The 141,202-nt window shown below is 58.2% G+C and overlaps 1 protein-coding gene and 1 pseudogene across 1 annotated transcript; one reads left to right on the forward strand and one right to left on the reverse strand.

Moving 5' to 3' along the window:
- Nucleotides 1-968: 968 nt before the first annotated feature.
- SHB (SH2 domain containing adaptor protein B) lies at nt 969-108,104 on the reverse strand. Its single transcript, XM_012934906.2, has 6 exons — nt 107,362-108,104; nt 59,661-59,781; nt 27,938-28,153; nt 18,367-18,535; nt 15,193-15,312; nt 969-1,772 (listed from the first exon to the last, which is right to left on the reverse strand). The coding sequence occupies exons 1-6, from the start codon at nt 108,094-108,096 to the stop codon at nt 1,589-1,591; spliced, it is 1,545 nt and encodes a 514-aa protein (XP_012790360.2). The 5' UTR covers nt 108,097-108,104; the 3' UTR covers nt 969-1,588.
- A 6,642-nt stretch (nt 108,105-114,746) lies between these two features.
- Nucleotides 114,747-114,987, forward strand: LOC129400814 (reactive oxygen species modulator 1-like; annotated as a pseudogene).
- Nucleotides 114,988-141,202: the final 26,215 nt, after the last annotated feature.

Genomic DNA, 141,202 nt, shown 5'->3' on the forward strand with positions numbered 1-141,202 from the left:
GCGAATCAGAAGGCAGAATGGGATGGCTGGGGTGAGATTTTGGCTACAGGTAACAGGAAGCCCCTCTCTCTTCTCTCTTTTCAGAAAACTCCTCCTCTGGCCCCACCTCTCTCTTACGGGACCCCCAGGTCAGGTAGGGCTGCGCGAGCCTGGAAGGTACAGGTGGGCATCTCGGGGCCAGACAGGGGCAGAACTCAGGCAGGGCTTGGACGCCCAGGAGGGGATCAGGTGCTGGGCATGGACCCTCACTCACGTACACGTGACTGTGGCCGGAGAGTAGGAAACTGAGACCAGGCGACAGGAACTGCTGGGGCACAGCAGGAGGCCCAGTGACGGCATGGGGATCACACACACACAGGAGAGCGGGAAGGCACCCAAGGGATAACTGGGCAATGAAGGGACAGGACCTGGTCATCGTTCACAGGTAAAGGAAAGGCCTTGGGCACCTGAAGAGGGACCAGGAACCATTAATCTTTTCTGTACAATCAACTTTCATCCCAATGAGTTTTGTAAGCAAATCTCTCATACAATTCTCAAGCACCCACACCAGCACAGGACAATCTGCTTTAGGGATCACCGGGGGAAGGGGAAATAAACCCAGCACCTCAAGGTCTGTCAGTGCCTGCTGCCATGTTTGGGCTCAGATGGAGAGTGAGTGTGGGTGACCGGAGCTCTCCCCTGGGTGCAGGGTGACAATAAGGCCTTGTGGACCCAGAGCACCCCCGACCACAGAGTCTGATCCTAGGCTCCGAGCGGGGAGTGGGGCCAGGGCCTCTTCTGGACGGCTGGGGGCCGCCTCCGGGAAGGCTTCGTGCAGTGCTTCAGCCACGGGTGTGGACGCTCCTGCACCCTTCTGGGTGCTGCTCTGGGAATGAAACCAGCAGGTGATGTTGCCCCCCGCCCCCGCCCCCACCCCGCCCCCATTCCCGCCGTGGTATAGAAAACAAAGGGAGAAGAATGTGTATATATATAGATATATATATTAAATGACTATTTTATTTACACACCCTATTCATAAATAATTGAATCCTTGTTTGGACGGCACAATGATTCCTTGATGGTCTAATGATTACGCTTGAGTGAGTCAAAGTGGATCCGTGGGCTGGCTCGTGGCAATGGGGTGGGGAGGGCATGTCTCTCGCACCTCACAGGGGCTCCTCAGGCACCCCTTCAAGCTCCCAGCTCCAGGGGGGCGGGGTGGGGGTGGGGCTGGTGGGAAAAACACACATAGGTGTGGATTCCCCAAGGCCGGAGAGCAAGGAGACTCCACCAGGGCATCTGCTGGGCCCAGCCCTGCCCCGCCGGCCGGCGCCCGGCCCCAGGAGCTGCAGCCTTTGTTCAGGTGGCAAGGCATCTCTTTGGATTTGCAAATATTTTAATTCACAGGAACTCAAGGAAGGGGTGGGAGCGGGTGGGTGGTGAGTAGCTGGTCCCTGGGGTCTCCGGTGTCCGATCCAGACCGACTCCAGCTCCTTTGCCCCACGTCCGCCCCTTGGCCCCCCTCCCGGAAGTGGCGACAGCATTCTAGAGACATGCGGTGGCGTGCTGCTACCGTGCGCACGACACGAAGTGGACGGGGCCGGTGGGCTCACAGGGTCCGCACGGCCACCGGGTAGAGGAGGGACAAGTGCTCGGCTCCTTTGATGGGGAGCTTCCTGGTGGTGTAGTAGTGGATGACTTCCGGCACGCTGTCGAACGGGGGGCTGTTCTGACCCAGAACGTATTTCTCTTTGGTTTTGGCCAGTTTCATGTGCATGAAGCCCTGGTTGCTCCTGTGGACAGAACAGAGGTGATGAACGTCCGGTCCCAAGCCACATGGGACATAGCACACCATCCCCCCTCCCACACACACACACACACACACACCCGTGACGCAGGAAGCTGGACAACAGCTGGTGCTCTGAACCCCTGGAGCACTCACAGGCAGCCCTCCGTCCAGGGTTCGCCAACTTCCTGCTAAGGTCTAAAGATTCTGCTGTCTGGGACCAAAGAGAGTCCAGCCCTGAAGTGGCCACGAGGTGCATTTCTTCCAGCCAGGACCAGCAAACAGGCAGCTTTGTGGGGGAAACCCTCCCCTATACCCCCCAAAAATCTAAACAAAAAAAAAACACCCTAAAAACCAACCTTGGGGCTGGAGCAACAGTAAGCACGGAGGGCATTTGCCTTGCATTCAGTCAACCTGGGTTTAATCCCCAGCATCCCATGTGGTCCCCCGAGCACTGCCAGGAGTAATTCCCTGAGTGTAGAACCAGGAGCATTCCCCGAGTAACGCCAGTTGTGGAGCTTTGCTGGACAGACACCAAGTATGTTTGTCCCCCGTGTGGGGAGGGCCGGGGTCACCGGGTCCAGACTGCCCATGAGGAAGCAGAGTGCAGGGTGCCCAAGAGACGTCCCCCCTCTTCCAAATTAATGCGACTGTCCACAGGAAAGGGGCTGTATGTGATCCCCTGCCTCCCTGGCAGCGTTGTAGCGGGGCCGGTCTCCCCCAGCTGTCCCAAGCAGCTCTCCTCTGCCTCCCCTATGGCCCGGCCTGAGGGTCTCCCTGCAGGACCCGCTCCCGGCTCGCTCACGGGCAGACGCGCCTTCCACCCTCAGCACACTTGCTGTCAGCACAGCCTCCCGCAGCCTTCCGATTCCCTGGGGGCCTCCGTGGTCACCATCCCTGGATGACGGGGCAGAGCCCTGTCCCCCAGCAACCCTCGCAGACGGCCTGCAGCACCTGCTTGAGGCATGGGGCTCAGCCCGCCCAGCTGGGCCCAGCAGACCCCCTGCCCCCGGCCCACCCCCTCTCCTGCCCAGTGCTGTGGAGACGCCGGACCTTATCCTCCCATGCTCGGGGGAGATGCCCTGGCCTGGCCCCCTCCATCCCCTCCACCTCGTGTTTCCGTCTGCAGGCCGCCTGCAGCCCCCTGGAACCCTGGGGCCTCCCTAAAGCTGGGCCTCATGGGCCGGTCCAGCCCCCCCCAGCCAGGCCAGGCCTCCCCACCCCCACTTTGCTGGTCTGGACTCCAGGACCACCTCGCACTGGGCAGAGCCCCCTCGGTCTAATGAAGTGCAGGCGTGGAGCAATACATCTGCGCCTAAGAATGTATTTAGAGATGTCACCCTCGGCTTAAAGGAAATCGTTTGGAGAGCAATTAGGCTCCGAGAGAGAATAATTCCGGTAAAGAAGTGAAATTTAAATCAAGCTTTTTTTTTTTTTAAGGGCTGACAATGTTCTAATTACAGAGCCCGTGGCAAGCTCTGCTCCTCCGTGAGGGGTCATTCGGCAGGAGAGGCGCCGGCCCTGGCAGTGGAACAGGGGGCACGCGGGCAGGGCTGTGTGTGTGTGTGGGGGGGGCGGTCACAGCTGTGCTGAGAGGGCCAAGGGGAAAAGGAGGACGGGCACATGACGATACAACCCCGCGTCCTCCCCAACACGCGTGGAGAACCTGGGGGCTGCCCTGCCCACGAGACAAACGGGGCTGTGAGCTGGGGTGTCAGCAGCCTCAGGATGCTCCCGGGGAGGGGGGGTCGTGCCACGAGCCCAGCTGGGGCCCAACACCCTGGCGGGAAGGGGCAGCGGTGGCGGGGGAGGGTGGGGGATGAGGTGGGGACACATGTGTTTCTGATCTCAGTTTCCAGCAGATTTCGAGGAGTTTCTCTTTGGGGTCTGGAAGCTCTCAGGAGGAAGCAGTGAGCCCCGTGGGCATCCTGTCCCCAAGGGCCACCGGGTGTGGCGCCAGCGGGGGGGGGGGGGGGAGGAGGGGGCAGCCCCTGGCGCCTCCCAGAAGTCCCGCCTGACACCGGCTTTCCGAGTGTTCCCCCCGGAGGCTCGGAGGGTTCCGACCCATCTGGGCCAGATGGATGGAGTATGGGCAGTGCGAGAGGCCCGTGCTCCGGCCCTCACACGGGAGGCCCTGCAGGCTCTACCTGTCGTGCTGTGCCTCCTTCTTGAGGGCTCCCTTAGGAAGCGGCCTGGGGGCTTGGGTGCCGCCCTTTCCCTGCTGCCCTCGGGAGTCACATTCTGCCGTGAGCCGCGCTGGGCAGTGGGTTCCGGCGGGGTGGCTAGCCCCAGACCCCAGTCCCTAGCCAGCCTGGGGCTTCTTTCTTCCCTCCCACGTGACCCCAGGCCAGGAGAGGCCTGACTTGGCCCTGCCCCCTCCTCCGGACAGCGCTGCAGGCGGGAAGCACTAGAACCCCAGCAAGGGACTGTGACCCGAGTGAGCCTCGTCTCCCTGGCCAGACCCATGGTGTCAGGAGGGCGGTCAGGAATGGCGGCTCCAGCCACGGGGGCCTGGAAGGGACAGGCTCGGCGTCACCTGCTGACCCTTCCTTCCCCCCTGCCCCTGCCACCCAGACTCACTGTACTCTCGGACCCTGGTCAGCCCCAGGATCCCAAGGAGCCAGATACCTGGGAAAGACTCTGCTCTCCGGCCAGGGGGATATGGGAGGAGAGTGAGCTCCGAGAAAGCCAAGCGAGACTCTGGGCGAAGACACGGCAAGATGCGCCACAAGCTGCCACGGAACCCGGGGGCCTGGCCCACACCCTCATCACTCACCGCGTCCATGCGGAGAGAGGGAGGGGAGGGGGCTGTGAGCCGAGAGTGCCTGCCTGCCTGCCTGCCTTGCTCGCTCCTGCATCTCCTTTGATCGGGGGTCTTGTGAGACAAATCACAGTGAGGCGTGTCTCTGGCGGGTGACCTGTGTTCACGCGTTCTGTACGACTGCTGGGGGCTGCGGTGCACACACGTCCCCTCATTATCATCACAAAAAGCACCCCCTCGTCACCAAACGTGCCCAGTGCGGGCGTGCGTGCACGCGCTCGGGGTCTAATGACAGGCCCTCCCCGGCTCGTAATCACGGGCTTTAATAAAACATCACTCAGCCCGCAGCTGTGGGGCCGGGCAGGGTGCGGGGAGGCCTCACCTCTCTCTTCCAGACCTAATTGCTTGATGCATATTTCATGAAGATTCCCGGGTAATAGTTATGTTAAATCGCTTCTTTTCATGATAAAATGACTTAAAAAAATACTTGCATATAATATTTATGCGGGAGGAGGCAAGGAAATTGCCCTTTGGGAGGAGAGCTGGGCTGGTGGGAGCCAGGGTGCCCCCCCCACCTCACATAGTGCACTCGGTGAGGGGGGCTGGGGGGCACCTCCGCTCCATCTCCGAGGAAAGGCAGGAGGGGGCGCCGTCCTCCTCCAGGCCCTCCCAGAAGGCCGGGCCCGTGGCTCCCGGAGCCACGGCATGTAAGTGTCCCTTGATACCTTGCAGCCCCTTCTACCCCCCGTAGCCCACTGAGGCCACATATGCCTGGGCTGATGGACAGGGAGAGGAGGACACGGAGGGGAGGAACCTGCGCTGGCATCTGTCTGACTCCCAAGCACGTGGGTTCTCGTGGCAACCTGACGCTGGTGGCCCGAAGTGCCCACAGAGGTGCCACCTTCCTGCACGCTGTCTGTAGCCCAGCGCACTGGGGTGGGGGTGAGGGGACCCGGTCTGTCCAGAAAGGTGCTCCCCTGAGCCCCGAGAACTTCTGACCAGGAACCGCCTCTCCTTTTTTTTTTTTCCTTTTGGGTCACACCAGCGATACTCAGGGATTACTCCTGGCTCTGCTGCACTTAGGAATTACTCCTGGCGGTGCTCAAGGGAGCAAATGGGATGCCAGGGATCGAACCCAGGTGGGCTGTGTGCAAGGCAAACGCCCTACCCACTGTGCTCTTGCTCCAGCCCCACGGACCCATCTCTTCAATAGTGACTTTTCTCAGACAAGTCGGTTGGGCTGTGAATCTTAAGGATGCTCCTTTATAGGCAATTTCTTTCTTTGATCTTGCTGCTTTCAGGATTTTGTCTCAATTTAAGGTTTTGGTCATTTTGATCAGGATATGTCTTGAGCAGAGGGGAGAAGGCAGGTGGAATAGAAAAGGGATCACTAAGAAAATGATGGCTGGAGGAATCAGTTGGGATGAGAGATTAGTGCCGAAAGTAGATAATGGACCAAACATGATGACCTCTCAGTGTCTGTGTTGCAAGCCATAATGCCCAACAGTAGAGAGAGAGTATGGGGAATACTGTCTGCCATGGAGGCAGGGGGAGGGTGGGAAAGGGGGGGTATACTGGGGATATTGGTGGTGGGGAATGTGCACTGGTGGAGGGATGGGTGTTTGATCATTGTGAGATTGTAACCCAGACATGAAAGCTTGTAACTATCTCACGGTGATTCAATAAAATAATAAAAAAAGTGACCTTTCTCAGCCTCATGGCTCACTCCTCTCTCGGCCCTCTGCAGGTGCCCGGCACACAGGGACTCTGTCTGTCCTTCAGCCTGTCTCTCCAGTCAGCCAGCAACTGGGCCTGCTCGGAGCCAGGGAACCGGCCACGCCTGGCTGTGCTCGGGGACCATATCATGGGGGCGTTGGGCACGGGATGGGGCTCAAGGGGACATGTGTAGTGCACTCTCTGCCCGGCCTCCAACTCTGAGTTTAAGTCCCGCACCTCCCTCATTCATTGCTTCGGATTATTCTCCTTGGAGAGGGCACCAGAGATCCCCCTGCCCATTGCCCCGAGGTCACGAGGGGCGAGCATAACGCCCACAGGGGTAGGGGCCTGAGTCAGCCTGTCCGGCTCCTCAGTGGAGGGGCCACAAAGCAGAACCAGCCAAAGAAAGTTCCAGAATGGAGCTTGGGTGACAGCGCCCGCCAGGGAGAGGGTCACGCTGACTTTCTCAGTAAAGGGCGTCTGGAAACCCGACAGTGAGACCAGGGGCCCCTCCTGGGTGAGGAGGGCGCAGACTCGAGATCTGAGAGAGAGAGAGAGAGAGAGAGAGAGAGAGAGAGAGAGAGAGAGAGAGAGAGAGAGAGAGAGAGAGAGAGAGAGAGAGAGAGAGGACCCACCTCAGGTGCCTCTCGACACTCAGGGACAGGCACGGCCGTAAGCCTAGGTCCCGGAGTGCCCCCAGATCTGGGTCCGAGCCCCCACCCTAACACTTCTCAGCTGGGCTTCTCTCTGCGCCTCAGTTTCCCTCTGGTTCACCCCGCCAGGAGGATGGCTCTGAGGTCTGAGCTGGCCAGCAGCTGCAGCGGCTTACAGGGCGGGGTGGCCCTTACTGCCTGCCCTGGACCCCAGGAACCCGAGCCTGATGCTGCCCATCCTGCGGGGCGTGCGGGCTGGTGCTCCCTGGCTGGCCAGACGCAGCCGGCTGCAGCGCCGTCCCCCAGCACCCCTGCAGGCTCGGGATCTGGCCCCACTCTGCAGCAGGGGGCCCCAAGCAGGATGTTGGCTTTCCTGAGATCCATTTCCCCAAATAGCAAAAGAGGGAGGGGCGTCCAGAAACAGACGGAGCACGGGGCAGGAGCCATGCAGGGTGGGCTCTCGGCTCAGCCACACTGGCCCAGGACCGAGGAGATGGCACAGAGCTTAGGGACATGCCCCGAGCCTGCAGCCAGCCCTGAGCCCAGCGCCACTCACCCTAGTCCTCCTGGCCTCTGGCACGGTACGGCCCTTGCCTTGGAACAGCCAGCCTGGTTGGCACAGCTTGGAGTGAACTCCTGACCCTTTGGTACTACCTGGGAGGTTCTTCTCCTCCCCACAGGCAGACTGGCCATGGGTCACCGATGGCCCTACTCAATGCCTGCGATGTTCTGGATTATAACATTCCCCGGGCAGAAAGATGAGGCTTTAGAGATCCATCTTCAGAGGTAAGGCTGGGCACAGGTGTCCTGCGGTAGCTCAAGTTCCACTGCCGGTCACGGCCACTCCCTCTGCCCCCAGCACCCCCAAAGCCATAGAGCAGAAGGCAGAAGACCTTCGTAGAAGCAGGCCGCCCGGCCCATCCACCCCCATCCTGGTCCTCCCCACTGCTCAACCCCCACCTGCGGCCTCTCTCTGTGCCCACGATGGCCAGAGTCCCTGTGTCCCAGCTACATCTGTCCAGCCCTGGGACTCTATCTGTGTATCTCTAGTCTTGGTGGCCTCCCCAGACCCCAAAGTTTGCATCTCATTAACATGTGAGTGTCCTGGGCCACAAACAGCACGACCTTGCAGCATGCCTGGTGATGCTCAGGACTTACTCTTGGCTCTGCACTAAGGAATTACTCCTAGCGATGCTCAGGGGACTGAACCCGGGTTGCTCGCATGCAAGGCAAACTTCCTATCCACTGTACTATTGCTCCAGCTACCCAACTTTTTTTTTTTTGGAGGGGGGAGACAGAGGGGTTTGGGTCACACCTGGCTGCACTCTGGGGCACTCTTGGAGTTGCTTGCATGACCGTGGGGTGCTAGGGATCCAACTTGGGGCCTGGCATGCAGAGTGTGCACAATGCCCTTTAAGCCATGCCCCTGGCCCCAATATCAACTTCCTGACCAGCACCAAAAGGGCTGTGTGTGTGTGTGTGTGTGTGTGTGTGTGTGTGTGTGTGTGGCGGGGGTGGGGGAGCAGTGCTCAATGGGATGGCGTGAAGCTTTACATGCAGGGAGCCTGGTTCTATCCCTGGCACCACAGGGTTCCTGGAGCACTGCTGGAGAGTAGCCCCTAAGCATCACCAGGTGTGGTTCTCCCCCAACGAGAACCAAAAGGGAATGGGTGGAGATCGTGAAGCAGAAGGTCGGGCTGGAGAGAGACCACAAGGCTCAGGGCATTTGCCTTGCATGCAGCTGGGCCGGGTTCCAATCCCAGCACCACAAAGGGTCTTGCGAGTCCCACCAGGAGTGATCCCCGAGTGCAGAGCCAGGGGTGAGCCCTGAGCTGGGTCCGGCCCAAGACCAAGCAAAAAGTCAAAGTCTGCTGGCTGTGGGAGGGAAGCGACACGGAGAAGCGGAGAAGCTGCTGCAGTGCAGGAATCTGAACTCTGCGGGGGGGAGGGGGGTTTGCGGGGGAGGGGGGGCTTATTCTCGGCTTCTTGACAATCTCTTTCCACAGGACTGAGCATTCCCTCAAAATTAAATCTCTGGTTCTCTGCTCCCTAATGAAATTGATTTCTGCTTTGATATACAACAAAGCCTCATTTTATGATTTGGCTAGAGCTTGACCACATTACTCTGTGTGTGTGTGTGTGTGTGTGTGTGTGTGTGTGTGTGTATGCGTGCGAGCATTTTCCAAGTAATTGGAGTTTTCTTGAGTTACTTTGTATCGGAACAGATTGCTTTCTATTTTTTTTTTTTTTTTGGCCACACCTGGTGGTGGCAGGGCTTACTCCTGGCTCTGTGCTCAGGGATCACTCCTGGCAAGGCTCAGAGGACCATATGTATTTGGTACTGGGGATTGAACCTGGGCTAGCTGTGTGCAAGGCAAGCCCCCTACCCACTGTGCTCTCTCTCCAGCCCACCAACTGCTTTTTTTTTTTAAGAGCACTGTTCCCACGCGAGTCAAAGGGGCAGCCCTCCTATCTTTCTAGGACAATTTTATTTTTGGGTGAAGACGGAGCACTGAGAGGCAGGGGAGAAGCGTTGTCCTAGCCTGAAATTTTGAACTCGAAATGGAGTGAAGCCGGTGGGGACCGGACGCGGCAGCGAGGGAAAGCTGCTGTCAGGCCTTGGCTGATTGTGCTGGTTTCACCTTCCTGTGTCAGAACTCACACATGGTCCCAACTTTTACTTGCGGCTCTTGGCGTACTCCAACTGACTAGTTTAAATCCACTTTCTGCCTCTGGGTGAGCTTGTCGCCGGCACCGTGTGAACGCACGTCTCCCTGCTGGGTGCAGTTTGGGTGGGAAACACATCTTTAAGGTCAAGGAAACGAAGGACACAAGACCTGGGCGCGCGGGGGGGGGGGAGGGGGGGGCACCGCAAAGGGCCCCGGCCTGGGCTGGGAGAGCTTGGGGGAGCCTTGGACCTCTCAGAGCCCTGTATCCTGAGGGCAAAGAGTGGAGGTTGGCCCAGGGCAATTGTTTCAACCTTTTTTGGGGGGAGTCTGTTTTGGGGCTACACACAGTGATGTTCAGGGGTTACTTCTGGTGGTGCTTAGGAGCCATCTGGGGTGCCAGGGACCGAACCCGGGATGTGAGGCAAGTGCCTGTATTACTGCTACCTGCCCTGCAACCTTTTTCAATACCTGCAACAGGGTGGCTGAACCCCATGATGGAGAGCCGGGAGACAGCTCAAAGGACTGAGCACATGCTTTGCACACAGGTGCGAACTCTGCCCCGGGGTCCCCGGGGCCTGCCTGTAAGGAGCAAGTGAGTCCCTAACGCGGACCTGTCCCCAACCTCATCTCCCCCTTCCGAGGACGTGGAAAGACAGAGGCCCTCACTGCGCCCGCTGCAGAAATCCAGAGCGCACCATGAGCGGGAGGCGAGAATGTGAATTGCAACAGGCAATCCGGTCACCCCGGGTGAGAGCACCCTGGCTATCGGGGACACCGAGAAGAACCACCGGGGACAGCCTGAGTGGGAGGAGAGCCGGGTGGTCTCACGCCACAGCCCAGTTTTTTTTTTTTTTTTGCTTTTTGGGTCACACCTGGCGATGCACAGGGGTCACTCCTGGCTCTGCACTCAGGAATCACCCCTGGTGGTGTTCAGGGGACCATATGGGATGCTGGGAATCGAACCCGGGTCGGCCGCGTGCAAGGCAAACGCCCTACCCGCTGTGCTATCGCTCCAGCCCCAAACAACCCAGAGTTGAGTGTCCTACTTTGCAAAGTAGGTAAAAGCCACCCACGAGAAGACCTAATTATCAGAGAGACAGCGGCACACCTAGAGCTCACCAGCTGACCGAGAGGACAGCAGTCAGACACCTCTGGCCGCCTCCCCGCCCGGGGAAAGCTGGTCGCCGGCCTGGGCTTGGTGCCTCCCCAGACACGTGCTGTGCTTACAACTTTCTGGAAGCAGGGGTTGCCGGGAGCTGCGGTCAGCCAGGTGCAGGCCTTGACCTCGCACAGGAACTGGGTGGGAACAGCACCTGACTCTGGGGATCTTACAACAGGTAGGAAGGAGGCTGTCCCCAACCACGGAAAACGCCTCCAGCCAAGGCTGATCCTGTTTCCCCTGGGCCCCTGGAGTTATTTACCTAGCTCTAAGGCAGGGTAAGACCACAAATGCTTTCCTAGGGGGAATCTAAGTCTCTGCAAACAACCTCCACTGCGTTTGTACAGCGCTTTCACTTGTCCTGGTGGCTGAGGTGACGCAGGCGAGCTCCAGGCCTGTCCCCCAGCCCCCGGAGCAATCTCCACCTGGCTGATCCTCCCCACAAGGCCGGACGTGGGGCCTGCCTGGCTCTGGCCTGTCCCTCTGCCACCCCAAGTCCCACATGGCCTCGGCAGCAGGGGTGTTCCATCTGCCTTACTCGAGAAGAGTGACAGGAAGAACGCTGTTTGGGATCTGGGGAGATCACCCGGCACTTTGGGGGTGAGGGGTGCTGTGCCGGGGACACAGGCTGGTGTGTGGTACCAGAAGCCAGCAGGAGGCGGAAGCAGGTGGCTCAGATGCTGGGGGACAGCTTGAGGGGGCTGAGAGTGGAGAGGGACCCCAAAGGATCCAACCCTCCACCCCCGCCTCGCGGGGGTGACCCGGATGACCCCGGTACACACACCACCCTGGATAATTTAGCTCAGGCCCGCACCCCTGCGTGTGTGGGAGGCGGTGGTTCTTATCCGTTTCTTGGGCTGCACCCCGGGGCTCGGGAGAGCAGAGGTTGAACCTAGGTCAGCTGCGTGCAAGGCAAGCCCCCTGCCCTGTGTACCATGTGCTCCGGAGGGCCCGTGCCAGGGGCGTCTGAGGCCACCGAGCCACCTTCAGGCCCTCCTTGTGGTCGTCACAGAGCGGGACAGACACAGGCATGGCCCCAGGCCTGGCATAGGGTTGTCTTCCCGGTTTCCTGCCTTTGGGTTTGGGGTACGGTGAACGAAGGCAGTGAGGTTGAGGGGTCCAGTTTTCCTGGGGCTTTTGTTTTGCTGTGGTCCTGGGACCACATCTGGCAGTGCTCAGGGGACAGTGCTCAGGGCTCAGGGCTCCAGCCCAGGCTGACCCACTGTTTCTATTTTTACTTTATCTTCTTTGTTTTGGCCGCACCCTGCAATGCTCGGGACAGGCTCCTGCTGGCTCATGGCTCAGGATCACTCTTGAGGGTGCTTGGGGGACTGGGAGGTGCTGGGGTCAGTTCTGGGACCCTCAGAGCGTGTGCTCAGCCCTCTGAAGTCTCTCTCCAGGCCACCTTTCAACCTGAGGGGACAGGGGGTCGCCCTCCCTGCGTCAGCCCCAGAGGACGTAGTCTGTCCAAGTAACGATGATGACAGAGTCACAACCCACTGCACTCCCCCACCGCGGGACCCTCATCTGGGAGGCGGGCAGCCTTCACCCCCTCGCTGGGCCTCAGGTTCTCCACCTGGAGCAGGGCACTGGGCCAGCTGACCTGAATGAGCCCTTCCTGCCCCAGCTGGGGGCAAAAATGCTCGCCTGTGAGGTACCGGAGGAGACCCAGTCACGGCCAAGTTCCTGGCTCGCATCTGGAGCCGTCGGTGGGTGCCGGAGGGGTGGAGAGGAGGACAGGACAAAGGAAAAGGCCCTGGCAGGATTGCCCTCTGCAGCTCTGGCAAAGGAGCGAGCAGATCAGAGAGGGTGAGTGGCTTCTCCAGGGCCACACAGCCAGCCAGAGCGTGGAGTTGGGGATCTGACTCTTGCTCAGACCGATTTCGAGTCTCACTTGTAGGCAGCCAGTTAGAGGCGGCTCTCAATCCGTGCCGGGAACACCTCACCAGGAGGCGGTGCAGTGGGCCAGGGCCGACGCCAGGTAAACCAGGAGGCAGTGAACCACGCCGGGCCCACAACCCGTGGCTCTGTGACGGGGGTCAGTGAGCTGCCCCTCGCCTGACGCGAGGTCACTTAGCTGCACGCTGGGCACGTGCCAATACTCACTCCACAAAGACCCGTGTCTCATCACTGACAAAACTCAGGTACAAACGGGGAAACCGAGTTTCAGAGAGCCCAGAGACCGTCCACCTGACCACCCTGCTCTGATACAGCAGAGTGGGCACCCGGGTCCTGGAAGTGACCTGTCCCGGGGTGCATGCACGTGCACCTGTGCGTGTGTATAGGCGTGGGGGTATATGAGAATCTTTTCTCTCGGACCAGAGCAATAGCACAGTGGGTAGGGCGCTTGCCTTGCACGTGGCCAAATTGGGTTCAATTTCAGCACATTATATAGTCCCCCGAGCACCGCCAGGAGTCATTCCTGAGTGCAGAGCCAGGAGTGACTCCTGAGCATCACTGGGTGTGACCCAAAAAGGAAAACAACAACAACAACAACAACAACAACAACCTTCCCTACCCCTGGGCAATTCCTGCCCAGGGCAATGGGACTGTAGATGCTGCCCTTCCCACATGCCAGTTTCCATGCCAGCGTGGCTACCCGCCCCCTCCCCTCCAGCCCTCTCAGCAGCGCTGGCACCACCGGGCAGCACACAGCGCTTCCCTGCAAGCCTGCAGTGAAGGGAGGAGGGCTGGGGGCCCCAGGACCGTTCAGGTGGGTGGGGGCTGGGGGGCTTGCCCACGGGAGCAGGCTGCCATGATGAAGCTCCGGAGCCGAACCGGCCAGGGGCGACTCACGAGATGGTGGGGGTCCCTGAGGCCAGGAGAAGGGCAGGCAGCTAGTCTGCGCCCCGCTCTCCCACCCCGCAAACCGTCATTATTTCTTGCTTCTGGCTGTCAGCGGCCGCAAACTAAGATTAATCACTTGCCCGCCTGCCCAGACCCAGGCCAGCCTCCTGTTTGAAAACTCTCTCCTTCTCCACTCTATAAATCAATGGGGGACGAGGAGCAAGAAAAACAACCTTAACTCAGTGCTCGTGCGCCCACCGCAGCCCGTCAGCTTGTTCCGCCCCGCCCTGCACCCAGCACCTCCCAGGAAGGCAAGAGGAAGGGGAGACTGCGGATGGGTGCATGGGTGGGGAGGTCCAGCACTGGGTGTCCAGTGCAGGAACCAGGAGGCGCCGTGCAGCTCTCAGAGCAGGAGGCAGCACCCCTCCCTGCCCTGGGAGAGATGGGAACCTTGGGGGGGGGGGAGAGAGAGAGAGAGAGAGAGAGAGAGAGAGAGAGGGGTTCCAACCATCAGCTCTCAGCCTGGAAGCAAACCAAATGGTCAAACTCCAAACTCCAGCCCCACCTCGTTCCCTCTGCACCCACCCCGTCTGGACCCCGCCCAGGACTGCCCCCCTTGGCAAGTCCTAAAACCTTCCAAACAGAGGAGCTCAGAAGGCCGTGGGACTCCGCTAGCAGCACCTGGCAGGTGAGACGGAGCCTCTGCCACCAGGGCGGTGTGACTACTGCCCCGCCCCCAAGAGTGGGGGAAGAGAGAGAGGCAGAGCCTGGGGGGCACCAAGAACCAGCCAGCCCTCGGGGAGGCCTGTCCCGGAGAGGTGCCACTCGGCTGGCCTTGGAGGGTGGCACTGCAGGTGCCCGGAGGCCACCCCCCCCAATGGACTTGGGACGGCCCAGTGTGTGGGGGTTTGGGGTCCCCCCGCTGGACTCCGCACAGCTGAGCCTGACTCCTGCCTGTTCGGTGGCAAACTTCCCGGCTTTGAGCCCTCCTTCCCATGCCTAGTCGGACACACACACACACACACACACACGCGTGAGCTCGCGCACACCCCCCCCCCCACACACACACTCAAGGCCGGAACCTGCAGCATCCCTTGGGACCCCAAAGAGCCTCTTCACGGGACTTTCCAATCTCGGCCCTTCCTGCCTCCCTCCTGGCTAGGAAACGTCTATGGAGCCTGAGATTCTCTCGCCAACCCTGTGCTTTCCTGGGGCCTGAGTGCATGTGGCCCCAGGCGGGAGGCAGGTGCCAGGGCCACGCCCAGAGGGGCTGGGGGTGGGGTATCTTGCATGCAAAGCAGGTGCTCCAGCGCTTGGCACCCCAGCCCCAGCCCCAGGATTCCTGTCCCCTCCCGTTTTCAGGGACCAAACCCAGGCCTCCTGCACGCCAGGCACATGGTCTCTCGGACAGCCCCCTCCCAGCCCCACCAGGAGGGCGCTTGGTGGCTTTTCCAAGAAAGACGGCAGCCTGAGAAAACCTGGAAAGCTCTGCATCCTGCACCCCACCGGGGCGGAGGACCCCTGGGGCGACCTGAAACCACAACCCATGGTGCTCCCCGCCTCCCCCGCCCTGGGAGCCTCTGTCCCCTCGCCCAGCACCAGGGACATGCTCAGGCCAGGCTCAGACGGCACTGGGGGCAGGCGGCCTCCAGCTGCGGGAGAGAGGCGGGCCCCGCACTCACTTCAGGGAGAGGGAGTAGTCGTGCCTGCTGGTCTGACTGTCCCGCACCAGGTAGCTGCACTCCTTGCACAGCCGCAGCAGGTTCTCGGCATCCCCTCGGCTGATGGAGCCGTGATACCATCTGGGGAGAGAGGGCAGAGCGTCAGGGCCCGAAGCCAGCCCGCACCCTGACGTCAGGAGGTCCCGGGAACGGGCGGAGACCCCACCGGACGCCTGCACGGACACAAGCTGTGCGACAGAGGGAACAAGCGGGCAGGTAGCACAGGGCTGGGCTGCGTGACACCCGGGGGAGGGGAGCGGGGGCGGAGAGCGCAGGGCCTGCTACAGAGAGGGGTCTGGGCTGGCCTGGGCTGGCTGGGGTAGGAGATGGGGGGTGGGGGTGGGGCAAGATGTGGGTCAGGATTCACTCTCCTTCTGAGGCCACTCCCTGGGACATCAGCACATGTGCCAAACTCCCTCGTGCAGGGGGACCCCAGCGCTGTGACCGGTGGGGTCACAGCATGCGGCCCAAAGGGATGCATCCTCTACCCTGTGGGCATTTCTCCCTGTATCACAGGTGGGGCAGGGATGGAGGGAGGGGGCGAGATGTGGGGTCTGGAAGAGAAGCAGAGGGGCCGGATGGCAGGGCTGAAGCACGGCCGGGCGGCAGGGGGTGGAAACAGTTCTCGCTCCACCCATCTCTCTCAGCTCCAGGAGAGTGAGAGGGGAGCACCCCAGAGGGAGGGGGGGCTGCCACAGTCCCACACACAATCCCACCGGGAGCAGGTGGGCTCAAGTGACCGCTGAGGAAGGCTGCCGGGGTGCACCTGAGTGCGAGAGGCCCGCCTGGAGCCTGCTGGAGAAAGCGGAGCCAGAGGGCTGCCCCACCCGTGTAGCCCACCCTTGGCCAGGAGCAAGCCCTGAGCACCGCTGGGAGTCAGGCAACACCCCAATAAAGCTCAAGGTGGTGGAGGGGGGACAGCAGGGCGTGGAGAGAGTGGGAGGGGAGCGGCACGGCTCTCCAGGGGCTGGGCGTCACTGGACACTCTTAAATGGGCACCTATTATGTGCCAGGGTGGTGCTGGGCACGGGGGATGAAGGGGTGGCCCAGACAAGCACCAGCCCCGACGGCTGAACCTCTCAAGGGGGCGAGAGCCGGAGGACAAGAGGGACCAAGGTGTTTGGTTTACACCGAAGACGTTTGCAGCTAGGACGTGCTCGAGTGCGGGTGGCGAGAGCACAGCAGGTGACGGGGCGTGCTAAGCATCTTTCCCCAGGGTCCCAGGAAGGCTGGGGCCGTGGGTCCCCGAGAGGACGTGTGGCCACGTGCTAACGTGGGGCAGCCCCTAGGGCCTCAGCACCCCCTGAGCTGGGGGCACGAAGGCCCAGGTGTCTCCTCCTCTCTGAAGCAGCACCAGCCCGGGAGGGGGAGTAGGGGAGCCTCCACCCAGCCACCTGGTTCTGCCCAAGAGGGGCTTTACCCCGACGTGCCTCTCGGGTGATGAGTCAGGCCTTGGCGGGCCAGAATAATCCCCGGGGAGTCGGCAGCCAGAGAGAGGGGCGGCAGAGCCAGTCCCAACTGCAAACTTGGCCCAGAGTCTTGCTGGGCGGAGACAGGAAAGGAATGGGGAGCGGGAGGCCCTGGTGCCCCCTCCCCAGCGCCCCCCACCCAGGGCGGGAGGAGGGCGAGAGCTAGGCCAGCTGACCCTCACAGACCATGGCCAGGGCAGGGGGCAGCTCCCAGGTCGCCGGGGGGCGTGTCCTCTGGGATCTTTGAAAAGGCGCCCTTTGATGTGAAGCCAGCCCAGCCTGCCGTGCCACCAGTAGGGGGGGAAGAACTGACCACCCCCACTCCAGCCAGCGGCAGCACGTGTGCCCTGAGTGCGTGCTGGGGACAGCGGGCGCGGGGGCTGCAGCATGAGGTCACTCGGGAAGCGCAGCATCCAGCCCAGCATCCTGCCCCGCCAGCGAGTGTTTCCTGCCGGCGGAGACCCGGATCCCCCGGGCCCTGCTGCAGAGACTGGCCCCAGCAGGGCAGGGGAACTGAGGCTTCTGGCCTTGCAGGGTGCCAGCTGGGCACAGGCAGAGGGGAGGGAGGGGACAGTGGGGGCAGCCTTTCTGCACTTGGTGCCACAAGGGCCTGGCCAAGACCCCATACCTCTCACAGTTCCTGTTTCCTCCTGGGACTGGGGTGTGTGTGTGTGTGTGTGTGTGTGTGTGTGTGTGTGTGTGTGTGTGTGTGTGTGTGTGTGTGTGTGTGTGTGTGTGTGTGTGTGTGTGTGTGTGTGTGTGTGTGTGTGTGTGTGTGTGTGTGTGTGTGTGTGACATCGGCTGGGACTGGGGTGTGTGTGTGTGTGTGTGTGTGTGTGTGTGTGTGTGTGTGTGTGTGTGTGTGTGTGTGTGTGTGTGTGACATCGGTGCTACCGACCCTGCAGGAGATGCTGGGACTGGGGCTGGAGCGATAGCACAGCGGGTACGGCGTTTGCCTTGCATGTGGCTGACCCGGGTTCGATTCCCAGCATCCCATATGGTCCCCTGAGCGCTGCCAGGGGTACTTCCCGAGTGCAGAGCCAGGAGTAACCCCTGTGCATCGCCAGGTGTGACCCAAAAAGCAAAAAAAAAAAAAAAAAAAAGAGAGAGAGATGCTGGGACTGGTGTGTGTGTGACATTGGTGCTACCAACCCAGAGCTGGGTGGGCTTTGGGCTGTCCCAAGGGCTCAGAGCAGCTCGGTGCAGCCTGGGCTTGTGGATGGTCAGGAGCGGGACAGGAGCGGAGCGGGAAGGACAGACTGAGAGGCACGCCAAGAGCGCCCCGCAGAGACCAGTTGCATGCAGAGGGAGGCTGGGGATCCAGGTCAAGGGCAGGGGTGGGCAAGGGCAGCCCCTGTGCTGAGGAGGAAGGAGGAAAGCCGGGGACGAGACTCCCCCTGGAGGTGTGGGACCTCCGGGAAGGGAGCTGGGAAGGACCCCGGCGAGGGCGCGAGCACCAGGCCGACAGGTGCAGGATCGCAGCCACTGCGCGGACGCAGCAGAGGAGAGCGTGGGGCAAAGGCACGCTCAGGGTCAGCCTGCTCAGGTGGTGGGCAGGGCCGCCGACGGCCATGGGAGCCGAAGACTCAGGCCGGGCCAGTGGGTGAGGCCGCCTCGTGCCATGCTGGCGTTGGGCCAGCAGTGCCCCCCCGCCCCCCTGACTTACATTTGCTTCTCCAGCGGGACAGCAGGGTCCACTCTCTCTCCCAGGATCCCGCAGAACTCGGGGCTCCCGTGCTTGATGGGCTTGAAGCCCCCTCCAGGAGCTCGAAGCTGGCGCCGCCGATCCCGGGAAGGCGAGGGGGACTGACGTTTCTCGTTGCCGTTAAACTGGGCTGCGGGGGGAGGAGAGAGAGGGATGGAGAGTGAGAGCGACCCAGGGCCCGGCCCGGCCCACGGGGTGCTGAGGGGTGATGCACAGCATGGGGGCAGCTGAGTGCTCAGCTGGGAACGAACAGCTCGCCGTGGCCATGGCCCGAGGGACCCGGGTGGGGGCCTTCCAGGGGCTGGTGTGTGTGTGTGTGTGTGTGTGTGAGACATCTCCAGGGGCGTCTCCAGGGGCCCTGCTCTCCGAGGAAGCCCCTGCAACCTCCCGCGAGGAGAGCAAGAAACGTGTGTGCACACGTGGGGGCTGAGAGGGCGGGGGCTGAGGAGTTCTGCGCCCTGCACGGTTCTCAGGGGACAAAGCTGCTCCTCACTTGCTGCCCCAGACCTGCTTCCCCTGGGCCAACCCTGCGAAGCTGGGGGCAGGAAGGGCCCCTCCAGCTCCCTCTTTGCTGAGTGCTCCTATAAGGCCCCCCATGGCACGCGCTCCAAAGTGAGGCCTGAGCTGCACACGGCACAGTGGGGTCCCCTCCCATACTCCTTCCTCCCCAGCCCGGGCCTGAGGGCACTGGGCTCCCTTCGGGCGAAGGGCAACACCCTGGCAGAAAATCCTGGGCTGCCAGAAGGGTACCTGGGCACCGGCCGAGGCAGCAGGGCAGCGCAGCCCAGACCTGAGCACCCCACCCCCACCCCTGGCACCCCTGCACAGCCCCAGGGGGAGGGCACAGAGATGGAACTCAGGGTCTAGCAAGGAGGGCGAGGGTGGAGTGCGGGTCACGGCCCCCCCATGCTGCTGACATGGGCAAGGGGGTGGCCGGGAGTCGTCCTGTGGAGGTCGCGGGGGGGGGGGGGGGGAACAGGGGACAGGCAGAGTCCAGTATGAGTTTATTTCCTAGGGGAATAAGGTAGGGGTGTGTGTGTGTGTGTGTGTGTGTGTGTGTGTGTGTGTGTGTGTGTGTGTGTGTGTGTGTGTGTGTGTGTGTGTGTGTGTGTGTGTGTGTGTGTGTGTGTGTGTGTGTGTAGGGGGTGGGCAGAGGGCACAGGCAGAGTCCAGTTTGAGTTTATTTCCTAGGGGAATAAGGGGGGGGTGTGTGTGTGTGTGTAGGGGGGTGGGCAGAGGGCGCTGGGGCCAGACCAGGGACACGAGGTGGGCTGGCAAAGGACTCTGGCTTCATTCTCAGACAAGAGGACAGTGACTCTCAGGCTTTCCCGGGACCGATTTCTGAACACGGTTACTGGGCTGGAGAGGAGGCTGGGGGGCAGGTATCATGGGGGCGCTCAGAGCCTTCTGCTCAGTTTTATCATGAACCTACAGCCGCTCTTTAAAAAAAAAAAAAAAAAGCTAACTGATTACAAAATAGGGGTGTGATGGTGTGCGAAGAGAAAGGACGGCTGTTAAGGCGCTTGCCTCAAAGGTCACCGGCCTGGGTTTGATGCCTGGCACCCCTGAGGGTCCCCTGAGCACAAAGCCAGGGGTGAGCCCTGAGCACTGCTGGGTGTGGCTCCAAAGCCAAGTCTGTCCCACTGTTCATCGATTTGCTCAAGGGGGCACCAGTAACGTCTCCATTGTGAGACTTGTTGTCACTGTTTTTGGCATATCCAATACACCATGGGGAGCTTGCCGGGCTCTGCCGTGCGGACACTGTTCAGAGAAACAGGCTCGGGGGTCGAGTAATTAGCCAAGTCAAAAAAAGAAAAAAACAATAGAGGTGGAAGGTGGGTGAGCATGTGGTAGGGGCCGGGCACAGCAGGCATGGCACCTGGTTGGCACCACACGTGGTGACCAGCTTCTCTTCCCGTTCACGATGGGGGGGTTCACCATGACTCCCACTCTGTGGACCCCACTTGTTCTTTCAGGAGCCTCTTCTAGCGAGAAGCCTCCCCTTACCTACCCTCCCCTCAGGCCCACCTGGGCTGTGCCCCGGGACCTTGGCTGCCCGTTAACCAGTCTGACTCCCCATGAATGAGCTCGCCCCACCCCGGGGCAGAAGCTGTGCCCTCTGACCCCCACCTACCCCCTCCCGCACACCCCCCCCTCCAACAACACGGGTGCCCAGGGGGCGAGCAGAGAGACTTAATGAGCTGCTGTTCTGCGTTCCTGGGAAAAATATCGGTTTTCGCACCAGATAAATTGGATAAAACCTAATAACGTCCTAGTCAACACCGTAATTCCCCACTGAATTAATTCATACATTCGCTTGCAAGCTTAATAATCCAGCCATATATTTTAGCAGGAACAGGTGGTGATGAATGACAGCCTTAATTAGGCAAATCACTTCACCTAAAAACACACAAACTCCAAGCGCAGTGAATCAGTAGCACACAGGGGAAGAGAAAAAAAAACCCAACAAACCAACACACACACACACACACACACACACACACACACACACACACACACACACAAACAGGTTAAGAACAAAAGCTCTAAAAACAACTGCTTTCGTACCTTCTAATTAAGTTTCTCTTTAATCTGCAATTGAAAATGGCAATTCTTTTAATTTAGTGATTTTCTGTAGAGGATTTAAAAAAAAAAAAAAGACAAAAAAAAAAAAAAAGAAAAGCACAAGCCCGCAAAAGAAAATCTGCATTCAGGGAGAGGAAAATGAATTATTCCACCCCTGGGTCTGGTCCGGAAGAAAGAATCTCATTAATAGCCCCTGGCGATGACAGGTGGGGGCAGTGAGGCTTGGGGACGGGGTCTGGGCTGAGCCCACTTCACCTGCCCTCGGGGATAGGAGAACCCAGGTGACCCTCCTGGCCGGATGCCAGGACCAGCCTCCATGATGTGCTCCAGAACCACCCCCCCCCCCCCCGTTTTTAGGAGACCTTCCTCCCTCCGGCTGAGATGCCAAGCCTGTGGGGGACCCTGTCCTCACTTTGACTGGAATGGTAGGTTTATTACGTCTGTTATTTGGGGCGGAGTACCCCGTGGTCCACACCCAGTGGTGCTCAGGAGCGACCCCGCACTTCTCACCCTGGACTCCTCATCCAGTCCGTGATGCCAACTAGTCCCAACTTCGATTCTTGTCCACATACGAGGCCCGAGATGCCGCCCCTCACTGGGATGGGACGGGGAGAGAGATGCGGTTCCCTTTGGGGGTCTCTGAGGGGCTGGGGCAGGCCTGGAGCCCAGGACCGGGGTGTCCTGGGCGAGGCTCACCCTGCCCTGGAATCCTCCCCCCACTGAGGACGGCAGGTGTCCCTGTCCTCGGTCTTCCCCGTTCCCTGCTCCCTCCTGCCCTGGGTGCCTCCCCGTCTCCTAGGCCAGCCCTGGTCCCAGTGCCCCTGCTCTCGCCCCTGGGGACGGCACAGTGGCACGTGGTCCTGCTCTCAGAGCCTGGGGCCCCGGGCCCCTCTCCCCGATCAGCCCGCGAGGTGGGGCGGGAACTTCCCTCCTCTTCCTCCCCCAGACAGGGAGCTTAGGAAGTGTCGTCTCGGCACAGACAAGATCAACATGTTCCAACTCCCGTCTGCCACAGGGTCTCGGCCACGCCAGCTCTCCCAGTGCCCATCTGACCTCCTGGACGTCTCTGCCCCACCCCCATGACCCCCGGGCTCCACATGCTCCCCGCAGTGCCTGCCATACTGGGTTCCAAGCCCCCTTGAGCCTGGAGCCCTTTGTTCTGGCCCTGCCCTCCACAGTTCCGGCCCCCTCGGCTCCCCCTGACCCGTGACCCATAACCTGAGCTCCCCTGGCATGATCTGCTGCTGGCCCTGCAGCCTGGGGATGGAGGGCGCAATGGCTCGACACCATGGCTCAGCCATGGGCTCTGGAAGAGCCAGGCGTGGGGGTCTGCCTCTGCTGGGTGATGCGGGGCACACACACACACACACACACACACACACACACACACACACACACACACACACACACAACCTCACAGGTGCAAGGCAAGCACCCTCACTGCGCTGCCTCTGCTGGGTGATGCGGGGCACACACACACACACACACACACACACACACACACACACACACACACACACACACACACACACACACACACACCCAACCTCACTGCGCTGCCTCTGCTGGGTGATGCGGGCACACACACACACACACACACACACACACACACACACACACACACCCTCACAGGTGCAAGGCAAGCACCCTCACTGCGCTGCCTCTGCTGGGTGATGCGGGGCGCGCGCGCGCGCGCGCACACACACACACACACACACACACACACACACACACACACACACACACACACACACACAACCTCACAGGTGCAAGGCAAGCACCCTCACTGCGCTGCCTCTGCTGGGTGATGCGGGGCACACACACACACACACACACACACACACACACACACACACACACACACACACACACCCAACCTCACTGCGCTGCCTCTGCTGGGTGATGCGGGCACACACACACACACACACACACACACACACACACACACACACACACACCCTCACAGGTGCAAGGCAAGCACCCTCACTGCGCTGCCTCTGCTGGGTGATGCGGGGCGCGCGCGCGCGCGCGCGCGCGCGCACACACACACACACACACACACACACACACACACACACACACACACACACACACACACACACACACACACACACACACACACACACACACACACACACACACACACACACACACACACACACACACACCCTCACAGGTGCAAGGCAAGCACCCTCACTGCGCTGCATCTCTCTGGCTTATAGAGCTGCTGAGCGACAGACGGGCGTGCAGGGGCCCAGCCCCGGGAAGGGCGACTCTCCCCTCCCCCAGGAGAGCCCTCCTCTGTGGTCAGATGAGAATGGCCTCTCCGGGTGCTGGTGCCCGAGGCCCTACTGCTTTGGGGGCTGGAGCCCAGGGCCTCACACATGCGGGCGTGCACTCGACCGCCCCAACCCATCTTCTTCCCCCAGTGCCCACCAGAGTGCCAGACACTCGGAAGCCCGGGAGGACTTTGTTCTGCTCGGGGAACAACACGGCGTTCCCCACGCCCCGGCCCTGGCAGACCAGACCAGGGCCTGGCGCGTGGCAGGTATCGGGAGCAGCTCAGCAAACGGATCAAAGAACCTGCATCCGTCTGTGGAGGAAGGACCTGGGTGACAGTGCTCACCCGGGGCGATGAGGCGGACCCCAGTCCCACCGCTGGGAGTGTCCCTCAGACACCACTGGCGGTGGCAGGTGCCTCCAGACCCATGGCCCCAACTCCCTGCTGCTCTGGGCGTGACTTCACAGCCATCAGGGGACAAGCGACTGGCCGGGGCGGGCGGGGATTGGCAGAGGCGGGGGCAGCAGTAGCTGCCGTACTGGCCGGGGCCCCCTGCCTTGGGCCCCTCTGTCCAGGAGGCCCCGGGTGGCCTCTCTTCACCTAGGGGTGCCGTGGGGTACGTTGACCTGGGAAGGGGAGAGGTTCCACGGTCTGACCAACACCCTCCGAGTCACCCCAGGGGGTGAAGGGGGGCCCCTGAGCAGAGTGACCACGGGTGGGAAAGGGAGGAAGCAATGAACTCGGGGCTCAGAGACCTGGGTCTCAGTTCCCCGCTGTGCTGGGCTGCGCAGAGAGCGTGGGGAGCAGCCTGTCCCTGAGCCTGTCCCCACTGTGGCTGCCTGATGACCCCATTTCCTTCCTGTCCTACCACCTGACCCCCAGTCTCCTGCCGTGGCCCCAGTTACGGGGTAGGTGGGAGATGGACCCTGATAGGAGATGCCTGGGGACAGGCTGGCCCCACAGTTCTGGGACATCCCCCCACCCCCGTTTCTCTGAACTCACATGGGCACCTGGCAGGGAGGTGCTGAGAAGCGAAGCCCCCCTCGCTGCTGCCCCCCAGGAAGGCAGAGGTTGTGCCCACTTCCCTGGCTCACCCGGGGGCCCCTGGACCTGGCTCCTGGACGCCCGTGCTCCCGGGCCCCCAACAGAGGCCTCTGTGCTTGCTCACCTTGTAGCCACGTGCAGGCCCTGGGGCGCTGTGGCCGGCTGCACGCTGGGGGCGGGCCCCGAGGACAGAGGTCCCCATTGTGAGGGCAGGCGGTGACGGCCACACTCAGAGGCCGCGAGGCTGGCGTCCAGCCGCTCCTGGGGCCCGGGAACACGGCTTGCACCTGGGGCCTGGGCCTGGGCCGGGGGGTCGGGGGTGGTGGCGCCTGCAGCAGGTGCCCGCTTATGCCCTCTTTTTCTACAGCCCCCCACCCCAACAGAGTGGGGGCATCCCCGCCAGGGGCAAAGACCCTGCCCCGTGGCTGCTACATGGCCTCAGTCAGGCCACGCCAGGAGAAAACTCCTAAAAAGAAGGACTCGGTACCCAAATGCTGAGGCCGAGGCAGCTTTGGAGGCAAACTGACCGCCTTCCCGCCCACCGGGGCTGGCACACCAGCCGCCCAGCCTGGCCCCACCCCGCTGCCCCGGGAAGAGGCATGAGTCTGTTCTGAACGAACGGTTCCACGCAATCCCTGACTGTCTGTCTGACTCCGAGGCCTGAGTGAGGTCACTGCAGATCCTGTCCACACAGTCTCCAGAAACCACAGAATGGGGCGGGGCGGGGTGGGCTTACGCCGTCTAGCCCTGGCCTCCATGAGGCCCCGGGGTTCCATCACAAACAAACAAAAATTTAAAACGCCTGTTAGCGGGCCAGGGCAATGGTACAGGGCGCAACCTGTCCACCCTGGTTTGATCCCCGGCAATATATATGATCCTCCCCCGAGCCCTGCCAGGAGTGACCCCCAGAGCACGGAGCTAGGATTGGACCCTTGAGCACTGCCAGGCACACGGCCCCAAGCCTCCAAACAAACAAAAGGGTGTTACTGTCGTCATGGGCGTCTATGAAAGGCAGTTTCTGGCTGGGGAGAAACTCAAAGGGCTGGAGCACGGGCCTTCCACGTTGCGTCCCAGGCTCCATGGGGACCCCTGAGCACTGCACTCGCAGCCTTGGGGGGGTCCCCCACAGTCGGGCCAGAGCATATGAAAGTACACTGGAGCCACACTGCCCTCCAAGGGGAGCTGGGAGTGCCTCCCCCGCACCGTGAGTCCCCCCCGCCCAAGCCCCCCAAAACAGCAGTAGCAACTAACAGAAGCCAGCGACCCTGGGCACACGCGCCTGAGCCTGCCCGAGGAGCTGGCAGCCTGCGCCTGGCAACCCGAGGCCCGGGGCCTGCACTCCTGCCTCTTTCTGTGTCACGTGAACCTGCGTGTCCTAGACACCGTCACCTGCAGACACCCAGGGAGTGGCCTGGAGAGGAACAGAGGGGACCCGCCTCCCCCGCCAGGAACCCACCACCCATGAAAGCCCAGCCCTGCTGCCCGCGGCCGCCCACAGGAGCCAAGAGTGACAGGAGGCAACAAACCACCTAGCTGGCCGTCAGGGGGCGCCCTGCCACCAGGGCCACACCTGTGTCCCCACTGCCAGCACGGCAGCGGGTCCCACAGGCAGTGAGCGCGCTCAGGGGCGTCCTGAGGACTGGCCACTCCAGCAGGCAGAGAAGGAGGCCGCCGCCCTGCAGGGTGCCGGCAGACAGCGTGGAGCGTGCCAGGGGGAGCTGGGGTGGCCGGTCTCCTGAGCGGAAAGGAGTCCTGGGGCTCGTTAAGGGGCCAGGCACGGATCTAGGTGGGGCCCGTGGGTGGACAAGGCCAAACCTCTGATCTCACCGGGCGTCACAATCTCTAGCCACAAGCAGCCCACAGACCCCCCACCCCAGTGCCAAGCCAAGCCCAGCAAGTGCCACACTCACATCAGGGTGTGTGTGTGTGGGGGGGGGTGTGTGTGGGGGTGTTCCACACAGGAGACAAAGGCATTGGAAGGAACACCTCTATCAATCTCATTAGCAAATGTATCAAAACGATTAAACACTTGCTTCTTTTTTTTCCCCCCCTTCCAGGTTACTAAATGAATTCATTTATATGTCAAACAGAAAACTCAACTGGAAAAACCTGTTCTTCCGTAATATATTAGCCCAGTTCTCTCCTTTAAACACCACCCGCACCCCCCCCCCCGCCCCGCCCCCGCCCTCCTCGCTGCAGACCTGCTGTTCACACGTGTTAAACATTAATTACAACTGTTACTCATTACAGAGCAGAAAGCTCCCGGAACAAACACAATGGTGAATTTCCTCGTGCCGGCCCAAAGCATTCTGGGAATGCCTTGCTGGGGGGGGGGGGGTAATGTGGCAGGGGAGCCGGGGAGGAGCGACAGGAAGGAGGAGCAGGAGGAGGAGGGGGGCCGGGACGGTGGCAGGGCTCAGGTTCCCCGAGAGGCCTGTCGGCACTCGGCCACGGCCCCATCAGAGACCCCGCAGGTGAGAGGAAGATTCAGACGGGCCCCTGCCATGCCCGTGCCCGAGATGCCAGCGCGACCTTGCGGTTGGTCGGTCGGGCCGGCCCTGGAGGAGGCGGGCCGCAGGAGCCACACCTGCCGGGCTCTCACCTGCGGGGGAGCCCATGCCGGTTGCATAACTGGGCCTCGCTGAACGCTCACTTCCTGTCCTCGCTCCCGCCCTGACAGGGCGATTTCCAATCAGCCGTCGGGCTGGCTCGGAGATGACTCACGGTTGTTTAGGAAATAGACATTATCTGGGACCTTCCCTTCCTCCCTTTCTCTGCCCTTTTACCCTCTCCTGAAGAATGCAGGGAGGTGTTAGGACTCAAGGGGGCGCCAGGCAAAAGGGGGTGTGCCGCGTGGCGGCAGCGCCAGCGCTCCCGGGGCGGTGATCCAAACGGAACACACACTTGTGTGGCATGTGGCAGGAGCAGAGGCCTGGCCCGGGCCGGGGTGAGGGCGGGGAGGGGATGGTGGTGTCAGGGAGGACTTCCTGAAGGTGGTGTCAGGTTGTCCCCATGCCCCCCTGGGGAACTCGCTGGTAATGCCTGGCCTCACGCCTCGTGCCCAGAGCGGACTGACCCGAGAGCCCCAGTGGCGCCAACTGGGCGGTTCACGTTTCCCTCGGGGGAGTCAGACGCGTGCACAGGACACCGGGGCTGATGCCACCCCCGGCACAGGAGGGACAGAGGAAAGGGGCTGGCCTTGATGCCACGGGCTCCTCCCGGTACAGAGGGGCCCCCCATGGCCTCTCACCGTGGCTTTACGTGGAGCCATTTTCACACCCAATTACCCGGCACCCCTTCCCCGAGCCCGGGACACTCAGCTTGTCATCCAGCTCGCCTCCCGGGATCTTCCCTGAGGTTCTGGGCCGCCGGGGCTGGGACCACCCCGTTTTCTGGCTGGGGAAGGGAAAGCTGCCAGAGCTTTGCCGGGCGGCTCTCTAGACAGGGGCGATGAGGAGCCAGGGGCAGGTTTGGCAACGGCCCTTTAGGAAACCTCACCTATGGAGGTCGCACACCCAAGGCCGGCGGGGGGTGGGGGGGGGGGAAGATCTGGGCCTGGGGATGGGAAAGGAGAGGGGACACCGCAGCTGGGGGCCCGAGGAGCCCCGGGGTCCTCCTTACCGGCCAGGGCAGGGATGGTGACACGGTTCCACTCCCAGGGCTGGTCGTACTCGTCGGCGGGCCTGTCGTCGTCCTGGGGCAGCTTGCTCTCCCGCAGCCGGGGGCTGACGGCGCTCTCGGAGTCCGAGTCGACGCTGGGGGGCCCTGGCTCATAGGGCGTGTCGTAGAGCTGGATGCCCCTGTGCTGGGACCGCACGCTCTCCTGCCGCTGGAACTCTGCGGGCAGAGGGGAGGAGGGCAGGGGTGGATCAGGCTGCAGCGCGGGCGCCCCTGCAGGGAGCTCGGAGCCACCACCGGCCGCTTCTTCCCTCCCCGCGCCCTGGACACATCGCCAGCCTGGACGGGCAGGGTGCGGGGGTGCGGGCAGCTGGCTGTACTGGGAGGCGCGTGTGAGGGAGCGAGTGAGCGTGTGTGTGGGTGGGGGGCAGTTCCCTGTCCTCAGAGGCCATCTGTCCAGTCTCCTCACAGTCAGGGAGAGTCCCGAGAAGCTCCAGACTCCCCCTCCCTGGCCTCGAGAGGCAAGGAGACTGGACAGATGCCCTCCACACCAGCGTTTCTCAGGGTAGCCGAGGTGGGGGTCACAAGGTGAAAAGCATGTCAGCAGGTGGGGGAGGGCACATGAGACCAGGGGGCGGGGCAAGGGGAGCACTGCAGGAAGGAGATGTGGTGGCAGGACAGGGGCTACAGGGGGACAAGGCTTTTACTTTTTTTCCCTTTTGGGTCACACCCGGCGATGCACAGGGGTCACTCCTGGCTCTGCACTCAGGAATTACCCCTGGTGGTGCTTGGGGGACCATATGGGATGCTGGGAATCGAACCCGGGTCGGCCGCGTGCAAGGCAAACGCCCCACCTGCTGTGCTATGGCTCCAGCGCCCCACTGGTGGGGGGGGGGGGGAGGAAGGCTTGAGAAGTACTCTCGTATCCATTTCGATTTAAGCCCCGTAAGGGGTGGGGCAGACAGAGTGCATGCCTGGCCCCTGTGAGACCCCGAGTTCCATCCCCCCCGCACCACGAAACCACGAGGCCCAGGGCCTGCCTGCCCTCAGACACAGCAGGTGGGGTGGCAGACGCCCACTTTCACATTTGCTTTGTTCTGTTTGGAGTTGTTTTTTTTTTTTTTTTTGGAGGGGTGGGACACATCCAGCAATATTTGGGGGACTGCAAGTGGTATGGGAGATCAAACCTCCCATAGCAAAACTCCCCCCTCCCCCCACGCTCCCTCACATGCACCTCTACCCTGTGGAGCCATCTCTCCCCTCCCCCATGTCCCCCCCGCCCCGCCACCCTGGGCGGCTCCACGGCCCCTGGAGAAGGCACGGGAGGGGCTGGTCTGAGCCGAGGGCGGGCGGGCACAGTCAGCATCAGGGGGTGGTCGGTTCGGAACCCCACCCAGGGGGATCTGTGGCCAGTTTTCTTGAGGTGGCCCTCGGGGAGCAGGCTGGTTTCCTTGGAAAGGAAACAGGGGTCTCCATCCCAAATACCATCACCCTTGACCAGATTTGGCTGATAAATACGGAGGGGGGAGGTGAGCAAACTCAGTCGGGGGCGGGGGGCTGCCTGTAGGAAGGGCAGCTGGCTTCCCTCTGGTGGAGAAGACCACGGAGGGGTCCATGAGGCGCCTCAAGACCTCAGCGAGTCTCGAGCTGGAGGACAGAAGGAGCCACTCATCACTCTGGCTTTCGGCTCCTCAGACGGTCTGAGCTTGGGCGAAACCCACTTCTACCCAAGCACCACGTACCAGCCCCGCCAGGAGTGATCCCTGAGCACAGAGCCAGGAGCAAGCCCTGCTGAGCATAGCTGGTGTGACGCAAAAATTAAACAAAGGGGGCTGGAGAGGTAATACAGAGGGTAAGGTGCTTGCCTTGCATGCGGCCGAACTGGGTTTGATCCCCAGCATCCCATATGGTTGCCAGGCACCACCAGGAGTGATCCCTGAGTGCAGAGCCAGGAGTAAGCTCAGAGCCTCACTGGGTGTGCAGCCCTCTGCCCAAAAAAGCAAACAAGGGGCCGGAGCAAACAAGTGGGTAGGGCATTTGCCTTGCACACGGGCAACCCGGGTTTGATCCCCGACAACCCACATGGTCCCCCAAGTACTACCAGGAGTAATTCCTGAGTGCAGAGCCAGGAGCAACCCCTGAATATCACTGGGTATGACCCAAAATGCAAAAAAAAAAAAAAAAAAAAAAAAAAAAAAAACCAAACCCAAAACAAAATAAAAAACAATACCCCAAAGCCCAAAGAGCCCTCCCACCAAAAAAATAAATGAAAAAAAAATTTTTAAATCTACTTCCTTGTTGTGCAGAAGGAAACTGGGATCCTTTATTAGCTGAGAAAATGAGGTTCCCTTTTTTATGGGGGAGGATAAGGAAGAAGTGAAGAGTCATGAAAGATAGGGCAGCTCACTATAAGGTGAAAAATAATAATCACTGCCATCCATTGTTCATCGATTTGCTCAAGCAGGGACCAGTAACGACTCCAATGGGAGACTTGTTGTTACTGTTTTTGGCATATCGAATACGCCACGGGTAGCTTGCCAGGCTCTGCCGTGCGGGCAGGATACTCTCGGTAGCTTGCCAGGCTGAGAGGGACGGAGGAATCGAACCCGGGTCAGCCGTGTGCAAGGCAAACTCCCTACCCACTGTGCTAAAAACCCTGCCATGTACTAGCACCAAGTCTGTGAATCACTCCCGAACCGAGGGAAGGTGGACGGGGCCGGTCTGGAAGGTCCCTGGCCGGAGCTGGGCCGGAGGCCTCCAGTCTTTGGAGAATCCCTCGGCCCGGGGAAACCGCTGGCCTCTCAGGCTTCCTCACACGAGCCGGACCAGCGAGCGGCCAGGGTGCCCCTGCAGCACGCAGAAGGCCTCCTGTGAGACCTCAGGGCCTCACCGCCATGCACGGGGGCACCTCCAGGACACCCTCCTGCCCCCTGACCCTCTCACAGACCTCCAGTGTCTCTGGGTAGGGTGGGAACTGCTCAGTGACACAAGCCCCGCTACCCGCTGCAGTTTTGTGTCACATGGGAAGAGAGGGCGCTACTCTGTGAAGCCAGCCTGGATAGAGAACTCCGAGGTGGGTGGGCGTAGGGGTGGGGTATGAGCTATGAGACCTGAGACCCGAGGGGCGGCTTGGGCGTAGGACTGACTACCCCCCTCCCTCCCAAAAGCATCGACCCCTCTCGCCAGAGAGGCCCCGCTGCTGGCAACGCAGGCGGTCCCCAGGATCATCAGGACACGCTTCCCTTGTATTACACGACGAATTCACATTTTCATTAAGGCCCACCCGACAATAGGGAGCAGTTAAGTAAATTACGGCACGCTAACTGGATGGAATATTAAGCGGCCATTAAAATGATAGATCTGCAGGCGCGTGCGGCTACAACGGAAAAGCGTGCATGAAATTAGGCGACGTGAAAAAGGAGAGCGGGAGGCTGGCTGTGGGTCCTGGGGCTTTCCAAACCCGCCACTGAACGGGCAATGAACAACACAAGGGAATCCGACGCTCGCTCAGGCACCGAGGAACCAGCAGAGCTGCTGTTTGTACAAACAAATAACGCGTGATGATGGGCGGAGAAACCTGGACCAGGCAAGGGAGCAGCGCTGGCGGGGAGGGGGAGGAAATGCCGCCTGGTTATCTTGATAGCTGTTTTAAATAGTGGAGAAGGATGCTAGCAAGGAAAAGAGAAATATGTAATTAAGACAGGAACACGGTGAGATGGCTATGTTGGCAGGCGGGGTGCAGAGGAACGGGGTGCAGAGGAGGGACCTGCTCTTCCTGAGAAAGTGCCTATTTAGGGGGCCTCCTCTCTCCCGGGGAAGGGCCACCAGGGTACACCAGGACACTGACGCCTTCCCGCTCACCTGGGCCACCCTGATCCCGCGGACCCCAAGCCAACCGGGACCACGCCAAGACGGGTCCCTGAGAGGGGCCGGGAGCTCTGGACACGAGCTCAGAGACCTTGGGCGGGGAGGTGGCCGGCTGGGGCGGGAGGCCTCTCAGGCGGGCACTGCGGCTGCTGCCTCCAGAGGAGGAAGTGCAGCGAGGTGAACTGTGGATGGAGGAGGCGCAGAAAGACGGGGCATTCCGCAGAGGCACAGAGCGCTGGAAGGGAACTGGGCACCTCCCGTGGGCGGCAGCGGCGGCAAACCAGGCCTCGCTTCCTGTCCCGCTCTCCCGCTCACTCTCCTGCACTCCCTCTCTCAACTCTCCCTTACTCTCACACCCGTTCTCTGCCTCGTCTCCCCCCGCAGCAAGCTCTGGTGCATTCTCTTGCTCTCAGTCACTCTGTCCCTGGCGCGCTCTCTGCTCCCCCAGCCCAGAGCTCAGGGCTCCCTGTGGCTCCCACGGCTACGTCAGATCAGATGCCGGGCTAAGGCGTGCACACAGGGACATGGAGTCAGATCCGATGCCGGGCTAAGGCGTGCACACTGGGACATGGAGTCAGATCCAATGCCGGGCTAAGGCGTGCACACTGGGACATGGAGTCAGATCCAATGCCGGGCTAAGGCGTGCACACTGGGACATGGAGTCAGATCCAATGCCGGGCTAAGGCGTGCACACTGGGACATGGAGTCAGATCCAATGCCGGGCTAAGGCGTGCACACAGGGACATGGAGTCAGATCAGATGCCGGGCTAAGGCGTGCACACAGGGACATGGAGTCAGATCCGATGCCGGACTAAGGTGTGCACACAGGGACATGGAGCTAAGCGTCGTGATACCCGCCTCACGATACTCATTCTTTAAAGAAGAAGAAAATCTAAGGGCTCGAGCAATAGCACAGCGGGTAGGGAGTTTGCCTTGCACGCGGCTGGCCTGGGTTTGATTCCCAGCATCCCATATGGTCCCCTGGGCACCGCCAGGAGTAATTCCTGAGTGCAGAGCCAGGAGTAACCCTGTGCATCGATGGGTGTGACCCAAAAAGCAAAAAAAAAAATAAAAAGTTTAAAAAAAAATAAAGAAAAAAATCTTATAGACAGCCTCAAACCTCAATTCCAAAACACAGATGGATATAAAACCAAACAAATGACGGACCATGCTTTATGGCAAGTATCTCTCATTAATGAAGGGTAAGAGGGTGGGGATTGGAGAGGCAACAGAGGCGTTAAGTTGCTCACTTTGCCACAGTTGACCCCAGTTCAATCCCAGGCATGACATATGGTCCCTGGAGCTCTGCCAGGAGCACCCCCACCTCAAAGTACAAGAGCAGGCAGGAGGAACCCCTTTGCACACCCCCTTCTCCCTTCAGGCACCAAGCGAGGAAACGGGCAGGGGTGCCTGATGCCCCTGCCTCTCCCTGCCACACCAGCACCCTCTGAACATGCAGAGGGGGACCAGGAGATGTGGGGGGAGAGACAGGGGAGGGCCCTGAAACCAAGACCAAGGGCAGGGGACGGTGGCATCAGAGGGAAGGTCCCAGCAGACAGACAGGCGCTGGGCGCAAGAGGATGCAGAAACGGCCCGGGGGAGAGACGCCCCCCACCCCGCCCCACCCCTGACAGGTTGGACAGCGCTCGCCAGAAACCATGGACACGGGCTGGCAGGCCTCAATGTTCAAACCTGCCACCGACCCCAGCTCACACACCGGGCGGTGGAGCTCAGAGAGCAGGATGGAGGGTCCACGGGGGCCCTGCCCAGGGGGCTTGGGAGCTACCAGGATCCAGGCGCAGACAAGGGCGCGGGTGGTCTGGGCCCAGAGGCTGAGGGTGGCGGGCTGTACCTGCCATAAACCATGGCTGTGTGGTCACAGAGACAGGCCAGAGTGGGGGGGGGGGGGGTGGGTACAGGGAGCCGCAAAGGGGTGGCAAACCCTGATGCCCCCCCAGCGCCCACCCCCTCTGACCAGCTGGAGCTGGAAAGCAGCAGAGCCGCACAGCCTCCTCACCCCTGAGGGTCAGACAGCACGGCCTGCCTCGGAGAGATGCTAATGAGGACGGAATGGGTTCCCCCCCACGCCACAATGGGTCCTAACGTGCCCAGTGCATGGGCCCTGGTGCCAGACGCTAGCCCCCGACTACTCCTGCCCATCAGTGCCCACCCCCCCTAAGCCCCACCTCTCAGCCTGGAGCCATGCCCAGGACTGGCCTGTGTGCAAGTAAAACCTCCAGCGAAGCTGCAGCGATGGGGGACATTTTATGTGACTGGAGGGGGTGGGCGGGTGGGGGGCCAGGGACGAGATCTTCCTCCTCCACCTGCCCTTCCCGGACACTCGGGCGTCTCGGTCAGCCCGTCTTGCTTCTGCTCTGCAGGTGGGCCAGCCAGGACCTTCACCCCTGCTTGATTGTGGAAGCAGCAGCGGGACCCCCCAGGTCCTGGGGTGTGTCCATGCACTGCCTTGATTCAGGGGTCCTGGGCTGGGAGTGGGGACCAGGGGCCTGGGCTCAGTCTGGGCTGACACAGAACACGTGCCTGTGTGCACGTGCGCGCGCACGCACACACACACACACACACACACAGACAGACACATACACATAAATATGCACACTCACATACATGCAGACACAGATACACAGATACAGATACAGACACACACACACACACACACACACACACACACACACACACACACACATCCTCTTTAGAAGGCTCTGATTCGATGCTGACGACAGCCTGAGGGTTCCATCTTCCAAACAGAGAGGACCCCATACTTTGAAGAAGTGGGCCGAGGGTATCAGGGGTGCCCATAAGAAAAACGTAGTCCCAGGGCTGGAGCGGGTGTGCCATGGGTGAGGCATTTTGCTTTGCACGTGGCCGACCCATGTTTGACCCCTGGCATCCCATATAAGTCCCCCAGAGCCCTGCCAGGAAGTGATCCCTGAGCAGGGCCAGAAATAAGCCATGGGCATCACTGGCCCAAAAAACAAACAAAGAAACGGTCCAGCAACAAAGCCCCTCTCTTGCCCTGCCTCCCCCCCCCCCCGCACGCAGACCTGTGAGTGCTGCTCTGGGGACTGGACGGGGGCACCTGTGCCCTCAGACTGGCTGAGAGGGACGGGCACCTCTGCCAGGGCCCAGCAGGGGGGGTTTCTGTACTCTCAGGAAGGGCCATACTCTTTGGAGGGGGCTGGACCAGCCGCCCCACGGGGCATCTTCCAGTCTGCTGGGCCCAGCGGGGCTCGGCACGCAGAGGCCTTGGGTTGCACGCTAATGGGTAAAAGCCACGGGGGATGGGGCCCGGCTCCCCACAACTCCGGCTACGCTCTCTCACGATCCTCAGGGAGACAGCCTTGGGGGAAGGGGCACAGCCCCCCCCCCTCCCCTCTAGGCCCTCTGCCATCCGGCCAGCAGCAGGGAACATGCTGCCTAGACCGAAGGCTCGACAGCCATCCATCCATCAGGCTGAGGGGCGGGGGGGCTCTCTAAGTGCTAAGTGCTAAGTGCTTTCAGTCTCGCCTCCACGGAGCTGCACGGGGCTGCTGGGGACGTGCAGTGTCACACGGCCACACGCCGAGGGGGTGGTGCAAGGGGCAGCCCAGCCCGTGCTCGCCCGCTCGCCCTGCTTTTTTCTGCTTCTGTGTTTGTTTGGGGGCCACGCCCAGTGGTGCTCAGGGTTTCCTCGTGGCTCTGCACGCAGGGATCCCACCTGGGGGTGCTCGGGGACCACACAGGGTGCCGGGGATCAAAGCCAGGTGAGCCACGTGCCAGGCAAGTTCCCCCCGCACTGTCCGATCGCTCCAGCCCCTTGCCCTGCTTTCCTCATAGGCGGCCCACCCAGGGACATGGGGGTTAGGAGGGTGGGGTGGTTCACTGCTCAGGCCTGGGCGGAGTCACCCTGGCAGGGAACTGAGCTGGCCTTGTGCATCCCAGGCATGCCTCCCACCACCCTGAGCCACACCCCGGGATGCTTCCCAGCTGCTGGGTGCTGGGGATTGGGCCTGGGGCCCCCCACATACAAAGAAAGGCCTGAGTTTCAGCCCTTAGAGGGCCCCAGCCAGGTCCCTGCTCTGGAGCCGCCTTTGTACCACTGTCTGAGGCCACTCCCCGCCTCTGGCTCATGAGCCAGGGTAACTAGGGTCACCGAGGGCTGCCTCTGCGGCCCCAAGGGTTAGGGGAAGCAGACTCGGACAGAATGGTGAAGGCCGGGCAGCCTGGGAGGAAAGCTTGGGGTGCCATCACCCCGAGACGGAGGCTACCGTGCCAGGGAATCCAGCACATTCCATATCTTCCCAGGGCAGCCCGCCCAGCGGCCCACGCAGCTGACCCCAGCCTGAACGGGGTGCGGGGCCGCCAGCCTCCCTGCCGAGCCAGGGCCCTCTCCAGGCCACAGCCCTTCCTGTCCCTGGGACCTCGAGGCACCTCTTGCCACATGCCACGTCTGTTGTCCATCGGTCACACCTCACCCGTCCCCACTGGGCTTGCTCAAGGGGACACCGTCCTGCACCAAGGCAAGTTGCTGGCTTGATGCCCAGCGCAGCTGCCCGGCCGGAAGAGCCTGGCCTTGGAAATGCTTCAAGAGAGCAGCTAATCTCCCCCAGCCCCACCCCCACCCCCACCCGCTGCCCAGGGCAGGTGTGTCCCCGGCCCTGGGCCTTCTGCCCACCCACTGGCCTGGCCAGCTGCCCCACCCACCAGGGCCACCACACCTTGCATGGGCGGAAAGCAGGGGAGAACCTGGTGATCTTGGAGGTCAGCTCTGGGCCCCCCCTGACTGGCTGTGGGAGGCCAGGCTGGCCAGCACCAATGTGTGAGGAAAGAGACTTAAGAAAGGGGGCTGGTGTGACCCCCGGGTGGGGTTAGTTGCAACCTTCCATTCAACACTGCCCAAGTCTGGGGCCGGAGCGATAGCACAGCGGGTAGGGCGTTTGCCTTGCACGCAGCCGACCCGGGTTTGATCCCCGGCATACCATATGGTCCCCCAAGCACCGCCAGGAGTAATTCCTGAGTGTAAAGCCAGGAGTAACCCCTGAGCATCGCTGGGTTGTGACCCAAAAAGCAAAAAAAAAAAAAAAAAAAAAAACACTGCCCAAGTCTGACCACACACGCAACAAGACCCCGACACACGGGTCAGGGGCAGGGCCTCGATCTGGGGGCCACGACAAGCAACACTCAGGGGATCATGGGATGCTGAAATGTACCCTTTTGGGGGTGGGAGGTGGAAGTTTGGTTCTTGGGGCTTCCTCTTGGTTCTGTGCTCGGGGATCACTCCCGGAAGGGCTCGGGAGACCATACGCAGTGCTCAAGGCAAGGGCCTTGAATCCTAAGACCTGAGTTCTCGAGCAGGAGGCGAATAAAGCGGACTGCCCGCACTCCCCCAGCCCACGGAATGGAAGGCCCACACAGAGCCAGCACGGACCGGGAGGCCGGAGAGACAGAGCACCCCGGGAAGGCTCCTGCCTTGCAGCCTGGCCCCCCTCGTTTGAATTTCTGTCACCACAAATGTCGAAGATGCTTCAATCTCACTGGACGACTGTGGAGGCCTTTGGGCCCTGAGCACCACCAGGGGTCACTCCTGAGCAAAGAGGCAGAAACCGGGCCTGGGCATTGCTGGGTGTGCCCCCTCCCCAATCCTTCACACCTCCTCACACCCACCCACCCACCCACACAGATCCATACTAACCCACACCTGCTATTCACACTCACTCACACCCACCCACCATCCACACCTACTCACACACCCCCACTAGCCTCCTCCGCCCCACTCCCCTCACTCAGGGACCTTTTCCCTCGTCTTCCTCCCCTCTGATTTGACCGGAAGTGCTGTGCTCCCTGGTTTCCGGCGGGGTAGAGTCAAGCCAGCAGTCCCTGGGGGCTTGCAGAGGCCCTTTGGCCTCGGACTGGGCTCTCTTGTGCTCTCCAGCTTGCAAACCTCTCGGGTCAGAACCGCAAGCAGGGCTGGAGAGAGAGCGTGCGTGCGCTGCGTCTAGGGCCCAGCTCTGCCCCTGCCAACACGGACTCCAGACAGCCACCCTGGGAGTAGCGGACCCCAAGCACCCACAGACAGCCCTCCCCCACCCCCAAAGAAAACAAAACAAATCAAAACAAAAATATTCTCGTTTGTCCTGGCTCAGTTGCTGTGGCGAAGCCTGGCTGAGCCCCCTCTCCACCCATGGGCCTCACGGGGGTGGGGGGCCCTGCGGGGCTGCTTCCTCCTCCTGCTGTCTCCAGAAGGGGGCTGGGACCTCGAAGAGGCCCCTTTATCACAGTCCAGAGTGGGGCCACCAGGGCTACGCCCCGCAGTTCTGGGGAGGACAGCCGGGGTCCTGTGAGTGCCAGGTAGGTGCTCCAGCCTCTGAGTGGGCTCCTCAGTCTGGGGATCTGCCTGAGCCTGCAGAAGCCTGGGCACAGCCCTGCATCCGCTCCCCAAGAGGCACCGGAGACCCCCATCCCACCCCCTACCATCACCTCAGGAGACCCAACCATAGCAGTCATCTGGAGACCCCCTAGGGCCCGTGAGCCAACACCCACCAAGGGCTAACTCACACTTCACCCCAAAGGTCGAGAACAGCTGGGCCCCGCATTCCAAAGGGGCCTGTGGGCCCACAAGTTCCTGCCTTTGGTGGGTCCTGATGGGATCCGGGCTCTGGTGGGCTGTCCCGGATCAGAAACCCGACAAAGCCCCGCGTGAGGCATCAGCACGGTTCTCCCCTGGGGACCCTGCAGGTCTGCCCGGGGCCCCACTGTTTTCCACTCCTGTCTTTCCCGTAACAGCCACCGCAGATGACACCCTCCACTGCAAATGCTCTGGCCTTGTCTGGAAGGAAACATTTGGAAAATGAAGGTGTTCAGGCTGGAAAACAGCTCCTCCTCCTCCTCCTCTTCCTCCTCCTCCTCCTCCTCCTCCCCAGGGCCTGAGAAAAGCATCGTAGGGACTCTGAGAGCTTCCACCACTTTCCAGGCATCTGCACGCTCAATACAGGTCCCGCCCCTCCTCCCCTGGTGCCTCTGGGACCATCTTGGCTTCTGAAGGCCAAGTTCAAGTCCATCAGAATTTACAGGCACCTCCCCCTGTGATTTTTGTCCCAGAACCCAGCTCCACCAACGTTCTGAATACACTCGGGCCAAGAGAACAACAAACACACTACCTTTTGCCAATTCAGGATTTAGCACAGAAAAAAAAAACACAGAAAAAGAGAGTATGTTCACCACTTCTGTCTAGTTGAGGAAGGGAGCATACTTTGGGGTATCCAATGGGCAGATCTCACCAAGCTTAAAGATGAAGGGAGGGCCTGGTCAGTTTCCACAGAAGAAAACCCAGTCCAGCAGAATGTCCTGACCCCACGCCAGGCTGTCATCACTAGGGCACCTCGGAGAGGGGTGGGTTGAGTTTTCCTCCCTGCTCCAAGAAGAACCCTGGCAGCCAAAAACCTCCAGAACCCAACCCCCGCCATGCTCAAGGCCACTCTCCACACACTCAGATGAGCCTCACCCAAGTGGGAACCAGCAGAAAAACCCAGGTATGCGGGCCCTGTGACTGAGACCTCCAAGCCTGCTCAGATCGGGACGGGCCCCCTCCTCCCAGGTCCCCAGTTCTCCAGTAGCTTGGCAGTCAGTCACACCCACAAACTGCCCCCGGCACCATGTAACCTCAATGGCCAAGACCCAGAGACTATAAACTAAAGCTCTTAGAAAAGAACGACACAGAATTTCCTGGAGTGTGCGGCCACAAATGTGGCCACACAACATCTTATGCTCTAGCCCACTTGCGTTCCAAAAGTAGCACACGTTTGTTTGGCTTTAACATACTTGCTTGTATTCTCTTATATGGGCTTAAATGCTCCAGAATGAAATACAACAACCTTCACACACTTCCCTCTTATTGTGGTGGGAAGATGCTTGGTGGTGGGATTGGTGTTTGAATACTATCTGCAATGAACTATTGTGTACTTAATGAAAATAAAATATATAAAAATTGCAAAAAAACCCCACAAACAAACCAAAAACCCAGTCCACAGACAGCCCCAGAGCAGAAATCAAAGTATGTGGCTGCTTGGGACAGACCGGAACAACAACAATGACAACAAACCCGGGCGGCCAGTTCACAGTGAATGTCTGGAGAATGACTGACTGCATGAATACAGCCCCCCAGAGACCCGCTCCTGAGCTGACCGCCAACGAGACCCGTGATGCAGAGCGCTGTTTAAAAGCCCAGCCTGGACGGAGGGGAAACGGGAGTGGACAGGCAGAGATGTGTATTTTTGGTAAGTGGGCTTTCAAGGGCTAAGAGAGCACCTAGTATATCGAGTGATGCTGGCATTGGAGGACTGACTGCAGGTGAAGCATTTGTCTTGCATGCGGCTGGCAGCGAAACGGGTTCGAATCCCCAATACCACCTGTGGTTCCCCCCTGCCCCCGCCCCACACTGCCAGGGGTCATTCCTGAGCACAGAGCCAGGAGTCACCCCTGAATATCCGGTGGGGGCCTCATCCCGCAGTGCTCATGGACTACATGGTGCCAGGAACCCCCTCTGGAGGCCGGTTGTTCAAAGTGGACTTCTCTTACTCGGAGCACAGGAAACGTGAGTCCGAGAAGCGGAGATGCTCAGAGTTTCCTCCTGGCTCTGTGCTCAGAGATCACGCCTGCCAGGGCTGAGGAGAGCCTATGGGACGCCCAGGATTGAACGTGGGTGGCTGCATCCAAGGCCAGTGTGCTCAGGGCTCCGGATCCTCGGAGCGCCAGGGGGTGTCGTGCATGGGTGTGGCGCCTGACTCCACCTTTCCCCCTCTCCACAGCAGCATCATGGCTGTACTGTGTGTGTGTGTGGGGGGGTGTCTACTCTGAGCCCTGTGCTTGGCGGGGAGCCTCCCCTCTACCCGGCACAGAAGAGGAAACTGAGGCTGGAATGGGATGGGCAGAGAACTTGGGGGAGGGTTGGGCTGTCCTGTCACCAGCCCCCCACGCTGCTGTGGCCGTCTCCACCCTTCTGCTCCACACTCTGCAGGAACAGATCCCTGAGCTCCTGCACCTTCCCCAGCCTCCTCCACTTCCTCTCATGGTTCCACAGGAGTGTCCTGGAGACGTGAGGAAAAGGACGTCTTTGACGTGAATTCTCAGATGTACATTTTAATGGGCACGTGGCCCCAAATACGCCCCTGGTCATCCCTGGAGAAAGTACTTGACTTTGGGGGTTGGAGCCAGAAAAAAGAACAGCAGGTAGGGTGCTTGCCATGCACACAGATGACCTGGGTTTGATGCCCCCTGCACCCCCCCATATGGACCCCTGAACCCGCCAGGAGTGATTCCTGAGCACAAAGCTAGGACGAAGCCCTAAGCACCACCCAGTGCGAACCCGTTCCAATCCCCATGAAAGCATCTGACTTTTATTTCTAACGTTGTTTCTCCTTTCAACCAATATATACTTAAAATTGTTAAAAAACAATCTGTACTGTAGTTTAGGTCACATAGTTGATGCACCACTAGAGTGGACAGGACATTCTGCCACTGTCCCTGTGCCTCTTTCACCCTGCCACACCCTCCTTTGGTAATGCCAGTTTTGCAATCCAAAGCCAAGGGTTTGTTAGCCTTCAACGCTGTCTGTTCCCTTGTTTTGTTTCTCTATATACCACAGATGAGTAAGACCATCCGACTTAACTTCACTAAACACAATGCCCTCCAGTTCCGCCCAAGTTTCAGCCGACTGTGGCGCAGTTTCAACTTTGCTTACGATCGCACTGTATTCCACGACGTATGTGCATCACAGCCTCTTTCGCTGTCCATCCTTCACTGGACACGGGGTAGTTCCCGCATCCCGGTGACTGTACTCAGGGCTGCAGTGAGCACAGAGGTGCGTGGATCTTTTTGAACTAATGTTCGGGATAGAGGCCAAGCAGAGAATGAAACTGCTGGGCCATAACTTCCATATCCTAAGAGTTCTGAGAAGTCTCCGTACTGTTTACCACAAAGGCTGTATCTGGGGTTGAACAGTTAAAGCTCTTCAACCCCAGATTCGCTGCATGCGGCCAGTCCCAATTTGATCCCTGAAACTGCATATAGCCCCATAAACACTGCCAGGAGTAAGCCCTGAGTGCAGAGCCAGGATTAAGCCCTGAGCACCTCTGGGTATGGACCTATGCCTTACACCCACTACCCCCAGCCCCCACTCCTGCCAAGACACTAGACTAGGCAGCATTCCTGCCAACAGGCAATAATGAGGGACCTTTCTTACCCCATCCCTGCCAATACTAGTTGCTTATAATCTTTCAGACGCATGCCATTCTCACTGGTGTGAGACAGTATCTCAGTTTTTGTCTGCATTTCTCTAAAAAAAAAGTGACACAGAACATCATTTGGGAGAGGTGCTTGATTTTTTTTTTTTAAAGATGCATAAAGTTACAAGTCTTGGCCCCTCAGTGAATGTATGTCCCCACAATACAGCCACGGGGCATGGCCTCATCACTCTTGGATAGACAGGTTTCACGGGAAAGGTCCCTCCTGGGAGAGTTCCCAGGACCTGATTATCCTTTCCTTTCAGTTGAGGTGATTCCCATCAACCAACACAGACCAGCAAGACGTGAAGCAAATACCAGCCCTCAGCCGATGAGAACCAACAGGCTGGCTCTGGAGCAGGGTCCCGAGGGCCCTGGAGGCAGATGAGGCTACCTCCCGAAGGGCGGGTTCCCCGCTGCCCCACCGGAGGGTTTTCAGAAGCAGGACCAGTTCGCACCCACAGGACTGGCTCGGGATTTCGACACAAGACTGAGTCGGGGGAGGAAGGCCACACCTGAGCAGGAGCCCAGCCAGGCTTCCCCAAAACAAACTAGGAGTGCCCCCAGTGCTGCAGGCACACACCTGACGCCTGAGCTGCCCGGCTGGACAGTCCTCGTTCACTCTCTCGCCCGCCCTACTGAGCACCCTGCTGCTGGCCTGCGGGGAGGCAGGGGCTCCTGTCAAACGGGCCTTGCTCGGGAGTTCAGTCTCCTCGGGAGTGCTCCTCAGTCAGCATCTGCTCGGGTACCCCTTGGCTGAGAGACGCACATTTCAGCAGAGACGATGGGGCTGCCTCCCTCAGTGCTCTACCTGGTGTTGGCGAGAGGCCCTGGCCCGTGTCCCCACACTTTAGGCTGCAGCTTTGTCACCACACAGAAGGGAGAGCGGCCAGGCACCACGTAAACCACAAGCCTGACAGTGGGTATGTAGAGGGGTCTGTGAAGGCCTGTGAGGCAGCATCAAATGCTCGGGTAGGGTACCAGAGACAAAAATAGGGCCTCTGTGTGTGTGTGCGCGTGTGTGTGTGAGCGTGCATGTATGTGTGTAAGAGAGAGAGAGAGAGAGAGAGAGAGAGAGAGAGAGAGAGAGAGAGGGAGGGAGGGAGAGAGAGCATGTGCAAGTGTGTATGTACATGTGAGTGTAAGTATATGTGTGAGTATAGAGTGTGAGTGTATGTGAATAAGCATATGTACAAGAGTATGTATCTGTGAGCATGTGCATGAGAGTATGTGTATGTGTGAGTGTGCATACATGAGTGTGTGACTGCGAGTGTGTGTGCCCATGAGTTTGTGTGCTCCCTCATGCACAGACACATGTATGCACGCATGACAGCCGCACTCTGGAAGGCTGACGACACAGGCTCCCTTAGAGGCACCCCCCACCCCATCTGGGATCCACGTCCACAGGTTGTCCTAGGCAGGGTGGGGGGACAGTGGGGGTGGGCTCCAGGGGTCAGAGGAGCACTTATCGCATGTAGGCGTTGAACCTCTGTGCCAGGGGAGCGCTGAGTGAGTGACGGGAGAGGAGACTTGAATGAAATAATGAAATGAGCGGCAGCCCATGGTACAAGCAGGGCCAGGCGCTGCTTTTTTTTTTTTTTTTTTTTTTGCTTGCCTTCCGGATTAAGTCTTCTGATGTAGTGAATGAGAACCGCGGGAGGGGGAGGAGGAAGCCCACTGGTGCGAGTTCTGTGTTAAGTCAGGAGAAAAAGGAATTCTCAGGAAGAAAAACAAGACCGGCTAAAAATAAGGCAGTTCCAACATACGTGCCAGACTGAAAACATAACCCAGCCACACAGGGAAGCCAAAGTGGGCCGAGAGAGAAAACAGCAAGTTCCCACCTAAAAATAACCGGGCGTGGAGGAGCGGGGATGTCTGCCGGGAGCCGAGCCCCGAGTGCGGTCTCACCCCGCAGGGACGGTGCATGCGGCTGGAATGCAGGTCCTCTTCCAACCGAGAGAGGCTGACATCAGCCCCCAGAGCATCCCTCCCCTCCCCGCTGGCTCAAGGCTCGGGGCGTGCGGGACGTGGGTCTGGAGGGGAGCCCGGGCTCCCGCTCGCTCAGGGCCAACAGGCCCAGGGGTCTCGCTCGCTCTTGACTTGCACGCATCGCCCTGACCCCGGGCTCCACTCTTCCCTTGTACACTGCTCGGGAGCCGTAGCAGACCAGGGGCACGGGCGACTGGCTCGAGGTGAGCGCGTGACCCTCAGCCAGGGGGCCCCGGAGCATCCATCTACTTCCCTGGACCTCCCCGCTGAGGCCACCAAGCCTCAAGGAGTGACCGACAGAGGCCACTCCCTGTGCAAGCCAGCGCCTGCTCTTCTGGCCCACCCTGTGCTCGGGTAGGCAGTGGGGCCCCATCTCCCGGACAATCGAGGCAGGGAGCACGTGAGCCTCCTGCTGCCCCAGACAGCGCTGAGCACGTGCGGGCGCCTCCCGGCCCTCAGGAGACATGGGTTCAAGCCCCAGCGTCACCTCGGCAGCCTGTGCAGTAGAGCAGAGAGAATACAAACATCAACCTTGCAAGGCTGCAAGAAAACAGAGCCAGACAAAGGACATCACCGAGCCCGTAAGCCGCCAGGCCCTATGCAGATGTCACGGCTCAGCTCGGGGTACCCCGGCGTGTGCACCGAGTGCGGTGGCCTCCTCCCAGGGGACAGCTGGTCCCCAGAGGAGCCTCATCTCACCACGTTCTGGTTAACTACAGGCCGGGGACACTTCCTCTCTCCGAGGCTGAACAGACACAGCCTAATTATATGCAACAACTCCAGGCCTTCCCTTAGCTCTCCCGCCCCCCACGCCCCCCCGCAGGAAGGAGCAGGCGACCCCTCTGTGCGCTGCACCTAACACCTCACAATTTGGACATGCTGGGGACGCAGGAGCCTGGCTTCAGGGGAGCGGGACCCCAAGGGGTTGAGGGTGCAGCTGTGTGAGAAAGCGCCTGCCTGAGACCCGGGCTCAATCCCTCACACCACAGAAACAAAACACACACGTGGCGCACGTGCGTGCACACACACACACACACAACTTATACATACACACCCTGCACATGTATACATACAAACACACATATACACATGTAATATGCATGCACATACACATACGCATGTGCACATATTCACTCACATGATTCACTCACACCCACACATTCACTCACACATATACACACATGCACTTACACATCATCACTCACACACACCCCATATATATGCATGTGTGCGCACACACAACCCCACACATCGAAGTACAAACATACATACACGATCACTCACACACATACACGTGGGAGCACGCACAGGATAATACGCGCGTGCGCACACACACACACACACACACACACACACACACACACACACACACAAGATCATTCACTCACACATATACACACGAGAGCACATCGTACGCCGGCGCTTGGCCGTCCTCCACGGGCTGGGAAGCTGCAGGGACTGATGTGGAATGACAGCTGAGTCGGGGCTGCCAGACAGGCCTCCTCACTCACGAGCAGCAAGGGGCGTCCCTGCCGCCCCCTCCCCCTCCAGCAGCTGTCACGTTACAGCTGCCACCGCGCAGACACTTCAGATTTCATTCACGTCCCGGCACAGGCCACATGACCGCAGGGGCTCCCGTCACATCCTCCTCCTGCTGAGACAAAGAGGCCGATGCAGCCCCCACCCCCACCCACCCCCATCCTGGGACACGCCCCCCCCAGGAATCTCTTAGCGCCCCTGGAGTGCAGGCTCTGCCCTGGCCCCGCAGGTAAACCTGTGTCCTCTGGGTGCCCCCCCAAGGCCCTGGCTGTCGGTCGGTGAAATCATTCCTGGGCCTGGGGGGGGGGGTGTCACAGCATGCTCTCAGCCCCTGGGAGTGGGGGAGCCCCCTAGAATCTCTCTCGCGCCCCTCCGCAGCCCATGGATCAGCCTTTCTGCCCAGCCCTCTCTCCTCCAGGCCGGGCCGTGTCCAGAGGCGGGAGTGACAACGACACTGTGTGGGTGAGAGGAGGAGGGGTGCAGAAAGAAAAGGGGGCGCTCCACAGAAGGGGGGGCAAATCATCACACAGCTGTAGGGACCCCAGCTGCACCCCAACAGTGGGCTGGCCGTTCCCCTCCTCGTCCCTGCAGAGGTGGTCTCGTCATTAGCGCCCCCTCCCACTCCATCCCACTCCCTGGCTGTACGCACCATCCCCCGCCCCCCGAACACGACACTTATCAGAAGAAACAGCGTCAGATCAATTACCCCGAGAGCTGAACCATCATGGCGGGCAGGTGTCTTTCAACAGCCAGTTGGCACGCGCCCAACCGTTCCAACACCTGAGGTCAGATCGTTCTGTTTCCTGGGGCTTTAATTTGCCACTAATTTCTCGTGTGGGGGTTTACCAGGAAGCCCCTGCTGTTTGGAATGAGCTTTTCGGAGACGGCAAGGTGCGGGGGGGGGAGGGGCGGGGGGGGGGGGAGATAATCGGAAACGGCTTTTTGGAAAATGGGCCCTGATGCGCCCGGGGCAGCCTCCCCGCCACGCGGCTTGGCCACCTGTCCAGCGGAGAGACTCAACAGCCACCCAGGTTAGGCAGGGCTGAGACCGGGGGGCAGAGGGCCGGGGAAGGGAGGGCTGTCCAGCCCGGCCTGCCTGTGGGCAGAGAGCCCCTGACCCAGGGCCCGTGGCCCAGACCGCTCTCAGTCCTGGGAACGGCAAATCTTTCCAAACATTTGCTGGTCAACCAATCCCTGGGTGACACTCTTCTTGGTAATGCACCAGGACACATCTGGAGTCACCAATGCCAACATGCCTCCTCTGGGCAGGGCACTGGGCCAGCAGGCACGGCCAGAGCCGGCTTCTTCGCCTCTGTCTGCGGCTATGACCTCCCCCTAAGGAGGCCTCAGTTTCCACCTCCCACTTGCGCCCCCCACACCAGTCTGGAAGCATCTGGTCCCGGGCTGTCTCAATGGGTGGGTGGCATCTGTCCTGTCCGGCACACTCACCTTCCCACGTCTCCCCATGCCAACGTGAGGCACCCTGACTGCTCTTTATTGTGTCTTGGTTTGGGGGCCACAACTGTGGTGTTCAGGAGCTTTACCGGCTCAGGGCTTGTTGGGGGGAGGATGGCATTCCTGGTGCTGCTTGGGGGAAGGGGGGTCCATGTGATGCTGGGGACCAAACCCAGGTGTCCTGCATGCAAGGCCTGTGCTCAGCCCTCTGAGTCATCTCCCTGGCCCTGGGCTCTGTTTTTTTTGGGTTTTGATTTTGGGTCGCACCCAGCGGTGCTCAGGGGTTCCTTCTGGCTCTGCACTGAGGAATCAATCCTGGCAGAGCTCGGGGGAGCATATGAGATGCCAGGGATTGAACCAAGGCCGGCCCGTACGAGGCAAATGCCCTTCATCCTGGCTACTATTGCTGGTAGTATTGCTCTGGGTTTTAGTTTTTGGGGAGGCGAGTGGGGGTGGGTTGGGCCACACCCGGAAGTGCTCCTGGCTCGGTGCTCAGGAATCACTCACTCCTGGAGGGCTTGGGGGATCCTATGGGGTGCCAGGTGCGTGCAGTGGGGGCGGGGAGGCAGTCTGACTCCCAGCAGCCCTCAGGGTGAAGCCAGGCTGCCTTCTGGGCAATCAGCAAGTCCCTCAGGAGCTGCTCATTGAATATCCAGGGGCCAGCACCTCCCTCTGAGCTGGCACCCGTGACGTCACAGGTGGGTCCCTGTGCCCCTGCGCTGGGCCCCTCCTGCTGGCGCTCCCGGCTGAGGTCTAGGGAAGGAGGAGGAGCTGGAACACCTGCTTTTGGCGAAGGGGGCCCGAGATGGATCCTCAGTGCCATGTGGTCTACAGAGCAAAGAAGGGACCACCTCCCGGGGAGAAGAGCAAGAAGTAACCCTGGTGACCCCCGCCAGGGCATGTCCCCCACCCCACAAAAAAAGATGGAGGTTGAGTTTCATTCAACCTTTCCCGCTGCTGCTTCCTGGGGAACTGAGTGGTCGCAACCATGGGTGGGCACTGCGGCCCTTTGCACTGTCATCTGGGATGTTCGGGGGCCCGGCAGGGCTCACAGTTGACCACCTCCCACCCCCCAACAGTCTCCTTACCGGCTGGGCACAGGAATGGGTGCAGGTGTGTGCATGTGGGCAAACTCAGGCCACACACCTAGGGCCAAGTGCGGCTCTGCCACTGTGCCACTTCCCCGGCCCTCTCAGAATTCCCTGATCTTTAATTTTCTTTTTTTTTTTTTTTGGTCTGTCTGTTTGCTTTTGCTCTTTGTCTTTTTTGAGTGTTGGGAGAAGCTCTGGTCTCCCCCTCCAACGACCTCAGAGAGTAAGTCAGTTCCCCAGATTCCCGTTCTGCACGGCTGGCCCGAGGCTCGTCTGGAACACCGGCTGGGGGGGCCCAGGGAGGCAGCTGGGAACAAGCTTCCATTGCTCTGAAACCTGCACTGTGCGTGTGGGTTGATGGCGGTGCGTCCCGCAGCCGCCCCGAGCTGGAGGACAGCGGGTTAGCAGAGCCAAGGACCTCCCCGAAGAGCGTCCGTGTGTTCAAGGAGCTGAGCCCAGGACCCGGGGCTGGGGCTCTGCCAAGGTGGCCCCGAGCTTTTCATCAGCCCCGGGAGCCTGGGGAACCCACCACACATCTCCGTCCAGATGAAAATTAGTTTCACGTCTAGAGGGTAAACAGGTCGAGTATATTAATAACAAGCCAGACCTTCGTCCTGAATTCCGGGTGTGAATTGTGAAAAATAACACTCTTTTCCACTGACGCTCAATTCCACAGAATGCTGCCTTTTGGGAGTGGGGTGGGGTGGGGTGGGGGTCGCACGCTGCAAGCAGCTGCCCCAGGTGGGGGCTTCAGGAGCAGGGGTCTTGGAGAGTTCTCCCGGCTCCCCTCTGCTCTGGCTCCATTGGGCTTAGCCTTAGAGTTCAGGGCTGGACCTGCTCCCCCAGCCCCCAGTGCCCCTGCGGTCCCTGCTGTGCCTGCCCCTCCCTCCCGAGGGGCAGCCAGGACTGGACAGGCCCCACGGACCCACCTGGAGACTTGGGGTGAGAAGAGGGCGTGAGGAAGAGACATGCACAGGAGGCGGTCCCTGGCTGTGTCAGGCCTGTGAGTGGGAAGGGGCGGGCGGTGGGCTGGGTTGGGGGGTGGGATGGGCCAGGCTAGGATGGGGAGGGGGCGGATTGTGAGAAGATAGGGCCTCGGGTCCTTGGGCACCCAGTTCGAGGGGATAGGAGGTGACCAGGACCCCTGGAAGGTGTGAAGGGCAGCTCGGAGCCCCCAGTCCACTGATGAGACGCACGAGAGGGGCCTGAGTGTTTGTGCCGGGGGGTGGCGCCAGGCCTGGGGGCTTGCAGTGACGTCATTCGGGCAAGTGGGTGGGAGCACAGGGTCAGTGAGGGTGACCCCTGTTCCTAGGACCCAAGCACTTTTTCCTCTCTGGGGTTAAGAGTTTATGGGGCTGGACTGAAGCACAGTGGGTAGGGCGTTTGCCTTGCATGCGGCCGACCCGGGTTTGATTCCCAGCATCCCATATGGTCCCCTGAGCACCGCCAGGAGTAATTCCTGAGTGCAGAGCCAGGAGTAACCCCTGTGCATCGCCAGGTGTGACCCATAAAGCCAAAAAAAAAAAAAAAAGAAGAAGACGAGTTTCTTGCTAACTCGCACCAACCCTGCTCATCCTGACCAGGAAGTGATTCTCGGAGGAGCACTGTGCTAGGCTGGCCGAGGAGCACTGGAGCTGCCGGCCAAGGGCCAACTCCCCGATCAGGAGGCAGCGGGAAGGGACAAACAGCGGGAAGTGCAGGTTCCATTCCGGGCACCTGGCAAGGGACCCGTTGGCAGAAGGGCGGCACCCCCAAACCCAACCCATGTCCCCCCACACAGCTGCCTTGCCAGAGTGCCAAGTGGGAGGCCATGCGGGGAGGCGGGGGCAGAGCGTGGCCTCCTCGTCGGCCAGGGGACAGCCGTCATGCTTGTCCCACTTCCTTGCGGCTGAGCGGGCAGCTACCCGCATCCCTGGAACACAGCCTTCCGCCTGCCCTCTCGCCCACTTCGCAGGGCTGGCTCTGACCTGCCTGCAGCACCCGCTCTAAGCCTGCCTCTCCCCAGAGTCCCCTCCATCCCCTTCTGCGCTGGGACTGACATCCCAGCTCCTCCCTGGCTTTTGCCCACAGCACCTGGTGGCCTGCCCCCTGTGCCCCATCCCTGCCACCACTGTATCACTGTCATCCCGTTGCTCATCGATTTGCTCGAGTGGGCACCAGTAACGTCTCTATTGTGAGGCTTGCTGTTACTGTTTTTGGCATATCAAATACACCACGGGAAGCTTGCCAGGCTCTGCCATGTGGGCGGGATACTCTCAGTAGCTTGCCGGGCTCTCCGAGAGGGGCGGAGGAATCGAACCGGGTCAGCCATGTGCAAGGCAAACGCCCTCCCCACTGTGCTATCACATTAAGCAAGTGAAATAAACCTAAAGACAAAGTTGAAATGTGATTGCCAGGGGCCTGGAGAGAGGTGGAAGCCAGAAGAGGGAATTATTGTTTAACAGGTATAGAGTTTCATTTTACAGGATGAAACGGGTCAGGAGGATGGGAGGTGGTACACTACACAGTAGTGTGAGTGCATTTAGTGCCTCTGGACTGTCTGCTTCAGAATGGATAAAATGAGAAACACAATAAGGGGCAATAAGGCAGTCAGTGGTAACAGCCCGAGGGTTGTGGGTAGAGGGCTGTGGATGCAAATGCCTTGAGCTGGTGGAGGGATGCTGACGCTCTGCTCGTGGGTGCAGAGACGGAACATCATATGCCTGAACATTAACACTACCAGCCACCACACTATCACCTGCTGCCCCTTGACTCTGCCTTGGCACTTTGAGCCAGAGGACTGTGGGAGCTAGAGCAAGTTTTCCAGTTCCAATTCCATCCTACACACACACTTGCTCGCGCACGCATGCACACACACACACACACACACACACACACACACACACACACACACACACACACTGAGGCTGAACAGCTTCCTCCAAGCCACAGCCTGCTCTTCCGGAGAGGGGCCACCCCCAAACATCCACCTGTGACACCCCCCCCCCCCCCCCCCGCTCTACCCATAGGCAGGATTATGCAGAGGGCAGAGGTGTGTAGGGGCCGACTGCCCTTTGTAAAAACGTTTATCTGAGTCTGAAAACACATCACTCATGCACATCAGCACGGTAAAATTCTTAGCCCACATAACAGAGTTGTTAGGAATCTGCAGGATGGAGAATGACGTTCTTTATCTCCTTTGCTGATTTGGAACTAGCAAGGTCGTAGCTTAAGATTTTACACACACACACACACACTCTCTCTCTCTCTCTCTCTCTCTCTCTCTCTCTCTCTCTCTCTCTCTCTCTCTCTCTCTCTCTCTCTCTGTCTCTCTCTCTTAAAAGTCAGGTTTTGAAAGCTATGGGAAGGGAAAAATCAACTGATGGTTCAAATCTAAGCTCAGGGTTGAGAGATAATACAGAGGTTAAGGCACTTCACTACATGGGAAGTATTAGTCCCTGGCACCACCTGGGGCCCCTGAGCACCGAGCTGAGAGTAGGTCCCTGGTACTGGGAAGTGTGGCCCACACCCTCCCCACTCTCCTCAATAAAACCCCACCGAAATAAAGGCTCAAGCAATGAACTAAGATGAACGAACTTTGACACGAAAGCACATCACTGTCGATTGTGTAAACCCATCACAGCCAAAGGGGACCACATCCAATGACAACATTTTGCATGGGAAAAGCATAGCGGGTTGAGTTGAGTGCGTGCAGCAGACACGGTGGGCCTAGGGGCTGCTCCCTGGGGGTCTGGCACATCTCTGGAGGCCAGGCCTCTGCAGGAAGACCTCCTTCGGGGGATGGCGCTGTGCTCTGCTCCCCGACCGCAAGCTCTCCTAGAGGCTCCGGTGCCCCGAGTCCTCGGCGCTGATAGGACTGGCCTGGCAGTTAGACAGTGCTCAGGGATGGTACCCAGAGGCCTCCCGAGACCGGCACCTGGCCGGGCTCCCAGCTCCAGCCGCGGGCCCCCTGGGCCTGGCACCTTCTTCCCCGTGGCCACTGGCACGGCTCGGGGCGCTGTTTATAGCAGGCTGTCCACGTCTGTTCGCGCCTTGTCCTTCATCCGCTCTCTCACTCGCTCGCGATTAGACTCGGATTCCTGCGAGCCGCCCTCCCTCGGATGAGACAGGCCCCGGGTAGATGGGAGGGGGTGGGAGGGCCCCTTCCTGGGAGGAAGGGGGAAGAAGACGCAGAGCTGGACTCCCCACCCCCCAGCACTGACAGCGCCCACCACCAAGGCACCCGCGCTTCCCGCCCCACCCCCTCCACTGGGGCCCAAGCTCGGCAGCAGGAGCTGGCCACTAGCACCCTGAGGACACCCACACCGCAGGCTGAGTGCCCCGCACGGTGGGTGGGAGCTGAGGGGTCAGCAGGGAGTGGGGGCGGGGGCCTCTCTGCAGAAAGATAAAGCGTCGGCGAGAGGCCCAGTTTGCTGCGGAGCGGAGGGTGCTGAGGCGCTCAGACAGGGGGAGCTGGGGTCAGTCTGCGGCTGGGCAGGCTTCTGAGGTGACACCCTTGGGTGCCGCTCTGTCACAGTCTCTGTGAGGTGCCAGGCGGGTGCCCAGAGCTCTGTGCCTTCTTCTGGCCCTCTCTCCTGTGCCCACCTGCCAGGGGCATCCGTGCTCGTTGGGGCCCTGTCCAGCTCCAGCCCCCTCACCCCCAGCCCTTAGCCCCAGGGATGCCGGTAGGCTCTGCCAGTTCTCTGTGGCCTCTTAGGCTCTGCCAGTTCTCTGTGGCCTCTTCGTGCCCTGAGCAACTTTCCTGAAAGGCGGGACAAGCTGGGCCTCAGGGGTCAAGGGGAGAGAGGACACACCTGGGCGGGGAGAGAGGAAGTGGCTGCCCCTGGTTGCTATGGAAACCTAGGCCCTAGGCTCCCCCGCCTCCCCGGGAGGGCCGGGGCTCAGCAGGTGAGCCCCACCTGGCCCTGGGCAGGTGAGAGGAAAGTTTCCCAAGAGCAGGAAAGTCATGGAGTGACTAATATGAAACCTATTTGCACTCGATTAGCTCCTTCCTGTCCCGTAGGTGAGTCCGGCTGGGCACGGGCGAGGCGGCCCAGGAGCGGCAGGGACAGGGCAGGCTTCTGGGCCTCCGGAGAAAGGCTGGGGACCTCGACCTGCAGCGGGGGCTGCCGTGGGACCCCTGGCCCTGCCGGTGACCTCTGGGCCCTCCAGAGAGGGCGCTGGGCCTGGGCCTGGCGCTGGGCGGAGGGCTGCCTCGCAGGAGTGAAGCCCTGGGTCCTTCCCTGGCACAGAGGGGAGAGGAGGGGGAGAAACATGAAGGAGAGAGGGTAAGGGGGGAGGAGTGGGGAGAAAGCGAAAGACGGAAGTTCCACCCTGTCCGCCCCAAGGAAAGCAGTGGCCACACCCCGGGGTGTGGGGGGGAGGTTGTGGACACGGGGCCTCAGAGCAAGGGGCGGCCCTGCGGGAGCAGGGCAAGGAGAGTTTGGGGGAGCAGAGCCCCGGAGCACCGTGGCACGGGAAGGGCCCAGCTCAGGGGCCATAGAAGAAGCAGGAGGCAAATCTCTGACCAGACGGACAGCACGAAGGCCAGCGCGGGAGGTGGGAGGCGGGAGGCAGGGAGCCCGGGAGAAGGGCCCGGGCTGGCCAGAGAGGCCTCTCCGGCTGCCGTGGGACCCCTGGCCATGCCGGTGACCTCTTGGCCCTCCAGAGAGGGCGCTGGGCCTGGGCCTGGCACTAGGCGGAGGGCTGCCTCACAGGAGTGAGGTCCCGGGCAAGATCCCCCAGCCCTTGCGGCCTTGACTGCAGCTCCCAGCTGCCGAGGGCTGGGGTGAGGGCTCAATGGCCAGGCGCGACTCTGCATGCAGGAGGCCCACGTTCCATCCCCAGCGCACTGCCAGGAGAGACCCCGGCCCCCAGCCAGGAGGCGCCCTCGAGTACCACGGCGTGGGGGGTGGGGGGTGACCCCCCAACCAAAGACCAGCGGCTCCAGGCTGAGGCGCTAGAGGCTGTGGCTGTGCAGGGGGTGCAGCCATGCTCCTCTCCCCGTCCGAGAGCGGAGGGCAGCACGCCTGATGCCCGGGGAGGCAGGGCCAGCTCTGCCCAGAAGAACCACGGGCGATGGGGGCCGGGGGAGAAGCAGGTGCACCCCTGACCCAGAGAGAGCCCAAGGTGACCCCAGGAGCGGAGATGCTCCAGGTTTGTAAAGAGCCTTGTGTGCCTGGGCAGGGAAGAGTCAGAACTGAGATGAGGAAGCACAGAGGCGCAGGGAAGGGAAGGTACCTGCTCGAGGTCACACAGCATGGCAGGGCAGAGCCAAAGCTGGAACCCCACTCCCACCCCTTTGCTCCTGAAACAGGCCACAAACTGAACCTGAGTGTGGAGGACCGGCCAGGGCACCCATTCTCTCAGGAAGGACATGGGGGTACCCCTATTCTCAGGAAGGGCACTGGGGCAGCCCCATTCTCTCAGGAAGGACACGGGGTACCCCTACTCTCAGGAAGGACATGGGGGTATCCCTATTCTCAGGAAGGACACGGGGCACCCCATTCACTCAGGAAGGACACAGGGGCACCCCCATTCTCTCAGGAAAGGCATGGGGCACCCCATCCTCTAAGGAAGGACACAGGGCATCCCCATTCTCTCAGGAAGGACACGGGGCACCCCCATTCTCTCAGGAAGGACACGGGGCACCCCCATTCTCTCAGGAAAGACATAGGGCACCCCCATCCTCTCAGGAAGGACATGGGGCCCCATTCTCAGGAAGGACAACGCTGCAGGGAGGTGGGGTGAGGGAGCGGGCAACGCTCTCCAGCCTTCAGGGCCCCGCCGGCTCCACCTGGAGTGTGCAGGGCCGGGAGCGGCAGGGCCGGAGGCCGCTGCTCTGTGGGGAGGAAGGGCCCTCCAGGCAGGCGGGGATGTGGGAAAGGCCCTTCTTCCCATTTCCTCTCATCACGCTCTGAAGTCGATTTGATAATAAAAACCCGCTAAGGACTCCGTAATTGCTCACATATTAAGACGTATCTGAAAAACACTCTCCATTAGTGATTCCGCTGGAGATGGCACTCGGGGACGGCTTTCGAGGGAACGCGGGTGGGGGTGCGGGGGAGGGTGGCAGTGTCACACGGTCGCGGTGCAGAGTTTGAATTCCTGGCCCCCCTGCGGCCCCCCTGGGGGAGAGGGGTGCTGGGAGAAGGTTGGGCGGCTCCCGTGGGTGTCCTCTGGGGGCTCAGCCGTGTGACCTTTCCTGAGGCTCAGTGTTCTTGTCTGTGAAATGGGGGGGATGAAGCACACAGCCCCCGCCCTCCCATGGGGGCAGGTGAGAATCGGGGGGGCGTATTGGGAGTGCCCAGGTGAGGAAGGGGAGTGGGGGAGCCCCTGGCAAGGCCGCCTGGAGGAAACCTGTGCCTTTAGGCTGATTAGGCCTCCTGGGGCCACTGAGTCTCTTATGCGGGGGGATGGATGGTGCCAAGCACAGGCCGAGGGCTGCTCCCAGAGACACTCTGCCAGCTGGGGGTGAGGTGCTGCTCAGGTCCAGGAGAGCAGGGCGCCCCCAGGCCCACCTGGGGCTTCATGCGGGAGCTCACGGTGCCTGCATGGGGCCTGACACGCCCTCGGGCCCTTTGGGCTGTCTCTGTCGGCAACCTGCACCCCCCCACACACCTCCCACCCTGCTCTGGGGTTGCCAGCATCCGTCTCCGAACTCCGGGAGAGGGAGACGTGCCCTCACTCCCACCCCCAGGCTCACCCGGCACGGACAGTGGGTGTCATGGACAGCCAGAGGCAGTGGGCGAGTCTGTTCGGGACCCAGCCCAGTGTCCGGCCCAGAGTCCAGCACAACCGGCCAGGGCACAGGACAAGGGTCCAGGTCAGCCTGACCAAGGGCACCATGAGGGACTGAGGATCCCCAGGCTCCAGGTGTCCAGGTGGGGGCCACCAGAGAACTGGGCAGCAGGAGTCCTGTGTGAAGGGCCCAACACCCAAGAGCCTCGTGCCCCGCACACAAGGGAAGCCGCAACGCCGTGGGCTTCACGGGTCAAGACCCGCACAGGTACCCCAGGCCTGACTCAGAGCCCAGCGCCCTCCCCACATCAGCCTCGGTCCGGGATGGGGTGCGGAGGGCAGAGGGGGTGCTGTGCCCCCAGATCGTGGAAAGCAGCCAGTTCTGCCAGCTCAGTGGAGACGCGTCGGGATGTGCCAAGGCCCAGCGGTGGGCAGCAACGGGGCCCAAGACACACTTTTACTTTCTACGTGTTCAGTTTTGGGGCCATTCCCGGTTGAGCTGGGGTGGGGGTGGGGGCGCTCAGTGGACCGACTCCGGGACTCCCACACACAGCCCTGAGTGCTGAGCCTTCCCCCCGGAAACGTTTGCTCTTTCTCTCTTCACTCGACATAGGAGGTAACGGAGGGCACAGAAAATGCCCGGATCACACTGTGACCGGAGAGAGGAGCCAAGCGAGGCCCACAGCTGGCTGGACTGGGCCTGGGGCGCCCCCGACCTCCGTGCCCAGGACCCAAGCCAGCTGCCCCCCTGAACTTTCACCACGGATGCCGTGTCCTCTCCCGGGGCCGGCAGCTGTCGGGCCTCTGCCAGGACGCCTCCAGGGACGGGGCACTCACTACCTCCCTCGCAAGACAGCGTCCCGTGACGTCAGCTGGTTTAAGACGGTGACCCTCAGAGGAATGAAGTCTGAGCGTCGGGTCCCCACAGCCAAGAGGGCACCTGGGACAGGTTCACCAGCTTTGTGACGGGACGGCCAGGGTTTAAGGGGAGGCCCGTGCACAGCTGCCACATCACTCAACCAATTCACCCTGAGAGGCTAAACCCCCTTTTCAGGGCCACTGCTATCATCGACACTCCTTCAGCTCACTGACCTGAGCTGCACGCAGAAGCCGGGCCCGTGGCTTAGGACAGCTCCAGGGACGGTGGGTGGAAGTAATGGTATCCAGGGGGAGGTGATGGCACAGGCCGGAGGTGATGTATACAGGTGGAGGTGATGGCACAGGGTAGAAGTGGTGGCATACAGGTGGAGGTGATAGCACAGGGTGGAAGTGGTGGAATATAGGTGGAGGTGATGACACAGGATGGAGGTGACAGTACACAGGACGGAGGTGATATACACAGGCGGAGGTGATGGCCCAGGATGGAGGTGACGGTACAGGGTGGAGGTGATATACACGGCATGGAGGTGATATACACAGCATGGAGGTGATGGCACAGAGGAGATGACAGTACACAGGGGAGGTAATGATACACAGCTAGAGGCGACAGCACACAGTTGATAACATACAGGAGGAGATGATGACACCCAGCTGAGGCGATGCATGTGGCAGTGGAGGAGGGCGAGGGTGTTGGAAATGTCCTGAGGTCAGGACTCCAGCAACTGACCCTATTCCTAACCCCGGAGGCCAGCAGGCTGCCCCCTCCGTGGAGGCCCTGGCCGCAAAACCATGCTCGATCTCTCTGCCTCCTGCTGCCCCGGCAGCCGCTCTGCCAGAGAACAGGAGGGTGGCGGCGGGTGTGGGGGCCGCACTGCCCAAAGCTGGCCTCCATCACTGACCCACGGCTTCCCGCCTCAGCCCCTTGAAAGCGGCCGGGTATGCGGGAAGCCACTCGATGCCAGAGAAACTGCAGGTCGTGAGCTCAGGAGGCGGCAGAGGGTCCTAGAAGCAGGGCCTGGACTTGCCCTGACCCTTCAGAAACTGTCGCCCGGGGTCTTGGCAGCCTTGGGAGCTAAGAGCTGGCACAGGGTCAGCATACGGAGGCTGCTTCCTTCTCCTTCCTTCTAATGCAAGGGGAGGAGAGCGGGTGGGGAGAGACAGGGCCGTGGACGAGGCACTTGGCCTTGCATGTGGCCAACCCGGGTTCGACCCCCAGGATGCCCTACGGTCCTCCTGAGCCTCACCAGAAATGGGCCCTGGGCACTGCCAGGTATGTTTCCAACCACCGGGTTCCCCATCCTGCCAAATATAATTAAGACCACGTGGAAGCAAGAGCATGCCTGAGAATGAAACGAATGAAGAAACAGATGTGTACACACACACACACACACACACACACGCACACAAATTTTTACTGAGCCATAAAAAAGAACTGTCTTGGGACAGGAGCGATAGCACAGCAGCAGGGTGTTTGCCTTGCACACGGCAGACCCGCAGACCCGGGTTTGATTCCCAGCATCCCATATGGTCCCCGAGCACAGCCAGAAGTAATTCCTGAGTGCATGTGCTAGGAGTAACCCCTGAGCATCGCCAGGTGTGACACCCCTCCCCCCCCCAAAAAAAACCCCAATTGTCTTAACAACACAGATGAACTGCAAGATCTTTGTGTAAGTGAAGTGAGAGAGGAAAGACAATTACCATGGGCTCTCCCTTACAGGGGGTCTTCAAAACAAAACCGGATCAAACTCCTAAGAACAGCCTAAGGGTCCTCAGCAGGGGACTGGGATGGGGCTGGGGGAGGGGTGTCGGGGACAGATAGGGGTGAAACAGGTAAAGGGCGTCAGAGGTACAAGCTCCCAGTAGCCAAACACATCCGTCCCTGGGGTGAACACGCGGCGTAAAGAGTGGGGCGAATAACACCCAACAGTCTATCTGCAGGCGGCTCGGAGAGGAGCCCTCCAAGGTCCACGCACAAGAGAAAAAGCCGACAGGTGCCGGGCTCGGCGGGCACACTGCGGGGGCCTCTGGGTCTCACGCACTCTCACAGCATCCTCATGCTGTGCCCCTGACACGGGAGTCAGCAGAGCGCAGGGCGAGGGAGGGCTGATTCCCTGGGCCCCCCGCCCGCCGCGTCCACTGCCTGGCGCTTTCCCCAGGACAGCGGGGGACAGAGGGGGCCCGAGAGCACACAGCTGCGCTTCACGGCCACGGGGACCCGGGGAGGCGGTTTCTCCTGGCGCTGGCGGTGCCTGCATCCGTGCACCAGCCTGCCCAGAGAGACAGCGGTTACCCCATCCCCTCCTTGGAGCGTCAGTTCTCCTGCAGGATGCGGGTCCAGAGCTACAGCGCCCTCAGCCCCACTCTTCAGGGCGCTTGTTTGTCACGGGGCTGGATGGTGAAGGACAAGAGGAAACAGGGCAGGGGTGGGAGGAGGGGGCGAGGGAGGGTCCCGATGTCCCCATAAATCTGCGGCCAGGGCCCGGGGGTTCTCTAGGCGGCAGGCATGTAGGCCTGGCTTTGTCCTCGATGGCCTCTGGCCGACCCCTTCTACCTGGCACTGACAGGCGCAGAGGCACCCCACCTGCTCTGGTTTTGCAGTGCCCCGGCGGCCAGGAAGCGCTCAGCTTTCTGTCTGACGTGCTGTATCTCTGGTGAGAATGCACCCCCACCCCCCACCTCTCACCTTCCATCGTCTGCCCCTTGCTCCCCATCTCAGCCCTTATCAGGGTTCACTGGACTTGGCGTCTCCACCCTGCCCCCTTCTTTCTGCTGTGGGTGAAGCCTATGACCCAGGATGGCTGGTCGAGGCGGGACCAGAGCCCTCACCGCCCCCCCTCTCACCTCCAGCGGAAATCACCAGCCCAACCCTGTGGCAGCCGCTGGCAGGACGCCCTCGTGGGGCTCTCCGCTTACCTGTCATGATCCTCTGCGCCTCGTACGGCTCCATGTAGCCCGCACTCTCCCCCTTGCCCGCTTTGCTTTTGAGGTCATTCTTGGCATCGAAGGGGTCCGAGTAGTCATCTGCGATGGTCACCTGCAGGGAGGGACATGGCAGGGGTGAGAGTCCACCTCGGGAGGCCACGAACTGTCCGTTGTGTTCTGGGACCCAAACCCGGTGGGTGCTTGGGGCTTATTCCCGGCTCTGCGCTCTAGGGACCGTACGGGAAGCCGGGGACTAAACCCCGGCTCGGCCAAGTGCAAGGCAAGTGCCCCGACCCGCTGCGCCATCTCTCCGGCCCTCACCAGTGAGTTCTGCCCCTTCCGCCTGAGGGGTGACAGGAGGCCCCGCGGTGGGCTGTGTCACTGCAGGCAGTCTGGTCGATGTACACTTGGTGGGGGGGAGGGCCAAGTGGGTGAGGGGCAGAGAGGCGCAGAGCCAGGAACTGGAGGGCATCGTTGGGGAGGTGATGGGCAGCTGGGGACTTGTGGAGCATGTGAACCCTGGAACTGCAGAGGCCAGACCATGACCCTGGGCAGTCGGGCAACATGGGGTTGTGGGGAGGAGATGGACACACTGCTACAAGGTCCTAAAACCCCAGCCCCCCCAATACCGCACAAATGCAAAGCAGCTCAGGAGTGGACGGCGAGGCACAGGGCAGGGCAGAATGAGCCCATAAAACCCCAAGTCTGGAAGAGAGGGGGAAACTGAGGCCCAGAGCAGGCAAGGGCTCCACCAAGACTCTCTGACCGGAGCTTCTGTCCCTCCGTGGCCCACTCACTTCTTATGCTCTAGGAAACAGCCCTGCCCTCTGCCCAGAGGAAAGTTCCAGAAACAGAGTAAAACACCTGGAGGAGGGTCAGGGCAGGGAGGGAGACTTCCCCCCAGGCCCTGAGAAGGGGCCCAGGGTCCCCACACTGGGGAGACCCTGTCCCGGGGGTAAGGCTGAGAGGGGCAGGAAGCACATACCAGCCCATGGAGGCACCGTGTCCCCCCCAGACACACAGCCACAGACATACACACACAGAGACACGCAGACACACTCTTACATACACACACACTCTCACTCCTGGGCTTTGTCCGGTTCTCTGTCGTTCTCTGTCCCTCCATCCCTCAGGTCCGCAGCCTCCCAGCCCGGCCACCTGGCTGCTCCGCTCCCCGCACCCCTGCCGGGTGACACGCATTGTTATTTAAATGGTGGGTTTGATTAGAAACCCCGGGGAGCCTCCGTCCCCCCAGCTTCTGGAATGCGCGGCATCCACCGGGGCGGAAAAGCCCCCTTTGTCTGCCAGGCCGGCACAGCTGGTGGCAGCAGCCCTGTGGCACGCAGCACGCGGGGGTGGGGGGTGATGGCGGCTCACCCCAGACAAGACCCAGTGGAGCAGCAGCAGGGGCAGCGGCGGCAGGAAGACACCCATGGCGGGGCACCCGCCCTCTGGCCATGCTCGCTCGCCACCAGGGGCCTCGGCTGGCTGAGGCGGGTGGTGGGGGGCGCTGGTGGGTTGGGGACAGCTCCGCCTGGCAAATGCAAGACACCCATGCAGCCCGGCCCAGAAGACCTGCCCAGACACCCTCTTCAACACTGGCACCCTCCCTCCGTTCTCTTCCGGGGGGAGGAGGAGGCAGCAGGGGGCGAACAGGGCTTGCCAGTTCCCCCTCTAGAAGCAGACCTTGTAGCTCTTCTCTCGAGTGCTCAGGGACGGGCAGACGGGACTCGAGGCTTGCAGGAGAGAAACCCAATCTCGGCTGGCCCTGGAATCCAGCGGGCCCTACCTGTGCTCTCTAATTAAAATGAGATCTGAGCTGGGGCTGTCACCGGGCCGGGCTGGCAGCCCTGCTGACTTCCGCTGCATGCAGAATGCACAAATCCTACAGCCAGAGGAAGCCTCTGGTCTCGGCTGACAAACGGCTCTAGTGAGACCCGCTGACAGCTGAAAATCCTTCCGTTTAGAAAGAAGAAGAAGGAAAAAAAATAAAACAAGAAAGGGAAAAACAAGAGAGCATTCTGAATCAGGGTATTTAAGCCGCAAAATCAGAACGATCCTAAAATGTACATTTAATCAATTTGCTCTCCGACTTCAAAGGGAGTTTGGTGGCAGGCAGGGAAGTCGAGCTCTGAGCAACCAGAGGCTCGGCAAACACTGGAGCCGCCTGACCTTTTGCAGAATCGTGTCCGAGGTGGAGGAAGTCAAACTTTAACCAGCCGGCCGGGAGAGTGGAAGGGGGCGGCCATGCAAAGTGCCACATGACAAGCACTGGGCCGCGCGGCCAGTCTCAGGGCAGCTCATGTGGCTGGACCCTGGAGCAGGGGTGCGAGTGGAAGGGGTGCTGCCGGTCTTTATTCAAAGAAGGGGAACGAGAGGCCGGGAGATAGGATAAGGGTTAGGGCAGATGCCAGGTTCCACCTCTGGCACCACATGGTCCCCTGGGTGTCACCAGGAGCACCAGCATGGTGGCCTGGGGTATCCTGGGCATCTCGGGGTCTGAGCAGCGTCAGAGCCTTGGGCCCTCGCACTGACCCACCAGCCAGGTTGGCAGAGAATTGCAATGGTGCCCCCCTCCACCTCCTGGGCACTGATTGGCAGATAAACACCCCGCCCCCCCACATACACACACACACACAAGGGGGGAATGGGTTTTTCCAGCTGTGGGCTGGCTTTTAAAAGCCTCACTTTGGGGCTGGAGAGAAAGCGCCACACACAGTCTTTGCATGCAGGAGGCTAGATTCCACCCCAAAGCACCGCCAGGAGCGACCCCTGCCTCTGCCTCTGACTACGGCCCCTCGCCCCTCTTGTCTAACAGAGCCATCCTACCTAGTCCCACCGATGGGGCCTGACTCACGAGAAAGGCTCCGGGATTCCCAAAGACCTCATGGGGCCTCGGACCCCCACAGGGAGCCTGTGGTGGGGGTTCCCGTCGGGGAACCGGCCATGGGACCCCGAGGGTCCAGAAAGGCCGGCTGTGGACGCATAGCGGCCTTTCCAGATTCCTTCTGCTGCATCATTGGGCCTCCTGGGCCGTGAGTGCCCGGCCCAGTTCTGCAAAGGCTGCAGGGCTGAGACTAAGACCTGGGCAGTCTAGAGACACCCCGCAGCAGCACCTTTCTCCTCACGGACTTTCACAGGCTCCCAAAGCAGGGGAAGTGGCGGGGGGTTCCCCTGTGGAGACCTACTCTAACCTCCCCGTGTGAGAACGCCAATACGCACGGGGCCAGGACAGGCACTGACTGGACAGAGCCCCAGTGACCCCGGGGGCAGCCAACTGCTAGCCCATCCATCCATCAGCCCGGCCAGGGAACTGCAACTCTGCGGCCTGTGGGTGCCTGCCTACGTGAGGGACACGAGGCACACGGGATCCCTGTGTGGGTGCTGACAGGGTTCCCCGTGGCACGGCCGGGGATGGGAAGCAGGAAGGCACGCAGAAACCTGCCTTTCTTCTCACCGTAAGGGAAGGCTCGGGGGGCTTTGCAGCTCAAGTGCCTGGCCCTCCTGGTACCGGGCGGGGGGGCTGGTGTGGGGGATGTCAGAGGAGACCACACGGTGCTGTGACCAGGTTTTCTTGGTCACAGAGAAGGGACTCGCGCCCTCTTGCACAGAACGGGGCTCTCAAGGCCTGCTCTCGGCGGGCCGCCTGGGTCGGGCCTCATTTCAGGCCACTTTCCCGAACCTGCCTGAAGATAGGAATGGCTGGGACCACCGGTTTAACCAGCGGGCTCCTGGCCCCGGTAATTGGTGTGTTTCCTACGCAACCCCAACCCGGGGATCCTTATCAGGACAGTCTGGGAGACAGTGGCTCCCGCGGTCTCATGCAAAGCCTCCAGGCCAGAGCTTCCCCAAGGGGGCGAAACCCGCCTCAAATCCACTCCCAGAACACTGGCAGTCCGGGGAGGGGGGGGGGTGGGTGGAGGGGGGAGGGGATTAGGGGGCTGGGGGGGAACCCTGTTTGATTCCTTCGAGGAAGCAGCTCTCCAAGAGGGGCACTGAGCACCCCTCCCACCTCCCACCCCCACCCTGTCCGGGAACTTCCACCCGATACGTCTGGGGAATGTCACTGTTCCCGGCCATCTCTCAGCCCTGTTTATAGAGGTGAAGCAAGCCGCCCGGACGAGCTAGCCTCTCCGCTTTCTCCCCTCAGGGTCAGCAAGCAGCGAGCAATGACCCAACACGCCTTGGTCCAGGTCCAGAATCTCAGACGCGGAGGGAAAGGCATGCTCTGCGCAATCCCGGGGCCCGGCAGCAGGTTGAGCAATGGGGCCCCGCCGACGACCGGGGGGATGCGGGTAGGCCGTGTCCGGCCCCCAGCGTGGCTGCCAGCCCGAGGGGGCACAGGGCTCAGGTCAGCCTGGCCTCCCTGGCCAGCTTTCCCCGCAGCTCGGGCCGAGAAGCCAGAGGTGGGGGGACGGCGAGAGCGCTCCCTTCCAGGGGTGGGTGGGGGTGGGGGGCCTCTCCGTGGGCTCTGCTCTCTGCGGGAGCCTGCCTGCTCTGTCCGGTGGCCCTCCTCTCTCTGCTAGGAGGAAGGGCGACACCACACCAGGCCCTGGGACCTTTCCGGAACCCGGCAGCATCCCGCGAGCGCGGTTTTCTTGCTGCTGTGACCACTGGCAGTTGCACACCTGGCCGTGGCACCTGCTCATACGCACTAGAGCTGGGGTGTAGCGTGGGGGCACCAGTGTGTGCAGCTGGGATCACACGCCCGGAGAGCATGGAAGGGGGTTCTGGAAGTCAAACCCACGACCTCACGCCCACAGCTTCTTTCTGCTCTCCTCCACAGCTTCCGGGAAGGTCCCGTGGAGGCCCCTCGAACCACGTCCTGATCGTCATCACCCCCCCCGCCCCCGCCTCCATGGCCCAGAAACACCACACAGCTGCCTGCTCGGTGCTCAGGAGTACCACGCCCCACTGGCAGTTCAGTGCGGGGGGGTGGGGGGGGCGGGCCGGGGACACGGGCCTGCAGTAACAGTGGTTGTCCAGGCCACCCCCACAGCCTAACTCCCCGTGGAGTCGTGCTTGTGGATGGAGGTGGGAGATTACCGGGGTCAGTCGCATGCAAGGTAGTGCCCCAAACCCTGCCCTATCTCTCTGGGCCTCTTCTACTTCCCCAACAGTCCTCTGCGGGGAGGACTGCCTGGGTCTCTCAGGGAACAGAGGAGCGGCGAGACTGGGGCCCCCTGCGGCACAATTCCGGGCCCCGTGCTAAGCAGCGAGCAGAGTTCACAGCGGTCAGCAGCCCGGGGCCGGCACAGCACCTGCAGTACGCGAGCCCTTACAGAACAGCTTGGCGGGGGGAGAAGAGATGATGCAAGGGCGGGAGCACATGTAGGGAGGGGCCCCGAACCCCATCCCTGGTACCTGATGTCCTCCAAGCACCAGTGGTGTAGGCAGGGAAGGGAAATGAAGAAAAGGGGGGAGGGGGGCTGGGGGGCACAAGGTGGAACTCTCTGCAACGTACTGGCCAGGAGGTGTGACTCTGGGAATTCCTGGGGGTCTCGGTCGCCTGAGGAAGGACGAGGCTACTGTGTATGAGCAGGGCCCACTGTGAGACGGACACGGCTGGGACACGGCTGGGGCACGCCGGGGATTGTCGCCTCCATACCCGGGAGCTGGGGGAGGGCAGATCACGTGACCAAGAGGTGGCTTTGAGGAAACTGGGCTGGGGGGCTAGAGAGGGCGTTTACATGACTGGGGACTGGAGATGGGAGGAATGGGGGGCCGGCTGCCCCCTGCAGAGACCGGGAAATGACACAGGTCCCAGACAGGTTGCCCCCAGGAAGGGCGGCCGTGACTGGGGGCCAGCCGGACTGCCCAGGGTTGTGCGAATACAGAGCGGGTAGAGGCAGAGGCATGGCGGAGGTCCACAAGGGAACTCCGGCCACCAGCCTTAGGTCCGAGCTTGAGCAGTGCGCTCGAGACACGGAGGGGCCGGGAGAGGCGAATCCCAGGGCTGGGCACAAGCCCCGTCTGCAGGAGGCCCCAAGCAGCCCCCAGGTACCACCGGGTGTGGCCTCAAAACCAGAAGAACGGGAAGAAAAAAAAATGATGGAGTCAGTACCCGGGGGCCAGGGTGAGCTCGGAGAAACAGAAAAACAGAACAACACGTGACAGGGAAGACAAGACAGAGGCCGGGAGATGCCCGGGCCAGAGACCGCTCGTGGAGAACAATGCGAGGCCTGACAATAGCTGCTGGGTTTCCCGGCCAGGGGAAGGAAGAGGTTAGGGATGGACCCTTTGGTGCCCTTTCCCACTTCCGGGGGGGATGCACCACCTAGTCGGGGCGCCCAGCCAAGAGCTGCTGAGCTCATGGGACCCCGGGGGACCCCCACCACATCCTGGGAGTCAACCACAAGCCTCAGTTCCACGGCCAGGGTCCCCAAAGCCCACAGCGCGCGCGCGCGCACACACACACACACACACACACACACACACACACACACACACACACACACACACACACACACACACCTCGATCACAGTCTCCACCTTCCCAGCCCCAAACTACTCCCGCCCGGACCCGCTGGGAACTCACTTCCTGCCCACCCGGGAGAGAGTCGAATCTGGGGAGGACGAATTAGCCAGGTACCACCTGCACCTCAGACCGGGCCCCTCCCTCACGCCTGCAGGTCCAGTGCTGCTGCGCCCCAACACCTGCGGTGGCCAGGACCCCCACCCGCACCCGCCCTCCATCGGCTCCGTGGGGAACATGGGTGCTCCGGGGTGCTCCCAGATCAGTGACCTGTCCCACGGGACAGGAGGCGGGGGGCTGTGGTTCGAGGGGTCCCCACTGGTCTTTCCGGTCCTGCCCCTCCCACGGCCACAGCTGCCTGCCTAGAACCTGCAGGCTCCAACCTGTCAGGAAAAATGCATCCAAATTACAGCCTGTCAGCTCCTCGGGGCCTCTGGCTCCCCTCCCTTGGCCCACCACCCCCCGCTCCGGATCAGCCCCCCGCGTGGAGAAGGCTGGGGGCCCTGAGTGGGAGGAGGCTGGAGGGAGGCCCGGCCGGGAGCTCGAACCTAGAGTTTCTTTGGTTTCTAGGAGCCTGGCATGTGCGCCCTGGCGGTCACTCACTCATTCACTCACTCCTGGCACCATGCGGTGGGGGATGCTGGACCCCAGGACTGCACCTGGGGTCCTGCACTCAGGCATGTACTCAGCTCTCCAGGACCACCCCCACGGCCCCACTCCCGAGGGGAGGGTCTCCAGGGCAGAGTCCAGGGTGGCCCCTACCCTGGGCACAGCTGAAAGGGCCTGGCAGCGGGATTTAAAATGGTCTTGTCTGCCCCTCTGCATCTCAAACCTTCTGTGGGTGCCCTGGGCCCAAGGAACATGCGCTGGCACCACCAGCTACCGTCTGCAACCCCTGGGAGAGGGTGAGGGTCGAGGCCAGAGACAGGCCAAGAGAACCCAGGTGCCCTCCCTCCCTCTAGGGGCCACGTGGTTTCGGGGGTCCCAGCGTGGCCGGGCTAGCTTCTGTTTCTGCAATCCCCAAGTGGCCATGGAGATCACCCAGGGGGGAGAGGCACTCGCCCTGCAGGTGGCATCCCCGGTGTGACCCCCGGTGCCGCATATGGACCCACCAGCATCACCAGGAGGGATCCCCAGGCACAGAGCCAGGAGGAAGCCCCGAGCACCACCGGGTGGGAAGCCCCCTCCAGAGATCATTCCCACGGGGGCCAGAGAGGTAGGAGGTGGGTTAAAGTGACTGCCTGGCATGTGGCCGACGCTGTTCCCATCTCTGGTCCCTGACAACCACCAGGAGTGATCCCCAAGCACTGCTAGGTGACGCCGAACAAACAAACATAAGAAACAAAACAAAACAAACCCACAAATCTTTCCTAAAACCCTGGAATATATCACCCCACCCCGCCCTTTCCAGAAATGGGCCCCTCTATGCCCTTTCAAGGACAAGTCCTCACAAAAATCCCCTGGGAGAAGCAGCAAGCCCCAGGCTGGGCTTGTCATACTCAGCCCCCAACCCCGCCACCCCCGTCCTGGGGCCAAGGCCAAGGAGCAGAGGCTCAGGGGCCAGCAAACCCTCCACGGGCTCAGCGCTCTGGGGCCCCATCTGTAAAATGCCAAGGGGGTGGCGACCTACACACAGGGGCTGTGCAGCCGAGCAGATGCCCGTCCTTTCTGCTCCCCACTGCCACAGTCTGGCGCCACCATGGCAACGAGGGCTATATCTGGGTTCCCGCAAGGCTGCTTCACTGTCAGGAACATCACGCGCAGGAAATGAACGTCGCCGCTCTCGAGAAACGCAGGGAAAGCCAAGCTGCGGTGGCGCTGTGAAGCCGAGTGAGCTGAGTGACCCCCCCCCCAACACACACACACACCCCAACCACAGAACTGGGAGTAAGTCTCAAGCACTGCCGCCAGGAGTAGCCCAAAAAAAAAAAAAATAGAAATTTTACTTGGTGACAACCAGTTCAGTTAATTCTGTGGTTAATGAGTTTCGGATTGATTTACTGAGAAGACATCCGAACCCTTTTGATTACACGTGATGATAACCTCTCGGGATCCGGGTTTTCACGGGTCACTTAGCCTTCTCGTCCCTTTCCCCTACAGAGAGTTACTGAGAAGATACTCAGCACTGGCCCGAGTGACCAGCACCTTCCCTTTAACACAGACCCAACCCCCCGGAGGGCTGAGGCACTTTCAGATAAACTGAGTCGACCTCGGGAAGCCCCCACCCATTTTCACGTGCAGCCCTCCTGGCCAGGTGGCCGTCCCTGAACCCCCAAAGCGTCCCTCGTGTGAACCCAGTACTTTCCTATGCTGGGGAAAGGTCACGGGGTGGGGGGTGGGGGCGCACACCCAGCAAGGTCGGCCCAGCCCAGAAGGGAGCCACTGGCTGGCCCCAGGGCGCACCTGCCTACCAGGGGTCCACACCTCAGGGCGGGGAACCCAGGCAGGCCAGTGACCTGCTGGCCTGGAATCTTCGGTCTCTCTGGGAGTCAGCGGGACTCAGGTCACCTCTCTGGTGAGGGCAGGTGGACAGGGGCAGAGTCAGTCACTCAGTGGCCTGAGTGTCCGGGAGGCTCCCTCCCACCCTGCCTGGGAGCACAGCTAAGGTGTCGCCCCGTGTGCTGTGCCATCCACACCGTCGCCAGCCGGAGCTCAGGGCCTGGTCGCAGCGGCTGGCCAGGAGCTGGAAGGAGGGAACGTGCTGAGTGGTCCCGGGTTCAGGGGCCAACAAACAGCAGTGTCCCCTGGTTGCTCACTGACTGGCCACAGGGCTCGGGGCCTGTCTCCCACCTTCTGTGCGTCCCAGATTCACGAAGACGAGACGGAGGAGGAGGAGGAGGAGGTGGTGGAGAAGGAGGGGGGTGGGGGTCAGCGGGCAGAGGATGAGGAGGGCACCAGTGCAGGGACGTGGTACTGGCCTTCTCCCCTGAAACGGCCCAGGCTGGGGCTGCTGGGGAGCCGCCACCCACAAGGTGCTGCCCCTGAAGTGGACACAGGTGCTGGTGGCTAACTTGGAATGGGTGGAGACAGCGGCCGGGGAAGGGAAGGCGACTCGGAATTTTCATTCTGGGGGACACGCGGTGTGGGGGTCTGCCCGGGGAAGTACGCAGCACCGGGGATGAAACCCGACCCTCCTCCGTGCAAGGCACATGCTGGGCCCTCTGGGTCATCTGCCGGCCCCAGTGGTTCATCTCTCCCTCAAGAGGCCCTTGGAATCACTTTCCCCCCAGTGACAGCACCCGGTGCGGGCGGGCGGGGCCCTGCGCCCGGTCCAGGCTCTCCTCGCAAAGTCCTCAGGCGCAGGGGAGAGGAGAGGCCAGGCTGAGGACAGAGAAGGAACGAACAGAGAAGGACGCTCCTTAGTTAGTGGGGCGCAGGGCGAGCAGCAAGGACAGGGCGGTGAGTCGGGGTCCCCTCTCGGGGTGTCCTGAGGGGATGGGAGCAGAGGAGGCTCCTGGGCCCCCAGAAGTGGTTCCTGGGTGCAGAGCAAGGAAAGCTCCAGAGCACCACTGGGCCCCAAACTATCTCCCAAATAATGAAAACCTTAAAGGAAAACAAAAGGCTCTCGAGAAGGGTGCAAAGGTAAGATGCTGGACGAACCCAGGCTTGGGAATCAGCAGTGGGTGCTTCTCTGTGCTGAGAGGGGCGCCTGGTGCTCAAGCACCTCCCCCCTGCACCCCCCTCCCCCGCCCTCAGGCCAGTTGCATGCTCTCGGTGCCTCAGTATCCTCGTTTGCAAAACAGGGACCTTCGTAAGCCCTCCCTGACGGGCGGTGCCTCAGTCTGTCCCACGCTTCCCTCCACCCCTTTCTGTGCCTGGCAAAGCGGGGCACTGCAGCACGTGCACCTGTCCCCGCGGGCGCCCCTGCAGGTGCCCGCCCAACTCGCCCCAGGACGTGACCGTGACTGGCTCACTCTGCGTGCGCCCGGAGGACAGCTGTGTGCCTCCCCCAGGGCCCATGGACAGAAGCAGCATGAAAGGGCGGTCGTCCGCCCTGAGCCAACAGCAACAAAACAAAAAACCCAATAATAAACAATCCCATGAGCAAAGTCCAGCAGGGGCCAGCACACCCTGCTCCTCCGCGCTGACCCGGGCATCTGCCCTGCTCCTGGCACGAGGTGCAGTGTCTACCCAGGCCCAGCTGGCGTACGCAGACCTGGCCCAAGGATCTGACACGGTGGGGGACGACAACATGTGAATGCCGAGGAGGACACCCTATGACGTCCCTGCAGGGAGACGGGAGCGAACAGGACAAATGCTGGCAGGAGAGGAAGTGACACCAGCTCCGATCGATGCTGCCCATCGATGCTTACCCCTCCAGAGTAAGGGGCAGCCTCTTCCACGCTGCGCCTGCTGTTTCTTCCCAGGCCCCACAAGTGTCCTTATATATGCAGTGCGCAGCCAGGGACAGGCAGGGAGCTGGGTGCTAAGGAAGCGGAGGGAAAACCAGGTTCGGACATCAGCAGTGCCCAGGGTCTGCGTCACGAGCAGGCGGGGCTCTGCACAGCTGCAGGGGGTGCCCCACACCCGGTTTAAGCTCTTGCTGTTGTTATTGATTGGGGCAGGGTGAGTGAGTGTGTGTGAGTGTGTGTGTGTGTGGGGGGGGGTGTCTTCTCCTTGACACTCTGGGGGAGCAAGGAGGACCACAGGGAGCGGTGCTCGGGACCATGCGGTACCGGGGTTCAAACTCAGGGCCTCCTGCATGCAGGCACGGACTCCCATCCTTGGAGCCATCCCCCAGCCCTGTTATTCGTAATTTTAAAACCAGGGGTCGGTCTCTGTGCTGGGTGGATCCCACAATAACGGAGCTGATCCTGGTGGTCTTCTGTATCCAGGTGTTTCCAGGGGGGAGTTTGAGGCCAACTTAAATGCCCTCCTCTCCCCCACCGAGTCACACTTCCTCATCGGGACCTTGTCATCCCTGGTGGTCCCCAAAGGGAGAGTGGGTCGTTGGGGACAGAAGTCGGATTCCACAGACCACTGTGCATAGAGAGGGGACACAGGGCACTGCCACAGAGGAAACCCGGCTACCACCTGCCCTGACTAGCATGTAACAAAGGAAGGACGAGGTCGGAGCGACAGTGCAGCAGGTAGGGCACTTGCCTTGTGCCAACACCCAACCCCAGTTCCTTCCCTGGCACCACATATGGTCCATCCTGAGCACCCCTAGGTATAAACCCTGGGCACCAGGGATGTGTCCCTCCCCCCCCAAAAAAGTTAAAATAAAAGGAAAGAACGGCGTGCAGTCAAGAGGAAATGGAGCCAAAAGCAGAGTCCTTAAAGTGAATCAATTTAGCTTCATTTTTTACAAAAACCTCCCCACCTGCTCATTCGTTGCCTCTGATTCTACCCATGTTCTGTCCATGTTTGGGGATGAGGGTGGACTCAGACATTCCAGTCCTCCCAGGACCATTCTGTTTCGGCGCCTGACAAGGACCCCAGAGCCTCCTGCAGTGAAGCCCACGCTCCGTCTACCACTGAGCCACCTTCCCGACCTGCTCTGACCCAACCTTGGAAAGGGAGCCCCATGGACCAGAGAGACAGTTGGTTTGATCCCCGGCATCCCATGCGGCACCCCCTCCCCGGCCCGAGTCAGGAGTAAGCCCTGAGCACAGCCAAGTGTCCCCCCCAAATCATTTAGTATCTGAATACCTGAATGTCTGGATGTTAGCTATCCGGGCCCCCCCCCCCCCCCCCCCCGTGCAGCCCCTCCCTCTGGAGCAGGTTCTGGACCAACGCGGAGGAAACGGGGACCAGTGTGTGGGGGCAGCAGCCTCATGTGTCAGGCAGGTGAGGGCCCTTCTGCATGAACACACACCGTGGAAGCCTGTCAGCAGGGAAGGTCATAAATCAACCTCCACCGGAAACAGGCCGGCCTTAAAAGGAGGCAAAGGTGGCTTGAACCAGGTCCCAGACGTCCCGGTTTCACGGGGCAAACTGTGACCCCTGCTGCCCTGGAAACCGCGTCCCCGTCCTGGCTGACACAGCCGCTGCCGCCAGCCATCCCCAACCCCCTGCCTGCCTCTGCCCTGCACCTGCCAGGCCCAACCAAGGGCTCCCCGGTGCCAGGTGACCCCCCTGTCCACCACCCCCGCCCCTTGCCCAGTGCCTGGGCCTTTGGCCCTAAGCTCTGACAGGCGTCATCTCCCAGCGTCCAAACTCCACGTGTTCAGGTGAGAAGCAAAGTTCAGGGAGGCTGAGTCACTTCCCCTGGGCCTCGTGCGCACGGGAGCTGGGCCCCTGGGGTGTCTCGTGTTCCGGAGGTGGGTCTGGGCTCCTTCCCTGGCCGCAGCAGGCAGAGAAGGCTCTGAAGGGAGGGAGTGCTGCCCACCAGACCCCGCTGGGCCGGCCCCACGCAGACTGGGGCCCCTCACTCCTCTGGGCGTGGGGGGAGTCCCCTGCCCAGACTGCACGCGCCACCACCTGCCACCTTGTGGGGCCACGCCTGAAGCTTCCGCTTGCACCCTGCGCTCCACACCCCAGCACTTCCCAGTCCTCTGCTGTTCCAGCCTCACCCCTCCAGTCTGGGGGCGTGCGGAGAGGGGGGCTGCTCCCACCTCCTGCCCCTGGGCCCTGAGTGCCATAGATAGCTTGGGGACGAGGCGCGTCAGCCTGCATGGTTTGGAGACGGTGGCGGGGGGCTGGGAGGGGCCTCGGAAGAACTCGGAGCTCTCCTCTAGGTCTCCTCCAAAATCTTCCCTGGCTCCCAAATCAGGCCCCCTCCTGGGCCGTCAGACAGGTGGGTGGGGCCTCCTGACTTGGGAGGGGCGTTCTTCCAACCCAGAGATTCCCCCCCCAACCCAGACATTCCTTCCAAAAGAATATGCTCACCAGAGACGCTTTAAACCCCAGCTAAGCAATTCCTTGGATGCTTTTGTTCTGGGGGCACACCCCAAAGAGCTGGGGGGGGGGCGGGGGTCCTGCTGGTGCCAAGCCAAGAAGCCAGGTCCCCCGCTGGCAAAGCACCTACTCAGCCCTCTGTGTTATCTCTCTGGCCCCTTTTTTTCAAAAAAAAAAAAAAGGTGGGGGGGGGTAGAGGGAGAATTGCTCCAGGGGTCTCTGAGGATGGGGGAGGGGGGCGTGGGGTGCAGGGCCTGTCCCGAGGGCCAGGCAGGGCACTACTGTTCCAGAGCACCTGTGGGGACCGACCCACCATCTCCAAGGGGCTCCGTCTCTCGCAGGGCGTGTTCTCACTCTCGTCACCCTTCACCACCCCCAGGCCCGGCTTCCTCGTGCCCACCCCCTGGTCTGGTCTAGCTGGAGCTCCCTACTGCTCACCTGGGCCCATGACAAGCTGCCTAGGCCCCGGATTCCGGGGCTGCGAGACCAGCTTGGGCAGGACCAGCTCCTCCACCTGCCCTGCAGCCCGGGTGAGTAAAGCAGGGAGGGCCCTCGGGGGCCGGGGAGCCTTTTCCACCCCAAGAAAAATCTGTCGTGGAAAAAAAAAAAGAACCGGAACCGACACCCTCCCCAGAGCCCCGAAGCCACCTCCCAGGTTTAAGAAGGGGAGAGGTAGCTTGGGTTGTAAAGGGAAAATCATGAACTCCCCATTCATGAACTCCCCACACCACAGGCGCCCAACAGGTAAAACGGGTTCCGCCATTGATTAATGAGCTGGGTAATAATGGGGCTCACCCTTTGCGCCATTAAAAACATTAACCTCGTTCTTGGCTCTGCTATGTCATAAGCCCACGGAGCCCTCTCCTGTCCACACCCCCCCATCCACGGAACCCGCTGGGATGGCCAAGGACACCCCAGAGAGCCCTCAGCAGGCATGCAGGAAGGGCTGGAGAAGGTTCATGCCCAGAGATTCATTTGGGTCCAGCTGTGGGCGGTGGCCCCGGTAGCTTCCCACACCGACTGTGAGGGTGGGGGAGGGGATGCCTATCCCCCAACCCTGAAGATTCAGCGGCTGCTGGACGGACACATGCAACTCCAGGCTGCCGGCTCCAGGGCAGACGGAGACGCCCGCTCGCCACCCAAGAGCAGGCGTGTTCTGGGGAAGGCCCCCGACATGTCTGCTGGACGGTGATTCTGCCCTGGCAGAGCGGGGGCGGGGCACACACAGGTTCCGGTCAGAGAACACAGCGGGTACCAACCGGAAGAGCAGGATTTCCCCAGAGCGGCCCCTCCACCACCAGGGAGACAGTGGATCCTTCCGGAGGGCAGCTGTCGCCACAGGGGTGGCTGGAGGACACGGGGTATAGGCTTAAAGAAGGCAGACTTCCACGGGGCCTCGGTAGGACTTTCTGCAAGGGGAGCGTCTAGCCAGTAGAACCTCTGCGGTAGAGGTGTGGAAATGATTCAGTCTTTGTATTTTATTTGAGGGGAGAGCCTAGGAGGGTACCAAGCAGTGCTTGGGGGACCAACCCCCCCCTGGGCATCCCCCGCTCGCTCCCCAAGGCCCGCCCCCAACCCTCCCGGTCCGTAGTCACACTAGCTAAGTGGTCCAATGCTCAGACTCTACTGTGCCAGGGACCACCAGGGACAGCCTCATGATTCTTGATACCGGGCCAACACTGGCCCTGCCAGTGGCAGAGGCGGCGATGGGGGGCGGGGCGGGGGGACCACGTGGTGCCAGGATTCAAACTCGGTTAGGGCGTGAACGCACCCCTCCTGACTTGCGGAGGTATCTTTCCGGCCTCCACTCAACCCAGACCGACCGGCCGCTGGCTCAGCTGAAGGCTGCTCCCAATGCAGAGGGTGTTCTGGGTCCCGAGGGTCTCCGGGCAGAGCCAGGGGGCAGCACCCGGGTGGCAGCGGCCCTGGGGCAGAGTCCGTGGGCACGGAGGGCCCCGCAGCTCCCATGGCTGGTGTGGCCGCCGGCTCTGTTTGCCTTTGGGTCCCGCCCCCGTGTGTGCTCTGCACTTGGGGGTCATTCCGGGTGGGTTCGGGGGGCAGCAGGGAGAAACAGGGGTGCTCTTGTGATTTTTTTTGGTGGAACCCCCAGGCTCAAGGCTGTGGTCAGCAGAGCCAGTGCTGAAGTGGGGTTGGTCCAGCCCTAGCAGCGCCTGCCTCTCGCACTGTCCGCACGGAGCCCACAGACTCTCCCGGCTTGGAGACCCTGGGGGAGCTGCTCTGGCCGACCACCTGCTCAGCCCCGCACCCAGTTAGGGGGACAGCCAGAGGCTGCGTCACCACCGCCACCCACCACAGCAGAAGGGGGGTGGGCTGCCACTCAGACCACAGGGACGGCCCCAAGGGATGGCTGAGACCACTAAACCACCTCCATCCAGGAATTCAATGCAGGCCCCCTGGTGGGCATGGCTGGACCCAAGGAGGGGATGGTCCAGCAATATGAGACAGTCAGCAATCTCTCCTGCAAGAAAGAGAGCCCAATATTTTGGTTGCAGGCGACACAATGGTCTCTGTGGCAACCACGTCACGCCACTATGCCATTGTCATTCGAAAGCCTCCATCCCTGAACTGAATGAACAGGCGTGTGGCTGCGTGCCAATAAAACTTTATTTACAAAAATAGCAGCAGCTGGCTGGGGCCCAAGGCCCGCCCGGCCCCTTCCCTCTGGTCTAGGCCCTGCCGTGGCTCGAGAGAGGGCACGCCCAAGCATCACCAGGGGGAGCCTGTGAAGCACCCCAATTCAGGGGGCCCGAGGGGGGCCTGGCATGGGCGTCTGCTTGCGTATGTGTTGGTCTGTTTCTGACCGAAGTCCTCCACGACCGTAGCGCACACAGCCATGACCGAGACTCTCATCCAGGGCAGGAGTGAAAGGCAGAACCCCACACTGTTCACTGTCCCCTTACTCTCATCCACAGGCTGTCACAAGCCCCAACCCTGGGGACGCAACCCGCTCAGGGCCACCCCACGACACGAGTCCGGGAGCCCCGGCCATGGGCTCTTCTCCCCCTGCACGCGCCAGAGCACTGCCCCCATTCTGGAGCTTGGGGTGCTGGCCCCTTCCTGCTCACTTCATCGCTGGGCAGAGGAGGAGGTCCCTGGAGAGATAAACGCTGGCAGGACAGGTGGCACCCCCCCCCCCATCCCTCTGACGGCAGCAGAAGCTGCAGGAGCCCCCCTCCTCCACCACCCCCCCAGGGGCTGCCAGGGGGGATCACAGGACTCTGGACGCCCCCTCCCCCAGGGAGGCCCCCTGCTTCAGAGAAGCAGCATTCTCGCCCCATTTTCACCTGATTACTAGCTTCTAGGGGGAACAAAAGAGGGCAGTAAAAGCTTCCTCAGTCCTAACCAGGCAGCCGCAGGAAACTCCTAACCAATGACACCAAGGAGGACCTGCCAGGACGTGCCGCCTGCCCAGCGCGCTCTGCCCACGCAGGCCTCTGGCACAAGGCGCCCCCAGAGTCGCAGGGTGGTTGCGAGAGCGCGTGGCCGGCAGCGATGAGCTCAGCGTCTACAGCGCCAGGTCTCCCCGGGCCCCCGAGGGGCCCAGACCCTCCTTGCTCTGCTGGAGTCCAGGGTCCCAGTGTGCCCAAATGCTACGGACACAGCACAGCCGCCTTGGGGGCCTCCACCCTGGTCTCCTGCGCCCAGCAGGGCCACCCTGAGAGCTGGGCGTTCCCATCTGCAGGTGAAGATGCGGGGCCGTGGGCACTGCGTGGGCACTGCAGGGTCGGGACCCAGGCCCCCAGCCCCTGAGGGCTAGACCTAAGGACTTGGGAAGTGATGATGATGATGCAATACAAAGCACAATGCTGGTGCAATGCCCCCCCATATCCCCCGAGTCTCACACACACACACACACACACACACACACACACATAGAGCCTGGGGCCAGAGTCACCCAATGCCCCTCCCCGAGGAGAGAGGACCCAGGGTCCACCTCCTCAGCCCTGTCCCGTGAGAACCCCGTGAGGTGCAGAAACCAACTCAGTGGCTGTGACATCTGCAGTTCCAGCACCCCCTACCCATGAACACCTGCAAGGAGACCCCCATCATCCCAGGACTTCCTGTCGTCTCAGGCCCAGGAGGGCTGTGTTGGCTCCTGGGTCCCTGCCCAGGACTCACCGACCAGCTCCCCACAACCCCCACACCTTTCTAATTCATACCCGGACTTGGAGGCCTGGTTTCGGGAAAACATGCGCTGGAGTCCAAAGCCTGGCTGGGTCACCTTGGGCAGCTCGTGGGCCACTCTGGGCCACCCTCTGTCCCTTCATCCTCACAGCGGGCACAGAGAGGAGCCCCTCTCAGTGTCTGCAACGAACCAACTAGGCACTGCCCTTGGAGACACACACACACACACACACACAGAGTCAGAAGTGAACCCCACTTCTGTCTGCCTGCACCTCCCCTTGCACCAGGGGCTGGGCAGGAACCGAGAGGCAGCTGCTCCAAAGCTGGCTTGGCGCTGGCCAAATGAAAACACTCTCCCCCTCTCGTGATGAGCTGGACACGAACTCAGTGTAACATCACATCTGAACCGTATCTGGAGAGCTGTGCACGGCTCCCGGAATCAGGCCCCCGTGCACCCCAGAGTCTGGTGGTGCCTGCACGGTTTCCGGTCTGTGCCCTTGGCCCACATACTCCACGCCTTGGAACAGAAGGCCCGCACGCGTGCGCGCGCGCGCGCGCGCACACACACACACACACACACACACACACACACACACACACACACACACACACACACACACACACACACACACACACACACACACACACACACACACACACACACACACCAGGACTCAGTCACAAAGGCAGAGGGCTTTGCCCCCACCCCACCCCTGAACTGGGGCTCTTTCCATCCACACTTGCCAAGCTTTTGCAACTCTGCCAAGTCAACACCGCACTCACTCCTCCCAAACACCCATGACGCCATCGTGACTACGAAGCCCTCCTAGACCAGGGGCCCCCAGGGAGAGGTCTGGGCCTACTCATCTTCCTGGGGACTGGTGTCTCCTGTGAGAAGATGGATTGCCACAAGGGTGGAAACCGGCTCAGAGAGGTACAGAAACTTGCCCGGCACACACAGCGAAGGAAGGAAGAAGGTCTGCCCAACTCCCATGGTGTCAAGCTGTCCACCCGGGTCACTGGCCAGCCCTGCTGTCTCTGCTGACCCACGTGCTGGCCGGGCATTTAGGAAGAATGTGGGGCAGGGGGGAGGAGGGGGACGGGGGCAGAGGCGCACGCACAAGGGCAGTGGTGAGTGGAAGGTGACAGGGAGAAGGGGCCCCAGCAGGTAGAGCCCTGGGAAGTACATGCCCCAGGGAAAAGGAAGGGGTGGTGTGGAGCTGGGCGAAGGGCAGGGGGGGGGCAGCAGGCCGGGCGTTTTGAGCCAGATTGTCAGCTGCGAAGGAGAACAGGTCTCTGAATTCCTGAAGCTTATCGGGCCGGGCCGGGAAGAGGGTGTGGCTCGGAGGCCAGAGCAGAAGGGCGCAGGGCAGGGCTTGCCGCACGCCGGCTTCTGCCATGGAAAAAATGCGGGCGCCTGGCTGCTATGAGGACGAAAGCCATCCTTCATTATTTAGAAACAGGCCGGCCAGGGCGGGGGCTTCACATGCCGGAGGCCTGGGTCCAGTCCCCGGCACCGGGCACCCTGAGCACAGAGCCAGAAGGCACGCCGGAAGCAAGCACCCGGGTGTGGCCCAGGAACGTAAAAGACAGAAATAGCTGCACGGAGCCAGGAATAAGCCCTGAGACTGCCAACTGTGACCCCAAACCCAAAGGAAGGGAAGAGAAAGACAAAGAAGAAGGCACCAACACTTTTCACGTGTGCAGGCATTTCTTGGCGGCATTTCTCAGGCGACAGGTGTGCTCCCCTGTTCCGCTGGGCCACCAGAGACATGCAGAAAGTGATGGGGTCTCCCCAACCCTAGCCCTGCCGCCCCCTTTTCTGTGACCCCGTGTGAAGTTCATTCATACTAAAGTGCTCCGTCACAGCTTGGCGCTGCTCTCACGGTCCACACCTCCAACACTGTCCCCGAACCAGTCAACGGAAGTTTGTTTCAAAGATTCAAGACTCTTGGGGGCTGGAGCGGTAGCACAGCAGGGAGGGCGTCTGCCTTGCATGCAGCCAACCTGGGTTCAATTCCCAGCATCCCACAGGGTCCCCCGAGCACCACCAGGAGTAATTCCTGAATGCATGAGCCAAGAGTAACCCCTGTGCATCGCCGAGTGTGGCCCAAAAAAGCAAAAATAAATAAATAAATAAACATTGAAGACTCTTCTCTGCTTTGTCATTACATCTAACTCAGAGGGAAATCAGACAAAAATGGGCTCTTAAAAAAGGTGCATTTTGAATGATAAACCAAGGAGAAATCCTGGCTTCAAAGGGCTCTGCCATTAGCCCGTTTGGGTAACTGCACATTTCAGGGTTCCAACAGACAAAGAAACGGGGACTGAGAACCCCAGGGTGCTTCCACCATACCCCACTGTGTGGACCGGCGCATGCCTGTGGGTGACGGGCCCTGGTGTCTGCGGGCTTAGACCCTCTGAGCACAGAGCCCCGGGGTCCCCTTGTAACACCGTCTGGCTCTTCGACCACAGGGCCCGCCACTGTCCGCAAACAACTGATGGATGAGCCAGACCGGGCAGTGCACTCTGTCCCAGGGCCAGGCCCAGCTCTCTTGGGGGGGGTGGGGGTGTTCATGTGGAGGGGTGCTTCTTCAGAGAGGACGTGAAATTCCCCCTAGTGGCTCTGCCAGGAGCCCACCCTGCTCACAACCACCAATCTCAGCCATAGCCACAGTTTGTTTTGGGGGCCAGGACCCTGCATGGATCCGGAGGTTCTGAAGCCACGTTGAGGACTGCAGTATGGACAGGGGAGTGAGCAGCCTGGTTCTTACCCTCAGGACTGCAGTGTGGACAGGGGGGCTGAGTTCGCCTGGTTCTCGCACCATGACTCGTGCTTTGGCACGGGGACACGACGTGGCCTATGGCACGAATGGCCCCTGCCCCCACTGAGGCCCATCCAGGCAGGGAGCCAGAGAGTACAGCAGGTAGGGCACTTGCTTTGCATGAGGCTGACTGGGGTCTGACAACGTCCCGCTGCCCCGAAGGGTCCCCTAAGTCCCACCAGGAGTGATCCCTGAGCACAGAACCAGGAGCAGGCACTGAGCCCCGCCGGGTGTGGTTCAAAACAGAGGCAAAAAACCTGTGTTTCTGCTGGTCTGGGGGCAGCGTGGGGCAGAGAGAGTGCCCAGGTGGACAGACCCAGCCCCTCCCCGCACCCCTGCACCACTCTGTGAACAGACAAGACCGAGCACCTGAGAAGAGGCTGGGGAGCACGAGCAGGCTGGGGGACAGGCAGGCAGGAGGCCACCCCTGGGCTCAGGAGGCAGGAACGGGGTTGGGGGGGGTCGGTTCCAGCATTTGGAGGGGTGTGTGGAAGCAAGAGCAGGGAAAGCTGCTGGAGGGTCTGTGTGCCCAGGAGGTAGCGATGGCGTCGGTGGCGGAATTTGGGGGCTGTGGGTGCTCAAATCGTTGAGGCTCCTTCCCCCCAGCCCCACGCTCCCTGAACAGAGAACACGGTAGAGCCGTGAGGCAGGGCAGAGGAGGACGGTACTTTGGGTGTGGTGGGGGAATGAGGCGGGCAGAGGGGGGGCTGTGGCTCCCTGTCCCATCTGCGTCTTCTCTGGCCAAAGAGCGGCCCTCGGGTTTCTTTCCACAGGAAGGTGAAGGGTCAAAGTGCAGGTTCCCGTGGCCCTTTGTTCTCTGTACAAACAGAGCCCAGAAAACGTCACATCTGCCAGGACCTTCCCGGGTGCATTCTGCCTCTGCCAACACCGGGCACCTTCCGGGCAATGTATGGCCCCACTCAGGAGCCCCACGCGCACACACGCAGAGGAGTGTGTGTGTGTGTGTGTGTGTGTGTGTGTGTGTGTGTGTGCGCGTGCGTACTCGTGCTTGTATGCAAGGGGTCAGGTGCACAGACATAACACCACATACTACTTGTGTGTCTGTCTGTGCGTGTGTTGGGGGCAGGGCGCACACAGACACCCACATGCAGGACCCCGAGCCTGGCGCCATGCGCGTGAGGCAGAAGTGAAAGTCAGCGTCAGCGGAACCTGCATATGCCGGGTGGGCTGGGGGCCTGGGGCCTGGGGCCTGGGGGCTGGGGGCTTGGGGGGCGCAGAGGACAGGCCAGGCCACCCTAGGAAGGGAACAGGTGCCCGGAGAAGGCCCATGAGTTCCCGGAAGGAAGAAAAGTTCCCCAGTTTCACAAGGAAAGGAGACAGGGGAACCTTTGGGCTGGGGGCTTGAATGCCAAATTAAAGCATCTCCCTGTTAGTCCAGGAGGGAGCTGGAGAAGCCACAGGGGGTTTGAGAAGCTAAATGCGCCCCCAGCACGGTGGGGCAGGGCGCATTACGGTGGGAGGCAGCCAGCATCACTTCCAAACGCATTTTTCAGGACAGCACTCTGGGTCACAGTGGAAGCCACCTACCTCCCTCTCCACCCAGCTCCTTTCTTTTCCTCTGATTTTCCCCCTGAGTTTCTGCCTCTGCCTCCCATGAGGAAGCCATTAGCAGGAGCTGCGGGCTGATCTAATTATAAAGCACGCGAGGAAGGAGGGCCCCGGCGGGCGAGGGGCTCCAACCCAGGTCTGCCCTTGCAATCAGAGCAGGGGTGGGCATGGGGAGGGAAGGGTGGCTCTGTGTGTGTGTGAGAGAGACAGACAGACACCCCCTGCCCCCAGGACCAAACTGTCCCTTCCGTCCCATAACAGACTGCCGTGTAACTTCAACCCCCGTGCGCGGGTGTCCTGGGTGAGGATAACAAAAGAGCCCCCGCCCCGGAGCTCACGCTGGGTCTTAGCGAGGAAGAGCATTAGCACAGCACCTGGCACACAGTAGGGGCTTCGTGTGCGTGCGCGTGCGGGCAGAAATCACCCACCATCTGCAGCTGTTGTTTAATTGCCACCCTCACCTTGGAGCTGGGCCTGAGCCCTCTAATTAGCGCGGGCAGCCCTGGGAGCTGACTCAGGCCCAGCCAGCCGGCCGGCCGAGCCGGAGGACGTAGGATGGCCCGCATCTGCGGGGACGGGAAGCCTCCGCCTCTCCGGCCCCCAAATGACAGCTGGGAGCCGCCCGCCCGCTTTGCCCCTCCGGGGCAGCGGAGACGACCCCAGCGTGTGGGCTCGGAGCGACTGTCAAGTGCCCGGGAAGGGCCAACACTCCTCCGCCTGCCCTCCCCCCACCCCACACCCCTGCAGCAAGCAGGGAGTGAGGCTGGACCTTGTCCCCCTGCCCCCATGTCTGGAGTCAGGAAGGCAGCCCCAGGAAGCACAGGCAGGGGGGATCAGAAAAAGCCTGGCCTGGGCTCTCTCTGGGTCCCCTCAGGAAGCCCCTCAGACGCATGACGGCAGGGAACCTCCTGGTTCTCACTCTGGGCATCTGGGCGCCAAGCCAATGCCCACCTTTTCCAGATCCCCCATGACCCCACACCCTTCCCATCTGATCCCGTCTGGGGCTGGCCAACCTCCAGGACTCCAGCCATGCCGGCCCCGCTCAGCCTGATGGGGGTTTCTCACTGCTCCCCCAGACCCTTTCAGTCTCGTGCCAGAACCCAATCCCATTTCCACTGGCTCTGAGGGGCCTGCCCTGGGCGCCATCTCCCAGTGAGTCCAACTGTGGTACTGTGCGGTGGGGCGCCTTGCCGACCGGCTCCCCGCCACCTGGTCCAGAGACTGTTGTGCATTCGCCAAGGTGCCTGGGCAAGGCTCACCCACTGCTGAGACTGAACACATACACACACACACACACACACACACACACACACACACACACACACACACACACACACACACACACACACACACACACACACACACACACACACACACACACACACACACACACCCCTACTTGACTTCTGTTTGTTTGTGGGGCGGGGCGGGGGGGGGTGGAGAGTTCACATCCGACAGTACTCTGTGCGACAGTACTCTGTGCTTAGGGATCACTCCTGGCCTGGTACTGGCGATGGAACTCGGGCCTCCAGCCCTCCCTAAAGCACATGCAAACACCATGGAGCTCTCAGTCTCTGACAGGGTTACTGCCCTGCACGCAGACACACACACCCATCTCCCAGTCTAAAACAAGGAGTCATGGGACCTCCCTGGCCCTGGGCCCTCGTCAGAGGAGGGGGAACCAGCTGCATACAGAGTGGACAAGCAAAGTGAAACAAGGGCCTGGGGGCCTGGAAGCAGAGCAGAGGCCGGGGGGAGGGAAGAGGAAGGTGAGCCACACACACACACACACACACACACGCGCGCGCGCACGCACACGCGCACGCGCGCGCACACACACACACACACACACACACACACACACACACACGCCCCCAAGCTGGCACGTCCTTTAATCCTCCCGACCAAGGCTGGCAGCAGAGACGGCTCGGAGGGGCTGGCCGAGGCGAGGCCCCAGCCCCTCTGCCGCAGCTGGCAAGCTGAGGCGGCGGCCCCGAGAGGCAGGCAAGCCCCGGCACTGCAGGCCAGCCCACTGCAACCTGCCACACCGCGCAGAAAGGACAGGTAGGAGGCCGGTGGCCAACTGGCTCCGAGGCCGGCCCTGCCTCCCCGGCACAAGGAAACGCTTTGTGCCGTGCCACCTCATTATCTGGCATCTGGGCCACACCGGAAAGGGCAAATAATGGGGTAGGCCCGACGCGAGGTGTGCAGACAGCCCTCCCCCACAGACCTGTCATCCCGGGGGGTGGAGGCCAGGCCGCTCCTGAGGCTGGCATCCGTGGCCCGGCAGTCTGGCCACGACGAAGACGTCCAGACTCAGCTCCTACTCAGGGCCCGGGGAAGAGAGCGCAAGGAGCTGGAGTGTGACCCCGGCACTGCCCCCTCCCCCTGCCCCCTCCAGGACCTGGTCCCCCAGCACCCCTGGGCCCCCAGCATTGACTGGGGTCCAGAAAGTCAGGACGGGTATCATCAAGGGTAGCCCCCCTGAGTCCCCCCAAACCCTGCCAGGGCAACCCAATGGGAGAAACAAAAATAAGAGACCGCAGAGTCTTAATTTACTGATTCGCTTCCAAACCCCCCCTATCGAGGGGCCGGAGCCCACAGCTCCGGGTTTACAGCTCGGGGGCTGTATTCATCAGCACCCCACCCGCCCCTCGGGAGGGAAGGAGCCGCCCACGCCGATACCCACCTCAAGTCTCAGTGACCACAGCAAAAGGCACCTTCAACCTGGAGGCCCAGCTGGCCCTGTGACTGCACTGCAGGCCGCTGTGCGGGGCAGCCGGCCCAGGGGCAGGTTTGGGGCGGGGTATTCCCTCCGCACTGCACTGGACACTTGGGGGATTCTGAGCCCACCAGTTACTTTCTCGAGGCCACTCCCCTGACAAGCCCCCTGGACAAACTCTTGCTGGGGGCTCCTAGGGGGCGAGGGAAAACAGAGGCCCAATCTGGTGTGACCACCTCTGCCACAGAGCCTGGGTCACGGATGTGGAGGACGTGGAGAGACAAGGGGTGGGAGGGCTGGGGGGGGGGGGGGCGAGGCCCAACAGGCTGGGCGCAGGCTTTGCATGCAGGACCTTTGGGTTCCATCCCCCGCACCACACAGGCAGCCCCCACTACTGCACCGCTGGGTGTGACGAGTCAGGAGTCGCTCCCGGGTATACCCACCAGACGCGGCCCCCAAACTAAGACCCAAACAAAGCGACAACACCCAGTTATGTCAAAGAGCAGGGAACAAGTCACCCTGGGCCGTGCCCGGGAAGAGATGAGCCTAACATTTCCGAGCTGACACCTGACAGGTTTTGCTTCTCTGAACGTTTTATGGGCACCGGCACACCTATCCCGGATGGGACCGCCTAGAGCCGCTCTCACGTGGGGAGGGTGGGCCCCAAAGCTTGAAATACAGTCGACGGGGCCGAACGGACAGACAGCACGGGGGTAAGACGCTTGCCCTGCACGCAGCCAAGCCTGGTCTGATGCCCGGGTTTACTCAAGGTTCCCCAAGCACCCCCAGGAGTGGTCCCTGCCTGAGCAACACCAGGTAGGGCCCAACACAACAAAAGCGAAAACACTGTCCGACAACCAGTTCAATAGGGGCTGGGGCCACAGTACGGCGGGCAGGGCGCTTGCCTTACACGTGGCCGACCTGGGTTCGATCCCCGGCACCCCATAAGGTCCCACTAAGCACCGCCAGACAAGCACAGAGCCAGGAGTGATGCCCTGAACACTGCCACGTCGGACCCCCCAAAAAAGGTTACAACAGCCGTGTCACACACGAGGCCCTAACACTGGGGGGACGCCTGCCTCCTTAGACGTCTGTCTGGAAGCCGCCAACCACATCTCTGTCCTCCACTGGACCAAAGTGGACAAACATGCCCCAGGCTTCTGCTGACCAGCTCAGGTTTGGGAAAAGGAGGTGAGGGCCCCAAGGCTTGAGAGGGGGAGTCCGCCAGGCCCCAGGCCTCCCCGCCGGCACAGCAGGGCCGGCACTGCAGCGCAAAGTGTGGTTTTGCCGTCGGCTTGTGCAACTTCTTCCCATGTGTCTCATTAACTGGGGACAACAGGGACCACAGTCATCTGCTGTTTGGGTCTCAGCCCGACGGTAAAAAGTGTCTGTCTCTGACAAGTCCAGCTGCATTCCACGGGAGCTCACAGTCCGCAGACAGCTGTTCCAGACAGTCCGGGGAAGTCGGGGGGTGTGGCAAGACGGGGCCCAGGGACAGGAAAGAACACCTGGATGTTTCATAAATGGAGGGCTTTCCGTCACCGTCGGGGAACCCCAGGTTCATCATTGTGGGTGGGGGGTCCAGGTTCTGAATCAGGCTCTGATGAGGGACGGAGGGATGAATGCAAATGAGCACACAGGCTCCAGAGCCGAATTCCTGAGGCCCTCTAAGAAGAGACTAGAGGGTGGGAGGGAGCGTGTGAACCTTTGCAAGAGAGCAGCCCTGATGTAGCGGGACCTAGGCACAGACGTCATGCAGTCCCTGAGCACTGCCAGGAAGGTTCAGAAACAAACAAACAAAAAAATTGGAAAGAAGATTCAAAGTGTTGGTAAGAGAGCTCAAAGGAGGCAGGAATGTCACTCTGAGCATCACTGCCATCTGTGGCTCAAAAACCAAGAGAAAGGGGGCTGGAGCAATAGCACAGCGGGTAGGGCGTTTGCCTTGCACGCGGCCAACCTGGGTTCGATTCCCAGCATCCCATATTGTCCCTTGAGCATCGCCAGGAGTAATTCTTGAGTGCATGAGTCAGGAGTAACCCCTGTGCATCACCGAGTCTGACCCAAAATGCCAAAGAGAGAGAGAGAGAGAGAGAGAGAGAGAGAGAGAGAGAGAGAGAGAGAGAGAGAGAAGCAAGAATCAGAGTGGAGAAGGGAGGGAGAGAGAGAAACAGAGACATGCAGAGAAAGAGGGGGAGAGAGAGAGAGAGAGAGGCAAGACACTCAATAAGTCAGAATTCTGGCAGGCCTGGGTGCCATCCCCTGGCATCTCTGAATCTGTTTCCTCCTAGGACGCAGGCGGCGGCGTCCTTCCCAGCAGACTCTGGGGAGGCTGTGGCCCGAGAGTAGAGCACAGGGCAGTGCTCCTGAGCAGCAGTTCACGGCTTCTCCAGTGAGCAGCTTCGTGCGAGGACAAGGTGCTTTCCCGGGCCACAGCCCACTTCCCTGCCCACTGGCACATGCGCCCCAAGGCCATGCCAGGCACCTGTCACAGGCAGGCGGGGGCGGGGGGTGCCCACCCCCAGACCAGGAAGTCAACAGAGGGGAAAACCCATGGGCAGCCTTCAGGGCAGCAGCACGTCTCCAGCCCCCTGCCGGCCCCCCAGCTCTAAACACGGCCCAGGCCCGAGGGGCTCGGATCCCAGGCAGACACCACGTGGGGCTGCGGCTTCTGCATCTGGAGGTGACTGAGGTGGATTCCTCCCAAGGGGGGGGGGCAGGGGAAATCCCTGCACCTTCCTGGGACAGGAAAAATGCCTGGAAATCCCTCCCCTGAGCCTCCCCCCACCCCAGGGAAGAGCCCCAGAGGCAGCAGGAGTTGAGCAAGAGAGAGAGAGAGAGAGAGAGAGAAGACTTCCCTGGGAGAGCAGGTCCCTGCCAGAGTGGAGACTGCGGCTGTAGCTGTGAGCACAGAACCAGCCAGGTGACAAAAGGCCAGCAAGCCTGGGGAGCTGATGTTAAAAAAAAAAAAAAAAAAGACTTGTCACCACTTCCTGTGATCCTCATCGCCCACATTCCAACACAATGAGACGCATTTCTCGGGCCAGGCTCTTTGAAGTTCAATAACTCGTTGAGATGGCCAGAGAGGAGGGAAGGGGCTGGGAGCAGCAGAGAGAACCCACACTGGCTCAGCCCTCATTTCCATGGGTGCTGGGCACACTCCCGTGCCAGCTTCCTCTGCCCTCCCCCCATCTCTCTCTCTCTCTCTCTCTCTCTCTCTCTCTCTCTCTCTCTCTCTCTCTCGCTTTTGGGGTCACACCTGGCGATGCACAGGGGTTACTCCTGGCTCTGCACTCAGGAATTACTCCTGGCGGTGCCAGGGGACCATATGGGATGCTGGGAATCGAACCCAGGTTGTCCTCGTGCAAAGCAAACGCCCTCCCCGCTGTGCTATCGCCCCAGCCCCTGCTTGCATTTCTCGTCCCTCTCTGCACATGCCCCACAGCAGCCATTTCTCAGGGGCGAGATACTGAAGCAATCTCCAGCTCTGGGTGTTGTTCCCCCCAACCCAAGGCTTGTTGGTGACTGGTGCCTCGGTCACCTCCATCGCTGGCCCTTGGGTCAGATCCCTAACGAGGGGCCTGGGGCCCACCGAGTCCTCCCCGTGAGCTGAAGCCTCTCCGCGTTGCCCCTCTGCTTTCCAACCAGGAACCACGCCTGCAACATTTCTCAGGGCGATTATCACAAAGGCCTTTCACCATGGCCTCACGCTCCAGGGAGAAGCATCCTCACTTCGGACCTGGAATGACAGGCTCAGGGTCACAGGCCTGCACCCAAGTCTGGGTTCATGCGGTGTGGGCCGCGCCCCCTCTCCAACAGCCCCACACTGAGGTACTCGGCGGCAACACAGCAGGGGCTGGGGCATCTCAGAATCTTGGGCATAGAGACGGACCACACACTGAGTCTGCCACGCAAGTCTGGCCTGGGATTCCGGGTCGGCCTCTCGAGGCTCCGTGCTCTGACCACGGAATCCCCGAGCAGGAAATGTCAAAGTCCTTCGGCCAAAGGGCTCCAGCTTTCTCCTAGTCTGGCAGCAAGAAGGTTTCCTTTTACTGCGAAAACAGCAGGAAGTGGCGGGGCCGAGGAGATGGGACAGCGGGAAAGGCACTTGCTGTGTACACGTGATTGGCCCTGGTTCAATCCCTTGCACTATTTATGGTCCCCTGGACCACCCGGAGGGATCCCTGAGCACAGAGTGCCGAGTATGTTCTGAGCATCACTAGCCCCCAAACAAAACAAAACAAAACGAAAAAGCAGCTGCAGGGGCCGGGGCAACAGTACAGCAGGTAGGGCGCTAGCCTTGCACGCCGGCGACCCAAGTTCGATCCCCGGCATCCCGTACAGTCTCCCGAGCTCTGCCAGGAGTGGCCCCAGAGTGCTGAGCACCACTTGGGATGGCCCCCACACAAAGTAGCAACAGACAGTGGGAAATGCCATAAGGTGTCTCTTGGTGGCAGGAACGGGCGCACAAATGACAATCTAACCCATGGCCTGAGTTTTAGATGGGAAGTGTGAGATGACCTTAGATTTCACATTCAAACAAGCCTTTGAAATTCAAATACACAGATCTGGAGAGGAAGCCAGGCCTCTTCCTGCTAGGGAAGGTCTCACTTCCCTTCATGATTCTTTTTCAAGAAAAGTTGGGGGAAGAGGGAATACATGTACTTCTTGTTTTATTCCAGCATCCATCACAGATCTGAAGTCCTTTTCCTGTCCATAACCATGGAACCAGCCGTCAGAAAAATACCCCAGTATGAAATGACTCTCTGAAAGAATGAAAGCGTGCAACTGAAATTTATTTTCAGAGCAAGAAAACGGCTGAGCCCCAATCGAACCTGACAAGCCGCTGAACTCGAAGGAATGCAATGTTCTGAAGAGTCTGCGAGGCGGCCGAGAGACGGACCCAGCAACGAGCAAACGGGTGATTACATTCTCGAGAACAACCACTCCCCAAAAGATCAGGCATGGATATATATATGTATATATATACACACACATATATATTTTTATACATCCATAAGAAGGCCCAGAGTACGCCGAGACAGTGCCGCGGGTAAGAGCTTGTCGTGCAGGCAGTGGACCTGGTCTGATCCCCGCTACCTCATGAGATTCCCCTGAGCCCAGCCTAGGAGTGATCCCTGAGCACAGAGCCAGGAAAAAGCCCTGAGCACTGCCAAGTGCAGCCTGAAAAAACAACCAAAATGGGGAGAGGGGGAGGCCCAAGGGGTTGGCACACGATCAGTTCCTGGCACCATCTTCCCTCCCCTCCCCCACCAAGCGACACAGAAGGCACCTCAATCCAGCACTGAGACTGTAGCTACAAGCAACAGCAAAAAGGGAAAAAAAAAAAGTTTTTTTTTTTAAAGGCATTCAGGGGCCAGGGTCCTCGCTGATTGTGTTCAAGGCCCTGAGTTCAATTCCCAACCTTGCATGGCCCCTGAGCATGATTAGGGGTGGTCCGGGTGAGCCCCAGCACTTAGGAGGTGTGGCCCCTCCTAAGCTTTTCTGGATCTGGGGCTAAAGGGACAACACAGGGCTTAAGGTCTTGCATGCAGTCGATCCCAGTTTTTCGTCCCGTCAAATGGCCTCCTCAATCCCCAGGTGCATGCAGTCTCCTGAGCACAGAACTGGGAACCACCAGCACGGTGGCCTCCTCCTGAACGGCTGTCCACGTCAGCAACAAATCACTGGGATGGGCCACCAGGGCCACATGAGCACCGCTTGGAAGACCCCCTCCCACCCATACCCCCCCAATTTAAAAAAAATTTGATTATTTTTTTCAAGCTTTTAAATTTAAAAAGAAAAAGACATTTCTAATTTAGGGTAAGAAGAATTGGATATTACCCACCCCCACCCCCCAAAAAAAAGCACCTACCCCACCAGGAGTGATCCCTGAGCACTTTTGGGCATACCTCCCCACCCCCCCTCCCAGCGCCATGCACTCTCAGTTCTGTCCACCTACCCCAGACTGCTTACTCAGAGTGCCCCTGGGGAGCGGTCACCAGCAGCTTCCACTTCGCTGAGACCTCACCCTCCTTGGGGTATCCTCAAAACCAAAACTATGCCAGGAAGGAGATGAGGTGCCTGCTTTCTCCTGCCTGCGCCTGCGTCTACCCTCCATCTGCAGGGGACTAAGAATTAGAATCGAGGGTGCAGGGTTGGGGAGAGAGAGTACAGGTGAGCCTGACCCAGGTGTGATCTGCAGAACCCCGAGGTCCCCTGAGCATCACCGGGATGGCCCATCCAGAAGATGCCCAGCACCTCAGGGACCACAGCTAAGCAGGAGGATGACATCTGTGGGTCAAGCGTTGAGCTGAGTTGGCTGAGTATCACCACAAGCAGCCCCTGAGTGGTCCCGACCACCACTTGGGAGCACCTGCCTCCACTGCCCCCGGAATAAAGGTGCAGATAAAAAAGAGGTGGGGGGAGGGCAGAGAAATAAATAGAAGAGCAGGTAGAGCATTTGCCTTGCACGCGGCCAACCCAGGCTTGATCCCTGGCATCCCATCTGGTCCCTCAAGCCCACCAGGAATGATCGCTGAGTGCAGAGCCAGAAAAAAAAAAAGCCCTGAGTGTTGCAGGGTGTGTCCCAGAAACCAAAAACCAAAACAAAATCAGGTTGGGGAGCAGGCAAGCAGTGGGAGGCAGAGACCCCAGCGCTCTGCCAAGGTCTGGGCTCGAAGCCTGCATGCACTCAGGGCTGTGGGCTGTCCTCTGGGGGACTGATGACATGATTCCTGGTCACACCACAGATGGCCTTCCCGGGCCCACGGCTCTGCCAGAGCAGCTGACAGCCCTGGCCCCTCCCCGCCGTGCCCGGTGTGAGGAGGACTTGGGACTCTATTGACCAGCCACCGTCCCTCCCCTCCTGGACTCCCTTCTGGACTGAGAGCACACAGCAGGGACTCTCCGAGTCAGCAGTGAGGGCTGAAGGAACCGCGGGGGTTCTCAAGGGGGCCTTTGATGGAACCGTGGCGAAAGGCTTCATCCAGGCTCATGTTTCTCTCCCTCGGGGGACCTGAGGGCTCTGAAGCACTTACTCAGAGTGGCTGCTTGGAGAATGTCCCCTGAAGGTCAGCACCCCGGCCCGCCGGAGCCCCACAGCTCCCCGCTCCTTCGGACACTCCTTGCCGAGGAAGCCCCCCACCTCACCTCTCCCCTCCTCCACTGTCTGGGACCCTGTGAGGTGCTGCTATCGGAGCCTCGCCTGGGATCTCCAGGTCAGGTGACAGGCTGCGTGAGTAAGTCCCCCCCTACTCCGTCTCACACACACACACACACACACACACACACACACACACACACACACACACACACACACACACACACACACACACACACACACACACACACACATGCTCTGCCCTTGCAGGCTGGTTCCTTCAGACACAAGCAGCAGGAGGAAAGCAGGGAGGGTCTCTCTGCTGCAGAACCTGGGCCCGGGAGGCCCCCTGTGCATCTCCGGTCCGGGCAGGACAGAGTGTGACAGATGCTCTGGGTAACTCCCACCCCCCCACCCCCCACAGAGGACAGCAGGGTTCCTGACCAGGAATGATCCAGAGAAATCTAGCCCTTTGTCTCATGCTTGGGGGGCCGGAGCAACAGTTCAGCGATAGAGTAGGGAGGGCATGTGCCTCCTACACGGTCGACCCAGGTTTAATCGTGGGCATCCCGTACAGTTCCCCAAGCAATGCCAGGAATAACTCCCAAGTACAGAGTAAGCCCTGACCTGGACGAGAGCACATAGCAGGGATGCTCAAGTCAGCAGTGAGGGCAGGAGGAACCTCGGGGGTCCTCAGGGGGGGCCTCTGATGTAAATACATCACTGGGTGTAAACAAAACAAAACAAACAAACCCTTGTTCTATGTCTAGTCAACTTCCGGCTAGTGACTGGTGTTGGATAAGGGTCGTCTGTGCAGTTCGGACCCAGATGGATGTCAGTTTCTGGGTGTAGGCTGGGGCCACGCCCCGGCTGGCCTGCCATGCCCTCCCTACCCCTGCACATCCCGTGCCCCATGTCCTTCTAACCAAGTGTGCCCACCTCCAAGCTCAGTGTAGCCTCCCCCATCTCTAATCCATCTCCCACACCCCTTTTTTATTTCTTGGTTTGGGGGGTCACACCTGGCAGTGCCTGGGGGACTATCTGTGGGACCTGCATGTGCAAGGCAAGTGACCTACCCTCCATCCTACCGCCCTGATCCTCCCTCTGAAACTCCGGGTTCTCCTGAAGCAGATGGCCCAGGGGTTGCCTTGGCTCCACTCCCCTTCCTACCGACAGTCCAAACTTCGGGGCACAGCTCTGAAGACCTGCTGACTTCCGGCCAGCTCTCCAGTGCCACCACAACGCGGCCCCAGTTTGTTTCCGGACACCCTCCACAGACCCACCAATCTCCGATGTCCAAACCTTCCCTATTCACCAAGACGCAGCTCCTACGCCACCTCCACCATGAAGGCTGCCTGCCTGCCTTCCTGGCGCTTACTTGGCAGCACTAGCCTGAGACCAGCGTCTACTGAGAGCGAGTGCCCGGCCCAAACCAGACTCTCCGGGATGTAAAGCCCATCCATCCTCTGCCACCGCCTAGCACAGAGAGAACCTTTTGGTTGGTTTCTTTGTGCTGTCCTGGTGAGGGGGGGTGTATCCACCGGTGCTCTGGAGCTACTTCCAGCTCGGCACTTGGGGGGCGGGGGGGGGGGGGCGCGCGTGCGTGCAGTGCCAGGGTTTGAACGAGGATTACCCACATACAAAGCGTGTGCTCTAGCCCTCGAGCTGTCGCCCCAGCTTCAGCACAGAGGCCATGGGCCGACAGGAGCGAGACCGCCTGCTTGGGTGTGCCCTCGGCCTCTTACCAGCCTGCTGGATTCTATTTCCCTACCTGGGACATGCATGGACCTTTCTTTGGAGTGCTAGGGCTGGAGCACCACCCTGTGAGGCTCTATCTCCAGTCTCCTCCCCACCTAGCCAAACTCCCCTTCTAGGGAGGGTTGTGGAAATCTGTCCCTCGCATACAAAGCAAGCGGGCAGAACAGACTGCCAATCCCTTCTGATCTCAGGCTGCGGGAATCACCCACGAACTGACCTTCAAGGAAAGAGAGGTGCTCTGAGGGAAGGGGGCAGGCCCAGGCACTGTTCAGGAGGCCCAGAGGGCCCTCCTGGCATTGCTCAGGCTTTATTTCTAGGCTCCATGCTTGCGGGCCCCTCCTGGAAGTTCTTGGGAGACGCTTCCTGGTGGCCGGGGCTGAACCAGGCCCGTCATGGGTGAGCACCCTACCCCCTGCCCTATCTCACCCCTTGCCCAGGCCTCAAAGGGCTGCTTTGAGGAAGCTTCAAATTCTGAGTTGGGTGGAGGCTCGGGGCCGACTGTGGCCAAAAGAACATCGCAACATTCATAAAGCTCTCTCTGACTTCACCCCGGGCACCGTGCCCGCTGCTGAAACACATGCCTTTCCTGTACCAGGTCCTGGGGGGCAGCTGCCCCTGCACCTCACCTGTGGAACACTTGACCAAACCTGTTACTGGGCGGGTGGAGTCATCCCAACCTGACCCCCTGAAGACCAGCTATGAGGACGGTTCTGTGGGCGCAGGCAGGGGTGGGCAGCTGAGGTGTCCTGGGCCTGGAGAAGTTAATCACTTGCCCCAAATGACTAAGCGTCCCAGGAGTTGGGCCAGGGACTGGGCCCAGGGCTTCTAATCCTGGCCACAACGGACAAAGGTGATGCAGCTGGGTCGGGAGCAACCCCCGGAGCCCGGCTTCCCTGGCTCCCCCACCTTGAGGGGAAGGAGACAGAGAAGGCCCAGCCCCCAGTACGCAGTCAGGCAACGGCTGCTCCCCCCCCCTTGCTAGTACCTAGGGGCTGAGGGGTCTGGATGTTGCACATCCCCCCACACCACGCACACATACACTCACACTCTCACACTCTCCCTCTATCTCCCTCTCTCTCTCTCTCTCTCTGCCCCCGCCACTGGAATCCAATCCAGACAGGTTCCCTACTCTCTACCCGCTGAAACCCACGTGGGCATCGAACTTTGTTCCTTGTGGAGTCTCTGTCTGCATAGCCAACTGAGTGCCAGCCTTTGGCCCACCTGTCACTTTCTGCCCAGGAAGCTCCCAGCTCCAGGACACGGAGTTCATCCATGCCCTGGCATCCCGCATGGGAGGCAGGGGAGCCCTGGCTTGGAGAAGTGGGGGACCCACCTGGGAACTGGCTCTGGGGCTGAGCGTTGCGGGATGTGGGGTTAGATGAGTTTGCTGTGCTCGACCCAAGAACCCGAGGGCAGAACATACAGAGAGTGAGAGGCCAGCCAGGCACGCTCCCGCATACCCCTGGTACTTAGGAAGCCCGGGTTAGACTGGCAAAGAAGGCAGAAAAATTCTGAGGTCCACCTGCAAAGGAGTAAATGGAGTCGTAGCCCAGAGGTGACAAACCCCCTTGCCTCTAGAAGTTTCCAGGTGTGGAGAGAGGAGGTGCTAGACTGGGTAATCCCAGAACTAGACAAAAAAAAAAAAAAAAAAAAAGTACAGGGGCACCACTTTCACCCCTGGCTGCCTGCTGGGGTGGCGGAGAGGCTGGGTGGCGGGGCAGACCAGTCAAGTGGTCTACACCCCAACTACACCCAGACAGCCAGCCTGCAGTGGGGAGCTGGCTGGCCTGGGCAGAGATGGGCAGAGTTCGCCAGGCCTCTTCCCACCCACGGCGGCGGCTCTGGTATCCAAAGATGAAGTGCTAATACCCAGTTACTTCCCTCAGGTGTCAGGAGCTGAATGTGTAATAAGCACATGGATATCTGCAGACGAAAGGTGTCATTTTATCAAGACGGGGCGAAACCATCATTATCATAATAGCTGATGGGGTCTAAAGGCACCCAGGGCGAGACAGAGTCAAAATATTGAAGTCTAAGAAAGCACCTGCAGGAATACAGATCAGAGAGCAAGCCACGAGAGGACAGTCAGACAGACTAGCCATTCAGAAAAATGACAGTGAAACCTGCCTCCTGCATGCCCTGAATCAAACCCCAGGCAGTGAATCTCAACGTGCCAGAAAGAGAGAGAGAGAGAGAGAGAGAGAGAGAGAGAGAGAGAGAGAGAGAGAGAGAGAGAGAGAGAAAGAGAGAGAGAGAGAGAGGGAACCCAACAACAACATATCAGAAATACAGGGAAATCTTGGAGAAAAGAAGATTTGTCTAAGAAGCACACTCATGATTTCATTAAGAAGTCATGAGAGGGGAGGGGCTGGAGTGATAACACAGAGGGTAGGGCATCTGCCTTGCACGAGGCAGAGCTGTGTTCGATTCCCAGCATCCCATATGGCCCCCTGAACACCGCCAGGAGTAATTCCTGAGTGCATGAGTCAGGAGTAAACCCTGTGCATTGCCGGGTGTGACCCAAAAAGAAAAAAAAATAAAAAACAAAAAACAAAAAAGAAGTCATGAGGAACATCAACACCGGTCTGAGGGCCGAGGGCAGGCTCTAGAGTGGCGGCGTTCCAACCCAGGCACGACACATTCCCCCTGCACTCCCCAGTCCAATTCCTAAGCAGAGCCAGGTGTGGACAAAAACAAAAATCAAAAAACAAAATCCAAACTTATTTAACAACAGTGCAATTCTGTGTAAACAGCAGTTGTCAGACGCAAAGTTCAGAGGTCCAATACAAACCTATGAAAAAAATAAATTCCGCAACCCAAAAAGCTGGCAGGCAGTGACTTGTGCCCCTGACTCCACACAGCTCTGACAAGTCATCAAGAAACAAATCCTGGGCTGGACATGTGGCTCAGCTCTAGAGAATTTGTCTGGCATGTGCAAGACCCTGGGTTTGATCCAGGCACTGGCCCCACAAAAAGAAAGAAAGAAAGAAAAAAAAACTAACTTAACATTTAAAAATCCTGCAGGAGGGGCCTGAGTGAGAATACATCAGGTAAGATGTTTGTCTTGCATGCTGTTGACCCGGATTCTATCACCAGCATCCCATATGGTCCCCTGAACACCGCCAGGAGTGATTTTTGAATGCAGAGTCAGAAGTAACCCCTGAGCATCCTGTGGCAAGAAAAAAAAAATCCTACAGGAGAAAGGAAAAGACAAAAGATACAAGTAAACAACTTTAGGAGACAAATACAATCGACTATACCTAGGCATCAGCAGCCCCAGAAATTGCAAATCGTTACAGCAGCCCCATTCCCAGCAGGGGGACAGGCAGAAACTTGTTAAGTGTTTCTAGAAAACAATTTGAAAGCATCTATCACAATTTTTACTTTCTGGGCCAGAGAAGAGCCCCATGCCGGAGCACAGGCTTTGTGTAGACACTGGGTGTGGCTCAAAAAAAAATTTTTTTTTTGTTTGTCTTTACTTTCTTACCCAACAATTCTCTCTCTAGGAATCAATCCTGGGGAAGTAATCCTGGTCCTTGGAAAGAATTAGGTAACAGAAGTGTTCATTGCTGCACGCTTAGATGAGAGGTAACCGGGGAGAAGACAGAACCGCCAAAGGAACACTACGCAGCCGGGGAAACTCCGGTAACGAGGAAGTCCTTCCACCGCTTTAAGTAAAAAGTAGAGAGGCACATTTCTACTGCATGGAGACAGACGGGTGCACGGAAAGAGAGGAGGTGGAGGGGTAGGGAGCTGGCAAGAGCTGGAGGTCAGTCTAGCCTGAGAGCCTGAGCCATGCCCGCTGGGCCAGGCAGCCCGGTCGGGCCTGAGCACTGAACCCCAGCTCAGCCAAGTGTTGCCAGGTGTGGTCGTGGGACACCCCTGGGGGAGTCCCTCACTCCTCACCACCTGCCGCCCCAGACACACAAAGTAACACCAAGAAAGCAGGTGGGAGAACAGCCAGGTGAATGTTGGTGGTGGTTTCTCTGACTTACTGAATCACGGCTAGGTTTTCTATCTCAGGTTTTTGTTCTTTAAACTTATGGACAGGTCCTCTCCTGAACGTGCCTGGGTTTAAATGGAGAGGGGGAGAAACGGCTCTCACCGAGAGGAACGGTGCGAGGTGCGGACCAGCCAGGCGAGCTCGAGCACGGCCCGCTGGGGCCCGCCCGCTCGGAAGGGCAGGTAGGGGCTGCGCCATTCCACAGATGCCACGCGGGCCCCGCGCGGGCGGGCGGGACTCTGGAATGCACCCGAGGGATTAGGGGGCTGTCTGGCTTCCTGGGAGCGCGCGGCCAGCACAACGGGGAGGCGGTCGCTGCGAAGAGCTTGCCGGTCAGTTTCAGTTTTAGATGTTGGCCAGGGCCTGGAGAAGCCCGGAAGCTTCCATTCCTCCTCCTCCTCCTCCTCCTCCTCCTCCTCCTCCTCCTGCTTGCCCCAGAGTCAAGTGAGTCCCCAGAAAAGATGGGTCTCTCCGGAACACCCAGGAGCTCAGTGTGCAGTGCTCCCTGCTCAGCAGCAGTGTCCCTGGTGGCCCTGGGATCTTTCTTGCTTCCCCCAAACTTGCACAGGGTCAGCTCCTATGCACCTTGCAACAGCGCGAGGCAGTCCCCTAAGTTCGGGAAACTGAAGCCACTCCAACCCTTCACACCCCAACCTCGGCCCCTTTCCGGCCTTCGGGCAATCCCCAGGCTCTGCACCGCCCACCCCCCTGGCCCCGGCTAGCACCCTGGCTTCACACGCTTCAGACCTGCTCCCGCCATGGTCCCCCGAGCCCTTCTCCATCCCCCCACTCTCCCGTGGAGCAGTCAGAGCGATCTTCAAACCCAAGTCCAACGCTATCTTGTCGCTGCTCTGCTCAGAACCCTCTCTGGGGCTCCCAGCTGACCCCGACAGGGTCCCCAAGCCGACCACCACCTCCGCGCTCCCCTCCCCGCTTTGGTCTCTGTGAACTCCTGAGAGCACCTGGGGCAGCCCCCTGCTCTGCTTTCCAAGAGCCACGTGAGTCACATGGTCCCCGGGGACCCCCCCCAACAGCACCCCTCTTTGCCCTTTTCTTCTTCGTCTCCACCAGCATAGGTTGTCTGCTCAATTCCTCTCAGGAGAAAGAACATGGATGCAGGGGTGGGAAGACACACCCTGCAGTGCTCAGGAGTCCCTCCTGGCACTGTGCTCAGGGATGGAGCCTGGTTGGCTGCTGCCTGCAAGGCAAGTGCCCTACCTACCTGCACCATCTCTCTGGCCACGTGGGTTTGTTTGTTTGTCCCCAGCCCCTGAGGAGAGCAGCACCAAGCATCAGCACCCACTCGGCAGAGGCTGTCGAACGGACACGGGAGAGGAAGGAGGGCCTGCTCTGGGCTCTCCCGGCCCAGCAGAGAACTTGGTGTCGGGCCTGCAAGCCAAGGGCTAACTGTGTGTCCCAGCCCTGCCTCCGCCACACCCACCTGTCAAGTCCCTTCTCCCTGTGGGGTCCCGAGAAGCCCCTTTCTGGCCAATCCTCTTAAGTGCCTGCTTGGAAAACACGGGGGCCTGAGTCATTCCCCTGGGCCCTGACTAATTCCCTCTCCCTCGGTCGACCCACCTCTGAGATCCTTCCTCTACAGCGTAATGGGAAATCCAGAGAAAGCGCCCCGCGGAGAAAGAGGAAAGGCACTGGACGCGTTAGAGGAAAATGAGGCTCTTCCTGGCTCGGCGGTTGAGAAAGTCAAAACTCTCAGGAAGCCAGTGTGCCTCTGAAAGTGAAACATTCATAGGAATATTACTGGAAAATACCAAACAGGAAGAGAAGGAAAATTCCATTGTGGAAGCAAGGGCCGGAGTCGGTGCTCCTCAACGGCCGGGGGGGGGGGGGGGGGGGGCGGCAAGTCAGAGTCAGGAGCGGAAAGGACTAGAAATCCTTCAGGCTGTCACCCTTCCTGCAGGCTGCAGCTCTGGCCAAGCTGCCTCCAAGGGCACTGAGCTCAGAACAGAGCACTGGCAGCCAGGTCGGGTGGGCAGGAGGGGTGCGCTCCCCGCTCCTCCGTCAGCCGGGGATCACAGCGCCTCCCCGCAGGAGTGGCTGGGAATCTCACTGCTTACGGGCACGAATGCACGCACAGTTTTAAGTTGCAGGGCACTCATAAACCCGTAGGAATCCACCTCCAGATTTGGTGGCAATTCTCATCTCAGCCATCTTCGACTGGCTGTGTGACTTTTGACAAGTTCACTTAACCGCTCTGTGCCTTTGTCTTTTCTCCTGGATAAATGGAAACTGACAGACAGCAGCACCTAGCTCTTAGGACACTAGGAGTACTTAGGAGTAAGAGTTCATGCCCACAAAGCACAAGGAGCAGAGCCTGGCTGGGAGTTAGTCGGGCGACACTTTCCTGACTAGCACCACTGCTGTGGAAAGACCACTCTTCCCAGACTCAAATAAAAGCCAGCGATTCTTCAGTCAATACAGGCCCAACTGAAATGAGGACCCAGGGTTGCGGAGCCCATGGCGGCCAGCAGCCCAGCACGCCGTCCAAAGCCATATATACCTCCTCTTATTTTCTTCTGTCTCTTGTTCTCCTGGCTCTGCTATTCAGGAATCACTCCTAGTAATGCTCCGGGGACCATATGTGATGCTGGGGGGAGGATCAAACCGGAAACCAAGTTGGCCGTGTGCAAGGGAAGGCCCAATCGCCGTACTGTGGCTGCGGCCCCAATTTCCCTATTTGAGGGCCGAGCCTCCCTCCTCCGTCCCCACAGGCCACCACCCTTGGAGCTGGCCCAGCTCAAGCCGGGAGCTGCCGGCTCCTGGATCAGCTGTCTGGGGAGGGCCGCATGACGGGAAGGCAAGTTCAGCTTTGCTCAAGGCCACACCTGTTTCAGATTTGCCTTCCAAGGCTCGAATGTTCATGGGTCAGAAATGTCCTGCGGGCCCAAAGAAGACCGGGTCAGGTCTCTGGGGCTACGTCAAGGGGAACTCGGTCATGCTCTGACATGGTCACCGGATCAACTTTTTTTTTTTTTTTTTTTTTTTGCTTTTTGGGTCACACCCGGCAATGCACAGGGGTCACTCCTGGCTCATGCACTCAGGAATCACTCCTGGCGGTGCTCAGGGGACCATATGGGATGCTGGGAATCGAGCCCTACCTGCTATGCTATTGCTCCAGCCCCTCACCAGATCAACTTTAAGGAAATCTTAAGTGTCCCTTGTGGACACAGGCTTCTCCTAGAGAACGAGCGAGCAGACAGGCCTTGCGGGAGCTCGGAGCAAGCCAGCACTTGGCGCGAGGATGAGAAGACATGATGGTGACAAGACGCACGCTTTGTACAGCTGTCCCTTGGGAAGTGCCAGCTCTGGTGCGCAGTTTTCTCTATAAAATACCCTGAGAGTGCTATATGAACTTCTCATGCACGGAAGTGTGAGGGAGGTGGGGAGGGAAGAAGGGGGAGGGGCTGAACTCCCGAAGACTGGAAGGCATGAGGTTCCGGGCAGAGGAAAGCTCCGTGAGGCGAGGAGGGGACGTGGCACGCGCGTGGAAACTGGGGCCACAAAGTACTCCCCCCCAACGCATGGAAGCTTGAGCCAGCCCCTGGGACTGTGATGCTGGGTCGGTGAGCTGGAAGCCATGACGTCATCAGGCGCATCATCAACCTCAGTCTCTGGGCCAAAGCGACAGTACAGAACATGGGGTGCTTGCCTTGCACGCAGCTGACCCGGGTTTGACTCCCAGTACCCCATACGGTCCCCCAAGCCCTACCACGAGTGATCCCTGAGTGCTAAAGATAGCGGTAAGCCCTGAGCACCACCAGGGGTGCCCGTCTCCCCCAATCCCCCCATCAAAAAAACCAATTTCTTTACCTGTCAAAGAGGGGTGATGGGCTGAGTGATAGCATAGCGGGTAGGGCGTTTGTCTTGCACGCGGCCGACCCGAGTTCAAATCCCAGCATCCCATATGGTCCCCCGAGCACCGCCAGGGGTGATTCCTGAGTGCAGAGCCAGGAGTAACCCCTGTGCATCGCCAGGTGTGACCCAAAAACCAAAAAAAAAAAAAAAAAAAGAGGGGTGATAACCACCAGTAGTTGATGGTTCGTAGTGAAGACCCACCACCACCCCCTGCCACACACACAGCCTACACACATCTCTGGCCTTCAGAACTACAGGTCCCTTCTTCCCTGGACGCTGCCTGGCTTTGGGACTTCTGGGTCAGTAGGATACTACAGAGGTGACCGTTTCCAGCCACTGGAATCCTGAAGGACAGGGCCGGAGAGATAGTATGGTGGGCAGGGCACTTGCCTTGCATGCAGCTGACCTAGGTTCAATCCCCAGCACCCAACAAGAGTGATATCTGAGCTCAGAGCCAGGAATATGTCCTTAGCACTGCCAGGTGTGGCCCCAAAACAAACAAAAGGAAGGAGGGAGGGAGGGAGGGAGGAAGGAAGGAGAAAAGGAAGGAAGGAAGGAAGGAGGGAGGGAGGGAGGGAGGGAGGGAGGGAGGGAGGGAGAGAAGGAGGGAGGGAGGGAGGGAGGGAGAGAAGGAGGGAGGGGAGGGAGGGAGGGAGGAAGGAAGGAAGGGAGGAAGGAAGGGAGGGAGGGAGGGAGGGAGGGAGGGAGGGAGGGAGGAAGGAAGGAAGGAAGGAAGGAAGGAAGGAAGGAAGGAAGGAAGGAAGGAAGGAAGGAAGGAAGGAAGGAAGGAGAAACCTGAAGGGCTTCTGCCCTTTCTTGGACCCCTGCCATATTGTGAACAAAATCAGCTTACTTAAGGACAAGCGACCTGCAGGGAACAGAGCTGAACTGTCACCGTCATGGCCATTGGAAACCAGCTGCCCCCATGTGTGCATTAGAGCCAGCTGGGGCCAGCACTGCGGGGGAGTCACCCCATGCTGACAGGTAACTGGGAACCCAGCTGAGGTGGGGAAACTGCTCAGCGGACACGCAGACTCATTGCCAAGGCGTCTCATTCAGTACAGGGCTTGGAAACGACAGCTCCCAGCCTAGCCCCCCCCCGCCCCCCGTTTCTAGAAATAAGATTTTACTGGAACACAAAAACCCTTTAATTCATATGTTGTTTAGGCCACATATGATTTTTCAAATTAATTTATTTGGGGGGTGTTTTTGGAGGGACCACACTCAGCAGTGCTCAGGGCTCATTCCTGATGGGATTTGGGGGCCCACATGGGGTGCTGGGGGATCAAACTCAGATCAGCTGCATGCAAGGCAAGTGCCCCACCCAGCACCCAGTACTACCCAGTACTATGGCTCCAAGTCCATATATGGCTTGTAAATGCAGGTTCATGAATTGGTGCCAGTCCGCAGGTGTGAAAAGGTTGCAAACCTTTGGTCCTGGGTTGCTTTCAAAGGACAAGGCAAGCACGGGACAGCAGTGCTGGGGACTGTTGGGCCTGCAAGCTTTAATACATTACAGGCCAGGGAGCTGTCTCCAGGGGCTGCAGTGCATGGGGGAGACCTGGGTTCAATCCTGGGTCACCGCATGGTCCCCCAAGCACCAGCCTGTATGACCCCTCCATAACATATATATAAAATACTTATTTACTGCCTGGTCCTTTAAAAAAAATATCTGCTATGGCCAGAGAGAGTCAAGTCAGGCTGAGCACATATATGGGCTAGACCCCAGCCTGGACCCACTAGCGTTACTGGGCGCAAGCCCAGAGCACCAGGCCAGGTGTGGCCCCGTTCCCCACCCCCCCCAAAGGAAGAAAGAACAGTCTTCCAACCCTGTCTTCACACCACTGAGTGCGAGGTATCAGTTATGCAACAGCAGCTCACTGATGCAGGTCTCCATCTCCTCTGCGGGGACACGGGGCTGGTGACTCGGGCTAAGCCAAAAAACCTGGGGACGCACTCTTGGGGAACCGGGGCTTTGATCCACAGCGTTCCTCTCACCCTACTTTCCCAGGACAGGACTTCAAAGGAGAAAGTGTCTACAGCCAAACCACAGCCACCAAGCCTGGCTCTCACTTTTCCTTTCTAAGAATTGGAGGAAGTGGCCGTTAATCACATGGAAATGACTGACAGCTCGCGTTTGATCCTGGCTTCCATCAGGCCCCACCTCAAGGGTTTTATGTGAAAAGGACACAGGGCAAGTCACAACACTGAGCAAGGCACCCGGGACCGGCCCGCCTTCCGAGGCTCCAGCTCCGCCCTTCCCACCACTCCGGCCAGCCAAGCCTCCCTCCCCCTTTCTCGCCCCTGTCCTATCCCTTCTGCCTGGAGCGTTCTCAACTCAACTTCCCAAATTCTCCTTCCACGGCCAGCTCCAAAGTCACCTCTCTGACTTCCCCGTGGAGGTCCTGGCTTTTTTTTTCCCCTGAAATTTCCCAGGTGGCCATTTGGAATCCTTAGCTGACCCTGTCTCCATTCCAGACCAGACAGAGAAGCTGCCATCAACAGCTCACTGAAAAGCTTTCTCCTTGAAGAGCTGGCCACCCCTGACTCTCTCCCTGGCCGCCACCACCAAGGCCTACAAGCCGCTGAGTATAAGAATTAAAAAATTAGACAATAAAGTATCTATTCCTTAGAAAACATGTTCCCGCGCTCCACTGTGTATTCCCACAAAATAGAATGTGTTGGTCTGAGCATGCATTTAAAATGGGGGAAACGGATATTATGACGCATCTTTGCCTTGTTCAGGTTCGGTGGAAACAACTTTAATGACTAGAAAAGAAGCAAGACTTCAGCAAAAACATGCCTGGGTGAGCCCTGTGTGGCCGCATAGGAGAACTGGTGAGATGCTGTCTGTCTGTGTAGGGAATCATCACGATTCTCTACACAGATGACCGGAGAGAATAATCCAGCTGCTGAATGAAGTTCCCTGTTCTATCCTGGGGCCCTGGCACTGGCTACCTCTCACCTGGATGGTACCGCAGTGGGCCCCTAATTCGGGCCCACCCCCTGGACAGTCGCTTCCTGCCCAGGCTCGGTGGCATCCCTTCCCAGCCCAAAGCCCCCACCACGACCAGGACTGTGAGACCATACCCTGTCCCACCTTGTTCCGTCACCTCCGTCCCAAGAGACGCAACACCAGAAGGCTCTGGCTTTCCACAGCACCCCCATGTCAAGGTGTGTCTTGCACACATGCGCACACATGCGTGTACACACACAGACACACACACAGAGCACTGCCACATTCAGGGCTCCAGCAGGCTGCACTCACCTCCTGTCCTGCACTGAAATCTCTCTTCCATCTCTATTTCCAGCTCCAAGCCACCTCACAACACCCCCCAAGACAAAACCAGGGGGAAAGCAAAGGATGAAGTGAGCAGGTGCCTCCAGGTCCTCCGGGAGGCCAGGGGCCTGCAATAAGGGGCATCTGAGGTGGTCCCGGCCCTCCAGGCCCACCCCCATGGGGCCAGATCTCCCAGCACCAAACTAGTGCTGGTGAAAGCAGCCCCACTCGGAGCGCATCCTTCCTTCCAGACCGGGGGCGGGGGCTGGCTGCAGCAGGGGAGAGCAAGAGGAGGCCTGGGTGTGCCATGCCTCCACGCAGGCCTGCTGCTGAACCACGCACAGGGCACGGCCCCGGGGATGTTCCTCCACCCTCGCCAGAACTGCTGAGAGGAGGCTGAGGGCGAGCAGGGTTTTCCTGAGGTCCGGGGGCTGGGGGGCGCCGAGGCAGGCCTTCGGGGTCCAGGGCCAGGTCAGCAGTGGACCTGGCCATGCAGAGGCTGGCTGATTGGACAATGTGAAAACCAGGCTGCCTTCTGGCTGCCCAGCCAGGAATTGGGGGTGGGGGTGGGCCCCTGGAATATCAGGCACTCCCACTTTGAGGGGGAGGGCAGAAATGAGTATACCTGGGGTCTGGGCTGCCCAAAGGGGTCTGTCCTGGCTGCGTGAATGGTGCTCCGGGGGCAGCCTGGAACCTGTGGAGGAGAGAGATGGCCAGGGGAGAAGAGCCAGTTCCCTGGGCCACCACGGGCGCTCTGGGGCAGGCAGCTCTGCTAGAGACTGGATCCCGGCACCCTGCCTCTCCCAGACTGGATCCCGGCACCCTGCCTCTCCCAGACTGGATCCTGGCACCCTGCCTCCCCCAGACTGGATCCTGTCACCCTGCCACCCCCAGAATGGATCCCAGCACCCTGCCTCTCCCAGACTGGATCCCACCACCCTGCCTCTCCAGACTGGATCCCGGCACCCTGCTTCCCCCACACTGGATCTCTGCACTCTGCGTCTGCCAGCACCCCTTGGCCACAGCACCATGCCCCTCCCATGGGGTTAGTATGGGGTCCCCTCCTCTTGCTAAGGAAGAGGGGACATTCCCCACAGCACCCCTAGCCCCGTCTCGGGTATCAGAATAATTGTTCAGAAGACCCAAGGGCCCACAGTCACAGCCTGGTAGGTAAAAGAACCCAGGAGAGCTTTCCCGGGGCCTCCCAAGCCCTATCAGCTCTCATTCATAAACTTACAGGTGCTCCTTGACCCCGCCCTGCTGCTTCCTGCCCAACCCTACCCAACCCTAACCCCACCTCCACAGCCTTGCCAGCAATTCCCTGAACAGCCTCCACGCTGCTGCCATCCCTCCCCCAGGGTTCTGCCCCGGGGTTGGGAGGTGGTCCCTCTTCAGCCCACCCCTAACACAAAGGGCCCTCATTGTGCTCTTCCTGACTGCACCGCGGGGAACCATGTCACTCCCCAAGGGGGCCCTCTAGCCCCCAGCAGGGAGGGCACAGAGAAGCCCCAAAGAAAAAACAGAAGGCCAACGACAGTCCGGTCTTGGGATTCCTGCCATAAAGAGACTATCCCACAGGGTCTGGGCTAGCCCTGAGTGTGACTAAGAAACGGTGCTTGGTTTCGGAAAGCCTAAGAGGGGCTCTCGGAAGCCGGCGGGAGGAAGAAAGGCTGCGGTCCCCATACCCCAGCAGGCATCACAAGAACCAGGCCTTGGCCCCCTCGTGGGTCCCCCGGCAGTGGAGGCTTCCCTGGCCAGCCAGCACCCAGCCACGCAGAGCCTCCCCTCTGCAGAACAAGCCCAAGCCCACCCATAGGAAAAAAGGACGCCCCCACCCCCGCCCCCAGCAGCTCCAGCAACCTGGCTCCCAGCAACTGGTCCTGTGGGTGTGGCTGTCCGAGAGCTTAGGAAGCCCCGGTGAATTCTCAAGTGGGGCCCCTGGAGGAGAGAGCACCTTCACTGCCTGTGCAGCCCACCCAGACCAGGGGCGGGCTCTGCCCACCGGGGAGAGGAGGGCAGGCAGGAACATCCCAGGGCAGCACCCCCTGACTCCTGCTGTCTGGGAAGCAAAACGCAATCCCTCTGCAAACACCAGCTGGTGGATGCTGGTCCCCCTCCACTCTAGACTGGCTATCGAGCCCCCAAGACTGCTCAAGTGTCCCCAAGCCCCCACTTCCCCACACGAGCTTGGCTTGGCCAAAAGTTTCCCTCTGGGACTTGTAAGGTTGGAAGGAAGAACAGGAGGGCAGACTCTGAGAGCCAGAGCAGACGCCTGGGCAAAACGGGCCAAAAAAAAAGACAGGCAGCGCTGGGAGGAGAGCGAGGCTTGTTGGAAAGGCAAGCGTTAAGGGCCAGGGCCCAGTGCGGCCGCAGCTAACACAGCCACGGTCACGCTTCAAAGCAGGGCAGCAGAGCAGGTGGGCTAGACTGGGTAGGAAAGCGGTGGCCCCATTCCCGGAGAGTGGGGGGTGAAGGTGGGGTCAGGAAGAAGGGGTGAGGTGTGCAGGGGGACAAGGGGCGCGGCCGGGCGCTCTTGAGACTAACCCGAAAGCCCCCCGTCTCCCCACCCGCGCGCGCGCGCGGAGGGTTCCCGGGGTACAGCCCCAGCATGAGATGCCCCGGGGAGGGGGGGGCACAGCAGGGGCGTCCGTGGACTCGTTTCGGAGGAGCGCGTCGGGACCTGCCACCCGGCGCGAGCGCCCTGCCAGCCCCGGACCTCGGGGGATCCCAGGCGCGGGGCGGGGGCGGGGGCGGCGGCGTGGGGCCAAGACCCGAGCAAAAAGCTCTTTGAAGTCGCTGACAGGTCTGAGTGGGACCTGACTCCTCGGCCGGAAGGGTGGGCTGCCCGGCTTCCCCTTGGGCCGGGCCGGGTGGGGCCCCGACCCGCCGGGCCCCGGGCAGCGGGTGCACAGGGGGCCGAGGGGGCTGTGGGGCGCGGTGGCCGGAGGCGACGCGGGAGGTCAAGGGTGCCCGTGAGCGTGAAGCGAGGAGGCCGGCCGGGGCCGCAGCCCGGTCCCCGCACCGTCCTGGCACCCCGGGAGGGAGCCAGGCGCGGGCCCTCCCGGGTCCCCACTCGCGGCGCGCGGCCGGCGGGCGCCTTACCTTGTCGCTCTTCTTGCCGGCGCCGCTGTCCTCGGCGGCGGCGGGCGCGCACTTGTTGAGCAGCTTCTTGGCCCCGCAGGTCGTGGGGCTCCAGGTGCGGCCGCCGCCCGCGCAGGCGGCCCCCGGCGGGTCCCCCGCGCCGCCCGCCGCGCTCTCCACCTTGATGAGCCGGTGCTTGGGCGAGATGTAGCGCACCTCGGCCGGCGTGGCGGGCCGGCGCTCGCTGCTGCTGCGGTAGAGGTGCGGGGAGCCCGAGGCCGAGGACGAGGCGGCGGCGCCCGCGCCCGACGCGGCGCAGCAGCAGCCCGCGGCGCCCGACGCCGACGAGGCCGAGAAGGCGCGCTGGCCCCCGCCGGGCTCGGCGCCGCCGCCGCCGCAGTAGTCCAGGCGGCACATGGCGCGCAGCTTGCGCAGCGACGAGCCGGGCCCGTTGTAGGGGTCCTCGAAGTCGCGCTCCTTCTGCGCGCGGTAGGCGCGGATGAGGTCGCTCGTGCTGCCGCTGTCGTCGGGCAGCGAGCCCGAGGACGCCGAGAAGCAGGAGGCCCCGGCGGGGCCGCAGGACGCCGAGGAGGAGGCGGCGGCGGCGGCGGCGGGCGCCGCGGGCACGGCCTGGGAGGGCTGCGAGGGCCGCTCGCCCCGGCGCCGCTGCTCGCGGTAGTCGGGGCGCGGGGGCTGCGGGGGGCTCTTGGTCTTGCTGTTGCCCAAGCTGAAGTACTTGTTCAGCCACTTGGCCATGGCGAGAGGCCGCCTAGGGCCGCGGCGCGGGAGCCCAGGCCGCCGCCGCCGCCGCGGCCATCCGGGGGGCAGCGCCGCCGCCCAGCGTCCCGCGGGGGGCGTCCCGGGCGCCCACTCCCGGCACCAAGTTCAAGTTCTCTCCGCCGCCTCCTGCCGGCCGCTCGCGGGCGCGGGCAGCTGCAGCGCCCCCCTCCGCCGCCGCCGCCGCCGCCGCGCGCCGCCCGGGCTTCGGATCTCGCGCCCCTCGCGGGCGCGTCTCATGGGATCCCGGGCCGGGGCACCCGCGCCGCGGACGCTCCTGCCCCGTCGGCGCCGCCGCCGCCGCCTGGGCCGGGATCCGCGGCCGCTGCGGGGAACTTATCGGTGTCCTCGGCGGCGCCCCGCTTCCTCCTTTTCCTCCTCCTCCCCGAGAGCGCCGGGGAGACGCTCCCGGGCCCCCCGCCTCCAACGGGCAAGCGGGCGGAGGGAGCGACCGCGCGAGAGATCGGAGGAGGCAGCCGGCGCCTGCCCGCCCGAGCCCGCGCGCTCGTGCACGTCCCGGCGGCGCCTGCCCCTGCCGCTGCCGCCGCCGCCGCCGCCGCCTCCCGAAGCGCCGCGTGTGTGACACTCCGGCCGCCAGCGCCCGCCCCGCGCCGCGGCCCCGCCTCTAGAGCCGGCGCGCGCCCCGCCCCCGGGCCGCTTAGGCCCCGCCCCGCCCCCGCACACACCGCCCCAGACGGCCCCGCCCCCGGCCGCCCGCAGGCCACGCCCCCGGCCGCTCCCGGGCCGCCCGCAGGCCACGCCCCAGACAGCCCCTCCCGCCCCTCCACTGAACGCCACGCCCCCCGTGCCCGTAGGCCACGCCCCAGATCTCCCCGCGGGCCACGCCCCTCCCCCGGGCGGACCGCAGGACCAAGGCCGAAGCTCCGCCCTCCCAGTGCCCCTGGCTTACACCCCGACCCCCACCTCCGCCTGGCCGGCGCACCTCTGGGGTTCAGCCCGCCGCCACCTCCCGGGGTTGCCTTGGCGCCAGCCCCCGGGGTCGTGCCGCCGGGCGCCGGGGTCCCTTGGCGCCCCCGGCCCGGCCCTATGTGCGCCGCGGGCTGAGGTCAGACGCGTGCTCCCGGCCCTGGGACCTGTGCGCGCGGGCAGCGCCCTTGCGGGGGCGGCGCGGGGTGCTTTAAAGCGAGTCCGTTGACGGTGGGTCCACGCCGAGGAAAGGCGGTGTCGAGACCCTCTTCTTAGGGACAGGGTGCCCAGACCCTTCTTAAAAGAGCCTCCACGCCGCGTGTCCGCAGGAAGTCTTGGTGCTAGTGCCGGGACGTTTCGTCAGGAGGACGGACGCGGCCGGGGTCGGTGGCTTCAGTCCCAGGGGCTGAGTGAGAGCTGGAGGCCGGAGTGTTTGTTCGCTTCCCTTTTCACCCCAGGGAAGTCGTACCCTTGTCCCAGGGCACTGCCAGCCCAGGGCGATAGAGCTGTGGGAATGATGAATGCCAAGGGTTGGAGGAGCGCAGGCATGGCTCTGTCGGGAGAGACGGACCAGGTCTAGGGTTTGGGGGTCCCCGCCCTTAACAGTATGCATGACTCCAAACCTCTTCTTGGTACCTCCTTTTGCTCTTGGGTTATGAACCAAATAAGGGCCGTGTACATCCCGTGTGTGTGTGTGTGTGTGTGTGTGTGTGTGTGAGAGAGAGAGAGAGAGAGAGAGAGAGAGAGAGAGAGAGAGAGAGAGAGAGAGAGAGAGAGAGAGAGAGAGAGAGAGAGATGCTTTTTCCTGGGGTGCGCACTCAACACACAGCCTGTCGCCCACTGAGCATGTCTGGAAATCAGGCAGCTGTCTTGGCCCTGCAATGTGACTGGACATCCTGAGATGATGGCTTAGCTTGAGGTGTGAGAGCCGAGAACTCAGCTCCAAGAGCTTCTCTAAGAACACTGACGTCCTAGGGAGATAGCCTGAAGTCGCCTGAATCATTCTTTTCCTGGGTACTTGTGCCTTACAGCGGGGCCCTCTGCACGTTGTCCTCCCCTCTATCCTGTAGGGAATGTGACGTCGTTCATGCAAGACTCAAGTTTGGCTGCGTTGGAGGGGGTCTAACTGCCCGCAGCACTGGGCTGGAAGGTCTGGGAACTGTGTGTGTGTGTGTGTGTGTGTGTGTGTGTGTGTGTGTGTGTGTGTGTGTGTGTGTGTGTGTGTGTGTGGTGGCTTCCCCAGCCTGAGGCCAGAGGGCGGCAGGGGGCAGAAGCTGGCTTCCAGCTTGTGTCTGATTTGGTCCACTCAACCACACCACACTGGTGATGCAATGGAATTGACAGCAAATGGGCCCTTCGGGATATAACTATTTGCTCTTTCCATCTTCACTTACACAGAACTGTTATTCGTCATGAGCCAGTTTTATTTCCCCAAACCACCATAGGAGCCCCCACAACTCACAGCCCCTTCACTTCCTGGGATCTACTTGTTCTGATATTTCCCAGGAAATAATCTGTGTCTGTGCGCGTGTGCGTGTTGCGCGTGCATGCGTGTGTGTGTGTGTGTGTGTGTGTGTGTGTGTGTGTGACATGGTGGAAAGACCCAGAAGTTGACTTGGGCTGTGATGTTTATTTTGGGTGTCCCTAGACTTAAATATCTCAAATTACCCTTTAAGTCGAGTTTCTGCTACACAACTACTTAATTACCCGGCAGTAGGGGAAGCCCAAATAGAAAACCTGAAAGGCAAGGACATCCTCGTTGTCAGCCCCACCTCGCTTCAGCCCCACCTTCCAAGCAACCACAGAAATCCTCCCTGGTTCCCTCCCTTCCCATCTTTGCTTTGAGGTCCAGGAAGGAGAAGCTGCCAGATCCTGGCTGCAGGCCAGGCCACCCTGGACAAGAGTTTCCTCTCCGGGCTCCGGAAATGTATCCCCTCCATGTGGGTCGCACATGCAAGAGTTCACGCTGCTTTTCCCAAAGGTATGGGGGGAGACGTCCGATCTCACGACTTATTTTTTCCATTTCACTTTCTGTAGGCCATGGGGTCAGACCCGCTTTTCCATGTGATGCCTCTGCTGGGGTATAATTTGCAAGCCAGAATTATTGTAATGCTATAGTATTATGCCAAGAACTTCCAGAACACTTGTGTATCTGCTCAATCCCTGCATGCTCTGTATATAATTAACCCTCCCCAGCACCCCTGCAATCTGCTGTTATCCGTAGTTTACAGATGGGGTAACTGGCCTAAGGTAGTAGTTATTTAAAGCAGGCAAAAAATAAAAATTAAAAAAAATAATCACAGGGATGTTTTTCTTTGGGAACTCACAGAAACACACCTTGTAAGACTCAGAGTCAAAAACAATCCAAAAGAAAACAAGTTTCCTCAAGACCAGCTTGGAGAGGCTGAGTGTCAGATGGTTTGAGGAGATGGGCCTGTAGGAAGAGGATGGGAGCATTGTGGAGCACTGTGAGTAGGGCAGGCACTTATTTCAGAGAGCTGGCACCGCATTTTATGGAGCAAAAAATGGAGAACTGTGAAGGGCCTGGACTGAGTCAAGATATCCAGAGAAGGACCAGGAGGTGACTTCAAAGCACATGATTTGTAATTGGGGGCCCTAGGTTCAATCCCTAGCACCATGTGGCCTAGAAGCACAGCCAGGAGCACCCCAACACAAACACACACACACACACACACACACACAAACACACACACACACAGCATAGCTGAGATAGACACTCAGTCTCTAAATGTCATCAACCCAACATTACAGCCATGGTTTTGGCCCTTGGGGATTTTATTTTGTTTTCAAAGCATTCTGCTGTCTAAGCCTCTGATTTTCTTATAGGAAGGGTTGGGCATGACCCTGTTTCTGTCCTTCCTGGTATCAACTTCTCCGTTTAGATGAAGAAACCACCCTCTCCCCTCCCAGGGGCCTGAGCAATAGTACAGCCGGTAGGGCAGGGTGTATGCCTGGAGCCCAAAGTGAGGAGTAAGCCCTGAGCACCACTGGGTGTGGCAAAAAAAAAAATAGATGAAGAACCCCTTAAGGGTGGAGGCGCTGCACTCTTTCTCTGCATCTTTTTCTGCTATGTAGAGTTTGGCTCTACATGGTTAGGGAACTGAAAAATTGGTGCCATCCACCTAACAGACATTTGCTTTTTTCAGTTCACTCCATCAAATGCCCCTGTCCATGTGCCATGCACCAGGAGACAAAGAGATGATTCAGACAGTAAAATTCTGATGCTCATCAATAATGTACAACTAAAGGCAAAAGAAAAAAAAAGAAATATAGGACAGAACAAGGGTCCAAGGGCTCTGGTGCCATGGGGAAGAAAGTTGTACTCGGAAGGTACATCCAAGGGGGTGTCTTAGAGAAGGCATGTCTAGGCAGGGCCTTGCAGGAGGTTATGGGAATATGAAAAGGACATTTGGAAAGGAGAGATGGACAAGATATTTTTTTTTCTTTTTGGGTCACATTTGGCGATGCTCAGGGGTTACTCCTGGCTCTGCACTCAGGAATTACTACTGGCGGTGCTCAGGGGACCATATGGGATGCTGGGAATCGAACCCGGGTCCGCGGCGTGCAAGACAAACACGCTACCCACTGTGCTATCGCTCCAGCCCCTGGACAAGATATTTTATTTGGAAATTTAGGCAAGGACATTCCAGGCAGAGGGAATAAACCAAACAAAAGCATAGGAACAGGGTATATGTGGTTGGAGTGGTTGAGGGTGAAGCGCTGACTTTGCAAAGGCAGACAGTTATGGATAAAGGTAGAGGGGTTTGTGCCCCCTCAAGAAAAGCTTCTGTTTATTTGTTTGGTGAGTTGGTTGGTTGAGGCCACAGTGGTGTTTAGTAAGGCCTATTGGCTCCGTGCTCAGCGATCACTCCTGGTAGTGCTGGGGGGACCCTATGCAGGCCAGGGTTTGAACTGGGTTGGCTTTGTGCAAGGCAAGACCTTACTACCCAATGTACTATCTCTCTGGCCCTAAGAGAAGCTTTATCTTTGAAGGTCTTTGAGCAAGGACATGACCTAATTATTTCTGCATTTCATGGAGATCATTTGGGAAGCAGTACGGAGGATGAATTTTATGGGAGAGACAGAAAGAGTAGACAGAAAACAGTGCCTAAAAGAGTAACTGGTACATAGAAGGCACATAAAAGGTACATAGAAGGCACATAAGACTGTTAAGCCTTGGGGCTGGAGCAATAGCACAGCGGGTAGGGGCATTTGCCTTGCACGCGGCCAACCCAGGTTCGATTCCCACCATCCCATATGGTCCCCTGAGCACCGCCAGGAGTAATTCCTGAGTGCAGAGCCAGAAATAACCCCTGTACATTGCCAGGTGTGACCCAAAAAGCAAAAAAAAAAAAAAAAAAAAATTGTTAAGCCTTGGGGCCAGAACCGTAATTTGGTAGGGCATTTGCCTTGCACATGGCCAACACCAGATTATATCCCTGGCTTCCCAGAATCCCATATGGTCCTCCTGGTTACTGCCAGAAGTAACCCCTGAGCATTGCCAGGTGTGACCCCCTCCTTCCAAGGAAAAAATCGAGACATTTTAAGCCTTGGGGCGGAGAGGTGGGGGGAGTCATACCCCACAGTGCTTGAGAGACCTGAGCTGGGAGCTGAACAGGGCCTCCTCCGGTGTCCACTAGGTCCAGCCCTTCCAGCTATCTCTGGGGCCCTTTGGGGCCCTTCTTGTGAGTCAACCCTGCAAAACTCCCAGGTCTCTTGACTTTGAACTTTGGGCTACTTGATGTGTGAGGCCAATTCTATGTCCGTAAGCAAAAATGCTGCAGGAAGGAGAAAGAACATGGTGGGGGTGGGGGGAAGAAGAACTCAGTTTACTTGCCATTGGCCACCTTGCATAAACCAATACGACACTCAGGGCAGGAGGCAGACTAGAGGGACAGATTTGAGCATAGTTAGTGCTCATGAAGCTCTGAAGCCCAGGACCCCGGTCCTCTTCCACACTTTTCACTCCTTGCCCATCCTATCCATGAGCCAGGGCTATGCAGACTCCTGCCGCTGCTCTCCACATCCCTAGCCTCCCAGTTGGTCCCGAAACTCTTTCTTCTCTTGACCTGATCATAGCAAGTGTCTCTTCCCCCATTTCTTTGTTTCTGTGTCTACATTGCAGCCAGCCCGATGATCCAGCTGGAAAGGGGTCTGGGCTGGAGGGAGGGTCTAGAGATTAGGGCACTTGCCTTAGATACGACTGCAGCCACAGCAATGGTTGAAAGCCCAGCAACGTGTACGTTCAGCTGAGTACTACTAGGGTGGCCTCCTGAGCACAAAGCCAGGGACTGCTCCCCCTCAACCAAATTAAAAAAAAAAAAAAAGGTTAGGGGGAGAACTAGTTTGGGTTGGAGAGATAGTTAGCACAGGGGCTAAGGCACTCACCTTGCATGCAGCTGACCCTAGCAGCACAGTTCCCCGAGCACCACTGGGAGAGACTCCCAAGCACAAAGCCAGGAGTAAGCCCTGAATTCCACTGGGGGTAGTGCACACGAGTGAATGCGCGAGCGCACGCGCGCACATGCACACACACACACACACACACAAATTTAAAAAAAAACCAATCTGGCAATCAATTATGTTGTTTCTTTGCTCCCCCCACAATCCCCTGGCTATAAATTTCAAAATCTGGCGTTCCGTGCGAGATGTAGAGCTGAGCCATCGAGACCGAGAGCGAGATGCCGGTGGCCATGGGTCCCTATGGACAGTCCCAGCCCAGCTGCTTTGACCGCGTTGAAGATGGGCTTTGTGATGGGTCATGCCGTGGGCATGGCGGGCAGGGTGCTCTTCGGCACCTTCTCCTGTCTAAGGATCGGAATGCGGGATCCGGAGCTGATGGGCAGCATCGGGAAAACCATGATGCAGAGTGGCGGCACCTTTGGCACGTTCCTGGCCATCGGGACGGGCAGTCGATGCTAATGGAAGCAGTGATTGCCTGTTCATCTACCCCCTCCCATCAGTCCCAACCTATGTACTATAATAAAGTCTTTGAGTAGTAAAAAAAAAAAAAAAAATTCAAAATCTGTCCTGAAGATCTTATGTGACAGACACCCCCCCCACACACACACACACACTTTTTTTTTCTTTTGTAACCAGCGATGCTCAGTGGTTACTCCTGACTCCTGGTGGTGCTTGGGGGGACCCTATGGGATCCCAGGGATGGTACCTGGGCTGGCTGCAAGCAAGCCAAGTACCCTACCTGCTGTACTAACACTTGGACCCAAAGACAGATCCCCTGAAACGCTTGACCTCATCTTATTTTGTCCTCTCTCTGTTCCCTCCTACCTATCTCTCTCCTCTTCTGGACTCTCCACTGCCTGGATTGCCCCAGCCATCCCCATGACTCACTCTCTCCTCTCCTCCAATTTCTAAGTGCCATGTGCCCAGGACGCCTCCCTGGGCATCAACTCTAGAATTGTAGTCCACCCCCTCAATTTCCTGTCTTCTTCCTGGCTGTGTTTCTTTGAGGATGGGTTTCCCTATTTCACACCCTGCAGACTTTACTTATCTTTCTTGTTTTATCTTGCCCCACCCTGGGACAGGCATCTCTGCTCTTTGTTCCCTGTGACCTCCGTGTCAGACACAGTAGATACACAATCAATGTTTATCAAATGAATGAATGAATAAAAGCAGTGGCTCAGAGGCCAAGCCCTCTAAGAGTCCTCTTTTTTTTTTTTTTTCAGGGGGTGGGGAAGGGCCGGGTGCACACCTGGCAGTAGTCCAGGCTTATTGCAGTCTCTGTGCTCAGGGATCACTCCTGGAGATGCTCAGGGGACCTTATGGGATGTCAGGAATCGAACCCAAATTGGCCGTGTGCAAGGCAAATGCCCTACCACTGTGCTATCACTTCGGCCCCTCTTCTGAGTCCTCTGCTTCTGACCAGCTGCCAGCAGCTGCCTGTGGCTGCCGGTGGCTGCTGGTGGCCACTGGCTGTGGTCAGTAGGTGCGAGAAGGTTAACCGTCTGTGGCACGGCCCCAGCTCCTCCTTGTGCCCTTCCATGCAGGAGGTTCGTCTCTGTTTTCTCAGCATCTGGAGGGGCTGTGGCTTCTAGCAGGCAGGCTCTGGGCCCCCTGGACGCGTGAGCCTCCCCCACCCCCATGTCACTGAGCCCGCTCTGTTCTCTCCACCCCAGGTACAACTAATCTCAGGAATCTCATTAGGGTGGAAAGATAATCCTCAATATCTCGATTAAAGGCTGTGTTTTGACCATTACCTTGCATTGAGCACTGAGCCGACAGTTTAATTGAGCTGTTTATGCCGCTGCCTTGATCTCTTCCCAGAGAATTTACAACTAATTCCAAGTGTCTCTGTGAATTAAATGGGCCTCTCCCAACATGCTTTGCCTGTCGTTTGCCGGTGCCAAATCCCACTTGTCCTTGTGTTACCTAATTATGGCTGCATGCTCACAGCTGTCTGGCCGGCACCACCGCCAGCCCCCTTCCTCCCTGAGGTGGCCACGAAAGAGCACGGCCAGGAGAGCCTCAGGAAGACCAGAGGTGGCAGAAAGGACATAAATCACCGTGACCCCTTGAAAGTCACCTCCAGGCAACTGCCCGTCACTGCCTGGCAAGAGGAGGTTCCAGGTGTCTTCAACACAGGGACCTGTAAGAGAAAGACATGTGTGTGGGACAGAGGTCGGGACTCCGGAGCTCTTAGCTCTTAGCTCTGCTCTCTTGCGACTTCCCTATGGCCCCTGGGACAGCGGTGTTACTATTTGTACAGTGGGACCTGGCAGGTATTATTTCTCATTCTGTGTTAGAGAAGTATGGGTGGGGGTTGAGGGGAGGGTGGCATCTGTCTTGTTTAGAAAACCAGAAGCAGGACCGGAGAGATGATTGGAAGTACTGAGCACAGGCTCTGCAGGAGGGAGACCAGGGTCACATCCCTGGCACCGAATAGTCCCCAAAGTACTGACAGGATGGGAGAAATCCCCCCAGCACTGCTGGTACCTGTCCAAAAAAAAAAAAAAAGAAGAAAGAAGGAAAAAGAAAGAAATTTTTTAAAAAAAGAGGGAAAGAAGGAAGGAAAGCAGAAAAAGTCATAGTTTTAGTAAAATAATTGTCATCTAACACTCTGCTCTATATTTAATCTGGTGAGCACACCCAGGGGTCCCTCTAGGGGGATACAGAGACCACCCCCCAGTCCAGTTTCTGCTTAATGCTTGACCCCAGTCAAGCACTAGAATCTCCTGTAGAGCACAGACAGTGTCCAGTGACCAGTCTGAAGTTCAGACGGATTAAGTTAGAATTACTAGGATGGCATGTGGCCGACTTGGGTTCGATTCCTCTGTCCCTCTTGGAGAGCCCGGCAAGCTACCAAAAGTATCCCACCCGCACGGCAGAGCCTGGCAAGCTACCCGTGGCGAATTCGATATGCAAAAAAACAGTAACAACAAGTCTCACAATGGAGACATCACTGGTGCCCGTTCGAGCAAATCGATGAACAACGGGATGACAGTGCTACAGTGCTACTAGATTGGATTGATCCTTTTTTTTTTTTTTTAATTCCCCAGGTGAATCCGGTGTGCAGTCGTGTTCGAGAATCACTGGACTAGTTTCCTTTTTTGTTTTTTGGGGCCACACTTGGCAGTGGCCTGAGGCTCAGGGGTTGCTCCTGTCGTCACAGTGCTGGGGGACTGTGCACTGCTGGGGAGGGATCCTAGTGCTCCCACATATGCTCCAGCCCTGGGAGCCATCTGCCTCGCCCCAGAAGCCACTGCACTGGAGCAGCGGCTCTCAAAGTGAGGTCCCCAAGGTACAGCATCAGCCTCACCCGAAAACCTGATTTTTCTTGTTGTTGCTATTGTTTTGGCTTTTTTGGTCACAGCTGGTGATGCTCAGGGGTTACTCCTGACTCTGCACTTGGAAATAATCCCTGGCAATGCTCAGGGGACCATATGGGATGCCGGGGATCAAACCCAGGTCGGCCGCAGGCAAGGCAAACGCCCTCCCCGCTGTCCTATCGTTCTGGCCCGACCTGAGAACTTGTTAGAACTACAGATCCTCCGTCTGACTTTCGGGCCTTCACAATCAGAAACTGGAGGCCCAGGGAGCCATCCAGGTGATGGTGCTGAAGCCAACTAAAGCATCGGAGGGACCTGGGGATGGTAAATGTGCAAACGTACTGCCTCGCGAGCACGAGGCCCGGAGTTTGATCCCAGCACTTACCCACATGTGCTGAGCCCTTGACTCTTAGCAACTCTGCTGTTTGGGAGGCCCCAGGACAACCGAGGGTGTGCTGATGTCCTGGACATAGTTTGTGTTCCACTCTGGTCACTGCCATAACAAAGAGAAGGGGGGAAAGGATCTGTAAGATCCTTTGACAAGAGGGGGGCATTGTCTTGTGGGACCTGATATACAAACAGGTGCTAGACAAGGAAATGAGTTGTGGGTGGGGGTGGGGGAGATAGCTCAACAGGCCAGAGTGTATGCTTTGCATGTGGGAGGCCTGGGTTTGAGACCCAGCACCATACTGCCACATGGTCCCCCGACATTCAGCTGGGTGTAGTTCCCGAGCACAACTGTGTGTGGCCCCAAAACAAAAACAAAAAGCAAAAAGGAGTCAAATGACTCTGTAGCGAAATACCTCAGCGGCCCAAGAGCAGGCCATTGTAGCCTGAATTCCAGAGGTTACCAACACATTGGGAGGGTGTAGGGGCATTTCCAGACCCAGACATCAGTCTGGTGGCAGGTTTGAAGGTCACGACTGTCACCCGAGAGCTGGCTGGTAATAAGTCAGGAAGAGCCAGGATGGGGCTACAGGGCTCTGGAATCACAAATTCTGGATCCAATAGCCAGAAGGGCCTGGAACTTGGGGTCCTGTTGGCAAGGAGCGGGGGAGTATGGAGCAGCAGGTTCTGGGGTAGCTGCAGGGCTGGGTGGACAGGGTCACGCCCTGTACTGCAAAAAGCCAGGACCAGGCAAGCCAGAGCATAGGCCAGTGGCAGAGACAGATGTCATCAGAAGCAGGAGCTGAGCTGGGACCAAGGCCGTGGAGCATAGAAATAGGTGTTCACTAGCTCCATCCGATTCTCTTCCAGGTGGCCTTCCTGTTGCAGGCTCAGGGGAGTTGGGGGCTGCCTGAGGCCTAGGACAAAGGAGTGACCTTCCTGTCCTTCAGAGACACCTGGCACGCAGCAGCAGGGATGTGTAGTCCCCATTTTTCGCACCCCTCAGGATGCAGTGACGCTGGCAAGCACTAGGCACCAAGGGATGCATACGGCTCTGCAGCCGGCAGAGATTTATTGCATCATGGCTTCTAACCGGGAGTTCCTACCTCCCGCCTTAGTGCACTCCACTGTGAAGAAACCCAAGAATCCCCGCAGCCCAATGCTGGGGTCTCCCCAGCAGCGCTTGGGGGTGCGGGGTGAGGATTCCCTGGGTCCATTTCTAGCAGTGCTGGACCCAACAGTGTAGGCCTGATGGTCAGGGGCTCAGGCCCAGCAAATGTTGAGCCCCACTGGGGCTGAGTGTGGGCCACTCAGCTGGCGCTGGCGGGGGATGAGGGGGGGTGCAGGGGGACAGGAGGGCCCCCATAGACCATGCCTGGTCTCCGGTCCTCTGTGTCTCTCCCCAGCCCCAAGGAATTATGTCTTTAATACTAAGTTGTACTCCACAAAATGTTCTCCTAATGAAATCTCATCCTCACTGTAATATTTAAAGACAATTTCTAAAAGACATTTTCCCAGGGAGACCTTATTTTTTTCCGTCCTTAAATTAAAACGGTTACCACGCTGCCATCTAAGGCTTTCCTAAGTGGGATGCATTGGTCTCTGCGAGTTCCAGCAAAGAGTTCAAGTTGTAAATGGTTTTCTCTCTGTCTGTTGTTCCCCCTTCCACCCGCCCCCCCACCATAGCCTGTCCTTCTTCCCTTAGGGCTGAGGGCGGGTGTTTGGACAACCCCAGATAATCCAGACCCTGTGCACGGATGCCTGTTGGGAGCCTGTTTGGAGTCTCAGAATCCGTAGGAAACGTTCTTGGCTGGGTCTCCGGGGTTAGCAGAGAGAGGAGTCCAGACGCCATCTCAACTGGGCATCTGCTCTCAAGCCCTCCCTAGACCCAGGGACCCAGGGTGACTGCTCTGAGTCTCCATCCCCTAGGGCAAAGACGGGGGACAGAGTGACCATCCCCAGGAAATCTCATCAGACCAGAGGCACAGCTCGGAGAGGCTCTGCAGATGTGGGGCAGAATCTGAGCGAGCTGGGGTCCCGGGGAACCCGCTGGGGGTCTTGGAGTTTACAAAGCACCCGAGGATCTTGGTGCATCATTACACCTGCCCAGAGGCGAGAACTTCAGAGGTGAGGTGAAGCGACAGTACAGAGGGTAGGGCACTTGCCTTGCTTGTAGCTGGCCTGGGTTTGATCCCGGTCACCACATATGGTCCCCCAGCCCTAGTGGGAGTGACCACTGAGCATCTGACCCTCTGGACAAACCAAAACAGATGGGGAGAATTCAAGTTTGCAGCTTTGCAGTTCTGCCAGGCCTCAACAACGCCCACTCCCAGCCCCCCTCCCCACCTTGTGTATTTGTTCACACACCTAAGGTATGGCAGTGAGGGATTTAGGGATTTGGGGATTCTAGACTGCGATTCTCCTCACCCCGAGGTGGAGGGGATGGGGGGGAGGGGGGCAGCATTTCACTAACGGGGCTGAGTCTGGAGCTGGCTGGGCGCAGAGGGAAACTCCGGTTCTTTCCAATGCCCCTCCTCCTCCTGGCCCCTCTATCCTCACATGCCACTCAGTTGAAGTTCCCTTTGCTCCCATTGTGGGCATTTCTGTGGTGGCTCTAACCTTTAATGTTATTATTAGACTCTAACCACAGGCATCCACTTCTCCAATGGTCCCGGTTTGCTATAAATTAGCACATCAACTACAACCAAGGTCAAGGGCACCCAGACTTGAGTCTGACTCAGAATCACTTAGAAAACGGTATTTAAGGGACCACAGAGATAATAATAGAGAGTCGGGGGCTCTGGTCTTGCGCCACTGTGGACCCAGGTTCGATCCCCGACATTCCATAGGGTTCCCTGAGCACTGCCAGGAGTGCTAAGTAAATCACTTGTGACTGTTCTCCCCCACCCCCCATAGGACAAAAAAAAAAGTGTTTAGAGGGCCAGGGATGGAGAGCGGAGTAGTGGAGGATACGCCTTGCAGAGTTAAGACCTCCTACCCTTTGCCTTCCACCCTCAAACTGCTTGTTCCTGGTGCACTGTTGGGGAGACCCCCTACAAAGAAAGCAGTGTATGTGCTGAGCACAGCCGGGCATGGCCCAAACGCCTGCCCCTGCAGAAAAAGTAAAAGAAATAAAATGAAATAAAAAGAAAGTATTCTATTTCTTCATTAATTAAATTTATCTTATAACATTGTTTTAACCGTTCAATTATTTTATGTAATTGTGGGGCTTGTTGTTACTGCTTTTGGCATAATGGAGATCTTACTGGTGCCCGCTCGAGCAAATCGATGGAAAAAAAAGGAGACGACAGTGACAGTGATTTTATTTAATAATTAAATAAAATTTATTTTGTTTCTTAATTTGTTTCTTAACTAAAAGAAAAAGAAAGCCGTGTTAGAATTTCCATTCTTGGCGCCAGGGCAGAGAAGCCCCCTCGGCTGCAGGCCTCCAAGCCTCGTGTGCGACCCCCAGCTGAGTGTGCTCGGAGGCCCTGCAGCCCGCTGGAAGCCCTGGCTGTGTGAGCTTCTCCCCCGTGGAGCGGAGGCATTTCTGTCTCGCCTCCCTTGATCTGACCTTCGGGGGCTCAGCTCACCCGCCTGGCCTCTCAGGTGAGCAGTCAGGCTAAACTTGGGGGGTCCTGCTGTCTCGGCTGTGCACTCCACGGGGTCCACACACTGCAAGCGTGTTCTTACTTCTCCTGAGCGAATCTCCTGCTGTGGCCCGTTGAAAGGATTCTGAGAGTTCCTGGAATCATCATGTTGAGTTACTCCTAAATATTTCAGCTCATTTCAAAAGCGCGAGGGCATTCTTCCATAAGCCACAGTACAGCCCTAGCACTGGCGAGGCTTAACACTAATACGTCTCTGTTTAGCCAATCTCCTATGAACTCCTGCATAGCTTGGATGCGGGCGGGGGTGGGCGGGGAGGGGAGTTCATACCCCCAATCCAGAATCCCTCACCACACGTCTCGTTGTGTCTAATCTACAGTCATATGCCAACTTTTAAAAATGACATTTGCAATTTTTTACACTTCCATATGGGCATTTATTACTGAATCTTGTGTTTTGAGCCATACCTGACAACACATATGCATGTCTAGTGAAGGGCCTAGCAGATTACTTATATGTACTTGAGTCTAAATCGTAAATTATTAATTCTTAGCCTGGAAGTGCAGGCCTGTTGCTCAGGAGAGGCGTTGCTGGGATTCAGGGCTTCCTACATGCTAGGCACGTGCTCAACCATGTGAGCGGTGTCCCTAGCCTGTACTAAAGTTATTATTTTATCCCAGTGGGGCTCAAGAGGAAACTCCATGGTCAGTCTTGAGAGTTGCTCTCACCAGTGCAGGAAGACCATGCAGGGATGGAACTCAGGGTCCCAACAAAACCTAAAGAGGAGACTGAGACAGCCAATCAGACACAGTGGGGAGGGGAGAGGGGAAGGATGGGGGGGGAGGGGGGAGAGAAAGGGAGAGAGGAAAGAGAGGAGGGAGGGAGGGAGGAAGGGAGAGAGAAAGGGAGAGAGGGAAGAGAGGGAGGGAGGGAAAGAGAGGGAGAGAGGGGTAGAGAGAGGGAAAGCAAGCAAGAGACAGAGTCAGAGAGATAGAGACAGAGAGACAGAGAGAGAGACAGAGAACTAGTAAAGTAGTTAACACTTGCCGTGTTTCTGGATTTGGCTATTCCTCTGTTGGTGCTACCCAAGTGCTTCTCAGTTGGATTCATAAATTTCTGTGTTGGCCTAAACTCCTTTATGCTGGATTTTTTTTTTCCCTTTTAATTTTTTGTGTCACATCTGGCAGTGCTCAGGGCTTACTCCTGGCTCTGCACTCAGGAACTACTCCTGGCGGTGCTCAGGGAACCATATGGGGAGTCAGGGATTAAACCTTGGGTTGGCCAAGTGTTAGGCAAGCACTCTACCCACCATACTCTCTCTCCAGCCCTCTGCTGGATTTCTGTTACTTGCAATCCGGGATGCTAAGGAGGAGCAGAGGGAGCCTTGGCAACCTTAGATTAGAGGTTGGGTGTGTGCACCAAGATGCACCAAGGGTATGGACCTGCAGTTCACCTCACCTTGTAGCTTGGAAAGGTGATTGTAGCAGTAATTCTGATCTTTCTTTCCTCCCTTCTTCCTTTCCCTCCGGTGACTTACTACTCAAAATATGCATTTGGCCTTCATCTGGTTCCTTGCCCAGAACTCCAAAAACCCTTGGAATTTCTGAGGTGTTAAAAGCATGGAGAGTGAAGCGGTTGTCTTTTGTTATGCATCGCAAGCCCCTTTCAGCCACCCTGGAGTTCATGTTAATGGAGTGACTTTGGGAAAGCCCCCAAGGATGGGGGCTGGTTGCCAGGGGAACAAACCCCGGGATCAGGAGGTTGAAACTTTTGGCCCCTGCTGTCCCTCCAGGAAAGGGGGAGAGGGGCTGGAGATGGAGTGACTCGCCAATGCCAGTGATTTAATCAATTGTGCTTAAGTAATGAAGCTTCCACATATCACTAAAAGGACAGGGTGGGGGTTCAGAGAGCTTCCAGGGTGAGCCAGTTCATGGACATGCTGGGAGATGGAAGCCAGCACGGAGTAGCACGGAAGCTCTGGCCCTTTGCACGGCATATCTTTTCAACTGTGCCTGGTGTGTCTCCTTTTGTGGGAAACTATTTCTGGGAGCTGATTTACAACTCAAAGAATTGAAGTGACCTGCATGTGGGAGGGAGAGGTTCAACACTCAACACGCTGTGGTCCATGAACAGCACCAGGAGTAGGTCCTGAGAACCACCTTGAGTCACTCAAAAACGAAAAGGAGAGGGAGAAGGAGAGGGAGAGGGAGAGAGAGAGAGGAAGAGGGAGAGGGAGAGGGAGAGGGAGAGGGAGAGGGAGAGGGAAAGGGAGAAAGGAAGGGAGGGAGGGAAGGAGGAAGGAAGGAAGGAAGGAAGGAAGGAAGGAAGGAAGGAAGGAAGGAAGGAAGGAAGGAAGGAAGGAAGGAAGGAAGGAAGGAAGGAAGGGGAAAGAGAGAAATCTTTATCCTAGATCCTAGTAAGTGTAACATTTCCTGAGTTCTGAGTTTCTGCAGCAGATTAATCAAACCTGAGCAGGGGGTGTGTGTGGAAATTTTCCATTTGAAGCCCGTAAGGCACAGACATTTGGGCCGGAAACTGACATGTGAGTCGAGGGCTGGGGAGGCAATGAGCAGCCTCGTATGACTGAGCCCATACCCCATGGGATCTGCCACTGTCTGCACGTAAATTATATTTGAATTAAGTTGTAGGATTCATCCAGCTGGTGTCACTGACTTGTTGGCAGTGGGCAAGCCCCTTCCACCTGCTGTCAGAAGCTGTTGGTAGTAGGCCTGTGGGTAGCAGAGATGCTCAGGAGAGCTTCTCCTCTCTTCTCTTCCGAATACCACCTGTCTATTCAGAGCTGCTCTCCCCCAGGCTTTCCCTAGCCCCTTGAACTCATTTCTTCAAGCCTTCAAGTTCTTGGCCACAGAAGAGCTGGATGACGGGTTGGTGTCTTCATTCCAGGGTGTTGGGTTGCATATTTGCACCCCATTATTGACAGTTGACTCAAGGCGTTCTAGATCCTTACATTGCATTCTATATCCTCTCTGTGTCCGCCCCCCCCCCCCCCCCCCATCCCCTGATCCCCAGTGTTGAGTGGTCAATTAGTACTTGGGCCGATTGCTCAGTGGAGAGGCTGCATGGACCCTGGGGAATTAATTCGAGGAGTATTGGTTGGAGAAAGAGATGCTGCCTATGAGGGCTCCATGCAGGAATAAAACAAACCTTTCCAGAAAGAAATGTCCAGCTGGCTCAGTGTGCTTGCTTGACACCCCGGTCTGGGCCTTTCCTGGTCACCACAAGGGGGAGGCAGAGAGCACGGTCCAGGGATCAAGTTGTGGCTCTGGTGGCTGGACCAGCCGGTTGGTTAACTTGCTGAGCCTGAGTGGAAAGGTCTTGGTGAAGGTCATTTGCATGCCCGGAACAAAAAGTGCCTGGGGCTGGGTTGGTAAAACAAGCGATGAGAAAATTGGACGTGGACATCCACAGATATTTAAGAGTAGGAGCTGGAGGGGCTGGCTAGAGAGGCTGAGGGGCCAGGCACGTGCTTTCCCCATCACCACGTGGTCCTCTGAGCGCAGAGCCAGGAATAGCCCCTGACACTACCCCCAAGCAAACAGAACAGCTGCAGGGTCCTCCAAAATTAAAGCTGTGCGCGCACTCGAAGAACTCTAGATATTTTGATAACAAGGCTGTTTCCGTGCCTGAGCGACAGAAGCAGGAAGTCCGGAGCCAGTGGCCGGCAAATGTATGATGAGGTGACTCTAGACGTCCAAGCGCTCAGCTCCGTCTGGGGGCACCTGAGGAACACTTGTATGCTCTGCTGTCTCCCTGTGACCTCGCGACTGACCTTGCCTGCTCTGGGCCCCTGGGGTCTCATTTACAATTCTCCATACAAAGATGGATTGGTGTCTGGAGAACAGCCCTCTCCCGTGCAGCAGCTCCACAATGGCCTGGGATGCTTCCAGCATAAATGGCCTCTGGGGGGTAGAGCAACAAAGACATCTCTTCATTACCTCCTCTGTGCACACCTGCTCCCTTTTAAGACTTGGCCCGGGATCGAGACAACTATAGCCGTGCAGGAAGCAAGTAGCTTTCAAGTGCTACTGGGTGTGTCCCTAAATCCTCACCTCCAAATAGTAATAAAAATAAGAAAATGTTTGATGGGCCCTGCCCAGGAGACCAGGTTCATGGAAAAACTGTAGCACTGCAGCATTGTTGTCTCGTTGTTCATCGATTTGCTCGAGTGGGCACCAGTAACGTCTCCATTGTGAGACTTGTTATTACTGTTTTTGGCATATCGAATACCCTATGGGGAGCTTGCCAGGCTCTGCCGTACAGGCGGGATACTCTCGGTAGCTTGCCGGGCTCTCTGAGAGGGACGGAGGAATCGAACCTGAATCGGTCGTGTACAAGGCAAACGCCTCCCCGCTGTGGTATGGCTCACAACCAACCAACCAAACAAACAAAACCTCTTTAGAGGGACCCAGAGAGATAGTCCGGCAGATAACTCTTGCTTTGCATGCTGTCAACTTGGGGTCAATCTCCTGCATCCTGTATGGTCCCCTAATCTTAACAGGAGTGATCCCTGAGAGCATAGCCAAGATAAGCCCAAGAACAGCTTCGTGTGAACCCCCACCCCCTAAACAAAACAAAACAGAACAAAAGCCAGGTCATCTGTCTAGCACCTCCCAATGGCTCCATGTCTACCTGGACAGTCATTTCCTTCTAGGGACCACACCTGCTGTTACCACCCCCAGCTTGAGAACCACAGAGCAGAGACTTTACTGTTGGAGGTTGAGCTCAGGTCCCAGCCTGTGTTTAACACGTGCTTCATCACCGGGGTTATCTCTCTGCCTTCTAAACACAATGGTTTATTTTTCATTTTTTGGTGTTTGGGAGAGACACTGCCTTCCAGTCCCTTGGGTGGGGAGCACACAGGGTTTCAAAGAGAATGTGAGTGAAGGCCTGGAACAGTGTCAGATGTGGCCCCCAAAACAAAACAAAAACATTGCTTTTGGAGCTACACCTGGCAGTGCTCAGGGGTTACCCCTGGCTCTGCACTTGGGAATCATTCCTGGTGTACCATATGTGGTACCAGGGATCAAACGTGGGTTGGTCATTTGCAGGGTAAATATGCTATCCTCTTTACTATCTGTTTGGCCCAACCAAAAAAAAAAAATTAAAAAAATGTATAGGGGCCACAGCTGACAGTAACTGAAAAAATCAGGTTTTTGCTAGGAATTGATCTCAGGACTTGCCCTTGTGAGGCTTCTGCTCTGCTTCTTTTTTTGCTTGTTTGTTTCTGATTTGGGGCCACACCAGGCGGTGCTCAGGGCTTACTCCTGGCTCTACACTCAGGGATCACTCCTGGTAGGCTCAGAGGACCATATGAGATGCTAGGGACCAAACTGGGGTGGTCACATGCAAGGCAAGCTCCCCACAGGCTGTGCTATTGCCCTTGCCCCTTCAGTGGTTATGCCTGAGGCTGTGGATTTCTTTTTTTTTTTTTTCAGGAATGTTTATTGAGACACTGTTCATCATAGAGCTCTTTCAGGCGTACAGTCTTCCAACACCAATTCCACCACCAATGTCCCAGTTTCCCTCCCAGCTGGTAGCCTGCCCTCTTGGAAGGCATATAACAAATTTATTTCCTGGTACATATTTGATATGCCAAAAACAGTAACAAGGAGTCTCACAACGGAGACGTTAGTGGTGCCCGCTCGAGCAAATCGATGATCAGCGGGATGACAGTGCTACAGTGCTACAGTCCATGTTCCAATAAAATGAAAAATAATGGCAAATAGAATTATCAGAAAATAAATCAATAAAAGTTCATTTGTGGTGATCAATTGCTATATGATTTTAACCTCTCTCTCTTTTTTTTTTTTTTGGTCTTTGGGTCACACCCGGCGATATACAGGGGTCACTCCTGGCTCTGCACTCAGAAATTACCCCTGGCAGTGCTCAGGGGACCATATGGGATGCTGGGAATCAAACCCGGGTCGGCCGCGTGCAAGGCAAACGCCCTACCCTCTGTGCTCCAGCCCCTGATTTGAACCTTTCTTAATCTAGTAGAGGGCAACTGTAGGTACCATCAGTGAGTGACATACTCAGCATCACGTGATGGAAGTTTTCCCTGTCCTTTCAAGGAGTTCTTTTAATGCTTCTTGCAAAGCTGGTTTCAAGGCTGTGAATTCCCTAAGCTGTTGCCTGTCTAAGAAATTCAAATCTGAATGATAATCTTGCTGGGATAGAGTATTCTTGGCGAGATGTTCATTCCATTGAGTTTTTGTATTATATCCTTCGATATTATTTTGGCTCCCAGAGTCTCATTTGATAGATCTGCTCTACATCTTATGAGCTTTCCTTTGTATGTAAATCCCCTTTTTTTTGATCTTGCTGCTTTCAATATTCTGCCTTTATCTTCCAATTTTGTCATTTTTAGTATAATATATCTCGGAGTTTTCCTAATTGGGTCTATTTTCACTGGGACCCTTCTGGTCTCTTGGATCTTGGTGCCTGTAGTCCTCAACTCTGAGAAATTCTTATCAATCATTTCTTTATTGTTTCTTCATCACAATTTGCCTTTCTGTTCTTCAGGGATTCTTACATTGTTCCTCTTGAATTCACCCCATAGTTCTCTGTTATGCTGTTCATTTCTTTTCAGACTATTCCCCACCTATCAGGGTTTACTAGCAGTTCCCTCCCTTTCATCTTTTTAAAGAAGAATTTATTGACATTTTGTATATGCAGATTCTGGATGTTTTTTATAGTTTGTCATTGTTCCTTAGTCCTGGAAATAGCAGTCTGTTCAGGCCTGTATTTCTTTTTAAAATAGTCGGGGGAGGGACATTAAAATTGACCATTTGGGCCTGGAGGAATAGTGACAATGACTTACAGCTTCTGCCTTGTAAGCACGTGGTCATGAGTTCAAATCCCCGGTGTCCCACAGGTACCAAGTTTGCCCCAGCAGTTTGGGCAGTGGGGTCCCCGGCTCCACCAGTGATTTCCAGCTGCCCTTCAGCCACGTGTGACTGAGTATCACAGGAAGTGGGGAATCCCGAGCGAGCACAGCACCTATAACGAAATGTGTGAGTACCACAGCCGGGAAGTGAGACCCTGGAGAGCAGGTGGAGTGAGCACTGTAGCAGCCCCGGTGAGCACCAGGACGGCATCGTGTGCCTCCCTTCGGAGCCTGGGTCCTGGCGAGCACGTGGCTAAAGGAGTGCAGACCTCAGTGAGCCCCCCAGCGGGGTGTGCGGACAGCAGAGCAGGACAGGAGCAGAGTGGAGGTTCCCGGGGCTGGGGGAGGGCCAGGAGCTCTGTCGTGGGTGAGTTTGATGAGGTGAGAAAGTTCCAGATTCACAACGCTGTGAAGGGATATATAAGTAAGTCTAACGGTTAAGATGAAGGCCCAGGGCTTGGCCTCAGTGGCAGAGCAGGCTTGGGCCAAGTGCTCGAGGTCTGGCACTGCCTCTCCTGCTGATCCTCGGGGGCAACCGAGTGTCACCCGGGCAAGCACGGCACTCGTGGGTGAGCATCACAGCCCGTGCGGGAACCCAGCCCAGTATTCAAGCCACTGGTCCTTACTGCCACAAAGGGAAGGGGAGGGGAAGAGGGTAAAGAGGATCCATTCTCGGGGCTGGAGCGATAGCACAGCGGGTAGGGCGTTTGCCTTGCATGCAGCCGACCCGGATTCGATTCCCAGCACCCCATATGGTCCCCTGAGCACCGCCAGGGGTAATTCCTGAGTGCAGAGCCAGGAGTAGTCCCTGTGCATTGCTGGGTGTGACCCAAAAAGAAAAAAAAAAAGAGGATCCATTCTCATTTGTTCATGTTTATCCCCTCCTCCCCCTTTCCCTTCCTCGTTGTTGCTGGTGCTGTCTCGGCCATGACGGGGTCACACATGTGCTGGGTTATGGTGCGCCCACACTCAGCTATGGTACTTGTGGGGGACCCACACCCTACTAGAATGCCCTTGCTGTGAGCCCTCCCTCACACCCCTGGCTGTACTGTGGAGGTCACACTCTCTGTTGCAGTGTGAGGGAACAGACGGCACAGCTGAGCTGCCAGGACTGTGTCTGCGGAGGTGAGCGGTTCGGAATTCAACTCAAGGTCTTGCATTTGCTATGCAGGCACTTTTTTTTTTTTTTTTTTTTTTTTTTGCTTTTTGGGTCACACCCAGTGATGCTTAAGGGTTATTCCTTAGGGCTTTGCACTCAGGAATTACTCCTGGCAGTGCTTGGCGGACCATATGGGATTATGGGATGCCGGTGATTGAACCCGGGTCGCGTGCAAGGCAAAGGCCCCCACTGCCAGGGGTAATTCCTGAGTGCAGAGCTAGGAGTAAGTAACCCCTGAGCATCGCTGGGTGTGACCCAAAAAGAAAAAAAAAAAGAAGGCAAAGGCCCTCCCCGCTGTGCTATCACTCCGGCCCCCCAGGCAGACACTTCTGCAGATGCTACGTCATCCCCAGGCTCCATTCCATTTCTGTGTCTATGATTTCAATGCCTTTATGTACAACACAGAGCTGAGAACATTGACTAACTGTGTTTGACTTACTTCACCCAGCATAAGGTCCTTAAGGTTCATCCACGTTGTAGCATGGGAGAGAATGTCCTTTCTTTTAAAGAGCACGCAAAGACATTCCATGGCCCTAGTGAGTTAGCCGCTCGCTGTTGATGGACACTGGGCTTGGATCCCTATGTTGACGATGCTGCTATTTTGAGCTGTGAAGAACAGGAGTGAAGAAAGATCTTCTCAGGGCCCTGCTGGCAGTTCTGGATAGACGTCCAGAGGTGGGACGGCTGCATCGGAGGGTAGCTCTAGCTGGAAGTATCTGGAAATAGTAGGTCTAAATCTACCTACTAGTCTCCTTGGCACTGGTACCATTTTCCACTGCCACCAGAAGGGGACAAAGCTCTGATGCTGCCACGTTCTTGTCAACACTTGATATTTTCTGTATCCGACCCCTCTCCCCTCCTTGGCCCGCAGTAATCGTTCACCTGAAGGGTGTGAGTTGCCGGAACTCTCTCTTCCTACGGGAGCTGTGTTCCGGAAGCGTTCGAGTCATCTCTCCTTAGTCACCGGGGTTGTGCAATGGGCGTGCAGATGGCAGCGCTCCGGGCAGATTCCCTGGAGTCTCAGTGCCAGTGGCTGCAGCTCGGTAGGGTTGCGCAACCTCTGCCTTCCCAACTGCTCCTGGGAACAGGCCTCCACCTCCTCCTGCCTCTGCCCCCGGGTCTCCTCCAGGAACAGACAGGAAGCGAGAGCCAGGACAGGATTTGTTTGTCACCCACCTCCTGATCACAGCACCCTTCACCCCATGCATTTTCTTCTTTCTTTTGGCTACCAACATAATGCACACTTATTTTTTTAAATCAGAAAACCCAGGAAAGCTCTAATGCCAGGAACGCTATCTTTCCTTTCTATTCCCCATGGCAACCACAAATAACATTTTGGTTCATTTCTTGCAGATTTTTTTTTCCCCCTAAGTGAGGCAAACTTTTCCAATCCTTGAAAGCCCCCCTCCCACTTTTTTTTTTTTTTCCTAAAGAAGAGCTACTCATTTTCACGGCAATCAGCTGCAGAGTTAACTGAGCTCTCAATTTCTTAAATATATCTTCCTTTGTGCTCACTGCCTTCTTAGACGTGTCACTTTGAGTGAAAAGCAATTAATTACAGTGGAAAGGCTGCTTGGAGACGTCTTATGAAATTATGCTAATATGTGTAGAGAGAGGGAAAGAAGGGGAAAGAGAGTTCATGGGCAGAACGACTGGTCTATTTAAGTGGATAACTTCCTTTTCCTTTCAAGTTCCAGAACTGAAGGTCTCGGTATTTATGAAAGGGCTAGAAAGCTATTATTGTAGCTCCCATTTGTCAAAACCAGTCAGACCCAACTGGAAAGCAAAGCTGATGCACCAGAAAAGAGGCAACAAAAGAATGACTTGGGTAAATGTCATTGATTTGTTATTACCATTATTATTTTTTAAAAGAATACTGATGGGATAAGGATGTGACTCAGTGGCAGGATGCCTACATGCGTTGCTTGCAAGGGACTCAGGCTCAATTGCTGGTTCTGCAAGAAAAGCAACAACAACAACAAAATACTGCTATAATTAGTTTGAAAAATCTAAATAATAGTCTGAATTTCATTTTTTTAAATAGGCATGTGGGAGTGTACAGAATATCAAGTTCTTTCTTTCTTTCTTTTTTTTTTTTTTTTGCTTTTTGGGTCACACCCAGCGATGCTCAGGGGTTACTCCTGGCTTTGCACTCAGGAATTACTCCTGGCGGTGTTTGGGGACCATATGGGATGCCGGGGATCGAACCCGGGTCGGCCGAGTGCAAGGCAAACACCCTACCCGCTGTGCTATCGCTCCGGCCCCGAATATCAAGTTCTTTCACTCTCTCTGAAATCTTCATCTCAGGAAATAACTCTTGGGGACTGGTGTTATACAAAGGGCTTGGACTTTAGGGCTGAGGGCATGCCCAGAGGGATGGAGTTCATGCTTTAATATGTGGGAGCCCTGGTTTGCTCCCAGCTCCAAGTAAATAAAGGGATCGGGCTTTACTTAAGGCAATGAAGACCCAGATCTGCTGGAACTTCCTAGAGGGGTCTGACCTAGTGCCAGACTGATGAAAAGATGAGAGGAAGGATTTTCATACAGGCCTGGCCTAGAGGGTGTGTTCCGTGGTTTAGGATATAACCAGGGCTTGTTATATCCTTAACTGGGGTGGGTGAGGTGGTGGGATTCTCTCTTCTTGGCCACATGCTGGAGTAGAAAGAAGCCCCCTAATGGGACCACCAAGCGGGGCCAGTTAATCTCACGGTCTACCTTCTAATTCCATCCAGTGAGGAAGGGCCTGTGTGGTAGCGTGTATGTGTGCAAACATTTGTGAATGTGTGTGTGTGTGTGGGGGGGGGGTATGTAGGATGTTCGAAGGGTCAGGAACATATGCTTTGCATGTTGGAACCCTAGTAAGACCCCCAATTTACTCGGCTTGGTCCCCCCAGCATAGCCCCGGGTGACACGGAATACCAGCAGGAAGTAACCCCCAGCATGAGTGTGCTCCGAAGCCAAAAACAACAACAATCACAAAAAAAATCTCACGGGAGAGGTTAGGTAACTTGAGTTAGCCTTTGCACCCCAGCTTGTCAGCCTGACCCAGTTAACTACAATAAAATATCACCGCCTCATGGATGAAACGCCAACTTTCTTTCCCGAGGTCAAAGGTTAGCATCACTGAGAGGAAGAAGCTCCTAGGGAGAGAGCTTAGAGCCTTCCTTCTCCTCTCAACACAACTCGGGTTTTTATGCTGCTTTGGCAACTGGGACATGCTCAGTGGAGGAAAGATTTTACTTGTGAAGCAACAAAAGGCGTGTAGCTTTTGATCGCTCGGTGCAATTCCCGATATCCTGGCTACATCTGCACTGCGAGATGTGTTACCACAGGCTGGAAGCTTTCTCAGGGTCAGAAAATGCCAGTGCAGGGAGAAGGATGCTTGCTCAGAGGCGTGGCTGGAGGGTGTCAGGGGTTAGGGTCTGCTGGCCTCTCTGACCTCTGACCGCAGGAACCAGACTATAGATGGGTGCAGCTACCGTTATCAAAAGGCGCCCGCAGCTTCCCCCAACTTCACGGCTGACCAAATAAACCAAAGTCCGTGACAATCTCCCTCCGTTCTGATTTGTCTCCACACCCTGAAGGCAGAGCAGAAGCACTGTGCTCTGTTCCCGGGCCTCTGGAATGACTTCAGTCCTGGCATTCAAGCCCCGCCCCGCCCCGTGTAGAGCTCCTAGAAACAGCTCCGAAGTTCACGAATAATTGGAGACTTGTGCTTCGGGGGTGTTGGGTGTCCCTGCCAGGCACACGGCCTGCACATCCCTGCTGCCCTCCGGCCTGCTTTCCCCTCCCTTTTCCCGTATGAGTTGGTCCCTCCCGTGACACAATACCAGAGTTGACGTAGTAGGGGATGGGCTCTCTCTTTGGAAGAGGTGGGAGGGACTGGGCCCCACTTGGCAGTGCTCGGGGGCTATTTCCGGCTCTGTGCGGAGGGGTCACTCCTGGCGCTGCTTGGGAAACCATGAAGTGTCAGGGAACAAACCCACATGTGGGGCCTCTCACATGCAGATGCTTGAGTAATCTCCCTGGCTCCAGTGGCATTTCCTCTTCCTCCCTTCCTTCCTTCCTTCCTTCCTTCCTTCCTTCCTTCCTTCCTTCCTTCCTTCCTTCCTTCCTTCCTTCCTTCCTTCCTTCCTTCCTTCCTTCCTTCCTGCCTTCCTTCCTCTCTTCCTTCCTCCCTTCCTGCCTTCCTTCCTGCCTTTCTGCCTTCCTTCTCCTTTTCTCTTTCTTTCTCTCCTTCTCTCCTTCCTTCCTCCCTTCCTTCCTCCCTCCCTCCCTCTCTCTCTCTCTCTCTCTCTTTCTCTCTCTCTTTCTTTCTTTCTTTCTTTCTTCCTTCCTTCCTTCCTTCCTTTCTTTCTTTCTTTCTTTCTTTCTTTCTTTCTTTCTTTCTTTCTTTCTTTCTTTCTTTCTTTCTTTCTTTCTTTCTTTCTTTCTTTCTTTCTTTCTTTCTTTCTTTCTTTCTTTCTTTCCTGAAACTTATTTAGAAAGAAGTAGCTAGAGAGGAAGGAAAAGTGTGTGTTCAAGAGAGAACACCAGCGGGGCCAGAGTGATAGCACAGCAGGTAGGGCATTTGCCTTACACACAACCAAACCAGGTTTGATCTCCAGCATTCCATATGGTCCCCCGAGCACCAGCAGGAGTGATTACTGATTGCAGAGCCAGGAGTAACCCCTAAGCATTGCCCTGTGTGACCCAAAAAGCCAGAGAGAGACAAAGAGAGAGAGGGAGGGAGAGAGAAAACGCCAGATTCTTCAGAGTGGACAAAAGCAAAGAAACAGAGACCAGCAAGCAAGACAGGTGTTCCAGGGAGGACACGGGCTTGAAGAGTGAGCCCACTCGCATCTTTTGAATCTTAATAGGGCTTTGCTCAGCTGTTTTTTGGTTGCTGGGGCAAAGGTGAGTTTTATATTGTCAATTGGACCAGTCAGGCAGTGCCCAGGTTGCATGTTGTTTCTGGTTGTGTCTGAGAGTGTTTCCAGAGGAAATATGTATTTCAATTGGTTGACACGGTAAGGGGGGTTGCCCTTCATACTCTGGGTGGGCGCCTTCCAGACCACTGGGTGCTGGAATAGCTCAGGTGGAGGAAGGAGATTATGTCCTTTTCTCCTCTCCTTGCTCCGGCTGGGACATCTCATGCTTCTTGGTCTCAGTGGAGATTGGCACCATGCTCCTTGACTTTGCAGGGGTCCCACTGCTGGCTCTCCTGGGCCTCCAGCTTGTGGGTGGCGGGACTTTTCAATCCTGTACTCAGAGGGGACAATCCCTCCTAATTAATCTCTTTCTAGGTTTGGAGAATGAGTCCAGTAGGTAAGACAGTTGCTTTGCATGTGACTGACCCCAGTTCAACCCCTAGTACTACTGTCCCCTGAATACTGCCAGGAGTGGTTCCCTGAGCCCAGAGTACAGCATGACTATGTCAGGAATATGCCCTGAGCACCAAAGGATGTGATCCAAGTTCCCTCCCTGCTTGCCCACTCTACCCCAGCCTTACACCATTTCCTCAGATATCTTTCTAGGTATCTATATTTTGTTGGTTCCATTTCTGAAGAATCCTAAATAAAAGTGGTTTAATTCCTTTTAGTATTTGAAGTCCCTTGAAATCAAATGAATAAATGAAAAGTCAATGGATGAACTCAACCCCCCCTCTTTCCATCAACAGAACATTCCCCACCTACTAATACATTATCCCTCCGCCTCTTCCTCTATTTCTGCTTCAACCTGTTTCTGTCTCTAGCTCATCTTCTAGTTCTAAATCTTTCACATATGTGTATAATTTTTTGTAATGTTATTACATCTTCTCTGATATGTACAACCATTTCTCATTGGATTATTGCTCCTACACGTGTCAATTGAAAGTTAACTTTTTTTATTTTTTATTTTTTGGCTTTTTGGGTCACACCTGGCAATGCTCAGGGGTTGCTTCTTAGTCTGAACTCAGGAATCACTCCTGGAAGTGCTGGGGGACCATATGGGATACCGGGGATCAATCCTGGGTTGGCTGCATGCAAGGCAAATGCTCTACCCACTGTACTATCCTTCCGGCCTCGAAAGTTAAGTTTTCAAGTTTATTTTTCGTGGAATGGGTTTTTTTGTTGCTGCTTTTGGCTGCTTTTCTAGACCTTCACAATAATATTAAACAATGAAAGTGGTAGCATTATTTCACCCTTCTGTTGTTCAGAAATGTGTGTTCAGAGTTTTACTATGGAGTTGGTGTAAAATTAAATGACATATCATTTGTCTTGTGAAAGATTTTTATCAAATTTCTTCTGGTCATTTGTCAAGATTCTCATATTTTTCTCTTGCTCTCTTTAAATGATTGCACTAACATTTTGTAATATTGAATCAGTCTTGGAATCATTACAAGGTATTATTCTTTTAATAAATTATTTCATTTAATTTGACAGTATTCAATTTGATATCTTTGCAAATATAGTTATATGATACTGATCTTTAAACTTCTTAACAGGTTCAATAAATCACTGTGAATAAACAAATGATAAGATTTGATATAGATTTCATGTCAGTTTCATAAAACAAGCGAGAGAACAATTCCATATTTTTTGGTTTGGTTTGGGATGGCCTGGGCTGCTCCCAGCTCTGTGCTAGGGGACCGTCCTGGTGATGCTTGAGGGATCTTGCTGTGCCAGAGATGAAAGCAGATCTTGCTATATACAAAGCAGCCCTTTGGGGTATCTCTCTGGCCCAAAAGAGCATTTCAAAATTTTCTTCTTGGAACCACATACATAGTGTAGGAATTGTCATTCTTAAAGTTTAAAGGAATATATAAAATTACACAGACCTAAAAACCAAAGGAGAGAGAACGAAAGGGAATGCCCTGATGCAGAGGCAGGATGGGTGGTGGGGGTTGGGGTGGGAGTGGTGGGAGGGATACTGGGAACATTGGTGGAGGAGAATGGGCACTGGTGGAGGGATATAAATGAAATGCAAACATGAAAGTTCATAAGTTTGTAACTGTACCTCATGGTGATTCACTAATAAAAATTAAAAAAAAAAGAAAAAAGAAAACAAAAAATATTTTTTAAAAGGAGGGGGGTGTTGAAGAGATAGTATAGCAAACAAGTTGCTTGCCTGTACATGATCAACCCCAATATGATCCCTGACACTGCGTCTGGTCCCTGAGCCCTGCCAGGAGTCATATCTGAACACAGAGCCCAAAGTAAGCCCTGAGCAAGTGCCACCAACCACACCCACCTCACGGAAAAGAGAACTCTATAGACCTTATACCTATTTGCAGGATTTAAAAAAAAATCTTTAGAATCTATCATTCATCCTTTTTTATTAAAAATGTCTGGGTTTACAGAGGAGGTACAGCTGGTACGCCTTCTCCAGATGGAGCCCTGGCGACACTGAGCAGCTACTAACACGGCTCTGGGATGCGGGACTGGGACATCTCAAAACCTTTTCTGAAAAATGAAAACATACAATCTATTGATGCCATCCAGCATGCCTGACTGTTGGAGGAAAACCTCCAAATAATAATAGTGAGATTCCTGTTGACAATTGAATGTAATCAAAGTAAGGAAAAAGTAAAGTGAAAAATGTCTGCCACACAGGCAGAGGGGGAGTGGGAGGGGGGTATGCGGGGGGTTTGGTGGTGGATCAAATATGAAAACTTTGTAACTGTATTTCACAGTGATTCAATAAAAAATAATTTTTTCAAATGTTGGGTTTTTTTGTTTTGTTTTTGGGTCACAACCAGCGATGCACAATGCACAGGGGTTACTCCTGGCTCATGCACTCAGGAATCACTTCTGGTGGTGCTTGGGGGACCATATGGGATGCTGGGAATCGAACCCGGGTCAGGCCGCATGCAAGGCAAATGCCCTACCCGCTGTACTATTGCTCCAGCCCCAAAATGTTTGGGTTTTTTGAGCCTCATCTAGCAGTGCTCAGGGCTTTTCTCCTGGCTCTGCACTCAGAGATCACTCCTGGTGGTGCTTTGGGGACCATAGGGGGTGCTGGGGATTGAACATGGGTCAGCCATGTATAAGGAAAGAGCCCTACCTGCTGTATATTTCCCTGACCCTTCTATGAATGTTCTTTTTTAATCATTTTTAAATTGAATATCCATGAGATAGATGATTGCAAAGCTGTTCATGATTGGGTTTCAGTCCTACAATGATCCAACACCCATCCCTCCACCAGTGTACATTTCCCACCACCAAAATCTTCTGTTTCCCTCCCATCATCACCCCCAGATCCTTCCCCCCACCCAGCCTGCCTCTATGGAAGGTGCTTTTCTACTTCTTTTCTCTCTTTCTTGCTCTCACTCTCTTTCTCTCCTTTTGTGCATTATGGTTTGTAATATAGGTATGAAGAGGTCATTGTGTTTGTTCAGGGCATTCAGTATTTTTATTGGGAAGGTAAGACTTGGGTAGCTTTCATAGCTGGGTGGTGGACATGACTGCCAAGACTTCTGGAAGTACAAGGAGGTAAGGGGAGGTAGCCCATCTCGACCCTGAGAAAGCCTGGCAACTTCAGTCAAAAAAGCCACATACCCAAATTTTCAGCAACTTATGTCTCAGCGAGGTCTGTCCTGAGACAATAGAGTTCAGCCTGGGGCATGGCAGCAATTTTGGACTGTGGAAGCCAGGGGCTCTGCTGACCAGGTTGATCCCCTCTGATTTACCTTGGTCTGTTCAACCTTGTGCAGGTCCAAGATTAACTGTGGCTTTTGATCTCTTTCAAGAGTTATTTTTTTTTTTTTTGCTTTTTGGGTCACACCTGGCGATGCACAGGGGTTACTCCTGGTTCTACATTCAGGAATTACTCCTGGCGGTGCTCAGGGGACCATATGGGATGCTGGGATTCGAACCTGGGTAGGCCGCGTGCAAGGCAAACGCCCTACCCGCTGTGCTATCGCTCCAGCCCCCTCTTTCAAAAGTTATTTATGGGTCTCTGAAGTAAGGCTGATAAATGAGCTTGTATAGCTGAGCTGGAGGTGGTTTGTGGGCGTGACACACCCACATATCTAACTTTTGGCCATTTCATTTCTTGGGAAACTTGGTCCCGAGTTGTTGGGGTCCAGCCAGAGGCAGGGTGGCAATTTTGGGGTATCAGGAAGCCTGAGGCACCATGAAGCTGCTGATATACTTGCCCTGTAGGTATAGGTTGACCTGCTGGTAGCACCACACCCCTTCCAATGAATGATTTTTTTTTTTTGCTTTATCGGTCACACCCGGCGATGCACAGGGATTACTCCTGGTTCTATACTCAGGAATTACTCCTGGTAGTGCTCAGGGGACCATATGGGGTGCTGGGATTTGAACCTGGGTCGGCCGCGTGCAAGGCAAACGCCCTACCCACTGTGCTATCTCTCCAGCCCCTCCAATGAATGATTCTTAATGTGCCCCATGCAGTTCTCTAATGCTTGCACATGGACAACCCCAATTTTATCTCTTGCACCACCCCGAGCCCTGCAGGAATGACCCATGAGCTCTGAGCCAGGAGAGATCCCCGAGCACTGTCAAGTGTAGTCCCCAAACCAAAAATAAATAAAATACTGAGTTTATTTAAGAATGTTGGTTTTGGGGCTATACTCAGAAGGGCTTGGGACTATTTCTGGCTTAGTTTTCATGGGTCTCTCCCTCCTCCAGGGATCACAAAGCGTCTGCCTTGGATTGCCCCCAGCTGCTGTTTGTAGTCCATGCACTCAGGCCCAGCTGAGTTAGCGCCTGACCCCTGCTTATTTTTGTGTCTTTCCTTATTTCCTTATTTCAAAATAAATGCATTTAGGGGGTATGGTGCCCCCAGCAGGTCAGCCTGTACCTGTGGGGTGAGTTCATCAGCAGCCTGATGGTGCCTTCAGACTTCCCAAAATTGCTGCTGTGCCGTTGGCCAGGCCCCAACAACTTGGGGCCAATTTTACCAAGAAATTAAACAGCCACAAGTTACGTATGTGGGAGACACACCCACAAACCACCTCTGGATCAGCTTTATAAGCTCATTTATTGGCCTTATTTCAAAGACCCATAAATCTCTATAGAGAGCAAAAGACACAGTTAGGGCCTGTAGTGTGGAGGTAGCTGGGAACATGTGACTGAGATCTCCAAGCCCACTTGGATCAGGACTGGGCCTCCTCCCCCCAGCTCCCCAGTTTTCCAGTAGCTTGGCAGTCATACCCACAAACTGACCCCCACCCCCGCCGGCACCATGTAATCTCATCAATGGCCAAGACCCAGAGACTATAAACTTAAAAGCATTTAAACCCAAGAATTCCCACAAGTTTGATGCTTTAACTGTATTCCAAAAGTAATTGGAGCATTGCCTTTGTACATGAATAACAAAAAGAGTAGCCGTAAAAACCTTTTCCCTGAAAACTTTGCTGAGTTCTGGTGGGTGGTCAAGGTAGCACCACCCAAATATGGCAGGTCTGGTCTGCATGGCTAGAGCCTTGCTCTCCTATCCCCCAAAACTGCTGGGTGAGACCCTTAGTTTAAAATAAATCAAGAAACAAAACAAAAACAGACCTTTGGATATTACCTACTTTTCTTTTTCTTTTTCTTTTCTTCTTTTGTTTTTTATTTTTTTGAGCTTTTTGGGTCACACCTGGTAATGCTCAAGGATTAGCCTGGTTCTGCATTCAGGAATTTCTCCAGGCTGTGCTCAGGGGACCATGTGGGATGCCTGGAATCGAACCCGGGTCATTCTCATGCAAGGCAAGTGCCCTCCCCACTGTACTATTGCTCCAGCCCTTACCTACTTTTCTTGAATTTCTATTTCAGGGAACTCTGATGCAATCTTATTGGTTTTTCATCGAGCATACTTTCTCCTGCTCTACTTAGCCCCTAGCTATTCCTATGGCACCATAGCATAAGCTTTGGGCATCTATATTGATTTGTTGGTTGAGCATTTGTATAAGAGCTTATGTGTAAGAGAACATTATATTTAAGTTTGGCGTTCTGCAGGTCCTTTTGATCTGGGGATGACAGTGTTTGTTCTGCTTTGGGATACTTTGTTCTCCATGTTCTTTGATGATCGCTTCTCCATCTGCTTGGCTCGTCCTTGCTGCTGTTCCTGCTAATGTCTGGACTCGTCATCCAGTCACTCTTATTTCCCCTGTTCTTCTCCTCTGAGTCTGGGAGAACTCCTCGGGTCTGTCTGCCAATTCTTGACACACAGACTCTAAATCTTCAGAGACTGAAAACCTAGCAATTGCCTTCTACATTTCAAAGCGATCTTTCCTGATCTCAAGACGTCCTCTTCGTCGAGGCAGTTGGCCTTTCTTGTGTTCTCACACCACCGCTTTCCTGTGGCGTGAAGAAGGGG

Source organism: Sorex araneus, chromosome 1, assembly GCF_027595985.1.
Source record: "Sorex araneus isolate mSorAra2 chromosome 1, mSorAra2.pri, whole genome shotgun sequence".
Classification (NCBI taxonomy): domain Eukaryota; kingdom Metazoa; phylum Chordata; class Mammalia; order Eulipotyphla; family Soricidae; genus Sorex; species Sorex araneus.

Bases quoted from the DNA above. Each gene is read 5' to 3' on its own strand.
- SHB (XM_012934906.2), bottom strand. From the start codon at position 108,096: ATGGCCAAGTGGCTGAACAAGTACTTCAGCTTGGGCAACAGCAAGACC. The intron at 59,782-107,361 runs GTAAGGCGCCCG...CCCTCCCTGCAG, and splicing joins CCGGCAAGAAGAGCGACAAG to GTGACCATCGCAGATGACTA. The intron at 1,773-15,192 runs GTGAGTGCGGGG...TTCTGTCCACAG, and splicing joins GACTACTCCCTCTCCCTGAA to GAGCAACCAGGGCTTCATGC.